Source organism: Ornithorhynchus anatinus, chromosome 2 (genome assembly GCF_004115215.2).
Source record: "Ornithorhynchus anatinus isolate Pmale09 chromosome 2, mOrnAna1.pri.v4, whole genome shotgun sequence".
Classification (NCBI taxonomy): Eukaryota; Metazoa; Chordata; class Mammalia; order Monotremata; family Ornithorhynchidae; genus Ornithorhynchus; species Ornithorhynchus anatinus.
Window position 1 is genome coordinate 166,842,034 of NC_041729.1, and position 141,169 is coordinate 166,983,202.

Here is a 141,169-nt window from a genome sequence, read left to right on the forward strand (position 1 = left end):
TCCGGGGGCGGGGTGCTCGGGGGGCGGGGAGCGGAGCGTGGGGCGCAGGGTGGGGACGGGACGGGACGGGAAGGGACGTGTGTGACCGTGCAGACATCACCGTCATCTGCCCGTGGGAGGCGTTCAGCCACCTGGAGCTGCACGAGCTGGCGCAGTTCGGCATCATCTGAGCCGCCCGGAGGCGCGGGCCCCGCCCCCCTCCGACACCGACCAATCAGACCGCGCCCCTCGACAACAACGACCAATCAGACCGCGTCGTCCGCCGCAGGCCGCGCCCTTCCGCGCGCCGCGCCCTCCCCGCAGCGACCAATCGGGCCGCGCCGCCCCCCGCGAGCCCCGCCCCCTGCGCGAGCCACGCCCCTCAAAACACCGACCAATCGGGCCGCGCCATCCGACGACAGGGGACACGCCCCCTTCGAGCCGCGCCCCTCCGCACCGACCAATCAGACCGCTCCACCCGGCTCGAGCCACGTCCCCTCCTCAAACCACGCCCCTCGAAACACCGACCCATCAGGGCGCGCCACGCCCCCTCGCGGTCCAATCAGACCGCTCCATCCGACTCGAGCCACGCCCCTCCCGCACCGACCAATCAGACCGCGCCCCCTCCCGCTGACCACGCCCCTCGGCAGGGCCACGCCCGTTTCGCACCTCTCCCCGCCCCCTCCGCAAGGCCCCCAGACAAAGCTTGTTTCATTCATTCATTCACTCACTCATTCATTCACTCATCCATTCATTCATTCATTCACTCACTTATTCATTCACTCACTCACTCATCCATTCATTCGCTCATTCATTCATTCACTCACTCACTCATCCATTCATTCATTCACTCACTCATCCATTCATTCACTCATACACTCACTCATCCATTCATTCATTCACTCATTCATTCATTCACTCACTCATCCATTCATTCATTCACTCACTCACTCATTCACTCACTCATTCATTCACTCACTCACTCACTCACTCATTCGATCATATTTATTGAGCCCTCGCTGTGCTAAGCGGTCGGTGGAGTGCACTACAGCACACAAAGAGAGATGATCCCTGCCTACAGCCAGCTCATAGTCTAGAGGGGGGTAGACGGACAACAATGTGTAACAGATGAATGAATAAGTAAATGAGATAAATAATAAGAAAAATCAATAAATTAGAGCTATGTTGAGCAATATGCATTTATCGTGATGATATTGCCTTGTTTTTGGTTCGTTCTGTTTTGCTCTGAGTTAGAGGTCGTGGGTTCTAATCCCGCATCTGCCACCTGTCCGCTGTGTGACTTGGGGCGAGTCACTTCACGTCTCATCGACCTCATCTGGAAGATGGGGATGAAGCCCGGGAGCCCCACGGGGCACAACCTGGTGACCTCGTATCTCCCCCAGCGCTTAGAACAGTGCTTGGCACAGAGTAAGTGCTTAACAGATCTCATTATTATTGCTCTTATAGGAAGGGCTTAACAAGTACCGTCGGGTTGGACGCAGTCCCCCGTCCCACGTGGGGCTCGCGGGCTCCATCCCCATTTTCCAGATGAGGGGACTGAGGCCCGGAGAAGTGAAGTGATTTCCCCAAGGTCAGCCAACAGACAAGTGGCGGAGCCGGGATCCGAACCCATGACCTTCTGACTCCCAGGCCCGGGCTCTACCCACTACACCGTGCTGATGCGGCTTCTTTGGTGTTGCACTGTACTCTCCCAAGCGCTTAGTACAGTAAGCGTTTAACAGATTCATTCGGTCGTATTTATTGAGCGCTTCCTGGGTGCAAAGCCCTGTCCCAAGCGCTCAGTACGAATGAAATAAGGAATGAACGAGCACTGTTCTAAGCGTTGGGGTAGATACGAGGTAATCGGGTCGGACCCGTTCTCTGTCCCGCGTGGGGATCGCACTCAAGGGGAGGGAGAATGGAGATTCAATCCGCGTTTTTCGGATGAGGAGACTGAGGCCGGGAGAAGGTAAAAGGCTCGCCCGAGGTCACCTGGCAGGCGTGTGGCAGAGATGGGATTAGAACCCAGGTCCCCTGACTCCATCAGGGTCACGCCGCTTCTCGCTAATGGGGAAAATGCCCCCCCCCCCAAATATAATTGATTAATGTTGGTATCTGTCAAGCGCTCACTCTGTGCCGAGCACCGTTCTAAGCGCTGGGGGAGATACGGGGTCATCGGGTTGTCCCCCGTGAGGCTCGCGGTCTTCATCCCCATTTGACAGATGAGGTCACTGAGGCACCGAGACTTGCCCACAGTCCCCCAGCTGCCAAGGGGCAGAGCCGGGATGTTGGTATTTGTTAAGCGCTTACTATGGGCAGAGCACCGTTCTAAGCGCCGGGGTAGACCCGGGGGGGAATCAGGTGGTCCCACGTGGGGCTCCCAGTCTCCATCCCCATTTTCCAGATGAGGTCACTGAGGCCCAGAGAAGTGAAGTGACTCGCCCACAGTCCCACAGCTAAGTGGCAGAGCTGGGATTCGAACTCATGACCTCTGACTCCAAAGCCCGGGCTCTTTCCACTGAGCCGCGCTGCTCCTCATGGGATTCGAACCCATGACCTCGGACTCCCCAGCCCGGGCTCTTTCCACTGAGCCGCGCTGCTTACGTGGGGCAGGGACTGTGTCCGAGCCCATTTGCTTGGATCCACCCCAGCGCTTAGTACAGTCTTCATCCCCATTCATCTCCCCCTCCTAAGACAGTGTCTCGTCTTAGGCCGAGGAGTCGCCTCCGGCCGGTGGCGGATCCACGGAGTTTCCTCGGGATAAACCGCGAAGTGGTTTTCCAACGCCGCCTTCCGCGCGGTCCACTCGAGCATCCACCCTGGACTCCGAGAAGCGGCGTGACTTAGTGGAAAGACTCATTCGTTCAATAGTATCTATCGAGCGCTCACTATGCGCAGAGCACCGGACCGAGCGCTCGGGACGGACGAGTCGGCGACGGACAGAGACGGTCCCCGCCGTCCGACGGGCTCGCGGTCCGATCGGGGGAGACGGACGGACGGGAACGACGGCGACGGATAGAGCGGAGGGGAAGGACGGCTCGTAAAAACCGACGGCGACTAGATAGAATCGAGGCGATGGACATCTCATTAACAAAATAAATAGGGTGACGAAAATACAGACGGTCGAGCGGACGAGTACGGCGCCGTGGGGATGGGAAGGGAGAGGTGGAGGAGCGGAGGGAGATGGGGGGAGAAGAGGGTTAAGCTGCGGAGAGGTGCTTGTCGGCTGTGTGACCTCGGGCGAGTCGCTTCACTTCTCTGGGCCTCAGTGACCTTAACACGGTGAGCTCCACGTGGGACAACCGGATCACCTTGTATTTACCCCAGCGCTTAGAACAGTGCTTGGCATAGAGTAAGCGCTTAATAAATACCATGATTATTATGATTACTCTGTCCCAGGCCGCCGCTGCCCGGCACGGGGGAGTTTGGGCTCGTAGCCGCCGGCCCGCCGCTCGCTAGCCGCCGGTCAAGCTCGGAATGGCACGGACGGGCCTCCGCTTCGCTCTCCGTCCCGTAGCCGAGACCGGTAGAGGCCTGGAAACTCTCCGGGTGCCGCCCTGAGAGGGGAGCACGGTGCCTGGCGCATAGTAAATTTTGTTTTATTTCCCTGGGCCTCCATCTCTCCCGTCCCGCCTCCGGCCCGGAAGGCCCTCCCGCCTCCAATCCCACAGACGATTCCTCTCCCCCGCTTCAAAGCCTTATTGAGCGCCCACCTCCTCCGAGAAGCCTTCCCCGACCGCGCCCCCCTCTCCTCTTCTCCCCCTCCCTTCCGGCGTCGCCCCGACTCGCTCCCTTTCTTCAGCCCCCCTCCCGGCCCCGCGCCGCTCATGTCCCGATCTCTCATTTATTTATTTCTGTTACTGTCTGACTTCCCGGGCTCTAGACTGTACGCTGTAATGAAGCAGCGCGGCTCAGTGGCAAGAGCCCGGGCTGGGGAGTCAGAGGTCGTGGGTTCTAATCCCTCCTCCGCCGCTTGTCAGCTGTGTGACTTCGGACAAGTCACTTCGCTTCTCTGGGCCTCAGCGACCTCGTCTGGAAAATGGGGATGAAGACTGTGAGCCCCACTGGGGCAACCTGATGACCCTGTATCTACCCCAGCGCTTAGAACGGTGCTTGGCACACGGTAAGTGTTTAACAAATACCATTATTATTATTACTATTAATAATGATGGTATTTGCTAAATACTTATTAAGTGCTAAGCACTGTACTAAGCGTTGGGGTGGATATAAGCCAGTCGGTTTGGACCCAGTCCCCGTCCCACATGGGGCTCACAGTCTCCATCCCCACTTTACAGATGAGGGAACTGAGGCCAAGAGAGGTGAAGCAGCATAATTGAAGCAGCGCGGCTCCGTGGAAAGAGCCCGGGCTTGGGAGTCAGAGGTCGTGGGTTCGAATCCGCGCTCCGACGCCTGTCAGCTGGGTGACTGTGGGCAAGTCACTTCACTTCTCTGGGCCTCGGTTCCCTCATCCGTCAAATGGGGATGAAGACCGCGAGCCCCACGTGGGTCAACCCGATGACCCTGGATCTCCCCCAGCGCTCAGAACGGTGCTCGGCACAGAGTAAGCGCTTAACGAATACCAACATTATGATTATTATTACTTACCCTAGTGCTTGGAAGAGTGTTTAACACAGAGTAAACACTTAAATGTCATTTAAAAAAGCCTTCATTCATTCAGTCGCGTTAACTGAGCACTTACAGTGTGCAGACAAAGCCCTCGGGCTTGGTTCGATATAATAATAAGCAGACACAGTTCCCGGTCACGAGTCTAGGAGAGGAGACAGACATGAATATAAATCAAGAAATTACGGATCTGGACATGAGCGGCGCGGGGCCGGGAGGGGGGATGAAGAAAGGGAGCGAGTCGGGGCGACGCGGAAGGGAGCGGGAGAAGAGGAGAGGGGGGCGCGGTCGGGGAGGGCCTCCCGGAGGAGGTGGGCGCTCAATAAGGCTTTGAATGGGGGGAGAGGAATCGTCTGGGGGATCGGAGGCGGGAGGGCCTTCCGGGCCGGAGGCTCTTTCCACCCAGCCTCGTTGCAGAAGATGATAATGTTGGGATTTGTTAATGATAATGTTGGTATTTGTTAAGCGCTTACTATGTGCTGAGCACTGTTCTAAGCGCTGAGGTAGATACGGGTTCATCGGGTCGTCCCACGCGAGGCTCCCAGTCTTCATCCCCATTTTCCAGAGGAGGGAACTGAGGCCCGGAGAAGCGAAGTGACTCGCCCACAGTCACCCAGCTGGCAAGTGGCAGAGCCGGGATTCGAACCCGTGACCTCTGACCCCCAAGCCCGGGCTCTTTCCACCGAGTCACGCTGCTTTCCATCCAAGCAAACGGGGTCCACATCTCTCATTTCTTTCTTTCTTTTCATGTCCGTCTCCCCCTCTAGACTGTCAGCTGGTTGTGGGCAGGAAATGTGTCCGTCTCCTGTCGTATCGTCCTCTCCCAAGCGCTTAGCACAGTGCTCTGCACCCAGCAAGTGCTCAATAAATACAACTGAACGAAGGAATGAGTGAATGATAGAGGCCGGGCCCGGGAGTCAGAAGGACGTGGGTTCTCAGTCCGGCTCCGCCTGGCCGCCCGACCAGAGACAGAGTCCCTTGAGAAGCGGCGTGGCTCAGTGGCAAGAGGCCGGGCTTGGGAGTCAGAGGTCATGGGTTCGAATGCCGACTCGGCCGCTTGTCAGCTGGGTGACTTTGGGCGAGTCGCTTCACCTCTCTGGGCCTCAGGGACCTCATCCGGAAAATGGGGATGAAGACTGTCAGCCCCAACTGGGACAACCTGCTCACCTTGGGAAGCGGCGCGGCGCAGTGGAAAGCGCACGGGCTTGGGAGTCAAAGGTCCTGGGTTCGAGTCCCAGCTCTGCCACTGTCAGCTGTGGGACTGTGGGCGAGTCACTTCACTTCTCTGGGCCTCGGTTCCCTCATCTGGAAAATGGGGAAGAGGACTGTGAGCCCCACGTGGGACAATCTGATTCCCCTGGGTCTACCCCAGCGCTTAGAGCAGTGCTCGGCACATAATAAGCGCTTAACAAATACCGACATTGTTATTATTATTATTATTATTATTACCCCGTATCCCCCCCAGCGCTTAGAACAGTGCTTGGCACAGAGTAAACCCTTAACAAATACCAACATTATTATCCATATTATTACACACCTGGCCGGCTGGATCTAAGATCTCCATGGAGACGGTTTCTCGTCAATGGGGCTTTGTGGTGAGACGTACGTTCTGGAAAAAAGAAAACACAGATGGTCCGGGGGTGAGGAAAAATGTCCAGGAGAAACCGCGTGGCCTCGTGGTCAGAGCCCTGGCCCGGGAGTCAGGGGGACCTGGGTTCTAATCCCGGCTCCCCCGCTTGTCTGCTCTGTGACCTTGGGCAAGTCGCTTCACTTCTCTGGACCTCATTTGATACTTGTTTTTCTGCCCTCTCGACTGTGAGCCCGTTGTGGGCAGGGATGGTCTCTCTTTATTGCTGAATTCTACTTCCCCAAGCGCTTAGGACAGCGCTCTGCACACGGTAAGCGCTTAATTAATACGATTGAATGAATGGCGCGTGATCTTGGGCAAGTCGCTTCACTTCCCTGGGCCTCAGTGACCTCATCTGTCAAATGGGGATGGAGACTGGGAGCCCCACGGGGGACGGGGACTGCGCCCGACCCCATATGCTTGTATCCGCCCCAGCGCTTAGGACAGTGCCTGGCTCATAATAAGCGCTTAAATACCATTATTATTATTATTGTTTTTGGTACTTGTTAAGCACTTACTTTCTTACACGTTAATCAGGTTGGACACCGTCCCTGTGGGGCTCACAGTCTTATCCCCGTTTTACGGGTGGGGGAACTGAGGCACGGAGAAGTGAAGTGACTTGCCCAAGGTCACACAGCAGACAGGAGACGGAGTTACCTCATCTTTAAAACGGGGGTTAAGACTGTGAGCCCCGTGTCGGACAGGGACTCGGTCCAATCTCATGAGCTTCTCTCTCCCCCGGCGCTTACTTCAGTGCCCGGCACGTAGTAAGCGTTTAACAAATACCATTTAAAAAGCAAAAGAGCCGTACGGCTCGGTGGAAAGAGCCCAGGCTTGAGAGTCAGAAGGTTGTGGGTTCTAATCCCGGCTCTATCGTGTGACTGTGGTCAAGTCACTTTGCTTCTCTGGGCCTCAGTTCCCTCATCTGTCAAATGGGGATGGAAACCGTGAGCCTCACGTGGGACGGGGACCGCGTCCCACCCGACTCCCTTGTAAAGTCACTTAACTTCTCTGTGCCTCAGTGACCTCATCTGTAAAATGGGGATTAACTATGAGCCTCAGGTGGGACGACCCGATGACCCTGTATCTCCCCCAGCGCTTAGAACGGTGCTCTGCACATCGTAAGCCCTTAACAAATACCAACATTATTATTATTATTATTATTATTATATCCACACCAGCACTTAGTACGGGGCCCGGCATATAGTAAGTGCTTAACAAATTCCATTATTATTATTATTAATAACTTGTATCTACCCCAGGACTTTGTACAGTGCTTGGCACATAGTAAACCCTTAACAAATAAATCCACTGGGGTGGAAGGCAGCAAATGAGGTTGGACACAACCCCCGTCCCTCGTGGGGCTCACAGTCTCCATCCCCATTTTCCAGATGAGGGAACTGAGGCCCGGAGAAGTGAAGTGACCTGCCCGAGGTCACAGACCAGGAGAGCGGCACAGTCGGGATTAGAACCCAGGACCTTCTGACTCCCAGGCCTGTGCTCTATCCATTACGCCAGGCTGCTTCTCAATCTACCCCAGCGCTTAGTACAGCGTCCGGCACGTAGAGCTTAACAAATACCACAGTTATGATTATTATCGTTATTGGTTTGCATCTACCTTAGCACTTAGCGCAGTGCTTGGCGCCTAGTAAGCGCTTAACCAATTCCAATTAAAAAAAAATAAATAAAGGCGCGTGGCCCGTTATAGAGAAGACGGGCCGAGCCGTCCGAAGGCCCGGCCCCTGGCCTGCCGTGTGACCCCGGGCAAGCCGCCGAAGCCGCTGAACCTCTCTGGGCCTCGGTTTCCTCATCCGTACAATGGGGATTCGACAGATGGCGAGCCTGGGTCTGATCTGCACAGATCAGCTTGAGAAGCAACGTGGCTCAGTGGAAAAAACCCACGCTGGGGACTCGGAGGTCATGGCTTCGAATCCCGGCTCAGCCGCTTGTCAGCTGTGTGACTAGGGGCAGGTCACTTCACTTCTCTGGGCCTCAGTTCCCTCATCTGGAAAATGGGGATGGAGACCGGGAGCCCCATGTGGGGCAACCCGATCACCTCGTATCCTCTCCAGCGCTTAGAACAGTGCTTCGCACATAGTAGGGACTTAACAAATGCCATCACCGTCATTATTGTTATTATTATCTCCCGATCTTGCGCCGACCCCAGAGATTAGCCCAGAGTAAGGAAAGAGGGAGCCAGACGAGGAGCCGTGCTTCGGACGTGCCCAACTGGAAGCGCCGGGAGAAGGCGTCCCCGAAGGAAACGGGACCGTGGGTTCAAATGAGGGGTCGGGGGCTGGAGAGGGAGATCCGGGCTTCTCCGGGGGAGAGATGGGAGCTGAGGTCACCTCAGCCGACTGACCGCTCGTCTGTAGACGATCATTTTTTCTACAGACGTGTCACCCCGCTCCTTAAAAAACTGTAGCGGTTGCCCATCCACCTCCGCAGCAAACAAAAACCGGTCACCGTCGGTTTTAAAGCCGTCCATCCTCCCTCCGGTCCCTTCCGTCCTCCTCCCCGGCGGCCCTCACGCCCCGCTCCTCTCACGCCGACCTCCTCCCCGGGCCTCCGGCTCGCCCGTCTCGACCCCAGGCCCGGAAGGCCCTCCCGCCTCCAATCCCGCAGACGACTCCTCTCCCCCCGCTTCGAATCCTTCCTGAAGGCCCAGCTCCTCCAAGAAGCCTTCCCAGACTGCGCCCTCCTTTCCTCATCTCCCCCTCCCTCCTGCATCGCCCTGACTCGCTCCCTTTCTTCATCCCCCCCCCTTATAATAATGATAATAACGTTGGCATTTATTAAGCGCTTACTATGTGCAGAGCACCGTTTTAAGCGCTGGGGGAGACGCAGGATCATCAGGTCATCCCACGTGGGGCTCACAGTCTTCATCCCCATTTGACAGATGAGGGAACTGAGGCCCAGAGAAGTGAAGCGACTCGCCCACAGTCCCCCAGCTGACAAGTGGCAGAGCCGGAATTCGAACCCATGACCTCGGACTCCCAAGCCCGGCCTCTTGCCACTGAGCCACGCTGCTACTCTATGTGTCTCACTTCTGTCCACATCCCTCATTTATTTCTTTCCATTCGTGTCCGTCTCCCCCTCTAGACCGTCAGCTCGTGGTGGGCAGGAAATGTGTCCGTTTACTGATGTACTGTCCTCTCCCAAGCGCTTAGTACAGTGCGCTGCACACAATAAGTGCTCAATAAATACCACTGAATGAATCAGTGACTGTTAGCTCATCACGGGCGGGGAACGTAGCTGCTAATTCTGCTATTTTGCACTTTCCCAAGCGCTTCGTACAGGGCTCTGCACATAATAAGCACTAGATCCATACTAGATTAGAGTCGTTCCTTCACTCGTATTAATTGAGCGCTTACTGTGTGCAGAGCACTGTACTAAGCGCTTGGAAAGTACAACTGGGCAAGAGATAGAGACGATCCCTGCCCAACAACGGGCTCACGGCCTAGAAGGAGGGAGGCAGACAGCAAAACAAGTAGAAGAAGAAGAAGTTGGAGAAGCAGGGTGGCTCTGCGGAAAGAGCCCGGGCCTGGGAGTCAGAGGTCACGGGTTCGAACCCCGGCTCTGCCACGGGTCAGCTGGGTGACTGTGGGCGAGTCACTTCACTTCTCTGGGCCTCAGTTCCCTCATCTGTCAAATGGGGATGAAGACTGGGAGCCTCACGTGGGACGACCTGGTGACCCGTATCCCCCCCAGCGCTTAGAACGGTGCTCGGCACATAGCAAGCGTTTAACAAATGCCAACATTATTATTAAGTAGACGGGCATAAAATAGAATTATAGATCTAAACACAATATAATCCCAATCCTTTCTCCCACCTGTGCTGTCTCGGAACTTTTAATATTTTTCATGGTATTCGCTGAGCTCTTACTACGTGCGAGGCGCCATCCTAAACGCTGGGGTGGATACGAACGGATCAGGGCTCCACCTCATGGGCTCAATCTCCGTTTCACGGATGAGGGCACTGAGGCAAAAAGAATAATAAAAATGATTGTGGCATTTGTGAAGCATTTGTGAAGCATTTACTGTGTGCTACGAACTGTTCTAAGTGCTGGGGTATAATAACCCAGAGAAGCAGCGTGGCTCATTGGAAAGAGCCCGGGCTTGGGAGTCAGAGGTCATGAGTTCGAATCCCGGCTCTGCCCCTTGTCAGCTGGGTGACTGTGGGCGAGTCACGTCACCTCTCTGTGTCTCAGTTCCCTCGTCTGTAAAATGGGGATGAAGACGGTGAGCCTCACGTGGGACGACCTGATGACCCTGTATCTTCCCCTAGTGCTTAGAACAGTGCTTATTAAGTACCACAGTTGTTGTTATAATAATAATAATAATGTCGGCATTTGTTAAGCGCTTACTCTGTGCAGAGCACCGTTCTAAGCGCTGGGGTAGACACAGGGGAATCAGGTCGTCCCACGTGGGGCTCCCGGTCTTCATCCCCATTTTACAGATGAGGGAACTGAGGCACCGAGACGTGAAGTGACTCGCCCACAGTCCCACAGCTGCCAAGTGGCCGAGCCGGGATTCGAACCCATGACCTCTGACTCCAAAGCCCGTGCTCTTTCCACTGAGCCACGCTGCTCCTCTATTAAGCGCTTATTATGTGCCAGACACTTTACTAAGTGCCGGAGGAGATACAAGGCAGAACAGGCTTGGAAGCAGTCCTGCCCAACAATGGGGCTCAGTCTCGATCCCCATTTTCCAGATGAGGGGACTGAGGCCCAGAGAAGGGAAGCGACTTGCCCAGGGTCACCCAGAAGAGAGGTGGAAGAGCCAGGATCAGAACCCAGGTCCTTCTGACTCCCTGGGCCGTGCCGCTTTTCATACAGAGTGTTCCTGTTGGACACAGTCCCTGTTCCACCATGGGGCTCCTCATCTAAATAAGAGGGTGGAATACGGATTAAATTCCCATTTTACAGATGAGGAAACTGAGGGATAGAGAAGTTAAATTGCCCAAGGTCACAGCACTCGAGTGCGGGTGTCAGGATTAGAACCCGGGCCCTCCGACTCCCAGGCCCAAGCTCTTTCCACTAGGCCACGCTGCTTCCTCGAGCGCAGCGTAGTGGGTAGAACCCGGGCCCGGGAGTCAGAAGGTCACGGGTCCTATTCCCGGCTCCGCCACTCGTCTGCTGCTTGACCTTGGGCAAGTCGCTTCACTTCTCCGGGCCTCAGTGACCTCATCTGGAAAATGGGGATGGAGACTGGGAGCCCCACGGGGGACGTGGATTGTGTCCTTTCTGATGATCTTGTATAATAATGATAGTATTTGTATTTGTTAAGCGTTTACTATGTCCCAAGCACTGTTCTGAGCGCTGGGGGAGATACAAGGTCATCAGGTTGTCCCACGTGGGGCTCACGGTCTTCATCCCCGTTTGACGGATGAGGGAACTGAGGCCCAGAGAAGTGATTTGCCCGAAGTCACACAGCTGGCAAGCGGCGGAGCCGGGATTAGAACCCACAGCCTCTGACTCCCAAGTCCGTGCCCTTTCCATTGAGCCTCGCTGACTGTATCTACCCCAGCGCTTAGTACAGTGCCCGGCACATGGTCGGCGCTTAACAAATGCCATGGGAAAAAAAAGGGTCAGCGGATAGAGAGGAGTGAAGAAAGAGAAAGATGGAGGAGAGGCACAGAAGCAGCGTGGCCCGGCGGCTCGAGCCCGGCCTGGGAGTCAGAAGGTCATGGGTTCTAATCCCAGCTCCGCCACTTGTCAGCCGTGTGACCGTGGGCAAGTCACTTCGCTTCTCTGGGCCTCAGTTCCCTCATCTGTCAAATGGGGATGAAGACTGGGAGCCTCACGTGGCACATCCTGATGACCCTGTATCTCCCCCAGCGCTTAGAATGGTGCTCTGCACGTAGGAAGCGTTTAACAGATACCAACATTTTTTTTTTGGTCCACTTTGTGACCTTGGGCAAGTCATTTCCCTTCTCTGGGCCTCAGTTCCCTCATCTGCAAAGTGGGGAGGAAGACCGCGAGCCCATGTGGGACAGGGACTGGGTCCAACCCAATTCGCTTGTAACCGCCCCAGAGGTTAGAACAGCACCTGGCACATAGTAAGCGCTTCACAAATACCATGATAATAATGATAATTTCTAATCCTGGTTCCGCATTTTTGTCTTCGGCGTGACCTCGGGCCCGTCACTTCACCCCTCTGAACCTCAGTCCCCTCATCTGCAAAATGGGGATGAAGACCGCGAGCCCCGCGGGGGCCAACCCGATGACCTTCTATCTCCCCCAGGGCTTATTACGGCGCCCGGCACATAGTAAACGCTCCATTAAAGACAACAAAACCAAAAGAGGAGCGGGTCGGTCAAGGGCTTAGCAGCGTGGCTCAGCGGAAAGAGCCCGGGCTTGGGAGTCAGAGGTCATGGATTCGAATCCCGGCTCTGCCGCTTGTCAGCTGTGGGACTGTGGGCGAGTCACTTCACTTCTCTGGGCCTCAGTGACCTCACCTGGAAAATGGGGATTAACTGGGAGGCTCCCGTGGGCCCACCTGATGACCCTGGATCTTCCCCCAGCGCTCAGAACGGTGCTCGGCACGTAGTAGGCGCTTAACAGATACCAACATTATTATTAGTACGGAGCTCTGCGCGCAGTGAGCGCTCAATAAATACCACTGAACGAATGAATGGACGGACGAGGCGGAGAAGGAGCGGTCGGAGAGGACGGACCCTGCCCGGGAAAGGGTTAAGGAGTCGCCATGGGGGATGAGGGGGCGACTGGGAGCCCAAGGAGTCCGTCGCCATGGTGACCGATGGAGATCTGGTCGCTAAGCAACGATCAAGCCCGTTTGGCGATTCAGGACAAGGCCACAGCACAAAATGTCCCTTAGGCTGCCGACGCCTCCCCGTCTTGTCTCTGCCTCTGCCCTCCTCCCAGAGCCTGTTGGCGGCCCGTATTTTATTCTCCAGACACCCCTGAGAAAGAATCGTCCCCCATCCGTGGCACAGTTAGGGAAACTGAGGCCCAGAGGGGCGACAAAATTCCCCCAGGTCACGCAGCGGGCCCAGGATTACAGTCAAGATCTGGTACCTAAGGCCCGCTCGGTGGAAAGAGCCCGGGGGACCGGGGTGGCCTCGGGAGACCTGGGTTCTAATCCGGGCTCCGCCGCTTGCCGCGTGACCTCGGACGGGTCGCTTCACTTCTCTGGGGCTCAGTTTCCTCATCTGGAAAACGGGGATAGAACCAGAATAATGATGACGGTATTTGTTAAGCGCTTGACTATGTGCCGAGCACTGTTCTAAGCGCTGGGGGAGATCCAGGGTCACCAGGTTGTCCCACGTGGGGCTCACGGGTGAGAAGCAGCGTGGCTCAGTGGCAAGAGCCCGGGCTTCTGAGTCGGAGGTCATGGGTTCTAATCCAGCTTCCGCCACCTGTCAGCTGGGTGACTTCGGGCAAGTCACTTCTCTGGGCCTCAGCGGCCTCCTCTGGAAAATGGGGATGAAGCCCGTGAGCCCCACGGGGGACAACCTGATGACCTTGTATCACCCCCAGCGCTTAGCACAGTGCTGGGCACATAGTGATGCCATCATCATCATCAATAATCCCCATTTTAAAGATGAGGTAACGGAGGCACAGAGAACTGAAGTGACTCGCTTAAAGTCACACAGCTGACAAGCGGCGGGGGCGGGATTAGAACTCACGACCTCTGACTCCCAAGACCGTGGGATTAAATGCCCGTTCTCCGTTCTAGCTGGGCTGTAGGTCACGGACACCTACTGTGTGCGGAGCGCTGTGGGGGGGCTCTCGGGAGACCGCGAAGGAAAGACACTCGTTACGGGCGGGGAACGTGCCTGTACTGGACTCTCCCAAGCGCTCAGTACAGTGCTCTGCCCACAGTACATGCTCAAAGCTGTGCTGGGCTGTTGGGAGAGTGCAAAGGAAAGCAAAGACGCTCAGTATGGGCGGGGAACGTGCCCATAGCGCTCAGTACAGTGCTCTGCCCACAGTAAGTGCTCAGTAAATATGACTGACCAACACAGCCCCCGTCCCTCCATCGATGTGGGATGACGGGACGGTGTCCAACCTGATCACCTGGGATAATAATCACAATAACAATAATGATGGTACTTGTTAAGCGCTGACTTTGTGCCAAGCCCTGTTCTAAGCACCGCGGTAGTCACGGAGTCGTCAGGCCGTCCCCCGTGGGGCTCCCAGTCTTCATCCCCGTTTTCCAGATGAGGTCCCTGAGGCCCAGAGAAGTGAAGCTACTTATCCAAAGTCACACAGGGGACAAGCGGTGGAGCCGGGATTAGAACCCAGGACCTCCTGATTCCCAGCCCAGGCTCTTTCCACGGAGCCACGCAGCTTCTCCAGCGCTGAGCGCATAGTCAGCGCTTACCAAACACCCCAGTCACCCTTAATGGTCCCCGTGAAGCAAACGCGGACTGAGCCGTGGCGGGGGGGGGGGACCGGCGGGACGCCCCCCCCCCGTGCCCGGCTCGGGGTGCGAAACCTGCAGCAGCTCTGAGCCGAGCTCCCAGATGAACCGACTGATCCAAAACCTCACGACGAGCGCTGCGGGCAGGAGGAGGAACAAGCAGCGCGAAAGAGCGGCGGGGCCTAGTGGCCTGAACCCGGGCCTGGGAGCCCGAGGACCCGGGTTCTGATCCCTGCTCCGCCCCTTATCGGCTGCGTGACCTTAGGCAGGTCACTTATCTCTGCCCCTTTGGCTCGTCTCTCCGTTTTAAAGGTGAGGAAACTGAGGCCCAACCGGGCTAGGTCACAGAGTGGGTCGAGGAGGGGCCGGGACTAATAATAATATAGGTGACGGTATCTGGGAGGCGCTTACTATGTGTCAAGCACTGTTCTAAGCGCTGGGGTGGATCCGAGCTGATCGGGTTGGACAGTTATAATAATAACTGTGGTATCTTTTAAGCGTCTGCTACGTGCCAGGCTCTGCACTAAACGCTGGAGTGGGTATAAGTAAATCGGGTTGGATGCCGTCCCCGTCCCACGTTCACTGTCTTCATCCCCATTTTACAGAGGAGGAGCAGCGTGGCTCAGTGGAAAGAGCCCAGGCTAGGGAGTCAGAGGTCATGGGTTCGAATCCCAGCTCTGTCACTCGGCAGCTGGGTGACGGAGGGCAAGTCACTTCACTTCTCTGGGCCTCAGTTCCCTCATCTGTCAAATGGGGATAAACGGCGAGCCTCACGTGGGACAACTTGATGAGCCTGTCTCTACCCCAGCGCTTAGAGCAGCGCTCTGCACATAGTAAGCCCTTAACAAGTACCAAGATTATTATTATTAGGAGGGAACTGAGGCTCAGAGGAAGTGAAATGGCTCGCCCGAGGTCACGCCGCAGACAAGTGGCAGAGCCGGGATAATAATAATGATGATGATGACGGTATTCGTTAAGCGCTTACTATGTGCCGAGCACCGTTCTAAGCCCTGGGGGAGATCCGGGGTCATCGGGTTGTCCCCCGTGGGGCTCCCGGTCTTCAGCCCCATTTTACAGAGGAGGGAACTGAGGCACAGAGAAGTGAAGTGACTTGCTCAAGGGCATCCAGCAGACAAGTGGCAGAGCTGGGATAATAACAGTAATAATAATGGCATTTGTTAAGCGCTGACTATGTGCCAAGCAATGTTCTGAGCGCTGGGAGAGATGCAGGGTCATCGGGTTGTCCCCCGTGGGGCCCACGGTCTTCATCCCCATTTTCCAGATGAGGGAACTGAGGCACAGAGAAGTGAAGTGACTGGGCCAAGGTCACCCAGCAGACAAGGGGCGGCGCCGGGATGAGAACCCAGGTCCTTCTGACTCCCAGGCCCGGACTCTACCCACTAGTCCATCCTGCTTCCCGACTATTCATTCAATTCGATCGTCCTTATTGAGCGTTTACCGGGAGCAAAACGCCGCACTGAGTGTTTGAACGAGAACTCAGGTTTCCGGACATCCAGCCCCACTTCTGCATCTCCCTCCCCAGCGCAGCCAAGCGCCTAGCCCACTGTTCTGCGCATAGTAAGCGCTCAATAAATACTATCGAATGAATAAGGAGACGGAGGGAAACCGAGCCCAAACGGGAGGGAGAAAACTGCCGAGCCGTGTGGCCTCCTGGTCAGAGCCCGGACCTGGGAGGCAGGAGGACCTGGGTTCTAATCCTGGTTCTGCCCCTCCTCTGCTGCGTGACCTTGGGCGAGTCACGGCACTTCTCTGGGCCTCAGTTCCTTCATCTGGAAAACGGGATTAAGACCGGGAGCCGCACGGGGGACGAGAACTGTGTCCGACCCCGTCGGCTTGTATCTCCCCCAGTGCTCAGCACAATGTCTGGCACGGGGAATGCTCGTAATAAACACTGTGAAGAAAAACAAATCAACCCACGCCCTTCTAATCCGAGATTCTCTGCGTCCTTTCAGGCCCCTCCTTGTTCGTGGAGCCCGAAGGAGGAGACGGGAGTGAGTAATCGACTCCTGAGATATTTTTAGGTGGTTTTAATTTGAAATCCCCAGAATTCGGGACTGGAAACAGCTTAGAGACTTGGCCGTTCTCTCTCTCTCTCTCTCCCAAATCCCCCTGAGCTTCCCAACCATTCCCACTCCTTCCCAAAACCGTCCACCCCGAACCATCCCCCAGGACGACGGGGAGTCGGTGTGGTCTAATGATACTAATAATGTGCACTCATTCATTCAGTGGTATTTATTGAGCGCTTACTGCGTGCGGAGCACTGGACTAAGCGCTTGGAGAGTCCAACTGGGCAACAGGTAGAGACGATCCCTGCCCGACGACGGGCTCGCGGCCTAGAAGAGGGGAGACGGACAACAAGGCAGAACAAAACAAGTAGTCTGGCGTCAATATCCGCAAGACGAATCATCATCGGTAATAACGTTGGTGTTCGTTAAGCGCTTACTACGTGCCGAGCACTGTTCTAAGCGCTGGGGGAGAGACAGGGTCACCGGGTTGTCCCACGAGGGGCTCGAGGCCTCCGTCCCCACTTTCCGGATGAGATCGCTGAGGCCCAGAGAAGTGAAGTGACTTATCCAAGGTCGCCCAGCAGACGAGCGGTGGAGCCGTGACCTTCTGACCCTCGGGCCCGGGCTCCAGCCACGGCACTGCGCTGCTTACTGTGTGCAGAGCACTGTGCTAAGCGCTTGGGGAAGTGCAATCCAACCCCGTCATATGCCCGAATCTCCATCTCCAGTTGGGTTGGGGCGGGGAGATGAGGAGGAGGAGCTCCGTTTCGGCCGTGTCCGAGCTGGAGGTGACGGGACAGCCGAGTAGAGACGTCTCGAAGGCGGGAGGAGATGCGGGAACCAGAGAGGGAGAGAGATCAGGGCCGGAGAGGGAGCTCCGGGTAGATGATTGCGTTAAATCGCAACCCAATCCGTTATAGGTCGGGCCATACAAGATGCGTTACGTCTGAAAAGGGTAGTAAAATGATAACAGATGATAATAATAATAATTGTGCTATTTGCTAAGCGCTCACTACAGGCCAGGCTCCGTTTTAAGCCCTGGGGTAGATTCGAGTTAATGGGGTTGGACGCCGTCCTCGGCCCCCCGTAGGCTCACGGTCTAAGTAAGAGGGAGAATGGGTGTCGAATCTCCCTTTTAGAGTCGGAGAAATGAATCTATCGATCACTGGTATTTATTGAGCGTTTCCTCCGTGCAGAACAGCGTATCGAGTGCTTGGGAGAGTACAATACGCAGGGCAACAGCCACACGCCCCGCCCACGGCGAGCTCACAGTCTGAAGGGAGAGACGGACCCGAATAGAAGTAGGCAGATTCCTCGTATGCTCGTGTAACGGTAATAATAATAACGATGCTGTTTGTTAAGCGCTTACTACGTGCCAGGCACTGTATTAAGCGTCGGGGTGGATACAAGCTGATTGGCTTGGATCCAGTCCCTGTCCCACACGGGGCGTGGGAGAAGAGGAAGGGAGGGCTGAGTCAGGGAAGGTCTCTGGGAGGAATATTAGCCTCCTCCTCCCCTCTTCCTCCTCCTCTTCCTCCTCCTCCTCCTCCTCCTCCTCTTCCTCCTTCTCTCCTCTCTCTCCTCCTCCTCTTCTCCTCTTCTTCCCCTTCCTCCTCTTCTTCTCCCCTCCTCTTCCTCCTCCTCCCCTTCCTCCTCCCCTCCTCTGCCCCTCTTCCTCCTCCCTCTCCTTCTCCTGCCCTCCTCCTCCTCCTCCTCCTCCCCTCCTCTCCTTCTCCTGCCCTATTTCTTCTCCTCCTCTCCTCCTTCTCCTTTCCTCCTCCTTCCCTCTTCCTCCTCCCTCCTCTTCTCCTCTTCCTCCCCCTCCCCCTCTTCTCCTCCCCTCCTTCCTCCTCCTCCTTTTCCTCTTCTTCCTCTTCCTCCCCCTCTCCTCCCTCCTCCTCTTCTCCTCTTCCTCCTCCTCTTCTCCTCTTCCTCCTCCTCTTCCCCCTTCCTCCTCCCTCTCCTTCTCCTGCCCTCCTCCTCCTCCCCTCTCCTTCTCTCCTTCCCCTGCCCTCTTCCTTCTCCTCTCCTCCTCCTCCTCCTCCCCTCTTCCTCCTCCTCTTCCTCCTCCCCTCTCCTTCTCCTCCTGCCCTCCTCCTCCTCCTCCTCCTCCTCCTCCTCTTTCCTCCTCCTCTCCCTCTCCTCCTCCCCCCCCCCCTCTTATCCTCCTCCTCCTCCTCCTGCTCCCGCTCCTCCTCCTCCCGCTCCTCCTCTCCCGCTCCCCGTCCTTGTCCCGGACGGCCTCGGCGCGGCCGCTGCTGCTTCAGGTAAGGATGAGACCAACCCCGGACCCCGAAATCCAGGCCCCTGAACCCCCCCGATCCCGGACCCCCAACCTCCGAAGGGCCCCCCCCCCCAAAATCCCCGGACCCCCGATCCCCGAATCCCTGGGACTCCGAACCCCCAAATCCCTCTGATCCTCGAATCCCCGAGTGTCCAGATTCCCAACCCCAAATTCTCCTGACTCCCCGAATTTTTGGATATCCGCCTTCCGAACCGCCGGACCCCAAATCCCCCGATCCCCGAATCCCTGAGACTCCGGGCTCCGAACCTCCGAACCCCCCAATCCCCCGGATCCCCCAATCCCCGGATATTCGGATTCCACACCCCCAGACTCCAAATCCCCCGATCCCCGAATCCCCGGGACTCCGAACCCCCGAACCCCCGATCCCCCTGATGCCCCAATCCCTGGCTATCCGGATTCCGAACCCCCCCGGACCCCAAAACCCCTTGATCCCCGAATCCCTGGACATCCGGCTTCCGAACCCCCGGACCCCCACATCCCCTGATCCCCGAATCCCTGCGACTCCGAACCCCCAATCGCCCGAATCCCTGGATACCCGGATTCCGAACCCCCGGACCCCAAATTCCCCCGCTCCCCGAATCCCTGGGACCCCGACCCCCCGATCCCGCGATCCCCCGGCTCCCCGAACCCCAAAGGCTCGGGGCGGGGCCGGGGCAGGAGGGCGGGGGCTTCCCCGTGGGCATCTTTGCCGCTGTTGTTTTCCGGGGCCGCTCCGAAGGGGCGGGGGCGGGGGGGAAGGGGGGGTTGCTGCAGCCCCCTCCTTCTCCCCACCCCCAATCTTGCTCCATTCCCCTCCCCCCGCCCCCAGGCCCCCCTCCTCCCATCCCCATCTCCATCCTCACTCCCCCTCGCCCCCACCCTCCTCACCCCCCCCCCCGACCCCTCCTCCCATCCCCATCCCCATCCTCACTCCCCCTCGCCCCCACCCTCCTCACCCCCCCCCCCCGACCCCTCCTCCCATCCCCATCCCCATCCTCACTCCCCCTCGCCCCCACCCTCCTCACCCCCCCCCCCGACCCCTCCTCCCATGCCCCTTCCCATCCTCACTCCCTTTTGCCCCCACCTCCCCAGACTCCCTCCTCCCATTCCCATCTCCATCCTCACTCCCCCTTGCCCCTCCCCACACCCCCCCAGACCCCCTCCTCCCATCCCCATCCCCATCCTCACTCCCCCTCGCCCCCACCCTCCTCACCCCCCCCCCGACCCCTCCTCCCATCCCCATCCCCATCCTCACTCCCCCTCGCCCCCACCCTCCTCACCCCCCCCCCGACCCCTCCTCCCATGCCCCTTCCCATCCTCACTCCCTCTTGCCCCCACCTCCCCAGACCCCCTCCTCCCATTCCCATCTCCATCCTCACTCTCCCTTGCCCCTCTCCACACCCCCCCAGACCCCCTCCTCACTCCCCCTCGCCCCCACCCCCCCAGACTCCCTCCTCCCATCTCCATCCTCACTCCCCCTCGGCCCCACCCCTCTCACTCCCCCAGATCCCTCCTCCCATCCCCCTTCCCATCCTCACTCTCCCTCGCCCCTTCCCCCCACTCCCCCAGACCCCTCCTCCCATCTCCATCCTCACTCCCCCTCGCCCCCACCCCCCCAGACCCCTCCTTCCCATCCCCATTCCCATCCTCACTCCCCCTTGCCCCCAACCCCCTAGACCCCCCTCCTCTCATCCTCATCTCCATCCTCACTCCCCCTTGCCCCTCCTCCCCACCCCCCCCCACCCCCTCCTCCTATCTCCATCTCCATCCTCACTCCTCCTTGGCCCCCCCACCCCCCAGACCCCTCCCTCCCATCCCTATTCCCATCCTCACTCCCCCTTGCCCCTCCCTGCTAGACCCCTCCCTCCCATCCCCACTCCCATTCCCATTCCCATCCTCACTCCCCCTTACCCCTCCCCCCAGACCCCTCCCTTCCATCCCCACTCCCATTCCCATCCTCACTCCCCCTTGCCCCTCCCCACCCCAACCCCCCCAGACCCCATTCTCACTCCCCCTTGCCCCACCCCTCCAAGACCCCCTTCTCCCATCCTCCTTCCCATCCTCACTCCCCCTTGCCCTCACCCCCCCCCCCAGACCCCTCCTTCCCATCCCCATTCCCATTCCCATCCCCATCCTCACTCCCCCTTGCCCCCACCTCCCAGAACCCTTCCTCTCATCCCCATTCCCATTCCCGTCCTCACTCCTCCTTGCCCCTCACCCCCCACAGACCCCTTCCTCCCATCCCCATCCCCATCCTCACTCTCCCTTGCCCCTCCCCCCTAAACCCCTCCCTCCCATCCCCATTCCCATTCCCCTCCTCACTCCCCCTTGCCCCTCCCCACCCCAACCCCCCCAGACTCCCTCCTCCCATCCCCATTCCCATCCTCACTCCCCCTCGCCCCCACCCCCCCAGGCCCCCTCCTCCCATCCCCATTCTCACTCCCCCTTGTCCTCCCCCCACCCCCCAGACCCCTTCCTCCCATCCCCATTCCCATCCTCACTCCCCCTGCCCCCCCCAGACCCCTCCTTCCCATCCCCATTCCCATTCCCATCCTCACTCCCCCTTGCGTCTTGCCCCCCCCCCCCCGACTCCCCAGAAATCCCCATTCCCATCCTCACTCCCCCTTGCCCCTCCCCTCCAGCCCCCAAGACCCCCTCCTCCTAGCTCCATCTCCATCCTCACTCCCCCTTGCCCCCTCCTCATTCATTCATTCATTCAATCAATCGTATTTATTGAGCGCTTACTATGTGCAGAGCACTGTACTGTCCCCCTCCCCAGATCAGGGTGGGGGGGGGCTGTGGTGTGGGGCTTGGTCTAGGATCGGTCTCCCCGGTAGGGCGGGCCGGGGTCGGGCTTGGGGTCCGGGGTCGGGACTGGGGTCGGGACCCCCACACCCCCACCCTCAGCCTCCCCAAGAAGATGAGAGTCAGAAGGACCTGGGTTCTCATCCCGACTCCACCATCTGAGGCTGATTGTATTTGCTAAGCGCTTACTATGTGCCGAGCACCATCCTAAGCAGTGGGGGAGACGCAAGGTCGTCGGGTTGACCCCCGTGGGGCTCACAATCTTCATCCCCATTTTCCAGATGAGGGAACCGAGGCCCAGAGAAGTGAAGCGACTCACCCAAGGTCCCACAGCTGATAAGCGGCGGAGCCGGGATTAGAACCCACGACCTCTGACTCCCAAGCCCGGGCTCTCTCCCCTAAGCCACGCCGCTTCTTGGAGACCCTTGTCTCCTGTGCGTGACCTTGGGCAAGTCGCTTCACTTCCCTGTGCCTCAGTTCCCTCATCTGTCAAATGGGGATGGAGACTGTGAGCCCCACGGGGGACAACCTGATCGCCTTGTATCTGATGCTGCTTAGAACAGTGCCTGGCACATAATGAGCGCTTAACAAATACTGTTAAAAAATATATATATTTTGAATCCAGTGCTCTCTGAACACACTCCATGAATGATGAGTCATTCATTCATTCATTCAGTGGTATTTATTGAGCGCCTACTGTGTGCAGAGCACTGTACTAAACGCTTAAAAAGAATAATTCAGCGTTAAAGAGAGACAATTCCTGCCCACAGCGGGCTCGCAGTCTAGAGGGGGGGAAACAGACAGCAAAACAAGGAAACGGGCATCGATAGAAATAAATAGAATTTATTTCAGAGGTTTCTTGGGCAGAGTTAGGCCGGCACATCCGTAGAGTCGCCACTGGCCAAGTGGGGAAATGGAGAAACCTCCGTGGGAGAAATGACAAGGCACATCGAGGTGGTTTCGTTCATTTATTAAATATTAAATATTTATCTATTTATTTATGTATCTATTTACTCATCTATATTAACGTCTGTCTCCCCTTCCAGACTGTTACCTCGTTGTGGGCAGGGGTCGTGTCTGCTTTGGTGTTTCGTTATACTCTCCTAAGCGCTTAGTACAGTGCTCTGCACACAGTAAGCGCGCAATGAATACGATTGGCTGGGTGAATGAATCGAGGTCACTAAGCCTAAGCACTAAGAGAAGCAGCGTGGCTCAGTGGAAAGAGCATGGGCTTTGGAGTCAGAGGTCATGAGTTCGAATCCCAGCTCTGCCACTTGTCAACTGTCTGACTGTGGGCGAGTCACTTCACTTCTCTGTGCCTCAGTGACCTCATCTGTAAAATGGGGACTAAGACTGTGAGCCCCATGTGGGACAACCTGATTCCCCTGTGTCTACCCCAGCGCTTAGAACAGTGCTCTGCACATAGTAAGCGCTTAACAAATACCAACATTATTATTATTATTATTATTATCTTGGGCGAATCGCTTCACTTCCTCTGAGCCTCAGTTCCCTCATCTGGAAAATGGGGATGAAGACCGCGAGCCCCCAGTGGGACATAGATCGTGTCCATCCTGAGTAGTTTGTATCTCGGGTTCTAATCCCGACTCCCCCATTTGTCTGCTGGGTGACCTTGAGCAGGTCACTTCCCTTCTCTGTGCCTCAGTTCCCTCCCCTGTAAAATGGGGAGTAAGACTGTGAGCGCCACGTGGGACAACCTGATTACCTTCTATCTACCCCAGTGTTTAGAACAGTGTTTGGCACATAGTAAACACTTAACAAATACCATAATAATAATAATAATAATAATAATAAATGGGGATGAAGACTGTGAGCCCTGCGTGGGACAACCTGATTACCTTTTGTCTACCCCAGTGCTTAGAATAGTGCTCTGCATATAGTAAGCTCTTAACAAATACCAGCATTATTATTATAATTATTAAATTATAATTATTACTTATTCCAGCTTAGAACAGTGCCTGGCACATAGTAAGGACTTAACAAATATTTTTTTTTTAATGTGCCTTATCCTAGCTGCCCCAGCAGATCTTCTTTAGATTCATTCAGTAGTATTTATTGAGCACTTACTATGTGCTGAGCACTGTACTAAGCGCTTGGAGTGTACAATTTGGCAGCAGATAGAGACAATCCCTGCTCATTTACGGGCTCACAGTCTAAACGGGGGAGACAGACGGCAGAGCAGAACAGAACAAAACAAAACAAGCCGTCTAGCGCAGACATCATCGAGATAAATAGAATTATAGCTACATACACATCATTAACAAAATAAAGAGGGTAATAAATAATACATAGAAATGAGCACAGTGCTGAGGGGAGGGGAAGGGGGAAGAGCAGAAGGGGGGAGAAGGGGGAGTGGGGAGGGGAGGAGGGGCGGAGGGAAAGGGGGGCTCAGTCTGGGAAGGCCTCCCGGAGGAGGTGAGCTCTCAGGAGGGCTTGGAAGAGGGGAAGATCGGGGGGCCGCGTAATTAGTTAGCATGCCAGAGTCTCGTTCGTTATCGGAATTAGAAACAGTTCTCTAACTGAAACAAGCCGGCCTAAATTGGCATTTCTCCTTTACAGTTTCTTTTTTTTAAAAAAAAAGATATTTGCTAAGCATTTACTATTCATTCAGTTGTATTTCTTGTGTGCTTCATTGTGCGCAGAGCACTGTACTGAGCATTTGGGAGAATACAGTACAGCGCTGTGTTCATTTGTATATTTTTTTATTACCCTATTTATTTTGTTAATGAGGTGTCCATCCACTTGATTCTATTTATCGCTTTTAAGTTGTCTTGTTTTTGTCTGTCTCCCCCGACTAGACTGTGAGCCCGTCGATGGGCAGGGATTGTCTCTCTCTGTTGCCGAATTGTCCATTCCAAGCGCTTAGTACAGTGCTCTGCACATAGTAAACGCTCAATCAATACTATTGAATGAATGAATGAACGATAGACGGACACATTCCCTGCCCACAACGAGCCCACGGCCTAGATGGGGGGGAGACGGACATCGATAATTTATTTACAGGTAGGTACATAATACTGTGTGCCAAGCACTGTTCTAAGCACTGGGATATTCATTCAATAGTATTTATTGAGCGCTTACTATGTGCAGAGCACTGGACTAAGCGCTTGGAATGGACAAATCGGCAACAGAGACAGTCCCTGCCCTTTGACGGGCTGACGGTCTAATCCGGGGAGACGGGCAGACGAGAACGATGGCGATCAATAGAGTCGAGGGGAAGAACATCTCATAAAAACAATGGCAAATAAAGAGAATCAGGGTGATGTACATCTCGTTAAACAAAATAAATAGGGTGATGAAGATATAGATAGTCGAGCGGACGAGTACGGTGCCGAGGAGGTGGGACGGGAGAGGGGGAGGAGAAGAGGGAAAGGGGGGAGAAGAGGGTTTAGCTGCGGAGAGGTGAAGGGGGGTTAGAGGGAGCAGAGGGAGAAGGGGAGCTCAGTGTGGGAAGGCCTCTCGGAGGAGGTGAGCTTTAAGTAGGGATTTGAAGAGGGGAAGAGAATTAGATTCTCGGAGGCGAGGAGGGAGGGCGTTCCGGGACCGCGGGAGGACGTGACCCGGGGGTCGACGGCGGGACGGGCGAGACCGGGGGACGGCGAGGAGGCGGGCGACGGAGGAGCGGAGCGTGCGGGGTGGCCGGTGGAAAGAGAGAAGGGAGGAGAGGTAGGAAGGGGCAAGGTGACGGAGAGCCTCGAAGCCAAGAGTGAGGAGTTTTTGTTTGGAGCGGAGGTCGATGGGCAACCACTGGAGGTTTTTAAGAAGGGGAGTGACAGGCCCAGAGCCTTTCTGCGGGAAGATGAGCCGGGCGGCGGAGTGAAGAATAGACCGGAGCGGGGAGAGACGGGAGGAAGGGAGATCGGAGAGAAGGCGGACACGGTAGTCTAGCCGGGATATGACGAGAGCCCGTAGCGGTAAGGTAGCCGTCTGGGTGGAGAGGAGAGGGCGGATCTTGGCGATATTATAAAGGTGAGACCGGCAGATCTTGGTAGATACAAGGTCATGAGGTTGTCCCACGTGGGGCTCACGGTCTTCATCCCCATTTTACGGATGAGGTGACTGAGGCCCAGAGAAGTGAAGTGACTCGCCCAAGGTCACACAGCAGACGAGTGGCAGAGGCAGGAGGAGAGCGCGGTCCTGGGAGTCAGAAACAGCTTGAGAAGCAGCGTGGCCTAGTGGCTAGAGCACGGTCCTGGGAGACAGGAGGACCTGGGTTCTAAACCCGGCTCCGCCACTCGTCTGCTGGGTGACCTTGGACAAGTCACTTCACTTCTCTCGGCCTCAGTGACCCCATCTGGAAAATAGGGATGAAGGCTGTGAGCTCGATGTGGGACGGGCGCTGTGTCCAACACTATTACCCGGTGTCTACCCCAGTGCTTAGTTCAGTGCTTGGCATATAGGAAGTGCTTAACGAATACCACGATTATTATTATTATTCTTGATAATGAATACCGTTGATTGACGGATTAATCCAGGGGCTGCTGGATTCAACACCTCTGTCTCCAAGATCTCCCTCAGGACCCTGGTCCGACGTTGATTCTTTTCAACAGTATTTGTTAAATCTGTACTACTGGACTCTACCAAGCCCTTAGTACAGTGTCTGCACATGGTAAAGACTCGAGAGATACCATTGTCTCTATCTGTTGCTGAATTCTATATTCCAAGCGCTTAGTACAGTGCTCTGCACATAGTAAGCGCTCAATAAATACTATTGAATGAATGACTGAATGAACGATTGACTGACAACTGCTTACTACGTGCCAAGCGCCGGGGTAGACGCAAGGTCATCAGGTTGGACCCAGTCCCCGTCCCAGAGTTTTCTCTTTTTGATGTCCGTCTCCCCCCTGCTACGCTGTGGGTAGGAATTGTCTCTCTGTTGTCGAATTGTCCTTTCCCAGCGCTTAGTACGGAGCTCTGCACCCAGTAAGCGCTCAGTGAATAAATTCATTCCGTGGAATGAATGAATGAGTGAGTCTCTGGACCTCAGTCTCCTCATCTGTGAAATGGAGTTAAGATCCCCCCTCTCCCGTCCTCTTAGACTGTGAGTCCCGTGGGGGACGAGGACTGTGTCCTATCCGTTTATCTCGTGTCTGTCCCAGTGCTTGGGCCATATTCAAGCCATCACCTATTCAATCCATCCCGTATCCAATCTGTCACCGAATCCCGTCGGTTCGACCTCCGCAACGTGGCTAAAATCCTTTCTTCCCCATCTAAACGGCTACCATGTTAGTGCGGTCACTCCTCCTCTCCGGCCTTGATGATCCATCGGCCTCCTGGCTGACCTCCCCGCCTCCCGTCTCTCCCCCACTCCGGTCCGTATTTCACTCTGCCGTCCGGGGTCATTTTGCTACCGCAACGTTCAGCCCGCATTTCCCCAGTCCTCAAGACCCTCCAGGGGTTGCCCGCCCACCTCCGCATCCACCAGAAAATGGTCGCCGTAGGCTTTAAAGCCGTCCATCCCCTCGGCCCCTCCTACCTCACCTCCCTTCTCTCCTCCCTCGCAGCCCGCACGCTCCGCTCCTCCGATGCCAACCTTCTCCCTGGGCCTCCATCTCGCCCGTCTCGCCGTTGACCTCCCACCCACGTCCCGCCTCCGGCCCGGAACGCCCTCCCACCTCAAATCCCACAGACGATTCCTCTCCCCCCACATTCAAAGCCTTACTGAGCGCCCACCTCCTCCAGGAAGCCTTCCCAGACTAAGCCCCCCTTCCCTCATCTCCCCCTCCCTTCCGCGTCGCCCTGACTTCCTCCCTTTCTTCATCCCCCCTCCCGGTCCCGCACCGCTTACGTCCCTATCTGTCATTTATTGATTTCTACTAATGTCTGCCTCCCCCTCTAGACCGTAAGCTCGCTGTGGGCAGGGAACGAGTCTGTTTATTGCTGTATCGTACTCCCCCCAGCACTCGGCACAGTGCTCTGCATGCACTGAGCACTCAGTAGATATGACTGACTGACCGTAAACTCGCTCTGGGCAAGGAATACGTGTTTATTGGTGTGTCGTACTCCCCCCAGCACTCGGCACAGTGCTCTGCACGCACTGAGCACTCAGTAGATAGGCCTGACTGACTAAGCTCGTCGTGGGCGGGGGATGTGTCTGTTTATTGTTGCGTCGGACTCTCCCCGGTGCTTTGGCACAGTGCTTGGCAACAGAGCGAACGCTCAGTGAATTCGCTTGACTGACCGACTGAGCCGTCCCCACGCTCCGGGCCGGGTCCCCTGTCCCCAAAAAGGAGCTGCGTATGCAGCAGTGGGGATGGTTTGCACTGAACCATCCACACTCTCCGGGCAGGGAGAACGGGTGCGGCCTGCGCTCTTTCATTCGTTGAATCGTATTTATTGAGCGCTTGCAATGTGCAGAGCACTGTCCTAAGCGCTTGGAACGTGCAATTCGGCAACAGATAGAGACCACCCCCGCCCAGTGACGGGCTCTACCGCTAAAGGACGGGAATTAGCACCTCCGAACCATCCGTCCTGTGATATTTCCACGTCGCCTCCCCGTAGAGGAGCCGGCTCAATCACCGTCTCTGATTTCCCGAGTCTCGGGAGGGGAGAAGTGTCATTTCTGCCTTGTGGAAGTCCCCAAACTGAGGGGAGCGTGTTTACGAACAGACTCCCTTTCCCAGACGGAAGCGAGCCAGACGGGAACGGTGTCGGTTTCGAAACGTTTATAAATAACACCTTCCGACTCTCCCACGTCGTCGGGGACCGGGGAAAAATGCCAAGTCACACTCGGCTTTGAGGCGGCCTCCGAGAGGCGTCCCTCCTGGGAATTTGGTGGAGAGGATCGTGGAGGTTAGGATGATGCTTTAATTCCGCCCTCTCCTCGCCCCGGCAACGGAGCTGCTCCATCCTTCCTCATTCCCAGGCCCATCGCTCTTCCTAGTTTAACTCCCTCCTCAAACCCCCCCGTCCCCCCGACTCCCCCGTCTCTCGCCCCGATCACCAGGCCGCCTACTTTGTCGATAAAACCGTCGGGGGTGACTCCCCCAGATCTCACCTTCTCCGTTCCTCTCCGCTCCCTTCCTCCTCCAAGCCCCTCTCTGACTCTCAATCAGTGAATGGTATTTGATGACGAGGACGACGACGGTATTTGTTAAGCGCTTTCTATAATAATAAATAATAATAACGATGGTATTATTATGTGCCAAGCACTCTTCTAAGGGGTGGGGGAGATACAAGCTCATCAGGTTGCCCCACGTGGGGCTCCCGGTCTTCATCCTCATTGTCCAGATGAGGGAACTGAGGCCCAGAGAAGTTTAGTGACTTGCCTAAAGTCACACAGCTGATAAGGGGCGGAGACGGGATTGGAACCCATGACCTCTGACTCCCAAGCCCCTGCTCTTTCCACTAAGCTACGCTGCCTCTCTACTGAGTGCTTACTGCATCGTCCTGTCTTGCTCCCTTCATTCATCCCCCCAGTCCCAGCCCCACACCCCTTACGTCCGGCTTTCTCGTTTCTTTATTTATATCCGTGTCTGTCTCTGCTCCCCTCCCCGCCAAACAGTAAGCTAGTTGTGGGCAGGGAAGGTGTCTGTTTAGTCTTTTGTCGTCCTCTCCCAAGCGCTTAGTACAGTGCTCTGCACACAGCAAGTGCTCAATAAATACGATTGAATGAGTGAATGAAGGAGTGCAGAGCGCTGTCCTAAGTGTTTGGGAGAGTACGGCTTTACAGAGTCGGTAGACGCGTTCCCTGCCCACTGCGAGCTTTTTCCTCAGGTATCTCGAGGTGATCTCCTGCCTCCTCTCAAATTCTACCCCAGCCAGGGCTTCTGACCTTTGCAATTTCTCCAAGCGCTCGCCCCCTCCTCTCTTCACCTCCCTGACCACCATTTTCAACTATTCCCTTTCCGAAGGCTTCTTCCCCGCTGCTTTCAGAAATGCTCCAGTCTCCCCGATCTTAATAAAAACCCCTCCCTTGACCCCAGGACTCCCTCCAGGGATCGCACCATCTCCCTCCTCCCTTTCTTTTCCAAACTGCCCGAGCAAGTTGTCTACACCCGCTGTCTCGAGTTTCTCTTCTCCAGTTCTCTCCTGGACCCACTCCAATCACTCAGTCATTCATTCAGTGGTATTTATTGAGCGCTTACTGTGTGCAGAGCACTGTATTAAGCGCTTGGAAAGGACAACTGGGCAACAGATAGAGACAATCCCCACCCAACAAAGGGCTCACGGTCTAGAAGAGGAGAATCTGGCTTCCGTCCCCTTCACTCCCCAGAAACGGCCCTCTCAGAGGTCACCGATGAGCTCCTTCTGGCCAAATCCACTGGCCTCTCCTCCGTCCTCCTCCTCCTCCACCTCTCGCCTGCCTTCCACACTGTGGCCCACCCTCTTCTCCTGGAAATGTTATCCAACCTCGTCTTCACTGACCTCTCCCGGTTCTCCTCCTCCGTCTCCGGCCGCTCCTTCTCCGTCTCCTCGGGGGGCTCCTCCTCCGCCTCCCACCTCCTCACTGTGGGGGGCCCTCGAGGCTCGGTTCTGGGTCCCCTTCCTTCTCCATCTCCCCCCAGGTTGGAGAACTCATTTGCTCCCAAGCCTTCAATCACCACCTCTATTCATATGATTCCCAAATCTCCATCACCTCCAGCCCTGACTTCTCTCCTTCTCTGCCGTCTCCCTTTTCCTCCTGCCTTCAGGACAATCTCTCCTCAGATGCCCCACGGACATCTCAAATTTAACACGTCCACAACAGAGCTCCTTATCTTCCCACCCAAACCCTGCCCTCCCCCATTTGCCCATCACCGTAGACACCACCACCAGCCTTCCTGTCTCACGAGCCCGTGACCTTGGCATTATCCTAGACCTATCACTCTCGTTCAGCCCACTTATTCCATCTGTGACCGAACCCTGTCAGCTCAACCTTCGCAGCGTCTCTAGAATCCGCCCTTTTCTCTCCGTCCGTACTCTGACCACATTGAATCGAGCATTTCTGGTTTCCCACCTTGATTAGTTCATCGGCCTCCTTGCTGACCTCCCCGCCTCTCGTCTCTCCCTTCTCCAGGCTGTATTTCATTCCGCTGCCCGGATCGTTTTTAAAAGAAAAACATTCGGTCCGTATTTCCCCCGTCCCTCAAAAACATCCAGTGATTGTCCATCCACCTGCACAACAAACAGAAGCTCTTTACCCTCCCTTGAGACTTTCACCTCACTGTGGGCGGGGAACGCGTTCCCCCGAGCACTTAGTACAGTGCTTTGCACATATCTCCCATTTCTATTGTCTTGTCCTCTCCCAGATGCTTAGTACAGTGCTCTGCACACGGCAAGTGCTCAGTAAATACCATGGGAGGCGGGTGGGTCTAGTGGCAAGAGCCCGGCCTCGGGAGTCAGAGGACGCGGGCTCTCACCCCGGCTCCGCCGCCTGTCAGCCGTGTGACCTTGGGCGAGCCGCTTCCACTTCTCTGTGCCTCAGTGACCTCCTCTGGCAAATGGGGATGAAGACTGGGAGCCCCACGTGGGTCAACCTATTGACCTTGTATCTAACCCAGCGCCTAGGACGGTAACTCTGTTCACACAGAGTTCTGCACGCAGTAAGCGCTCGATAAATACGACTGGATGAATGAATGAACAAACAGTGCTTGGCACATGTACAAATAATAATAATAATGATTAAGCACCGATATCATCATTATAATAATAATAATAAAGCCCCAGTACCATCCATAGAGAAGCAGCGTGGCTTAGTGGAAAGAACGTGGGCTTGGGAGTCAGAGGTGGTGGGCTCTAATCCCGGCTCCGCCACCTGTCTGCTGGGTGACCTTGGGCAAGTCATTTAACTTCTCTTTGCCTCAGTGACCTCATCTGTAAAATGGGAATTAAGACTGTGAGTCTCACGTGGGACAACCTGATGACTCTGTATCTCTCCCAGCACTTAGACCAGTGCTTGGCACATAGTAAGCATTTGTCAAGACAAATACCAACATTATTTATTATTTATTTATTAATCCTGGGTCCGCCACTTATAATAATGATAATAATGATGTTCGTATTTGTTAAGCGCTTACTGTGTGCAGAACACTGTTCTAAGCGCTGGGGGAGATAAAGGGGAATGAGGTTGTCCCACGTGAGGCTCACAGTTAATCCCCATTTTACAGATGAGGAAACTGAGGCACAGAGCAGTGAAGTGACTTACCCACAGTCACACGGCTGACAAGTGACGGATCCGGGATTCGAACCCATAATAGTGGTAACGGGAGCTATCGTGATAGCAGTAGTATTGATTGGGCGCAGAGCACTGTGCTAAACATTAGGACCCAGGACTTCTGGTTTCCAGAATTGGGCTCTCTCCTCTGGACCAGGTAAAGCCGTGCTTAAAATCGTGCACCAAAGGGGAGCAGGAGGTAGGTTTGGGAGGAACGGAAACCATCTTCTCCCTGCGGTATAAGATTTTCCTGCCCGCCCTTCTCTCCCTCTTTTCCCTACCGGTGAATCACGCTGGTGAAAAAACCTCACAGAGGCAAGTCCAGATGGGTTTTCAGGAAATACTTCCCGTAATTGGTTTTTGGAGTCGAGCGCAGTTGTTTTGTTCCAAAACTTTAGGAATTCAGTCTGCTTCACTGAAATGGAAGGGTGTTCCTTTAGCAAAATAGTAAATCGGGAGAGCACAGCGCAAGGTCACAGGATTCTCGGGCGGGAACTGGGCCCTGCTGGGTCGCTGGGGAGAGACAAGAGTGGACAGGGGAGAGATAGGCGTGTTGGATGGTCATTTATTCATTCAGTGGTATTTATTGAGCGCTTACTGTGTGCAGAGCACTGTACTAAGCACTTGGAACGTACAATTCGCCAACAGATAGAGACGATAGCTGCCCAATGACGGGCCGTGCTGGGTCACTGGGGAGAGTAAGGGATGGACGAGGGAGAGTCAGGGGTGATGGATGCGGTCAAATCCCGGATATTGAAGTCAATTTACTCTTCGCTAAATGGCGACGTCCTCTTCTCCGGGAGGAGAAAATGACATTTAGGAGGGGACCTATTACACCGCTCAGAGGCTTTTACGCTATAGCTGCTGGCAAGTACCGTTTTCCGTAACGCTCCCAGAAGGGCGAGGCTGAAGCCTGAAGGTGGGAGGCGGCTGTCTGGATGCGCCGGGATTTGATGAGGTCACACTTTCATTCCTTCAGTCAATAGTATGAAGCAGCGTGGCTCAGTGGAAAGAGCCTGGGCTTCGGAGTCAGAGGTCACGAGTTCGACTCCCCACTCTGCCACTTGTCGGCTGTGTGACTGTGGGCAAGTCACTTCGCTTCTCTGGGCCTCATTTATCTCATCTGTAAAAATGGGGATTAACTGTGAGCCTCACGTGGGACAACCTGATGACCCTGTATCTCCCCCAGCACTTAGAACAGTGCTCTGCACATAGTAAGCGCTTAACAAATACCAACATTATTATTAGAGTAGTATTTATTGAGCGCTTACTATGTGCAGGGCACCGGACTAAGCGCTTGGAATGGATAGAGATAGACCATCCCTGCCTAGTGATGGGCTCACAGGCTAGAGGAAGGAAACAGGCAGCAAAGCAAAACGGAACAAAACAGAACAAGACAACATCATCAAGATAAATAGAATCAAGGAGATATGCACCTCATTAACAAAATAAATAGGGTAATAAATAATATAGATGGATGAGCACAGTGCTGAGAGGAGGGGAAGGGGGAAGAGCAGAGGGGAGGGGGAGCAGAGGGAAAGGGGAGGCTCAGTGTGGGAGGGCCTCCCGGAGGAGGTGACCTCTCAAGAGGGCTTTGAAGGGGGGAAGAGAGCGAGTTTGGCGGAGGTGAGGAGGGAGGGCGTTCCGGGACGGCGGGAGGACGGGGGCCCGGGGTCGACGGCGGGATGGGCGCGATCGGGGGACCGTGAGGAGGTGAGCGGCGGCAGAGGAGTGGAGAGTCCGGGGTGGGCGATGGTGGCGATGGTACACGCTGGTGAAGAGCGGCGTGGCCTACCGAGTAGATATTATTATTATGGGGGCAAGTCACTTCAGTTCTCTGGGCCTCACTTACCTCAGGTATAAAATGGGGATGGAGACTGTGAGCCCCAGGTGGGACAGGGATTAAATAGTCATGGTAAGGACATGCAGGGAAAGAACAAAACGGGAGCACGGCCCTCCAGGGACGGGCAGAATAATAATAATAATAACGTTGGTATTTGTTAAGCGCTTACTATGCGCAGAGCACTGTTCTAAGCACTGGGGTAGATACAGGGTCATCAGGTCGTCCCACTTAATAATAATAATGTTGGTATTTGTTAAGCGCTTACTATGGGCCGAGCCCTGTTCTAAGCGCTGGGGTAGACAGAGGGGAATCTCGTTGTCCCACGTGGGGCTCACAGTCTTAATCCCCATCTTACAGATGAGGTCACTGAGGCACCGAGAAGGTAAGTGACTTGCCCACAGTCACCCAGCTGACAAGTGGCCGAGCCGGGATTCGAACCCATGACCTCTGACTCCAAAGCCCATGCTCTTTCCACTGAGCCACGCTGCTTCCCAGTCTTCTTCCCCATTTTCCAGATGAGGGAACTGAGGCACAGAGAAGTGAAGTGACTCGCCCACAGTCGCACAGCTGACAAGTGACGGAGCTGGGATTTGAACCCGTGGCGCAGTGGAAAGAGCACGGGCTTTGGAGTCAGGGCTCATGAGTTCGAATCCCAGCTCCGCCACTTGTCAGCTGTGGGACTGTGGGCAAGTCACTTCACTTCTCTGTGCCTCAGTTCCCTCATCTGTAAAATGGGGATTAAGACTGTGAGCCCCACGTGGGACAACCTGATTCCCCTGTGTTTACCCCAGCGCTTAGAACAGTGCTCTGCACGTAGTAAACGCTTAACAAATACCAACATTATTAACCCATGACCTCTGACTCCCGAGCCCGGCCTCTTTCCACTGGGCCACGCTGCTTCTCAGAAGAGAACTGGCCTTTCCCTGGTAGGAAGATTTCCTGCCCACAAAATAATAATAATAATAATAATAATGGTATTTGTTAAGTGCTCGCTATGTGCCAGGCACTGCACTGGGTTGGACACAGCCCCCGTCCCACCTGAAGCTCGCAGTCTCCACCCCCATTTTCCAGAGGAGTTAGCTGAGGCCCAGAGAAGTAAAGTGACTTGCCCCAGGTCACACAGCAGACAAGTGGCAGAGCAGGGATTAGAACCCAGGACCTTCTGACTCCCAGGCCCGGGCACTGCCCACTACTCTATGCTGCTTCACATCCACCCCCACCTCCACCACACACACGATAATTCATTTTGACCTTTCCCAGTCGCTGCTTTGTCCCTTTTTTATGGTATGCTACGCTCTTACTATGTGTCCAACGCTGTTCTAAGCGCGGGGGTGGGGACAGGTTAATTAGGCGGGACACAGTCCCTGTCCCACGTGGGACTCACAGGTAAGTAGGTTTTTCACCCCATTTTGCAGTTGAGGAAACTGTAGCATCAGAGAAGGTTAGGTGACTTGGCCAAGGTCACGCAGCAGAGACGGGGCAGATTAGAACCCAGGTCCTTTTGACTCCCGGGCCCGGGCTCTACCCACTAGGACACGCTGCTACATCTCTGCCATTGGGGTTCTCTGGATCCTGCCAGAAACTTCCAGGCTCCACCAAGGTGGTTGAAAGCTGCTCTCTCCCCCCGTGATGGGGACAAGTCCTAGGTCCCAGAATGGCCTCGTGGATTGAACCCGGGCCTGGGACTCAGCAGGAGCTGGGTTCTAATCCAGGCTCCGTCACACGTCTGCTGTGTGACCTTGGTCCTGTCATTTCACTTCTCTGGGCCTCACTTTCCTCATCTGTAAAACGGGGATTAAATCCCAGGTGGGACAAGACCTGTGTCCAACCTGATTAGCTTGTATTCATTCATTGTCATATTTATTGAGCGCTTACTGTGTGCAGAGCACTGTATTAAGAGCTTGGGAGAGCGCTTAGAACAGTGCCCAGCGCTTAGAACAGGGCTCCCTCTAGACTGTGAGCTTGCTGTGGGCAGGGATTTTCTCTATTTGCTGCTAAATTGAACTTTCCAATCGCTTAGTACAGTGCTCTGCACACAGTAAGCGCTCAATAAATGATTGAAGGAATAAATGAATGAATGCCTGGCACACAGTAAGCACTTAACAAATGCCGTAATCATTATTATTACAATATAACAATAAACAGACATCAAATCAAATCAGTAAGTGACAGATATAATAATAATAATGATGTTGGTATTTGTTAAGCGCTTACTATGTGCAGAGCACTGTTCTAAGCGCTGGGGTAGATACAGGGTCATCAGGCTGTTCCACGTGAGGCTCCCAGTCTTCATCCCCATTTTCCAGATGAGGTAACTGAGGCCCAGAGAAGTTAAGTGACTTGCCCACAGTCACAACGCTGTGGCGCGGCTGGGATTCGAACCCATGACCTCTGACTCCCAAGCCCGGGCTCTTTCCACGGAGCCACACTGCTTCTGTTTATTTTTACAATATAACAAAAAACAGACATCAAGTCAAATCAATAAGTGACAGATATGGACGTAAGCAGTGGGGGGGGGGGAAGGAGCGAGTCAGGGCCACGCAGGGGGGAGTGGGAGAAAAACCTTCCCTAGCGTTTAGTACAGCGCTTGGCACATAGTTTGAGAAGCAGCATGGCTCAGTGGAAACAGCCTAGGCTTGGGAGTCAGAGGTCATGGGTTCGAATCCCAGCTCTGCCACTTGTCAGCTGTGTGACTGTGGGCAAGTAACTTAACTTCTCTGGGCCTCAGTGACCTCATCTGGAAAATGGGGATTGAGACTGTGAGCCTCATGTGGGACAATCTGATGACCCTGTATCTACCCCAGCGCTTAGAACAGTGTTCTGCACATAGTAAGCGCTTAACAAATACCAACATAGCCAGTGCTTAACAAATAGCATTTTTTTTTAAAAAAACCACCATTTGGAGACATCTGGGGGATGGACTGAGCTGAGTTTGCCATCATCAACCCCGTTTGCTTGTATCCACCCCAGTGCTTTGTAGAGTGTGTGGCCCAGAGTAAGCGCTTAACAAATACCACAGTTCTGATTAGTATTATGACGTGATTGTCCCCCGTGGTCACGGATCACGAGCGGGTCCGGGGCCCGGCAACTAAAGCATTTATTCTTCCCTGAAATGATTCCCCAGGCCGCTGTCTGGAAAAAATCCCGCCGCTAGCCTCTGAGTTCAGTAATTCCTAGAAAATGAGTCAGATGGAAAATGGCGTTTTCTCGGTATTTACTGCAGTGCGGTGGTTCCTGGCAGCCGGCGGCTAGAGACGGCAGAAGGAGCCAGCAGAGTGGACAGCCAGAGCAAACAGAAGAGCCCGGAGCTGGACCGGGCGGCCAGAACCCGACGGTCCAGCCTGACGGTCAGAGCCGGGAGCCGGAACGGACGGTCGCCGGCCCAGCCCCACGCTCCCCCGGTCCCGGGTTCTGGCCCCGGCCGGACCACGGCCCGCTTGGACACGTGGCTGGTTTCCCGTCCGGACACCCAGTCTTAGTGACGGATCATCCAGCACCCCTACTCTCCCCAGTGAGCCAGCACTGACCATCCCACACCCCTGACCTGCCCCTCTCCAACCCTGAATCTCCCCAGTGACCCAACCCAGACCACCCCACACCCCTGCTAGTCCCCGTTCCATCCTGGCCATTCCCATCCAGTATCCCGGACTCTCCCCTCTCCATTCCCTGACTCCCCCAGTGACCCAGTGCAGACCATCCATCACCCCGTCTCTCCCCTCTCCATCCTTGGCTCCCTCCAGTGACCCAGGATCTCCCCTCTCCATCCCCTGACTCCCCCAGTGACCCAGCATGGACCTTCCTATACCCCTGTCCATCCCTGACTCTCCCCCGTGACCCGGCACGGACCATCCACCACCCCTGACTGTCCCCTGTCCATTCCTGACTCTCCCCCGTGACCCGGCACGGACCATCCACCACCCCGTCTCTCCCCTCTCCATCCTTGACTCTCTCCAGTGACCCAGCACGGACCACCCCCCGACCTCTGACTCTCCCCTGTCCATCCCTGACTCTCCCCAGTGACCCAGAAAGGACCATCCAACCCCCTTGTCTCTCCCTTGTCCATCCCCGACTCTTTCCCAGTGTCCCAGCACGGACCATCCAACACTCCTGATTCCCCCCTCTTCATCCCCGCCTCTCCCCACTGAGCCACACCGCCGGGGTCTTCCTCGCCCACGTTGACCACGGATTTTTCCGTCTTCCCTCCGGGCCCATCCTCCTGGCGGGACGTCCCGGCCCCTTTCTTCCTCCCTCCCTCCTTCCCCGCTCCCGCCACAGGCGGGATGAGAACCCAGGCCTCCCACTTCCCAGAGCCCGATTGTCCCCTGGCTGGGGGGACAGGATGAAGCCTCCACTCCCTGCTTTAACCCCACTCTCTTTCCTTCCCTTCCTGCCCAGAACACTGCAGAGAAGCAGTGTGGCTCAGTGGCCAGAGCCCGGGCTTGGGAGTCAGAGGTCGTGGATTCAATAAGTCGTGGTCATTCATTCGATAGTATTTACTGAGCACTTATATGTGCAGAGCACTGTACTAGGCGCTTAGAATATACAATTCGGCAACAGATAGAAGCAATCTCTCCCAGATGATGGGCACACAGTCTCCGCCATTTGTCAGCTGTGTGACTTTGGGCAAGTCACTTATCTGGGCCTCAGTGACCTCCTCTGTAAAATGGGGATGGAGATCGGGAGCCCCAAGTGGGACAACCTGATCACCTTGTATCTCCCCCAGCGCTTAGAACAGTGCTTGGCACCTGGTATGCGCTTAACCAATACCATCATCATCAACACAGCAGCCTTCCAGGTTCTCGTCCAAGACGGCAACTCCCACGGGGTCTCCCTGGGCCGAGAACGTCAGGATTTGCTTGTGTCTACCCCAGCGTTAAGTACAGTGTTTGACACGTGGTAAGCGCTTAATACCATCCTCATCGTCATCACCACGAACGTAACGGAGGAGTCCAAGAATTTCTGCCTCTAGTATGAAGAATTCAACAGCTCTTTCCCTGACCCTGCTGGTCTTCAGGGCCGGCTACGGGGGTGAAGACTGTGAGCCCTATGTGGGATAGGGATTGTGTCCCGATTATCACACCTAGAAGCGACTATTACACTGCCTCCCTCACTGTGGGGCGTGAAAATGGGGTGTCCGAGGTAGCTTGGTCCATCTCTGTGTCCGCGAGAAAGCCTCCTGTCTTCTTTTGGAAGCCGAGACTCTTCTTTCCCTATCAATCAATCGGCGATATTCTTTTTTTTAATGGTATTTGTTAAGCGCTTACTATGTGCCGGGCACTGTTCTAAGTACTGGGATGGACACAAGATAATCGGGCTGGACACAGTCCCTGTCCCCCGTGGGGCTCACAGTCTTCATCCCCGTTTTACAGATGAGGCAACTGAGGCCCAGAGAAATGATGAGGATGATGACGATGGCGGTATTTCTTAAGCGCTTACTACGTATCAAGCGCCGTTCTAAGCGCCGGGATAGAGACAAGATAATCAGTTTGGATACCTTTCCTGTGCCTAAAAGGGCTCATGGTCTTAATTCCCATTTTGCAGATGAGGTAACTGAGGCACAGAGAAGTGAAATGACCCGCCTAAGGTCACGCAGCAGACGAGTGGCGGAGTGGGGATTAGAACCCACGTCCTTCTAACTTCTAGGCCCGGGCTCTACCCACTAATCATAACGGTATTTGTTAAGCGCTCACTCTGTGCCAGGCACTGTAATAATAATAGTATTGATGGCATTTGTTAGGCGCTTACTATGTGCAAAGCACTGTTCTAAGCGCTAGGGAGGATACAAGGTCATCAGGTTGTCCCACGCGGGGCTCACCGTCTTCATCCCCATTTTCCAGATGAGGGAACCGAGGTCCAGAGAAATGAAGTGACTTGCCCAAAGTCCCGCAGCTGACAAGCGGCGGAGCCGGGATTTGAACCCATGACCTCTGAGTCCTCTTTCCACTGAGCCATGCTGCTTCTCTAAACTGAGCGCTGGAGTGGATCCGAGCAAATGGAGTTGGGCGCTGCTCACTAAGCTGCGCTTCTTCTCGTTTAGCACGTAGTAGATGCTTAATCCTCCCCGCCTCATGCCATTCTGCCCATCATTGGGCAGCGATGGTTTCTATCCGTGGCCGAATTATACATTCCAAGAGCTTAGTACAGTGCCCTGCACATAGTAAGCGCTCAGTAAATACGATTGAAGGAATGAATGAATTGTCTTTCTCCCCAGACGCCTGCAGTGTGGTGAGATTGTTTCCTCCGGGCAGAGAAGGGGAAGGATGCAACCAAAGGTCGACGCCAACTACGTGCCCGTAAGGGAAGGGATCTGTTTATTGCTCTTTTGTCCTCTCCCAAGCGCTTAGTACAGTGCTCTGCACTCAGTCACCACTCAGTAAATACCATGGAATGAATGAATGCAGGCAGGAGGCCAGCGAGGAGGCTGATGCGGTCATCCAGGCGGGTGAGTAGAAGCGGGAGCGGTTTGGACGGAGGGGAAGAAGCGGATTCTGGAAATAATGTGCCTGCTGTGTGACCTCGGGCAAGTCACCTCACTTCTCTGGACCTCGGTGACCTCATCTGTACAAATGGGGAGGGAAGACCGTGTCCCACCCGATTCGCTTGGATCCACCCCAGCGCTCGGCACGGGGCCTGGCACAAGGTAAGCGCTCAACAAATACCGGGGTTATTATTAGAGTCGACCGGACTTGATGGCAGACGGATATGAGGATTGAACGAGGGACCAGTTGAGGATGCTGCCACGGTCACGAGCTCGCGAGTGGGGGAAGACGGTGGTGTTGTCTACAGTGATGAGAAGAATCTGGGTGAGGACAGGGTTTGGGTGCGGCTGTGGCTGAGGCTGAGACTGAGGCTGTTGCAGCTTCAGCCACAGCCTCAGCCTCAGCCACGGCCTCCACCGCCGCCACCGCCTCAGCCCCAGCCTCCGCCTCAGTCACCACCGCCACAGCCTCCACCTCAGCCTCAGCCTCCAACTCCTCAGCCACAGCCTCCACCTCAGCCTCGGCCACAGCCTCCACCTCAGTCTCAGCCGCAGCCTCCACCACCTCCACCGCCTCAGCCACAGCCTCAGCCACAACCTCCAACTCCTCAGCCTCAGCCACAGCCTCCACCACCTCCACCTCTGCCTCAACTACAGCCTCCACCTCAGCTACAGCCTCCACCACCTCCTCAGCTACAGCCTCCACCTCAGCCTCAGCCTCCACCTCAGCCTCAGGCACAGCCTCCACCACCTCCACCTCCTCAGCCTCAACCTCCACCTCAGCCTCAGCCTCCACTTCAGCTTCAGCCACATCCTCAGCCACAACCTCAGCCACGGCCTCCACTCCACCTCAGCCTCAGCCACAGCCTCCGCCTCAGCCTCGGCCACAGCTTTCACCTCAGCCTCAGCCACAGCCTCCACCACCTCCACCTCCTCAGCCACAGCCTCCACCTCAGCCTCAGCCTCCACCTCAGCCTCAGCCACAGCCTCCACCACCACCCCTCCTCAACCACAGCCTCTGCCCCAGCCTCAGCCTCCACCTCAGCCTCAACCACGTAGCTTCTCTTAACTTAACTTCTCTAGGCCTCAGCTCCCCCATTCAATAGTATTTATTGAGCGCTTACTATGTGCAGAGCGCTGTACTAAGCGCTTGGAATGTACAATTTGGCAATAGATAGAGACAATCCCTGCCCATTGACAGGCTTACTGTCTTGGGGATTGAGACTGTGAGCCCCATGTGGGACAAGGACTGTGTCCCACTTCATTTGCTTGGATCCACCCCAGCGCTTAATACTGCGCCTGCCACATAGTAAGCGCTTAACAAATACCGTCATAATAGTAACATTAATAACCACCACCCTCGCCACAGCCTCAGCCACCACAGCCAAAGCCTCAGCCTCAACCACAACCTCAGCCTCAGTCTCCACCTCGGCCTCTGCCTCCGCCTCAGCCTCGACCCCAGCCGGGAAATGATGATTACGTCGTGGGTTCCACTTACCGCAGCTTCCCAACTCTCTGTTCTCATAATATCCCGGCTGGATTATTGTGTCAGCCTTTTCTCTCTGACCTCCCTTCCTCCCGTCTCCCCGCTCCAGTCTATTCTTCACTCCGCTGCCCGGCTCATCTTCCCGCAGAAACGATCTGGGCCTGTCACTCCCCTTCTTAAACAACTCCAGTGGTTGCCCATCGACCTCCGCTCCAAACAAAAACTCCTCACTCTAGGCTTCGAGGCTCTCCGTCCCCTTGCCCCTTCCTACCTCTCCTCCCTTCTCTCTTTCTCCCGCCCACCCCGCAAGCTCCGCTCCTCCGCCGCCCGCCTCCTCGCCGTCCCCCGTTCTCGCCCGTCCCGCCGTCGACCCCCGGCCCCCGTCCTCCCGCCGTCCCGGAACGCCCTCCCTCCTCACCTCCTCCAAACTCGCTCTCTTCCCCTCTTCCAAGCCCTACTGAGAGCCCACTTCCTCCAAGAGGCCTTCCCACACTGAGCTTCCCCTTTTCCCTCTGCTCCCTCTCTGGCCCCCCTTCACCTCCCCTCAGCCAAGCCCTCTTTCCCCCCTTTCCCTCTGCTCCTCCCCATCTCCCTTCCCTTCCCCTCAGCACTCTGCTCATTTGTCTATATTTTTATTACCCTATTTATTTGGTTAGTGAGGTGTCCATCCCCTCGATTCTATTTATCATGTTAATGTTGTTTTGTTTTTGTCCATCTGTTTCCCCCGATTAGACTGTGAACCCGTCAGTGGGCAGGGATTGTCTCTTATCTGTAGCTGAATTGTATATTCCAAGCGCTTAGTCCAGTGCTCTGCACAGAGTAAGCGCTCAATAAATACTATTGAATGAATAAATGAATGAAGACAGAGGAGGCCTCAAGCTGTCGGGGGGTGGTGGGGCGTCTCTTCTCACTTGCCGGCCTGGAGAGGAAGCTGTGGAAAAAGGGTTCGTACTTTTTGTGTGGCCTTGGGCCTATCCTATAACCCCCGTGCCTTGGTTTCCCCTTCTGTTATAAGGCATAATGACACCTGCAGCCTTTCTCCACCCAGAGATGGTATCATCTTCTATAAAACTTCAGGCCGATGGGATAATACCGGAGCCTTTTTCATAGGTTTTTGATAGTTCTGAATCATGATAGGCTTCCTCCAGCCATTTACTTCCATCTCCAAAGGATTTCTGCAGCCTGTTTCGCATCAGTCGGGATCTGAAATGTTTTTCTCTTCCTCGGTTTCCCATCTCTTGTAAATAAAAGAATTTTGAAAACCATCTTAAAGGGAAAGAGGGGATGGGAGGAGAATGGGTGTGGGGGAGAGGAGAGGAGGAGGTAAAGGAGATTGGAAAGAGCCAGGGCTTGGGAGTCAGAGGGGTTCGAATCCCGGCTCTGCCACTTGTCAGCTGTGTGACCTTGGGCAAGTCACTTCACTTCTCTGTGCCTCAGTGACCTCATCTGTAAAATGAGGATTAAGACTGTGAGCCTCACAAGGGACAACCTGATGACCCTGTATCTACCCCAGCTCTTAGAACAGTGCTCTGCACATAGTAAGTGCTTAACAAATACCAACATCATCATCATTATTATTATTATTAGAAGGGGAGATGAAAAGAGTAGGAGAGGGGACAGAAGACGGGGAGAATAGGAGACCAGGATGGGGAGTCTGAGATGGGGGAGTGGAAAGGGGAGAGAGGGAGAGAAGGCCGGGGGAGACCGAGATGGGGGAGATGGAGGGCAAGATGCTTAGTACAGTGCACTGCACATAATAAGCGCTCAAAAAATGCGATAGAATGAATGAATGAAAGACCAGGGGGGCGAGATTCATCCCAAGCGCTTAGTACAGTCCTCTGCACATAGTAATCGCTCAATAAATACTATTGAATTGAGATCAGTCTGGGGGAAGCAGGAGAGGGAGAACAGAAGGGGAAGAGTAGGAACGGGAGAGAGAGGAGGGGGAGCGGGAAGGGGAGAATGGGAGAAGAGGGGAAGAATGGGAGAAGAGGGGAAGAATGGGAAAAGGGGAAAATGGAGAGGAGAGGGGAAGATGGAGAGAGTGGGAAAGAGGATGGAAGGGGGAGAGTAGGAGACCAGGATGGGGAGACTGAGGGTGGGGAGAGCGGGAAAGGGAGAGCAGGCGGGGGTGACCGAAATGGGGGAGATGGAGGGCGAGACCAAGGGAGCGAGATCAGGCCTGGGGAGAGCAGGAGAGGGAGAACAGAAGGGGGAATTTGAGGGGGAGAATGGGAGAAGAGGGGGGAAAATGGAGAGGAGAGGGGAAGATGGAGAGAGTGGGAAAGGGGATGGAAAAGGGGAGAGTAGGAGACCAGGATGGGGAGACTGGGAGAGGGGGCAGAGCAGGTAGGGGAGACTGGAGTGGGAAAGATGGAGAGCAAGACCGAGGGGGCGAGATCAAGTGTAGGGGGAAAGAGGGAAGGGGGAGTCCAGGATGGAGGAGTTGGAGGGAAGGAATGGGAGAGGGAGAAGAGGAAAGACAAGGAGAAAGGGAGGAACCAAGCATCGTGTCTGCAGCAAGGAAGCATATTCTCCCTTCAAGGGTGCAGCTGTGTACAGCACTGTGGTCTCCCCTCTGACTTTGGGACCTAATCCCTGCTCTGCCACTTGGCTGCCGTGTGACCTTGGGTAAATCGCTTCATTTCTCTGGGCCCCAGGTCCCTCATCTGTCAAATGGGGATGGAGGCTGTGAGCCCCACGTGGGACAGGGACTGGGTCCAATCCGATTATCTTGCATCCAACCCAGTGCTTAGAACAGTGCCCGGCACATAGTAAGCATTTAACAAGTACCAAGGTTGTGATATTATTATTATGACTTTGCCGGGTGTCCACTGGCCCTTCCCATCGCGGATGAAGTGTGAGGTGCCTCAGTTACCTCATCTGTAAAATGGGGATGCAGACTGTGAGCCCCACGTGGGACAACCTGATTCCCCTGTGTCTACCCCAGCGCTTAGAACAGTGCTCGGCACATGGTAAGCGCTTAACAAATACCAACATTATTATTATTATTAGCTCAGCTGGACTTTCTCTGGCGAGTCTGTGGCCTTTGGCAACATCACTGCACTGAAGCTCCGTGAGAAGCAGATTGGCTCAAGTGGAAAGAGGCCGCGCTTGGGAGTCACAGGTCATGGGTTCTAATCCCAGCTCCGCTGCTAGTCAGCTCTGAGACTGGGCAATTTGCTTCACTTCTCTGGGCCTCAGTGACCTCATCTGTCAAATGGGGATGAAGACTGTGAGCCCCATGTGGGACAACCTGCTTACCTTGTATCTACCCTAGCCCTTAGAACAGTGCTTGGCACATAGTAAGTGCTTAACAAATACCATCATCATTATTATTATTATTAGGAGCAGACCAACCAGACGTTCAGAAGCTTTACAGTCAGCCACGTGAGAAGCGGGCATCAAATAGAATCAGGGAAGAGAATAATAATAATAATGATAATGGTATTTGTTAAGCACTTACTACTACTATTACTATAATTCTATTTATTTATATTGGTACTACTGATGCCCGTCTACTTATTTTGTTCTGTTGTCCGTCTTCCCACTTCTAGCCCGTTGTTGGGTAAGGGATGGTCTCTATCTGTTGCCGAATTGTACATTCATTCATTCATTCATTCATTCATTCAATAGTATTTATTGAGTGCTTACTTTGTGCAGAGCACTGTACTAAGCGCTTGGAATGTACAAATCGGTAACAGACACAGTCCCTGCCCTTTGACGGGCTTACAGTCTAATCGGGGGAGACAGACAAGAACAATAGCAATAAATAGAATCAAGGGGATGAACATCCATTAAAACAATAGCAAATAAATAGAATCAAGGTGATGTACATCTCATTAACAAAATAAATAGGGTAATGAAAATATCTTTCTTGTTATAATGTACTCTCCTAAGCGCTTAGTACAGTGTTTTGCACTCCGTAAGTGCTCAATAAATAAAATTGAAGGAATGAACGTAGTTTATCTGTGCCCTAGTTCGCTCATTGGACAATTGGGAGACTGTGAGCCCGTCATTGGGCAGGGATGGTCTCCATCTGTTGCCGATTTGTACCTTCCAAGCGCTTAGTCCAGTGGTCTGCACACAGTAAGCGCTCAATAAATGCGACTGACTGAATGAATGAATATACAGTTGAGGGGACGAGTACAGTGTTGAGGGGAGGGGAAGGGAGATGGGGAGGAGCAGAGGGAAAGGGGGGAAGAGAGGGCTTGGCTGAGGGGAGGTGAAGGGGGGCCAGAGAGGGAGCAGAGGGAAAAGGGGAAGCTCAGTGTGGGAAGGCCTCTTGGAGGAGGTGAGCTCTCAGGCGGGCTTTGAAGAGGGGAAGAGAGCAAGTTTGGCGGAGGTGAGGAGGGAGGGCGTTCCTGGACGGCGGGAGGACGTGGGCCCGGGGTCGACGGCCGGATAGGTGAGAACGGGGGACGGCGAGGAGGTGGGCGGTGGACGAGCGGAGAGTGCGGGGTGGGCGGTGGAAAGAGAGAAGGGAGGAGAGGTAGGAAGGGGCAAGGTGATGGACAGCCTCGAAGCCTAGAGTGAGAAGTTTTTGTTTTGTGCAGAGGTCGATAGACAACCACTGGAGGTTTTTGAGGAGGGGAGTGACAGGCCCACAGCGTTTCTGCAGGAAGATGAGCCGGGCAGTGGAGTGAAGAATAGACTGGAGCGGGGAGAGACAGGAGGAAGGGAGAGCGCTTAGTACAGTGCTCTGCACCCAGGAAGTGTTCAATAAATACGATTGAATGAATGAATACTGTACTAAACGCTGGGGTAGATACAATCAGGTGAGACACAGTCCAATGAGGGGCTCAAAGACTAAATGGGAAGAAGATTGGGGAAAGCACCCCCATTTCAGAGATGAGGAAACTGAGGCACAGTACTAATTACTTGAGAGAGTATCACAGAGTTAACAAGACACGATTCTCGTCCTCACAGAGTTTAGAGTCTTGTGTGATGAGCACTGTGCTAAACACCTGGGAAAGTACAGTATAGTAGATGCGATCTCTACCCTCAAGTCCAGTGGAAGAGACAGATGCTGAAATAAATTTGAGATAGGAGGAAACAGAGGAGCTTTGAATTTACACCGCCCCGGCTTCATTTGCGATTACTAGCTCTTATCGGTAATTTCCTTCAGGGTCTCTCCCCCGAGCTAAATTGTAAATTTCTTGAGGGCAGGGATCTTGCCTATCAAGATAATCGATCGATCAATCATATTTCTCTCCCCCCACCCCACAGCACTTAGGTATTTATCTGTCACTGTAGTTATTTATATCGATCTCCACTTACTTGTATTGATGTCTGTCTCCCTCCTTCTAGCCCATCAGTTCGTTGTGGGCAGGGATTGTCTCTCCTTATTGCTGTATTATACTTTCCCAAGTGCCTAGAACAGTGCACTGCCCGCCGTAAGCACTCAATAAATACGATCGAATAAATGAATGAATTTATTGAGTGCTTATTATGCGCAGAGCTCTGAACTAAGTGCTCGGGAGAGTACGATACAACCGAGTTGGGATACGCATTCCATGCCCACAGCAGACTTCCAGACTAGAAGGGAAGATATCAATATAAATAAATTATGGATCTGGGCATAAGTGGTGTGGGGCTGAAGGAAGGGTGAATAAAGGGAGCAAATCAGGGCGACCCAGAAGGGAGTGGGAAAAGAGGAAAGGAGGGCGCAGTCAGGGAAGGCTTCTTGGAGGAGATGGGCCTTCAGTAAGACCTTGAAGGCGGGGAGAGTTATTGTCCGTGGGATTTGAGGCGGGCTGGCCTTCCGGGCCAGAGGCGGGACGTGGGCCGGGGGTCGGAGGCGGGACGGGCGAGCTGGAGGCCCGGGGAGAAAGTTGGAATGAGAGGAGCAGAGTGTGCGGGCTGAGTTGGAGTAGGAAATCGGGGAGGTGAGGTAGGATGGGGCAGGCAGTTGGAGTCCGCTGTCCTCTTCCAGTTGCTTAGTTCAGCGCTCTGCACACAGTAGACTAAAAAATCCTTGGGGATAGGGAAAATAATAATAATGTTGGTATTTGTTAAGCGCTTACTGTGTACCGTGCAATTATTCTAAGTGCTGGATCAGATAGATGCGCATTACAACAGCAGCAATAATTATTATAACGATAATAGCAATAATTATAATGATAATAACAGCTGCAATAATAATATAGTGATGATATTTATTAGGCAATTGGTTTGGGACCAGCACTGTGGAAAAGTGGCTAGCCCCCCGAGGCCTGGCAGTCAGATGGTCACGGGTTCTAATTCTGGCTCTGTTCACTGGCTGCTGTGTGACCTTGGTCAAGTCGCTTCACTTTTCTGGGCCTCAGTGACCTCATCTGGAAAATGGGGGTTGAGACCATGAGCCCCACGTGGGACAGGGACTGTGTCCAACTGTCCAACCCCATTTGTTAGGATCCACCCCAGCCCTCAGTTCAGTGCTTGATAAATAGTAAGCGCTTAACAAATACCACAGTTTATTATTATCCTCCCTAGTGTTTTCTACAGTGCTGGTCCCAAAGCCATTGCCTAATCAATATTATCATTATATTATTATTGCTGTTGTTGTTATTATCCTTGTTATAATATAATAATTATAATTATTGTTCTAATGCACGCCCATCTGTGCCAAATTCCCGAGGCTGGCTCGAAATAGGTCCTACAGTGGTGCTAGGCCATGGTTGCCGGTTTACACAACTTGACGCAATCCAGGAAGGCTTGTTGGAGGAGGGGGCACTTCAGGGGGGGTCCCCCTTCCCTCCCCCAGCTCCCCCTTTTCCCTGTGTCCCCAACAGACCAGAGATCCCACCCTCGTCCCTTCCCCCATTTCCGGATCCTCTGGGCCGGTTCTGCCCTTCCACATTGGAATAGTAACAGTAATAATTATAATAATGGCATTTGTTAAGCGCTTACTATGTGCCGGACACGCTAAGCGCTGGGATGGATGCAAGCAAATGGGGTCGGGCACAGTCCCTGTCCCATGTAGGGCTCACCGTCTCAATCCCCATTTTACAGATAAGGGAACTGAGGCCCAGAGAAGTTTAGTGACTCGCCCAAGGTCACACAGCAGACAAGTGGCAGGGGTGGGATTAGAACCCATGGCCTTGTGACAGCGATGTCCCCATGGCTGGCAGATGAAGCAAGGCCCTAGGGGCAGGTGGAGGGGGGATGGCTGAGGGCAACTCCGTCCCCAGGGACACCTGAGGGTGGCTTTCATTAGATTTTATTTATTGAGTGCTTACTGTGTGCAGATCACTGTACTAAGTGCTTAAGACTTAAGGCTTGGGATCCTAGGGGGTAGCTGAACAATAATAATAATAATAATAACTGTGATATTTGTTAAACACTCACTAGGTGCCAGGCACTGTACTAAGCACCGGGGTGAATACAAGCACATCAGGTTGGACACCTTCCCAGTCCCGCGTGAGACTCAGCGTCTCCATCCCCGTTTTACGGATGAGGGAACCGAGGCCCAGAGAAGTAAAGTGACTTGCCCAAGGCCACACAGCAGACAAGTGGCAGAGGTGGGATTAAGAACCCATGACCTTATGACTCTCAGGCCCGGGCTCTAGCCGCTATGCGATGCTGCTCCAGTGTAGTCAATCAATTAATTCGTGCTCACTATGTGCAGAGCACCCTCCTAAGCATTCAGGCTCACTGGCCTCTACTCCATCCTAAGCCTCCTCGACCTCTCAAACTGACTTCAACACCGTGAGCCACCCCCAGCTCCCGGAAATGTTAGCCAACCTCGCCTTCGCTGACCCCGTCCCCTCCCGGTTCTCCTCCTCCGTCTCCGGCCGCTCCTTCTCCGTCTCCTCGGGGGGCTCCTCCTCCGCCTCCCTCACTGTGGGGGGCCCTCAAGGCTCGTTTCTGGGTGGTCCCCTTGGAATCCCCCTGGGTTCCGTCTGGATCAGACGGAAGGACCTGGGTTCTAATTCCGGCTCCGCCCTGTGTCTGCTGTGTGACTTTAGGCAAGTCACTTCACGTCTCTGGGCCTGTGACCTCATCTGGAAAATGGGGATGAAGAGTGTGAGCTCCTTGGGGGACGGGGGCTGTGTCCAACCTGATTAACTCTTATCTACCTCAGTGCTTAGAGCAGTGCTTGGCACATAGTGAGCACTTAACAAGTAATAATAATAATGATAATGTTGGTATTCGTTAAGCGCTTACTATGTGCAGAGCACCGTTCTAAGCACTTGGGTAGATACAGGGTAATCAGGTTGCCCCACGTGAGGCTCACAGTTGAACTCCATTTTACAGATGAGGTAACTGAAGCACAGAGAAGTGAAGTGACTTGCCCACAGTCACGCAGCTGACACGTGGCAGAGCCAGGATTCGAACCCATGACAGCTGACTCCCAAGCCCGCGCTCTTTCCACTGAGCCTCGCTGCTTAGCTAACGAGTACTATTATTTCCTTCTAGACTGTAAGCTCTTTCGGGGCAGGGAATGTATCTGTTTATTGAGAAGCTGCATAAAAGCTTGAGCCTCTCGTGGGACAACCTGATGCCCTTGTATCTACCCCAGTGCTTAGAACAGTGCTCGGCACATAGTACGCGTTGAACAAATACCATCATTATTGCTGTTATTTTTGTTGCACTGTACTCTCTCCAAGTGCTCTGTACAGTGCTCAGCACACAGTAAGTCCTCAATGAATACGATTAAAGGAATGAATGAATGAATCCTTGACTTCTGTCTCTCATTCAACCCACTAAATCCCGTCAGTCCCACCTTCACAACGTGGCCAAAAATCCGTCCTTTCCTCGCCATCCAAACAGCTACCACGGTAATCCAATCACTCACCCTCACCGGCCTGGTTGACGGCATCAGCCTCCTCGCTGACCTCTCCACCTCCTGTCTCTCCCCACTCCAGTCCAGACTTCACTCTGCTGCCCGCATCATTTTTCTGCAGAAGCGTCCGGGACGCGTCACCTCGCTCCTCAAAAACCTCCAGGGGTTGCCCGTCCACCTCCGCATCAAACAGAAACTTTTCACCGTCGGCTTTAAAGCCGTCCATCCCCTTGCCCCCTTTTACCTCACCTTGCTGCTCTCCTACTCCAGCCCAGCCTGCTCCATTTCCTTCTCTAATGCCAACCCCCTCACTGTCCCTCCATCTCTTCTGTCTCTCCGATGACCCCTGGCCCACGTCCCGCCTCTGGCCCGACTCACCCTCCCTCCTCAAATCCAACTGACAACGACTCTCTCCACCTTCCAAGATCCATCTCCTCCGAGAGGCCTTCCCTGACTGCGCCCTCCTTTCCTCTTCTCCCCCTCCCTTCTGCTTGCCCCGACTCGCTCCCTTTGCTCTTCCCCCCTCCCACACCGCTTACATTCGCATCTGTCATTTATTTATTCCATTAATGTCTGTCTCACCCTCTCTAGACTCTAAGCTCGCTATGGACAGGAACGTGTCTGTCTGTTGTTCTACTGTCCTCTCCCAAGCGCTTAGTACGGTGCCGTGCACACAGTAAGTGCTCAATAAAGACGAGTGAATGAATGAATGAATTCCTGGGCCCATCTGGGGCACGCTCTGGGTCCGATCTGAATCTATGCCAGAGTTGAGCTCAGTGCCCGGCCCGTATAAAGTGCTGAATACACAGCACATAGAAGAGGAAGTGAAGTCTGTCGGTCAACTCCACCCTTCCGTTTCTGCTCCACACGCAGCTGCCCATCTGGAAATGCCACTGGGGTCACCTCCCTCTTCTCACCAGTCTCGAAAGGCCGCCCACCTCCTCCTCTCCTCAGCGGCCTCGAAGGGCCACCCACCTCCCTCCTCTTCTCTCCAGCCTCGAATGGCCGACCACTTTCTTCCTCTCTTGCTTCCCACCCCCTCCTTCCTCTCCTCACTGGCCCACCAGCCCCTAATGGCCACCCACCTCCCTTCTCTCCTGCCTTAAACAGCTGCCTACCTCCCTCTTCTCCTCACTGGCCTTGAAGGGCCGCCCACCTCCCTCCTCTCCTCACCTGCCCCTAATGGCCACGCACCTCCCTCTCCTCTTCACCGGGCTCTAACTTCCGCCCACCCCCCTCTTTTCCAACCTTGAACAGCCACCAACCTCCCTCCTCTCCTCACTGGCCTCAAAGGGCACCCCCTCACCTGCCCCTAACGACCTCCCATCTCCCTCTTCTCTTCACTGGACTCTAATGGCCACCCACCTCCCTCCTCGCCGGCCCCTAATGGCCACCTCCCTCCCTCTTCTCTTCACCGAGCTCTAATGACCGCCCGCCGGCCTCTAATGGCCACCCACCACCCTCCTGTCCTCACCTGCCCCTAATGGCCACCCACCTCCCTCGTCTCTTCACCGGGCTCTAACGGCTGCCCGCCTCCCTCCTCTCCAGCTTCGAACAGCCGCCCACCTCCCTCCTGTCCTCACCAGTCCCTCCTCTCCTCCCTCCCTCCTCGCCGGCCTCTAACGGCCTCCCACCTCCCTCCTCTCCTCACCAGCCTCTAATGTCCTCCCACCTCCCTTCCACCCCAAGGGCTCCTGACCTTCATGACCTCCATGCCTGAGCTCCGGGCAGCTCTCTCCCCGACTGACCCGATGGCTTCCTTCCTCCTCTCCAACTCCTCCTCTTCTTAGCGCTCATCTCAGTGCCCTGCACGCCCTGAGTGCTTGCTCGATGAGTAGCGCCGGCGGATTCTCTCCCCTCGTCCGCAGCTGACTGAAGAGCGCCTTGCTCTCGACTCTCCCATCTCGAACCCTCGCCCACCCAACTCCCCTGGCCTCGAACTCCCTCCCTCTTCAATTCTGACAGACTCCGATCGTCCCCTTTTCTTGCCCTCCCGGAATCCCACCTCCTCCGGGAAGCCTCCCTCCATTAATTCCCAGCATACCAAGTTATATCAACCCAACGGCACTTTCTAATGAATAAAAATTGTAATAATGATAACGACCGAAGTGTCTGGTAAGCGCTTACTATGTCCCAGGCACCGTACTAAAGGCTGGGGCAGATCCAAGACAATCAGGCTGGGACCCAGTCCCGTTCCCACGTGGGGCTCACAGTCTTCATCCCCATTTTACAGACGAGGAAACTGAGGCCCAGAGAAGTGGACCGACTTGCCCAAGAGCTCACAGCAGACAAGTGGCAGAGAGGAGATTAGAACCCAGGCCCGGGCTCTAGCCACTAGACGGCACTGCTCTGGCCTGTAGCAGCGTGGCTCAGTGGAAAGAGCCTGGGTTTGGGAGTCAGAGGTCATGGGTTCGAATCCCAGCTCTGCCACTTGTCAGCCGTGTGATTGTGAGCAAGTCACGTAAATTCTCGGTGCCTCAGTGACCTCATCTGTAAAATGGGGATTGACTGTGAGCCCCACGTGGGACAACCTGATTCCCCTGTATCTCCCCCAGCGCTTAGAACAGTGCTCTGCACGTAGTAAGCGCTTAATAAATACCAACATCATTATTATTATTATTATTATATCTTGGCCTGGTCTCCCCCGTCAGAAAGCAAACCGTGCAGTCTTGCTTCTATATTCAGATTGTGCTGAGGAACAAGGGCCGTCTCTATTTCCTGTGCCTGTTTTTCCAGTGCTTAGTACAGTGCTCTACGCAGAGTACTTATTACACTACACAATTATTATCATTATCATTATCACTACCGTTATTTGAGCGCTTACTGTGTGCAGAACACTGTACTAGAGGGGGAAGCAGCACGGCACAGTGGAAAGAGCCCGGACCTGCGAGTGAGAAGATCATGGGTTCTAATCCCAGCTCCGCACGTGTCTGCTGTGTGGCCTTGGGCCGGTCACTTCTCTGGGCCTCAGTTCCCTCATCTGGAAAATGGGGATTAAGACCGTGAGCCCTCTGTGGGGACAGGGACTTGGCTCGTATCCACCCCAGCGCTTAGTACAGTGCCTGACACATAGGAAGCGCTTAACAGGTACAATTCTTCAGTGGCCGCAGAGGGGTTTGACGGAGCCCGGGCCCCGTTTCGAGGTGCAGTGACAACAGAATCTCCTCGCCATCGGCTTTAAAGCCGTCGGTCCCCCGGCCCCTTCCTCCCTCCCGTCCCTTCTCTCCTTCTCCCCCGCAGCCCGCACGCTCCGCTCCTCTCCCGCCAACCTCCTCCCCGGGCCCCCGGCTCGCCCGGCTCGCCGCCGACCCCCGGCCCACGTCCCGCCTCCGGCCCAGAACGCCCCCCCGCCTCAAATCTCACAGACCACCACTCTTCCCCCTCTTCAAAGCCCTACTGAAGGCTCACCTCCACCAAGAGGTCTTCCCAGACTAAGCCCCCCTTTTCCTCGGCTCCCCCTCCTCTCTGCGTCGCCTCGACTCGCTCCCTTTGCTCTCCTCCCACCCCACAGCGCCTCCGTATATATGGACGCGGTGAGCGAGAGCGACTCCATTTTGTAGAAGCAGCGTGGCGCAGTGGAAAGAGCACGGGCTTTGGAGTCAGGGCTCATGAGTTCGAATCCCAGCTCTGCCGCTTGTCAGCTGTGTGACTGTGGGCAAGTCACTTCACTTCTCTGTGCCTCAGTTCCCTCATCTGTAAAATGGGGATTAAGACCGTGAGCCCCACGTGGGACAACCTGATTCCCCTGTGTCTACCCCAGCGCTTAGAACAGTGCTCTGCACATAGTAAGCGCTTAACAAATACCAACATTATTATTATTATTATTATTTGACTCCGGGAGCAACAAGGCCAAAGGACGACTTAGAGGATAAACTATATCATCTCTCTGGGGAGTTTGGAGGAGCGGAACTGAATTGTCTTGCTGAGGGCTGAAGGAGGGGCTACACCGCTCTGCTGGGCAGAAAAAGAAGGGCCGGATAGGCCGGGGGGAGGGTCGCCCTCCTCTCTGGCTAACGAGCCAGCGGAAGACGGCGGGCGATCCTGAGCAGGCCTTCCCACTGCAAATCCCCGGAGAACAGTTGGAAAAGGGGGGACGAACTGGCCTTCCTCGCCAGGTTCGCCCAGCGTGGAAACCACGCGCTGAGACCCCTGAGGCTGCCGAAGCCCGGCACCCGAGATTCGAAATCAGGTCCACGGCGAGCCGCCCGCGGTTCGACTCCTTGAAGCTATCGTCTTCACCGAGACTCGGGGCCAGCCCCGTGGATCGGTAACTACGGGTGTTGGGCTTTGTCTGTGTGTGTACTTGGGCCTAACCCCTCTTTTAGTTTAAAATCAAGTTTTCCACTGTGATGGTGGTGGTTGGTTTTACTTTTTGACACATCATTTGAGCACCTGAATTAATAAGGAAGTCAAATCCTTGATTGAGGGCTGTCGAGCAGCTGGTTTCGCGAGGGAGACGTTCCCGGGCGGGCCTCATGACAATGTCTAGATCTTTAATTTTATTTCTATCGATGCCTGTTTCCTTGTATCTTTGTCTGTCTCCTCCCCTCTAGACTGTGAGCCTGGTGTCGGCGGGGATTGTCTCTATTGTTGAATTGTGCTTTCCAAGCGGTTAGTACAGTGCTTTGCACGCAGTAAATGCTCAATAAATGATTGAGTGACCACCACCCAAGGCCGACGTTATTTATTCATTTATGTTGATGCTACTGATAACTGTTTCATGGTTCTGCTGGCTTTCTCCTCCCTCTAGATTGTGAGGCCACTGTGGGCAGGGATTGTCTCTATTGCTGGAATTCTACTTTCCAAGCGCTTAGGACAGTGCTCTGCACACAAGTAAGCGCTCGATAAATACGATTGAATGAATGACCGCGGCCCCAGGCCGACATTATTTATTTATTCTATTCATTTATATTGATGCTATTGATGCTATTGATGCCTGTTTGCTTGTTTCGATGTCTGTCTCCACCCCTCTAGACTGTAAATCCGGCCTGGGCAGGGATTATCTCTCTTTATTGCTGAATTATACTTTCCAAGTGCTTAGGACAGTGCTAAGCACATAGTAAGCGCTCAGTAAATACAACTGAATGACCACGGCCCAGAGCCGATGTTATTTATTCTATTTATTTATATTGATGCTACTGATGCCTGTTCACTTGTTTTGTTGTCTGTCTCCCTCCTTCTAGACCAGAAGCGCGCTGTGGGCAGGGATGGGCTCTGTTGCCGAATTGTACTTTCCAAGCGCTTAGTACGGCGTTCTGCACACGGTGAGTGCTCAATAAATACGATCGAATGAATTAACGACTGAGGGCTGGAGCCCTTTGGCCCGGAGGCCGGCAGTCTCTCTCGCCACCGTGGTCTTCCCCGCTCAGGTGCGCGCAGATTTTTCCCAATTCCCTCTGGACCCGTCCACCCGGCGGGACACCCCGGCCCTTTCCTCCCTAAGACCCCCTTCCCCGCCCCCGGCCCGGCCCCGGACCCCCTTCTTCACAGTGACACACACGCACGACCTCCCGCCGTATCGCAACTACTATTTATTGCAGACCTCCCGCTGACTCGTGTGGAAAAAGGCGCTATGAAAATCAATGAATCTAGATAATATCCCTAATGGCATCGTGTTAAAATATACAACGTTCTTACATATCATCTCTTCGTATACGTGAAACAATATAAGGTGGAGTGGCAAAAATCAACTGTGTCCCCCAAATACCAATCTGTTGGGAAACCCGGGTCCTCTTTCTTCTCTCGCGGGATTAAGATGTGTCGATTTAATTGCTCGCCTTCCCGAGGGGGAAACCCGACCCCTCCGACAAACTCGGCTACGCGACGGCCCCTTCGCTGAACTCAAATAGAAGACGCCCGTGCGGCTTGGAACCCAACGCCCATCCCCGGGTGCCACCTTCGTCGGGCCCGGCGAGGCCGAGATGGAGAGCGTTGGCTTTCGGAGTCAGTCCCGGGCCGCCGGACCCTGACGTTCCTCTCCGGCCTCCGGCCACGCCGGACCGGAGGTGGCCAGACCCGTCCGTCTCCTCCCGGGGGTCCGGGCGGCGAAGGGGAACGAGCCCCGAGGCCGGGCCTCCCCTTGAGCTCGGCGTTTCCTACGAGCAGTGAGAACGACGACGACCATCTAAATTCGGGCCAGCCCTTCAAACGCTAACTGCCTCAGCTTGGGCGGGCTTCCTTCGGGGCGACAGATTGGGTACCGGAAAACAAAGAGGAGTGTGATTTTTCTTTTCTTCTTCTTCACGAGGCCCAGGGGCGCGGAGAGGGAAAACCGAGAGGCGGTCAGTGGCCGCTTCCTTCGTCGAAGGACTCCACCCCGGAATCGCTGCCGGCCGCCGCGATCTTCTCCTTGCGTCGGCGCATGATCTCCTGCAGTTCGGAGCTGCCTTCGTTGTCCTGGAGGAAGGAGAAGAGGTGAAGGTGACCGCTGGACTCCGTTCAGGGAGTTTGAAGCGATGGGCGGTATTTATTGAGCGCTCACCGGGCTCTCGGGAGAGTTAGGGGGCCACGGGCCCCCTGCCCGTAACGACAGCGTGGCCTAGGGGGGCAGTCCCGCCGCCGACCCCCGGCCCGCGTCCCGCCTCCGGCCGCCTCAGATCCCACAGACGATTCCTCTCCCCTCCTTCAATGCCTAATTGAGCGCCCACCTCCTCCAAGAGGTCTTCCCTGACTGCGCCCCCCTTTCCTCTTCTCCCGCTCCCGTCCGCGTCGTCCCGACTCGCTCCCTCTCTTCACCGCCCCCCCCGTCCAGCCCCGCGCCGCTTACGTCCAGCTCGGTCATTTTCTTTATTTCCACTAATGCCCGTCTCCCCCTCTTGACTGTGAGCTCACTGTGGCCGGGGAAAGTGCCTCTTTATTGTTGCACTTTACTCTCCCAAGCGCTTCATAATCATAACGTTGGTGTTTCTTAAACGCTTACTATGTGGAGAGCACTGTTCTAAGCGCTGGGGGAGATACAAGGTCATCGGGTTGTCCCACGGGAGGCTCACGGTCTTCACCCCCATTTTCCAGATGAGGTCACTGAGGCCCAGAGACTTGCCCACAGTCACCCAGCTGACAAGTGGCCCAGCGGGGATTCGAACCCATGACCTCTGACTCCCAAGCCCGGGCTCTTGCCACTGAGCCACGCTGCTTCTCACTGGTTAGTAGAGTGCTCTGCACTCAGTAAGCGCTCAATAAATACGACGAAACGAACGAATGAGCCGAAGCCCGGGAGTCAGAAGGATCTGGGTTCTAAGCCGGGCTCTGCCACTTGTCAGCTGTGTGACTTTGGGCGAGTCACTTCACTTCTCTGGGCCCCAGTCACCTCATCTGGAAAATGGGAATTAAGGCCGTGCTGACCTTGTATCTACCCCAGCGCCTAGAACAGTGCTCGGCACAGAGTCAGCGCTTAACCAACGCCATCATCGTTGACTTCACTTCTCTGTGCCTCAGCTACCGCATCTGTAAAATGGGGATCCATTCAAACGTTTCTATTTAGCATTTACTGAATGCAGAGCACTGGAGGAGCAGGGTGGCTCAGTGGCAAGAGCCCGGGCTTGGGAGTCAGAGATCATGGGTTCGAATCCCGGCTCTGCCGCTTGGCAGCTGGGGGACTGTGGGCGAGTCACTTCACTTCCCTGGGCCTCACTTCCCTCATCTGCAAAATGAGGATTAAAGCTGTGAAACCCACGTGGGACAACCTGATGAACTTGTATCTCCCCCCAGTGCTTCGAACGGTGCTTGGCACATAGTCAGCGCTTAACAAATACCATTATTATAATTACTATTGTTACTAAGTGCTTGGGAGGGTACAATACGGCAATAAACAGACACGTTTACGACTGTGAGCCCCACGTGGGACAGGGACAGGGTCTAACCCGATTTCTTGGCAAACACCCCAGCGCTTAGTACAGTGCCCGGCACATAGTAAGCGCTTAAATACCATAATAGTCATAATAATTAGCTTGTATCTACCCCAGCGCTTAGCACAGAGCCTGGCACATGGTACTTGCTCAGTGAATACCGCAAAAATAGAAAAAAATCCCCCAAAACCCGAGCTAACAGGCCGGAGTTTCGGTTTTCACTGGGCATTAACTCCGCATCCGGCCCCGGGGCGGGCACCGGATCATCAGATTCATTCAATAGCATTTATCGAGCGCTCACTCTGTGCAGAGCACTGTACCGAGCGCTTGGAATGGACAAGTCGGCCACAGACAGAGACGATCCCCGCCCAACGACGGGTTCGCGGTCTAATCGGATCAGATCTCTCCCCGGGCTTAAGCGCTTAACAAATGCCATCGCTATTATTATTAACGCCGATCTAATCGGATCGATCAGACTCTAATCCGATCGGACACAGCCCCCGCCCCGCCCAGGGGAGAGGTCCGCCGGGGGAGGAGACCGGGGATCGTCTTCTCCTTTTACAGATGAGGGAACGGAGGCTCGGAGAAGGGAGGTGAGCTGCCCGAGCTCACGCAGCAGGCCCGGGGGCAGAGCGGCGATTCCCACCTGGGTCTTAATAGTAATAACGTTGGTATCTGTCAAGCGCTCACTATGTGCCGAGCACCGTTCTAAGCGCTGGGGGAGATACAGGGTCATCGGGTCGTCCCCCGTGGGGCTCACGGTCTTCATCCCCATTCTCCAGATGAGGGAACTGAGGCCCAGAGAAGTGAAATGACTTGTCCGAAGTCACACAGCTGACAGGTGGCGGGGCCGGGATTAGAACCCATGGCCTTGGACGCCTAAACCCGTGTTCTTTCCGCTGAGCCACGCTGCTTCTCAAGAGGCGGCGTCTTCGCAGCAGTGTCTTCTGACTTCCGGAGCTAAGCTCTCCCAACTGCATCCACTACTGTGACTGTGATTACCGCATTTAAGTCCTTGGATAGGATTATGGCAGTGCTTAAGCGCTTACTATGTGCCAGGCACTGTACTAAGCGCTGGGGTGGTGGCTTAGTGGCAAGAGCACAGGCTTGGGAGTCAGAGGTGGTGGGTTCTAATCCCGACCCCGCCACTTGTCACTTCACTTCTCTGGGCCTCAGTTCCCCCGTCTGTAAAATGGGGATGAAGACTGTGAGCCCCACGTGGGACAACGTGATGACCCTGTATCTCCCCCAGTGCTTAGAACAGTGCTTGGCACAGAGTAAGCGCTTAACAAATACCATCACCAGTATTATTATGAGAAGCAGTGTGGCTCAGTGGAAAGAGGCCGGGCTTGGGAGTCAGAGGTCATGGGTTCGAATCCCGGCTCTGCCACTTGTCAGCTGGGCGAGCGTGGGCGAGTCACTTCACTTCTCCGGGCCTCAGCTCCCTCATCTGGAAAATGGGGATGAAGACCGGGAGCCCCACGTGGGGCATCCTGACTAGCCGTCTACGTCAGGGCTTAGAACAGTGCTCTGCACACAGTAAGCGGCTTAACAAATACCAACATATTGTTATTACTGTTGTTGTTATTATTATATTATCATTATCATTACAAACGAATCGGGTTGGACGCGGTCCCCGTCCCACGTGTTCAGTAAAGCGCTTAACAAATACCAACATTATTATTATTATTAGCCTTTGGAAACCGATCAGCCATTTCCTTTCTGGTATTTCAGCGCTTACTACGTGCCAGGCCCCGTACTAAACGCTGGCTTCGATACGAGTCGATCAGGTCAGACCCACGTGGGGTGCCCGGTCTTCATCTCCATTTTCCAGAGGAGGTCACCGAGGCTCAGAGAAGGGAAGCGACTCCCCCCGGGTCACGCGGCGGACGAGCGACGGAGCCGGGATTGGAACCCGGGTCCTTCCGGTCCCCGGGCCCGGGCTCTAGCCACTAGGCCGCGCGGCCTCTTCGCTGTGGCCCGCCCCGCCCCGGCCAGCCTCGCATCCGGTCCCGCCGCCGCCCAGGTAGCCTCCCCCGCCCCCGTCTCGGCCCCCGGCCTCCCCCGGTGCCGACCTCGAGCGCGGCTTTCTGCACGGTGATCTGACTGTAGACTCGTGCGCCCTCGGGACACACGGACCGCAGCTCGTCCTTGTTCAGGGAGAAGAGCTGGGCGCCCGTCAGCACCCCCAGGCTGGTCACCGTCCTGCAGAGGGGGGCGCGGAGGTCAGAGGTCAACCCGCAAACCGGGGGGGCCCCGCCCGTCAGCACCCCCCGGCCCGGTCGCCGTCCCGCGGCGGACGGCGGAGAGGTCGGGGGTCAAGCTGCAGACCGGGGGGCAGGAGGGGCCGCCGGCCGGCACCCTCAGGTCGGTCACCCTTCCAGAGAGGACGGCCGACAGGTCGGAGGGTCAGACCACGGATCGGGGGGCGGCGGGGGCTACCGGCCGGCTCCCGCAGGCCGCTGGCCATACCACGGTGGACAGCGGAGAGGTCGGAGGTCGAAACCGCAACCTGGGTGGCGTCTGGGTGTGCGTACGTGTGAGTGTTGGTGACGGCGACCGGTCTGTTATTCTCCCCAGCAAATGGGCAGGGTGGATTTAGGGTGGGCGACGGTGACCCCCCCCCGCCCCGCCGACATCGCCTTTCATTTCCCGCCCGCCCTCCCCGCATTTCACGGGGTTGGAAACCAAGGCCCGGAGAGGGGAAGCGACTCAGCCCAGGTGGCCCGGCACGGGGCCGGGCCGGGAGCCCGCTCTCCGGTCGCCTGCCCCTCGCGACCCTCCTGCCAGCCCTCCCGGGGCTCCGCGGGCCGGGCGCCGCCGCCGGCCAATTACGGGCACGGCGGACCGGCGGACGCCGCCGGGAGAGACGGACGTTGTCCGGAGGACGCCGGTAGCCACCGGCAGACGACGGGCCAAGCCGACCCGCGGTCACCATAAGCCGACTCCGCGTCGGGCGTGACGGGCCGGCGGACGTCGCCGACGGACGGACGGACGACGCCGGCCACCGGCGCTCTCTGGACACGCCCCCGGCGACCCGGCGTCACCCGATCCCGGCGGACAGGTGGCCCGGCGGGGCCGGACACTCACACGGGGCCGAAGCCCTTGGACTGGAGCCAGAGCTTGACCTGGTCCGGGGAGGAGTCGTAGGTGACGTGGACGGCGGGCGGGGTGGGCCGCGGAGCCTGGAACTTCTTCTGCGCGGCCCCGCGCCCGATGGTCAGCCTCTGGGCCAGCTCGTCCTGGACCTCCTCCATCTGCGACTTCCGCCCTGCGCGCGCCGACGCCGGACGGGGCGGGGAACGCGTTCATTATATCGTCCTGCCGGACTTTTCCGGGCGCTCGCTACAGCGCGCCGCGCACGGTAAGGGCTCGATAAATACCGCCGACAGACTGACGACGGAGAGCCCGCCGTGGGCGGGGACCGTCTCTCTTTGTTGCCGAACTGTACCTTCCCAGCGCTTACTACAGTGCTCTGCACGTGGTAAGCGCTCAATAAATACAATCAAATGAACGAATTCATTGGCACTGGCAGCCCCCCCTTCTTTTTTAATGGCATCTGTTGAGAATCTACTATCTGAGCGCTGGGGTAGATGTCGGCAGCGTGGCTGAGCGGAAAGAGCCCGGGCTTAGGCGTCAGGGGTCACGGGTTCTAATCCCGGCTCCGCCGCCTGTCAGCTGTGTGACCCCGGGCCAGTCGCTTCACTTCTCCGGGCCTCGGTTCCCTCATCTGTCAAATGGGGACGAAGACCCGTGAGCCTCACGTGGGCCGACCCGATGACCCCGGCTCTCCCCCAGCGCTTCGAACAGGGCTCGGCACATAGTAAGCGCTTAACAAATACTTGGGCAGAGTCGCCGTCCCACCGGGGACCCACAGTCTTAATCTCCATTTTGCAGATGAGGGAACTGAGGCCCGGAGAAGTCAAGTGACTCGTCACATGGGGCTGACGCTCCAAGAAAGGAGCACTGGCTTTGAATCCCCATTTGACAGATGAGGTAACTGAGGCCCAGAGAAGCTAGTAATAATAATAGTAACTGGGGCGTTTGTTAAGCGCTCCGTATTCTACCGGGCACCGTACCGAGCACGGGGGTAGCTACGAGGTTGGACAACGTCCCCCTTGGGGCTCCCGGTCTTCACCCCCATTTTCCAGATGAGGGAACTGAGGCCCGGAGAAGCGAAGCGACTCGCCCAGGGCCACGCAGCAGACAACAATAATAACGTTGGTATCTGTTAGGCGCTTACTCTGTGCCGAGCACCGTTCTAAGCGCCGGGGAGGATGCAAGGTGATCGGGTTGTCCCACGTGGGGCTCACGGCCTCCATCCCCATTTTCCAGATGAGGGACTGAGGCCCGGAGAGGTGAAGTGACTCGCCCAGGGTCACGCAGCCGACCAGTGGCGGAGCCGGGATTAGGACCCACGACCTTCCGATTGCCGGGCCCGGGCTCTCCCCACCGCACCAAGCTGCTTCTCAAATCCAATTGTTTGAGTGGACAACCCACTCTGCTTTCTCCTTAACAAGCTTGTTTTACGATATTTGTTACGCGCTTACTACGGGACAGACCCTGCATTGAGCGCGGGGGTGGACACAATCAGATCGGGTTGGACACGGTCCCTGTCCTACAAAAAAGCCCCCCAAAAGCCACCCCAAAATGCACGGCCTAGTGGTTAAAGCTCAGGCCTGGGAGTCGGAAGGTCCTGGGTTCAAATCCCGGCTCCGCCACTTGTCTGCTGCGTGACCCTGGGCGAGTCGCCTCACTTCTCCGGGCCTCGGTTCCCTCATCTGGAAAATGGAGGTGAAGACCGTGAGCCCCACGGGGGACAACCCGATTGAGAATCCACCCCAGCGCTTAGAACGGTCCTTGGCCCCTAGAGCACGGGTTTTGGAGTCAGAGATCGTGGGTTCGAATCCCGGCTCGGCCACTTGTCAGCTGTGTGACTGTGGGCGAGTCACTCAACTTCTCTGTGCCTCAGTGACCTCATCTGTAAAATGGGGATGAAGAGCGTGAGCCCCACGTGGGACGACCTGATTCCCCTGTGTCTCCCCCAGCGCTTAGAACAGTGCTCTGCACATAGTAAGCGCTTAACAGATACCGACATTATTATTATTATTATTAACAAATACCATCTTAATTAGTATTCACTGAGCGTCATTTACCTCATCTGTCAAATGGGGATGGAGACCGTGAGCCCCCCTTGGGACGGGGACCGGGTCCGACCCCATTTGTTTGGATCCACCCGGGCGCTTAGTACAGGGCCTGCCGCAGAGTGAGCGCTTAACAAACCCCATTAGAAAAGGAGAAAAGATCGGCGGCTGGGGGCCGGGAGAGGAGAGGCGGACCCCTCGACCCTGTGACCCCGCTGACCCTGTGACCCCGTTGACCCTGCGGGGGGGGGGGGAGGCCGGAGCAGGCTCGGGGTGCAGGTCTGGGGGAGGAGAGGATGACCCCGTGACCCCGCTGACCCCGGGGAATGAGGGTGGACGTTATTCCTTGGAAAGGGGGCGCCGGCCGGAACCCAGCGCCGGGAAGGAGGAGGAGGAGAAGGAAGAGGAAGAAGGGGAAGAGGAGGAAGAGGAGGCCTTTCGGTTCCCCCTCCTCCGACCCTTCCCAGCCTCCTTCCCCTCGGACTCTTCGGAATTCCGGAAAACAGCCCCTCCCCGAGCCTGCTTCCCCTCCTCCGCAGGGAGCCCCCAACTCCTCCTCTGACTCGCTCCCTTCATTCACCCACTTCGATTCCTTCTAATCGTCATGATAATATTCACGATAATAACAACAGCCTTTAAGTGCTCTGTGCCAGGCACTGTAATAATAACAACAACAATCATAATCATAATTATGGTATCTGTTAAGCGCTGCGTGCCGGGCACTGCACCGAGCGCTGGGCTGGATCCAAGCAGATCGGGTTGGACCCAGTCCCCGCCCCACGGGGGGCTCACCGTCTCCATCCCCGTTTGACAGATGAAAACGCTGAGGCCTAACGAAGGGAAGCGACTTGCCCAAGGTAACACAGCCGACAAGTGGCGCGGCCGGGATTGGAACCCACGACCCCCTGACTCCGGGGATCTAGCCGCTCTGCCAACTCCGGGGCGGGGTGAGCGCTCAGTAAATAGCGCTGACTGATTCCTTAGATCGGTGAGCCCGACGCCAACTGGAGCCGGCGTCTGATCGGCCCGAATGGAGCCCGGCTCGGAGGAGGCGCTTAATAAATAGCACCGAAAGAACCCACATCCCCATTTCGCCCCCCGGTTCTCGGCCAAATGAGGATTTCGTGTCTCGGGTTTCTTTTCCTGGGGGCTTCAGGACACAGGCCCCGGGGAGACTAGGGGACAAGAAACGGCACGGCGGAGTGGCTAAAGCCCGGGCCCGGGAGTCAGAAGGTCACGGGTTCTAATCCTGACTCTGCCACTTGTCTGCTGGGTGACCTTGGGTGAGTCACTTCACTTCTCTGGGCCTCAGTTCCCTCATCTGGAAAATGGGGATGAAGAGCGCGAGCCCCACGTGGGACGGGGACTGTGTCCGACCCGATCGGCTTGTATCCTCCCCACCGCTTAGTACAGTGCCTGCCCCACAGTAACTGCTTTACAGTTACCGCAATCAATAATTATTATTATTATTGTTATTATTCGGTCAGTCAGTCAATTGGATTTATTGAGAGCTTGCTGTGTGCAGAGCACTGTACTAAGCACTTGGGAGAGCCCGATATAACGACAGACAGACACATTTCCTGTCCGCAGTGAGCTTATGATCAGTCAGTGCTATTTATTAAGCACTTCTTGTATGCAGAGCACTGTACTAAGCACTGGGGAGACATGGTCTAGTGGACAGAGCACTGGCCAGTGAGTCAAAAGGTCACGGGTTCTAATCCCAATCCTTCCTCTCGTCTGCTGCGTGACCTTGGACGAGTCACTTCCCTCCTTTGCTTGGGAGTCCGAGGTCGTGGGTTCTGATCCCGGCTCCGCCACCTATCTTCTGGGTGACCCCGGGTGAGTCACTTCACTTCTCGGGGACTCGGTGACCTCAACTGGAAAATGGGGGTGAAGTCTGTGAGCCCTACGTGGGACAGCCTGATGAACCTGTACCTCCCCCAGCGCTTGGCACATAGTAAGTGCTTAACAAATACCATCTTAATTAGAATTTACTGAGCGCCAGTTCCCTCATCCGTAAAATGGGGATGGAGACCGTGAGCCCCACGTGGGACGGGGACCGCGTCCGACCCCATTCGCTTGGATCCACCCCAGTGCTTAGCACAGGGCCCGGCACCTAGTAAGCGCTTACCAAATACCATTATTATTATACGGGGCAGGGACCGCGTCCGACCCCATTTGCTTGGGTCCACCCCAGCGCTTAGTACAGTCCCTGGCACAGCAGTAAGAACTTAACGATAGACCGTGAGCCCGTTGTTGGACAGGGACTGTCTCTATCTGTGGCCAAATTGTACTTTCCAAGCGCTTAGTACAGTGCTCCGTACACAGTAAGCGCTCGTTAAACACCATTGAATGAATGAATGAAATACTATTACTATTATCATACGGGGCAGGGAGCGCGTCCGACCCCATTTGCTTGGATCCACCCCAGCGCTTAGTACAGGGCCCGGCACCTAGTAAGCGCTTACCCAATACGATTATTAATAAGTGGGGCAGGGAGCGCGTCCAACCCCATTTGCTTGGATCCAACCCAGCGCTCACTAGGGGGCCTGGCACCTAGTAAGCGCTTAACAAATACTCTTATTATTATTATTACTTGGGATAGGAACCGCGACCAACCCCACTTGCTTGGATCCACCCCAGCGCTCACTACGGGGCCTGGCACCTAGTAAGCGCTTAACAATTACTATTATTGTTATTATGCGGGATAGGGACCGTGACCAGCCCCATTTTCTTGGATCCACCCCAGCGCTTAGTACAGGGTCTGGCATCTAGTAAGCGCTTACCAAATACGACTATTATTATATGGGGCAGGGACCGCGTCCAACCCCCCTTGCTCGGATCCACCCCAGCGCTTAGTATAGGGCCTGGCACCTAGTAAGTGCTTGACAAATGCGATTATTACGTGAGATAGGGACCGCGACCAACCCCATTTGCTCGGATCCACCCCAGCGCTTAGTACAGGACCCGGCACCTAGTAAGCGCTTACCCAATACGATTATTATTATTATATGGGACAGGGAGCACGACCAACCCCATTTGCTTGGATCCACCCCAGCGCTCACTACGGGGCCTGGCACCTAGTGAGCGCTTACCAAATACCATTATTATTATGCTTAGAGAAGCAGCGTGGCTCCGTGGAAAGAGCCTGGGCTTGGGAGTCAGAAGTGATGGGTTCGAATCCCGGCTCTGCCACTTAGCCACTGCGTGACCGTGGGCAAGTCACTTAACTTCTCTGTGCCTCAGCGACCTCATCTATAAAACGGGGATTAACCGCGAGCCTCACGTGGGACGACCCGATGACCCCGTGTCTCCCCCAGCGCTTAGAACGGTGCTCTGCACCTAGTAAGCGCTTAATGGAGACCAACCTTATTATTGTTTGGGGAGCGCGTCCAACCCCACTTGCCTGAATCCACCCCGGCGCTCACTACGGGGCCTGGCACCTAGTAAGCGCTTAACCAACAGCGCAGGTATGACTGCTTTAGCCCCGAAGAGAGCCATTCCCCGGCGGGGGCGAGGGGCGAGGGGCGAGGGTCTCCCCGGGTGACTGACCGTCTCCGGAGGGCCGCTTGTGCTTCAGGCTGTCTCGCAGGATGCCGCCCCCGCCGCCTTCGCCGCCGCCGGCGGCCGGGGCGCCCTTCGGGGCGGGCGCGGGCCCCGCCGGAGGCAGGGGGCCGGCGGCCGGGGCCGGGGTCGAAGGAGGGGCCGGGATGCTGGCGGGGTCCGGCTGCCGCGGGCTCCGCTCCGGCCTCTGCTTCTGCGGACAGTCCACACAGCTCTTAGCGGAGGAAAAGACCTCCGCCACCTCGTCCCGCCTCGCCAAACCCCCCTCGGAACAACAACAACAACAACGCTAACGATCGTAACGACGACAATAATCATCACCGTGGTATCTATTAAGTGCGGCTCAGCGGCAAGAGCCGGGACTTGGGAGGCCGAGGACGGGGTTCACCCGTTCTTTCACTCGATCGCATTCATCGAGCGCTTACGAGGTGCAGAGCACCGTGCTAAGCGCCTGGGACGGACAGTTCGGCGACGAGTCGGGTTCCGATCCCGGCTCCGCCACTCAGAGAGGCAGCGGGGCTCCGTGGAAAGAGCCCGGGTTTAGGAGTCAGGGGTCGTGGGTTCTAATCCCGGCTCCTCCGCTTGTCAGCTGGGTGACCTCGGGCAAGTCGCTTCAGTTCTCGGTGCCTCGGCGACCTCATCCGTCCAATGGGGATGAAGACCGTGAGCCCCACGTGGGACGACCCCATGACCCTGTATCTCCCCCAGCGCTTAGAACAGTGCTCGGCCCAGAGTCAGCGCTCAACAAATACCAAAATTAAATTATTATATTATTCACTTCTCTGGGCCTCAGTTGCCCCATCTGGAAAATGGGGATGAAGACCGGGAGCCCCACGTGGGACAACCTGCTTACCCTGTCTCCACCCCGGCGCTTAGAACGGTGCTTGGCACATAGTCAGCGCTTAACAGATACCACCATCATCATCATTATATTCTGTGGTGTTTCCAGTGATGACAGAGGGATCCAAAAGGTGGACGGTGAAAAAATCAGGGTAGAAAGAGCATCGGTTCTCCTGAAATGTAGCGCCGGGAGAGGTTTTTGCGGATATCAAGCGCCGCCCGAGAAACACACAGATGGATTTTGGAGCGAATGGAGGAGAAGCGCGACTTAGTGGCAAGAGCCCGGGCTTGGGAGTCCGAGGACTTGGGTTCTAATCCCGGGTCCACCACCTGTCTGCTGGGTGACTTCGGGCGAGCCCATTCACTGCTCTAGGCCTCGGTTTTCTCATCCGTCCAATGGGGATGAAGACCGTGAGCCCCACGTGGGACAACCTGATGACCTTGTATCCACCCCGGCGCTTAGAACAGTGCTAGGCACGTGGCGATTAGACCGTAAGCCCGTCCACGGGCAGGGATGGTCTCTATCTGTTGCCGAACTGTCCATTCCAAGCGCTTAGTCCAGTGCTCTGCACATAGTAAGCGCTCGATAAATACTACCGAATGAACGAATGGTGAGCGCCTCACAATTATTATAAAGTGGTCTTTGAAAGGCCACTCGATTCAACCTCTCCTAAAGAGTTTCTATCCGCTGCCGAACTGTACATTCCAAGCGGCTACTGCAGTGCTCTGCACATAGTAAGCGCTCAATAAGTATGATCGAAGGGATGGATGAATGAATGAGGGCGGATTCTCTGGAGAAGACACCGACGCGAGGAAAAGCCCAGGGAAAACGTGGAGGAGGCAGCCCGGCGGGTAGATGGAGAGAAGTCATAATCCCGACAAGGGAAGGGCCGTTAGCAAGGTTACGGATCATGGCGGGAGACGGGCCGCTCCGGAGAGAGTAGATCCACAGGGTCGCCGTGAATCGGATAATAATGATGACGATAATGTGCCAAGCGCTCTTCTAAGCGCTGGGGTAGATACAAGGTAAGGGGGTTGGACCCGGTCCCTGTCCCACGTGGGGCTCACGGCCTCCATCCCCATTTTACGGACGAGGGAACCGAGGCGCAGGGAAGTGAAGCGACCGGCCCGAGGTCACGCGGCAGACGAGCGGCGGAGCCGGGATTAGAACCCACGGCCTCCGACTCCCGGGCCGCCTCTCTGCTAAGCGCTCGGAAGAGTCCCGGACGCAGAGTGAGCCCTTAACAAATGCCATTAAAAAATCCAAAGACCTGAAAGATAAACAGGGGACAAGGGAAGACAACCGACGGGAAAAAGCGGTCAATCCGAAGCCGGGGGGGGGGGGGGGGGGGGGGGGGGGCACCGAAATCTCTGAAACTCGGGTCCTTCAGGGAAGCGGCACTGACTCTCGCTACCGACTCGGCCTTGGAATAATAACTGTGGTATCTGTTGAGCGCTTACTATGTGCCAGGCACCGTGCTAAGCGCTGGGGTGGATCCAGGCAAACCGGGTTGGACCCGGTCCTTTTCCCATGTGGGGCTCCCAGTCTTCATCCCCATTTTCCAGATGAGGTCACTGAGGCCCAGAGCAGTGAAGCGACTTGCCCGAGGTCGCACAGTGGATAGGCCTGGGCGTCAGAAGGTCATGGGTTCTAATCCCGGCTCCTCCATTTGGCTGCTGCGGGATCTCGGGCCTGTCGCTTCACTTCTCCGGGCCTCAGTGACCTCACCTGTGAAATGGGGATGAAGACCGGGAGCCCCACGTGGGACACCCAGATTCCCCTGTGCCTACCCCAGCGCTTAGAACGGTGCTCGGGACATAGTAAGCGCTTAACAAATACCATCATCGTTATTATTTTTATTGTCTGGGCCTCCGTCCCCTCTTCCGTCAAACGGGGATGGAGACCGTGAGCCCCACGTGGGACGGGGACGGCGTCCGACCCGATCAGGTGGCCTCCACCCCAGCGCTTAGAAAGCGCCCGGCGCACAGTACGCGCTTACAAACACCCTAAAAAGAGAAAAAAGGGGTCCGCTGGCCCACCCCAGGGAGGATCTCCCCCAAGCAGCAGGCGGGTGGGGCTATGTACTGGGCGCCGGGAGGAAGAGCCGAAGACCCGCCGGGCCGAACCGGGTGGGGGGCGGGGGGCGGCACGTTACCTCAGAGAGCTCTCCGAGCAATTGCTGGGCGGGAAAATCAAATAAGAGCAGGTGAGAGGAAAGCGACGGGGCAAGGGGCCGGGCGACGTCTGGACTCGGTGAGGGAGCCTTTCGTTCCATCGCATTGAGGGAGCGCTTACTGCGTGCAGAGCACCGTACTGAGCGCTTGGGAGGGTCCAACGGAGCAATAAACAGACACGTTCCCTGCCCCCAATGAGCTCACAGTCTTGCGCGCAAACGGCCGACTCAGGTCCGTCCGTCCCGCCGTCGAACCCTGGCCCGCGTCCGGCCTCGAATCTCACCGACAACGAACCTCCTCTCCGTTCGCGACCTTACCGAGCGCCCGTCTCCTCCAAGAGGCCTTCCCTGACTGTGCCCTCCTCTCCTCATCTCCCTCTGGCGTCGTCCCCACTCGCTCCCTTTCTTCATCCCCCCCCTTCCAGCCCCGCACCGCTTAGGTCCGTTTATTTATTTCTGTTCCTGTCTCGAACCCACGACTCCTGACTCCCAAGCCCGGCCTCTTTCCACGGACCCCCGCTGCTTCCCGCCTCTAGACTGTCGGCTCGTTGTGGGCAGGGAATGTGTCTGTTTATGGTTCATTCAGTCGGATTGATTGAGTGCTTACTCTGTGCAGAGCGCTGTGCTAAGCGCTTATTGTTCTACTGGACTCCCCCAAGCGCTCACCGCAGCGCTCTGCACGCAGCGAGCGTTCAAGAGCCCGTTGCTGGGTAGGGATGGTCTCTGTGGCCGAACCGGACTTGCCAAGCGTTAGTCCGGTGCTCTGCACGGAGTGAGCGCTCAATAAATACCACTGAATGAATGAATAAATCGCACTCGACGAATGAATCCCTCCCAGATCCCCCCCATCCCCAGTCACCAAACACAACAGAGCGGGAAACTCCCATTATCCCCCACCGGCCGACACACGCCACCACCGCAAACTCCAATCCCCCCGGCTCCTCCTCACGCCCAGAGGCCACGCACAGCAGACAAAAGCAACCTCAGCCCTCTCCCCTTCCCCTAAATAATAATAACGTCGGTATCTGTTAAGCGCTTACTATGTGCCGAGCACTGTTCTAAGCGCCGGGGGAGATACAGGGTATCAGGCTGCCCCCACGTGGGACTCCCGGTCTTCGTCCCCATTTGACAGATGAGGGAACTGAGGCCCAGAGAAGCGAAGCGACTTGCCCAAAGTCCCCCGGCTGACAAGCGGCGGAGCCGGGATTAGAACCCGTGACCTTCTGACTCCCAGGGCCGGGCTCTACCCACTACACCGGGCTGCTTCCAATCCCAGGTTCCTATATAGTACAGTGTTCCACACACGGTAAGCGCTCAGTAAATACCAATGATCGAGGGCCAGGATTCCATCCGCTAACTCTACCGCCCTCTCTCAAGCGCTTAGTACGGTGTTCCGCACACAGGAAGCGCTCAGCATATGCCACTGATTGACTGAGGGCCAGGATCCCACCCGCCCACTGTCCCGTCCTCTCCCGAGTGCTTCCGACAGGGATCACACAACCACCAACTCTGTTGTGCTGCCCTTGCCCGAGTGCTTCGCGCAGGGCTCTGCGCACAGTGAGCGCTTCATAAATACCGCTGACTGCCTGAGATCGAGGACATTCATAATAATAGTAATAATAATGGCATTGGTCAAGCGCTTACTATGTGCCCAGCACTTTTCTAAGCACTGGGGTAGATTATAATAATCATAATGAGAACAGTAATAATGTTGGTATTTGTTAAGCGCTTACTAGGTGCAGAGCACTGTTCTAAGCGCTGGGGGGGAGATACAAGGTGATCAGGTTGTCCCACATGGGGCTCACGGTCTTCATCCCCATTTTACAGATGAGGGCACTGAGGCACAGAGAAGTGAAGTGTCTTGCCCAAAGTCACACAGCAGACAAGTGGTCGGGCCGGGATTAGAACCCATGACCTCCCGACTCCCAGGCCCGGGCTCTATTCACTGCGCCGGTGAGGCCATTATTGAGCAGGGATGGTCTCTCTCCGTTGCCGAACTGTCCATTCCAAGCGTTTAGTACAGTGCCCTGCACATAGTTAGCGCTCCGTAAACCCTATTGAATCAAGGAATGATCTGTTGAGCATTACGGGTCGAGCGCTGTTCTAAGCGCTGGCGTAGAGACAAGCCAATCAGATTGGACACAGTCCCCGGCCCCCGCGGGGCTCCCAGTCTTCATCCCCATTTTCCGGATGAGGCCACCGAGGCCCAGAGAAGCCAAGCGACTTGCTCGAGGTCACCCAGCACACGAGTGGCGGAGGGGGGATTAGAACCCGGGCCCTCCTGACACCCAGGCCCGGGCTCTCTAGGCCGCACGGGAGTCTCATAAGCAGCGTGGCTTAGTGGAAAAGGCCGGGCTTGGGAGTCGGGGGTCATGGGTTCGAATCCCGGGCTCTGCCACCTGTCCGCTGGGTGACCTTGGGCAAGTCCCTTCACTTCTCTGGGTCTCGGTTCCCTCCTCTGTAAAATGGGGATGGAGACCGTGAGCCCCAAGGGGGACAACCTGATCACCTTGTATCTCCCCCAGAACAGTGCTTGGCACATAATAACAATGATGGTACTTGTTAAGCGCTTAATATGGGCAAAGCGCTTAGGGGATACAAGGTGATCAGGTCGTCCCACATGGGGCTCACCGGCTTCACCCCCGTTTTCCAGACGAGGTCACTGAGGCACAGAGAAGTGACCTGCCTAAAGTCACACAGCTGGCAAGCGGCGGAGCTGGGATTAGAACCCACGACCTCTGACTCCCAAGCCCGGCCACTTTCCACTGAGCCAGGCTGCTTAAGCACTTAACAAATACCATTATTGTTATTATCATTATTACTATTATTATTATTATCATAAGCTAGTCGGGTCCCATCACTCGCGGTCATCGGAGGAGACGTCCGCCTTCCCGTCTGCGCGCCGGCCTCCCGCGGAAAGAGAGAACGAACCAGAATGGCCGCGGAGGGGAAAAGCGTCCAATCCACACCACTCGGGGAGGGGCTGTACCTTAAATAACTCAAATTCCTTCTTCGGCATCAACAACTGTCCACCCGGTCAGCAGCAAAACAGACATTCATTCACAGGAGTAACAACAGTGATAATAATAATAATGAAAATGGCACCCGTTAAACGCTTAGTACGTGCCCAGCACTTTTCTAAGCGCTGGGATAGATAATAATGATAATAATAACTGTGTTTAGACCGTGAGCCCATCGTCGGACAGGGATTGTCTCTGTTGCCGAATTGTGTATATATATATATATATATACATATATGTGTGTGTTGGTATTTTTTAAGCCCTTTCTATGTGCAGAGCACTGTTCTAAGCGCTGGGGGAGATACAGGATCACCAGGTCGTCCCACGTGAGGCTCACGGTCTTCATCCCCATTTTCCAGATGAGGGAACTGAGGCCCAGAGAAGTGAAGTGACGTGCCCACGGTCACACAGCTGACGGGTGGCAGAGCCGGGATTCGAACCCATGAACTCTGACTCCCCAAGCCCGGCCTCTTTCCACTGAGCCACGCTGCATTCCAAGCGCTCAGAACAGTGCTCTGCACCTAATAAGGGCTCAATAAATACTATTGAAGAGTAAGCGCTCAATAAATACTGGTGGATGAAGGAATGAATAATAATGACGGCACTGGTTAAGCGCTTAGTACGGTTAAGCGTCGGGGTAGATAATAATAATAATCATAGTAATAACGATGGCATTTCTTAGGCGCTCACTATGTGCCGAGCACTGTTCTAAGCGCTGGGGGAGAGACAGGGTCATCAGTTTGCCCCAGGTGGGGCTCACAGTCTTTAATCCCCGTTTTCCAGATGAGGGAACCGAGGCACAGAGGATAATAACGATGTGCCAAGCGCCGTTCTGAGCGCTGGGGGAGATACGAGGTGATCAGGGCGTCCCACCTGGGGCTCCCAGGCTTCGTCCCCATTTGACAGATGAGGGAACTGAGGCCCAGAGAAGCGACGCGACCTGCCCGAGGTCACCAGCAGCAGGGTGGCAGGGCCGGAATTAGAACCCACGACCTCTGACTCCCAACCCCGGCCTCTTTCCACTAAGCGGCTCATCCAAGGTCACCCAGGAGACAGGCGGCGGAGCCGGGACTGGAACCCACGTCCCCGGACTCCCAAGCCCGGGCTCTTGCCACTGAGCCGCGCCGCTTCTCTTCTCTGAATGAATACGATTCATTCGATGGTGTTTATTGAGCGCTGGCTGCGTGCGGAGCACTGTACTAACCGCACTCGAACGGGTGGGGCAAGACATGTTGAGCAGATCCGCCCGGCCCGCACCCCGCACCCGACGAGGGCAAACCCACGGAATCGCTCGTCCCGCGTGGGAGGAAGTATCTTCCCTGCCAGCCAAGAATATCTCTGGGAGTCCACGTTTTCTTCCCCCGAGCGCTCGGTACAGCGCTCGACACGCAGCGGGCCGGAAGCTCCTCGAAGGCGGGGATGGCGTCTACTACCGTCCTCTCCCAAGCGCTCGGTACGGGGCTCGGCACCCCGTAGGCTGTAAGTTCCTCGAGGGAAGGAATCACGCGCTCTAACTCTCCTGTCCTCCGCCAAGCGTTCAGTACAGTGCTCTGCACGCAGCGGGCCAGACCGTGAGCCCGTTGCGGGCAGGGATCGTCTCTGTTGCCCAATTGGACTTTCCAAGCGCTTAGTCCAGTGCTCGGCACACAGGAAGCGCTCAATAAATACCACCGAAGGAATGAATAAGCCTGCGGGCGGGAATGACGGCTTACTGTCCAAGCATTCGGTCCAGTGCTTCGCCCAGTGTAAACTCCTTGAGGCCCAGGAGGATGTCTATTAAGTCTCCTCTCCCAAGGGTTCAGTACAGTGCCCTGCACACAGTAGGCTGGAAGCTTCCCGACAGAAGCTTCTTCCGTTCTCTCCCTAGAACTCAGTCCAGGGCTTCGCCCAGTATGAACTCCTCGGCCCCAGGCCCACGTCCCGCCCCCCCCCCCCCCCCCCCCGGAATCCATCGTTACGGTATCTGTTAAGCGCTTACTACGCGCCGGGCGCCGTACTGAGCCCCATCCGCCGCCCCAGGGTCGCTTGGACCCAGTAGAGTCCAAACACCGTGCGGGGAGGGGGGTGGCGAGATGGGGGTGGGGGTGGGAGGGCCCTGCCAGGGGAGGGGGGATCATTCGTTCCCTCAGTCGTATTTATTGAGCGCTCACTGTGCGCAGGGCACTGCACTAACCGCTTGGAAGGGACAATTGGGCAACGGATAGAGCCCGTCCCTGCCCGACGACGGGCTCGCGGTCTAATCGGGGGAGGCGGACGACAAAATGGAACAAAACGGTCCGGCGAAGAGATCAGCCGGATAAAGAGGATCAGAGATCTACACACATCATTAATAAAATAGGGTAATACATAATACGTACATATAAATTCAAGCGATGACCACTCTCGATCTCGTCGCCGACCCTCGGCCCCCGTCCCGCCTCCGATCCCACGGACGATCCCCCTCCCCCCTTCGAAGCCTTACCGAGCGCCCACCTCCTCCGAGAGGCCCTCCCCCCTCCCGGCCCCGCGCCGGTCCTTATGCGTCATTTATTTCTTTTATATCCGTCTCCCGGTCCGGACGGCCAGCTCGCTGTGGGCAGGGGATGGGTCTGTTTATTGTTCTGCTGTCCCAAGCGCTCGGTACAGTGCTCTGCACATAGCGAGCGCTCAATAAACCCGACCGAATGCCTCAAGGGGGCCTCCGGGGGGGGGGGGGGGGGCTCTCAGGATGGAGGTCAGCTCCCCGGGCGAGCGTGGGGGCGGGACGACCCTCGCCCGGCGGACCGGAATTAGAACCCGTGACCCCCCCCCCCCCGCCCCCCGCGGTGCCCGGCGGGGCAGACCTGGATGGTGTGCGTGAAGGGCGGGTCGGAGCGGGGCAGGCCGGGCTCCTGGGGCCGCACGGGGTCCAGGATGTTGTTGGGCACAAAGCCACAGTCGCCGCCGGTGCCTCGGACCTTCCACCACTGCTTCCGGTCATCCAGGATCTGCGATAACGATAACGACGATGGTATTTGACAATAATCACGGCGGTGGCATTCGTTAAGCGCCTACCACGTGCCGAGCACCGTTCCGAGCGCCGGGGGGGGATACAGGGTCGCCAGGCGGTCCCACGGGAGGCTTCCAGTCTTCATCCCCATTTTTCAGACGAGGGAACTGAGGGCCGGTGCCCACAGTCACACAGCCGACGAGTGGCAGAGCCGGGATTCGAACCCGTGACCTCTGACTCCGGGTTTCCCGTCTCTAGGCCACCCTGCTTCCCACGTACCGGGCACCGTACGACTGCGATCCCGTCAACGGGCGGGGACGGTCTCTACCCGTTGCCCGACTGTCCGCTCCAAGCGCTCGGTACAGTGCTCTGCGCAGAGCAGGCGCTCGACGAATACTCCCGAACCAACGGATGAACGTATGCGGGCGGATCAGGTCGGACACCGCCCCCGTCCCCCTTGGGGCTCCCGGTCCTCATCCCCATTTTCCAGATGAGGGAACTGAGGCCCGGGGAAGCGACCTGCCCGAGGTCACAGGCCCAGGAGGCGGCATTAGCACCCACGACCTTCTGGCTCCCAGGCCCGGGCTCCCCCCACCAGGCCCCGCCGCCTCCCCGGGCAGACACGGGGCCAACGCGGAGCCCCGGCTGGCGTCCCAGGCCCCCGTCCCACGGTGCGGCCGGACCCCTCGCCCCGGGGCGGGGACCCCGCTGGGCCCGGCGCCGCGGGGGCTCACCTCCAGGACGTCGTCCTTCATGACGGAAAGCTCGCTGCTGTTGCGCGCCGTGAAGTCGTACTTGGACCTGGCCAGCCTCCTCTGCGGGGCCCCGCGGCTCCCGTAGCCCCTGAGACGGGAGAGGGGCCGTGCTGGCCCGAGGCCTCCGATCCACTCCGCCCACCCACGGCCACCCCCGTCTCGCCCCCGGCCCCCGGCCCGCCCCCGGCCCGGAACTCCCACCCGCCTCCAATCCCGCAGGCGATTCCTCTCCTCCCCCTCTTCAAAATCCTTCCTGCGGGCCCACCCCCTCCGGGAAGCCTTCCCCGACCGCGCCCTCCTCTCCTCTGCTCCCGCTCCCTTCCTTCATCCTCCCTCCCCGCACCATTTCTGTCCCTCTCCGTCGTCTATTCATTTCTACCCGCGTCCGTCTCCCCCTCTAGACCGTCGGCCCGTTGCGGGCGGGGAAGGCGTCTCTCGCTCCACTGTCATCCCGGACTCTCGATCATTCGTCCGGCCGTACTTATCGAGCGCTTACTGCTCGCGGAGCACCGCGCCGAGCGCTTGGGAGAGTACGACAGACTGTCCGTTCCAAGCGCTCAGTTAATACCATGGGATGAACGGACGGGAATAATAAGTATAATGATGATGGCTTTGGTTCGTTCGTTCATTCAACGGTATTTACCGAGCGCTTACGAATACCACTGAGTGAATGAACGGTAATTACGCTGATGATGATGGCTTTGGTTCATTCATTCATTCAATTGTGTTTATCGAGCGCTTACAGATACCGGTGAACGAACAGGAATTAGAACGACGATGGCTTCGGTTCATTCATTCAACAGTATTTATGGAGCGCCTACAGATGCCACCGAATGAACGGTAATAATGATCATAACGACGATGGCTTCGGTTCATTCGTTCAACAGTATTTACTGAGCGCCTACAGATGCCATCGAATGAACGAACGGTAATAATGATCATAACGACGATGGCTTTGGTTCATTCGTTCATTCAACAGCATTTATTGAGCGCCTACAGATGCCACCGAATGAACGGTGATAATGATCATAACGACGATGGCTTTGGTTCATTCGTTCATTCAACAGTATTTACGGAGCGCCTGCAGATGCCATCGAATGAACGGTAATAATGATTATAATGATGATGGCTTTGGTTCATTCATTCAACAGTATTTATTGAGCGCTTACAGATATCACCGAATGAACGAACGGTAATGATAATCATAATGATGATGGCTTTGGTTCATTCTTTCAACGTTCAATAGTATTTATTAAGCGCCTACAAAATGCCATTGAATGAATGAACGGTAATAATAATCATAACGATGACGGCTTTGGTTCATTCGTTCACTCAACAGTATTTACTGAGGGCTTACTACGTGCAGAGCACTGTACTAAGCGCTTGGATCGTACAATTCGGCAACTGAGAGAGACAATCCCTGCCAATGACAGGCTCTGGGTAAGCGCTTACTATGTGCCAAGCGCTGTTCTAAGCGCTGGGGTGGGTACAAGGTCATCGGCTTGTCCCCGGGGGGGCTCACGGTCTTCGTCCCCGTTTTACGGAGGAGGGAACCGAGGCCCAGAGCAGTGCAGCGGCTTGCCCAAAGTCACACAGCTGACAGTAAACAGACCCTCTCCCCGCCCCCGCCGAGCTCTAGGGCGCTTAGTTACAGTGCTCTGCACGCAGTAAGCGCTCAATAAACACGACTCCCTGACCGACTGACCGGGCGGTCGGCGGCCCGGACCCCCGAGGGGGACGAGCCCGCGTTTTTATGCGCTGGTGAGGCACGTACCTGTCGGGCGGCAGGAAGTCCGGCACGGTGGCCTGCTGCGAGACAGAGGGGGAGAAAAAGACCATCGAGGCTCGGCCGGCACATAGTAGACGCTTCCCAAAATGATCTGGGATCTCTCCCAGGGCTAACGTGATTGGGGGGGGGGGGATCAAAGGGTCCGGGATCCCTCCCGCGGTTAAGGGGAGGGGGAGATCTAAGGGCTCAAGAACCCTCCCCTCGGTTAACGTGCCGGGGGGGGGGAAGGTCAAACGGGTCCACCCACAGTTCAATCGCTCATTCAGTGGTATTTATCGAGCGCTTCCTGTGTGCAGAGCACTGGACGAAGCGCTTGGAATGGACAATTGGACAACGGATAGAGGCCATCCCCGCCCAACGACGGGCTCCCGGTCTAGAAGGGGGAGACGGACGGCAAAACAAGTAGGCGTCGGCTGTCGGTGAGGTGTCCATCCCCTTGATTCTATTTATCGTGATTAAGTTGTCTTCTTTCAGTCCGTCCGTCTCCCCCGATTAGACCGTGAGCCCGTCACCGGGCGGGGATGGTCTCTATCCGTTCGGGAATTGTCCACTCCAAGCGCTTAGTCTAGTGCTCTGCACAGAGTAGGTGCTTGATAAATACGATCGAATGAATCAAAATAGAATCATAGATAAGTATCCAGTTAACGCGGGGCGGACGGCTAAAGAACCCAAACCATCCAGGGGCCGCCACTGAACCAACGTGAGGAGGAAGATGGCGGCCCGCCCGGGAGCAGCCGAACGCGGGACCCGCTGGGTGCCCCGGAGGAGTCGAGACCGGGAGGGGTAGGCCCAGGCCCGGCACCCACCCCCGTCCCTTTTTCGGTTTTCTACGGTATTCGTTAGGTGCCTACGATGCGTCCGGCACCTTACTGAGCGCCGGGGTGGACGCGGGCTACTCGGGTTGGACACGGTCCCTGTCCCGCGTGGGGCTCGCGGAAGCAGCGTGGCTCGGTGGCAAGAGCCCGGGTTTGGGAGTCGGAGGTCACGGGTTCTAAACCAGCCTGTGAGCTGTGTGACCTTGGGCAAATCACACTCGCTGCCTAGAATTCCTTAACTCCCGTTCTCTCCCGGACCCCCTCCGATCCGGCTTCCGTCCCCTCCGCTCTACCGAGACCGCCCTCTCTAAGGTCACCCGCGACCTCCTTCTCGCCGGATCCGACGGCTCCTACTCTATCCTGATCCTCCTCGACCTCTCGGCCGCCTCTGACACCGACGACCGTCCCCTCCTCCTCCACACCTCATCTCGCCTCGGCTTCACGGACCCCGTCCCCTCCCGGTTCTCCTCTCATCACTCCGGCCGGTCGTTCTCGGTCTCCTTCGCGGGCTCCTCCTCCCCCTCCCGTCCTCTAACCGTCGGGGTTCCTCGAGGGTCGGTCCTCGGCCCTCTCCTGTTCTCCATCTACACTCGCTCCCTCGGCGAACTCATCCGCTCTCACGGCTTCGGCTCCCATCTCCCCGCGGATGACACGCGGATCTCCGTCTCCGCCCCCGTCCTCTCCCCCTCCCTCCGGGCTCGCGTCTCCTCCCGCCTCCGGGACGTCTCCACCTGGATGTCGGCCCGCCACCCAAAACTCAACACGGCCAAAACCGAGCTCCTCATCTTCCCTCCCGAGCCCGGTCCCGACTTCCCCGTCACCGTGGACGGCCCGACCGTCCTTCCCGTCTCTCAGGCCGGCGACCTCGGCGCCGTCTTCGACTCGTCTCTCTCGTTCACCCCACGCATCCGATCCGTCACCGAGACCTGCCGGTCTCACCTTTATAATATCGCCAGGATCCTCCCTCTCCTCTCCACCCGAACGGCTATCTTACCGGTACGGGCTCTCTCGATATCCCGGCTGGATTATTGCATCAGCCTGCTCTCCGATCTCCCTTCCTCCCGTCTCTCCCCGCTCCGGTCTATTCTTCATTCCGCCGCCCGGCTTACCTTCCCGCAGAAAGGCTCCGGGCCTGTCGCTCCCCTTTTTAAAAACCTCCAGTGGGTGCCCGTCGACCTCCGCACGAAACGGAAACTTCTCACTCTGGGCTTCGAGGCCGTCCGTCCCCTGGCCCCCTCCTACCTCTCCTCCCTCCTCTCTTTCCCCCGCCCACCCCGCCCGCTCCGCTCCTCCGCCGCCCGCCTCCTCGCCGTCCCCCGTCCTCGCCCGTCCCGCCGTCGACCCCCGGGCCGCGTCCTCCCGCGGTCCCGGGACGCCCTCCCTCCTCACCTCCGCCAAACTCGCTCTCTTCCCCTCTTCAAAGCCCGACTGTGAGCTCACCTCCTCCAAGAGGCCTTCCCACACTGACCTTCCCCTTTTCCCTCTGCTCCCCCTCTACCCGACCCCTTCAGCTCCCCTCAGCTAAGCCCTCTTCTCCCCCCTTTCCCTCCGCTCCTCCCCGTCTCCCTTCCCCTCCCCTCGGCACTGCGCTCCCCCACTCAACTGTATATGTTTTCACTACCCTATTTATTTTGCTAATGAGATGTACATCACCTCGATTCTATTTACTGCTACTGTTTTAATGAGATGTTCATCCCCTCGATTCTATTTACTGCTAATGTTTTCGTCTGTCTCCCGCGATTAGACCGTGAGCCCGTCAACGGGCAGGGACCGTCTCTATCTGTTGCCCATTTGTCCATTCCAAGCGCTTAGTCCGGTGCTCTGCACATAGTAAGCGCTCAATAAATACTATTGAATGAATGAATGGGCCTCGGTTACCTCCTCTGGAAAATGGGGATGGAGACCGGGAGCCCCACGGGGGACAACCTGACGACCCTGTATCTTCCCCAGCGCTTAGAACAGTGCTTGGCACATAGCAGGCGCTGAACAAATGCCATCGCTATTCCCTTCTAGACTGTAAGCGCGGTGTGGGCGGGGATTGTCTCTCTCTATTGCCCAACTGTACTTTCCAAGGGCTTAGTATAGTGGTCTGCACACAGTAAGCTGAATTGTCCGTTCCAAGCGCTTAGTACAGTGCTCTGCACATAGTAAGCGCTCAATAAATACTACCGCATGAAAGTAAGCGCTCAATAAATACGACAATGAATGAATCAGAGCCAACCATTTAGTAATAATTAATGATTATGTTATCCGTTACGCGCTTACCATGTGCCAGGCGCTGTTCTAAGCGCCAGCACAGTGCTCTGTGCACGGTAAGCGCTCGATAAATACGACCGAAGGAATATCTCCACCCAAACTGTTACTATAGTCATCCAAGCATACATCCTATCCCACCTTGACTATCCTCCTCTAGACTGCGGGCTCGTTACGGGCAGGGAACGGATCTGCTAATTCTGCTATAGTATACTTTCCCAAGTGCTTAGTACAGCGCTCTGCACGTACTGAGGACTCAATAACTACCTCTGATTGCTTGATGACTGCGCCTCAGCCTCCTCGCCGACCTCCCCGCCTCCCGTCTCTCCCCGCTCGGGTCCACAGTTCACACCGTCGCCCGCATCACTTTTCGACAGAAACGTCGGGTCCACGTCTCCCCGCTCCTCAAGACCCTCCAGGGGTTGCCCGTCCGCCTCCGTATCAGAGAAAAACCGGTCACCGTCGGCTTTAAAGCCCCCCCGTCCCCCGGCCCCCTCCTCCCTCCGGTCCCTCCTCTCCTCCTCCGTCGCAGGCCGCACGCCCCGCTCCTCTCCCGCCGACCTCCTCCCCGGGCCTCCGTCTCGCCCGTCTCGACCTCCGGCCCCCGTCCCGCCTCCGGCCCGGAGTTCCCTCCCGCCTCCAATCCCACAGACGATTCCTCTCCCCCGACTTTCCGAGCCTTATTGAGCGCCCACCTCCTCCGAGAAGCCTTCCCCGACCGCGCCCTCCTCTCCTCTTCTCCCCCTCCCTTCCGCGTCCCCCCGACTCGCTCCCTTTCCCATCCCCGCACCCGCTTATGTCCACATCCCTCATGTATTGATCTGTAGTGACGTCTGCCTCCCCCGTCTAGACCGTAAGCTCATCGTGGGCAGGGAACGGGTCTATCTATTGCTTTACTGGCCTCTCCCAAGCGCTTAGCAGAGAACTGATAAATACGACTGAATAGTAACGTTGTCAATTGCATCCGTTAAGCGCTTACAAGGGGCCAAGCGCTGGGGAGATACAAGGTGATCGGATGGTCCCCCGGGGGGCTCCCAGGCTTCATCCCCGTCTTCCAGACGGGGTCGCTGAGGCCCAGAGAGGTGAAGCGACTTGCCCGAGGTCACCCAGCTGACGCGCGGCGGAGGCGGGATTAGAACCCGCGACCTCTGACTCCCAAGCCCGGGCTCTCGCCACTGAGCCGCGCTGCTGCTTGAATGACCCCCGCTGAGACGCTACCTCGGCAGACAGCCTGCTGCGCTCCTGCTCCCGCCGGTGGTCCGCCATGCCCGCCACGGACTCGGCCAGCTGGTGGCGGTCTTGCTCGTCCGGTGCCGCGCCCGGGGTCGCGGCCTGGGAGCCGAGGAGGGGCGGCTCCCAGCCATTCCGGAACCGCGGGACGTACGGAGGGACGAACTGATCTCTGGGCCACTCGGCTCTGCGAGAGGAAGCCGGACACAACCACCCGATCACTCGGTCGCACGTCCCGAGCGCTTAACGCTTAATGCAGAGCATTCGTTCAATAGTATCCACTGAGCGCTTACTATGCGCAGGGCACCGTACTAGGCGTTAGGACGGGGACGATGCAGCGACACACGGACACATTCCCCGCCCACGACCAGGCGCTACGTTACCTCTGTTGACGTCGGTCTCCCCCTCCCGACTGTAAACCCGTGGTGGGAAGGGGATGCCGTGGACTCTCCCCGGCGCTCGGTACGGTGCTCCGCGCCCAGTAAGCGCTCAGTAAATAGGGCCGAATGACCGAACTGTGCAGGCGGGGGGCGGCGAGCCGGCCCGGTACCTGGTCCTGATCCACGCGTCTCCCAGCGACAGCCAGAGCTGTTGTTCTTCCGCTCGGACCGTGCCCTGTAACAGGTCCACCGTGTCCCGTGTCGGGAGGGGGCTCAGGACGCTTCTCGCCAGGTCGGGACCCCCGGTCGCTTGCACCACCTAAGAGACGGGAGGCAGTCGAAAGGATCGAGCGTTTACTGGGCGCAGAGCACTGTGCTGAGCGTTTGGGAGATTATCATTATTACGGCACAGGAGACGGAGCACGGGAGTCAGAAGGTGCTAATCCCGGCTCCGTCACCCGTCTGCTGTGGGACCCTGGGCAAGTCACTTCACTTCTCTGGACCTCAGTTCCCTCATCTGGAAAATGGGGATCAGGACTGAGAGCCCCGTGTGGGACGGGGACTGTGTCCGACCTGATTAGCTTGGATCAGCGCTTAGAGCGGCGTCTGGCACGTGGTAAGCGCTTGAACGCCATCGTCGTTACATTAATGCCAACAAAATACGGACACGGGCATAAGTGGTGTGGGGCTGGGGGGGGGAGGGGGGAATAAAGAGAGCAAATAATAATAATAATAACGTTGGCATTTGTTAAGCGCTTACTACGTGCAGAGCACCGTTCTGAGCGCCGGGGTAGACACGGGGGAATCGGGTCGTCCCACGTGGGGCTCACGGTCTTTATCCCCCTTTTACAGATGAGGTAACCGAGGCCGCCCAGAGAAGCGAAGTGACTCGTCACCCAGCTGACGAGTGGCAGAGCCGGGATTCGAAATCATGACCTCTGACTCCCAAGCCCGGGATCTTTCCACTGAGCCACGCTGCTTCTCTAGCCACGCTGCAAATCAAGGCGGCCCGGAGGGAGTGGAAGAGGAGGAAATGAGGGTGTAGTCTGGGAAGGCCTCTTGGAGGAGATGGGCCTTTAGAAAGGCTCTGAAGGTGGGGAGGGGGATACAACAACAAACAGGCCCATTCCCTGCCCACAAGGAGCTTACGGTCTAGAAGCGGGGGAGACAGACATCGATACGGATCAATATATGACAGATACGGACAGGAGGGGAGGGGGGATGAACAGAGGGAGGGAGTCAGGGTGATGCAGAAAGGAGGGGGCGATGAGGAAACGGGGGGCTCGGTCTGGGAAGGCTTCTCGGAGGAGGTGGGCCTCCGGCGGGGATTTGAAGGAGGGGAGGGGAATCGTCCGTGGGATCGGAGGCGGGTGGGAATTCCGGGCCGGAGGCGGGCCGGGGGCCGAGCCGGGCGAGCCGGAGGCCCGGGGAGGAGGTCGGCGGGAGAGGAGCGGGGCGTGAGGGCCGCCGGGGAGGAGGACGGAAGGGACCGGAGGGAGGAGGGGATGAGGGGACGGGGGGCTTTGAAGCCAAAGGTGAGGAGTTTTTGTTTGATGCAGAGCTGGAGGGGCAACCGCTGCAGTTTTTTGAGGAGTGGGATGACTCGTCCTGAATGTTTCCGCAGGAAAATAAACCGGGCAGCGGAGTGAAATAGGGACTGGAGTGGGGAGAGCCAGGAGGCGGGACTCTGCTACCTGCCGGCTGGGCGCCCTCGGACGAGTGGCTCTACTTCTCTCTGCCTCAGTCTCCTCAACTGCAAAGTGGGGATTCAATACCGGTTCTCCCTCCTACTTAGACCGCGAGCCTCACGTGGGACAGGGACTGTGTTCGACCTGCTTAATTCGCATCTACCCCAGTGTTCAGAACAGTGCTCGATTAGACCGTGAGCCCGTCACTGGGCGGGGATTGTCTCTATCGGTTGCCGAATCGTCCATTCCAAGCGCTTAGTACAGTGCTCTGCACATAGTAAGCGCTCAATAAATACTACTGGATGAAATACTATTGAATGAATGCTCGACACACGGTAGGCGCTCGACAAATACCATAAAAAAGGGGGAGGAGATGGGAAGAGGGGGCGGAGGAAGGGGAGGAGGAAGAAGGAAGAGGAAGGGGAGGGAGAGAGGGAAAGGTGGGAGGGAGAGAGGGAGACGAAGGAGGGCGGGGGGAGAGGAAGGAGGGAGAGGGGAAGAGGAAGGAGGGAGAGGGGAAGAGGACGGAGGGAGAGGGGAAGTGGAGTGAGAGGGGAAGAGGAAGGAGGGAGGAGGAAGGGGAGGGAGGGAGAGGGAAAGAGGAGGGAGAGGGGAAGAGGAAGGAGGGAGGGGGACGAGGAAGGGGGGAGAGGGAAGAGGGAAGAGAGGTGGAAGAAGGGAGAGGAAGGGTTGATCGTTTTTTCTCTGTTACCCACCGAGCGCCACTGCCCTCAGGGAAGTGGCCCAGCTGAAGCGCATCAGATCAGGTACTGTCTGGGCAGTGCTCTGCGCACAGTAAGCGCTCAAGAAATACAACTGAATGACTGACTGACTAGCTGTCTTCCGGACAGAAGGAAAGACAGCGAGACACTTCCTTCTTCCTAGCCTCCTTCCGGAAACCTGTGAAGGGATCAGATAATAATACGACCAATAATAATACTAATGATAATTGTATTTGTTAAGTGCTGACTATTCATTCATTCGATCGTATTTAGGGAGCGTTTACTTTACGCAGAGCGCTGTACTAAGCGCTCGGAAAGTACGATAGAGCCATGAAGGGAGATAATTCCTGCCCCCGACGGGGTCCCTGCTTGCCAAGCTCTGTTCCGCGTGCTGGGGCAGATACCAGCCGAAAGGGCTGGACACGGTCCCTGTCCCGCAAAGGGCTCGCAGGCTCCATCCCCATTTTACAGACGAGGTAACTGAGGCCCAGAGAATTCAAGTGACTTGGCCAAGGTCACCCAGCAGACAAGAGGCGGAGTTGGGATTAGAACCCATGACCTTCTGATCCCCAGGCCCGGGCTCCATTCTTTTGTTCTCTGGCCTTGGCGGAAATGACAGAGACGCCGTTCTTAGGCCGTCTGGCTGAGGGGAATCGACCGCTTCTTTCAGAGATAAAGGAGAGGAAGGATTGAGAGAGCGGCTGGGGACGGGGTGGGGACGGAGAAAGGGGTGTCAAAGCTCACCATGTTCAATGGGGTGAATAAGAAGTGCACCAGATCCTCTGCGCTGGGGTTCTGGATGTGGGCCTTCAGCTTGGCCTGCAGAAACAAGGCGCTGGGCTCACACCGACTTACTGAAGCTGGAGACGGAGACACAGACACAGAGATAGAGAGGCACTGAGAGACAGAGAGAGACACGGAGAGAAAAAACAGAGACACGCAGAGAAGGACAGACTCAGAGACCCAGAGAGACAGAGGGAGAGACCCACAGAGAGCCGGGAAGATTCACAGAGACCGAGAGAATGACAGAGAGACAGAGAGACACAGTCTCGGAGACACAGAAAGAGACAGAGGGCGGAGGGGCGGAGACAGAGGCAGATACAGACAAGGAGAGACAGAGACACAGAGACGCACACAGAGAGAGACAGAGAAACGCACAGAGAGAGAGATTCAGAGACGCAGAAAGAGACAGAGCGAGAGATGCACAGAGAGACAGATTCACAGAGACAAAGAGAGACGGGGAGACGGCCCGGAAGAGACCTCCTGGTTTCCTAGCCTCGAGCAAGGGGAAGCGGTCAGGCCCCCAAATCCTCTGGTCTCTGAGGAAAGTCTCTCCTTTCTTCTCCTCCTAAATTTCCACGTGGCTTAAGGCAGGGAGTCCGCTGAACGTTCAAATCGGGAGGAATCGTCTTCAACCCAAGTGAGCGCTTCGCCCGTGGGCCGGCCGTTTCCATCCCATCCCGGCGGTCGGGCCGCATGGCCAAATCCCCAGCGGGCCGGAAGCCGCTTCTCTTGGAAGCGGCGCCCGAATGCCCTCAGGTCTCGGCCCCCGGCTCCGTCCACCGCCCCGGCCGGCCCCGGCCCGATCTCCCTCGGGGGCCTGGGGGTCCGGTCGTCCACTCCCGGCTCGGGCCGCACGGGTTTCCATCGGGGCCCGGGGATGCCCAAAATGGCATGCCCGGGCCCTCCAAAATGGCGGCCCAGGCCCAGGGATGCCCAAATAGCGGCTCCCTGGCCCACTCCCCGGCCCCCCGTCCACCCCGCACTCGGGTTTTAGAGCCGGCACCCAGGGAGAACCTCTGGTGCCCCCCATCCCTATCTCAACGGGCTCCCCCCGAGCCCCCGAGCCCCCTCTCCCTTTACCAGGAGGTTAAAGCCGTGCTTGAACTTCTGAAAACAGTCGAGGAACTCGTCCGGGGGAGGAGGCCGGGCCCGCAGCGTCAGGACGCCCTCTGGAAAAAGGCGCCGGAGGGGAAGGGGAGGGAGGGGAAGGGGAAAAAAGAAAACAAACCAAAAATGTTACCGTCGGACCCGGGACGAGGAAGGAAAGCCCCGACCAACGTGACCGTTGACTGCTTTCTTCTGTCGCTCCGTCTGTCTCTGTGTGCATCTCCGTCTCTCCTTGTCTCTGTCCCGTGAATCTTTCTAGCGTCGTGTGTGTCTTTCCCTCCGTCTCTGAGTCTCTGTCTCTCTGTCGTTCTCTCTGTCTCTGTCAATCTCTCTGGCTCTCTGTGCGTCTCTCCTCCTGTCCCTCTGCCTCCCTCTGCGTCTCCCTTCTCTGTGTGTCTCTGTCTTTAGATTGCACGCTCGTTGCGGGCAGGGAAGGTGATGCAAATCCAACAGACGATTCCTCTCCCCCGGGGTCAAAGCCTTACTGACGGCCCGCCTCCTCCAAGAAGGCTTCCCGGACCGCGCCCTCCTTTCCTCTTCTCCCACTCCCTTCTGCCTCCCTGACTCTCTCCTTTTATTCATCCCCCCTCCCGGCCCCGCACCATTTCACTCATTCATTCGATAGTATTTACTGAGTGCTTACTATGCGCAGAGCACTGTACTAAGCGCTTGGAATGGACAAATCGGCAACAGAGAGAGACGGTCCCTGCCCTTCGACGGGCTCCCGGTCTGATCGGGGGAGACGGGCAGACGAGAACAACGGCAAGATCTCTCATTTTGTGATTTCTACTAATGTCTGCCTCCCCCCCTAGACTGTTAGCTCACTGTGGGCAGGGAACGTGTCTGTTCACTGTTCCACTGTCCTCGCCCGGGGGCTTAGTCCGGTGCTCTGCACACAGTAAGCGCTCGATAAATACGACTGACTGACCGAAGGAGCCCGGGCCCGGGAGTCGGAGGACCTGGGTCCTAAACCCGATCGGGCCACGTATCTGCCGTGTGACCGTGGGCGAGTCGCTGAACTTCTTTAAGCCTCAGTTGCCTCGCCGGCAAAATGGGGATTCGATCCCGCTCCCTCTACTTAGACAAAGGAACCCCATGGGGGACCGGAACTATTTTTTTGCCTTTGTTTATTATCTATTATCATCTATTATGATTGCTATTGTTTTTCTCTGCCCGTCTCCCCCGATTAGACCGTAAGCCCGTCAATGGGCAGGGATCGTCTCCATCTGCTGCCGATTTGTACATTCCAAGCGCTTAGTATAGTGCTCTGCGCATAGTAAGCGCTCAATAAATACTATTGAATGAATGAATGAAAGAATGGCAAATCGGCTGGATCTGCGTCTCCCCCGGCGCTTCGAACAGTGCCCCGCACATAGTAAGCACGCAATAAACACCACTGATCGACAGTAAGCGCTTAACAAGTAAGATCAGTATCATCGCCGACTCTAATGCCCTCTCCCAGGCGCTCAGCACGTACTGTAAATTGACTGGCGGATCGGGACTGGTCGAATTAACCGCCACGACGTTAATCCAAGCCCCGATTCTCTCCCTCCTGGCCGACCTCCCCGCCTCCCGTCTCTCCCGACTCCGGTCCCCGCTTCGCTCTGCTGCCCGCGTCATCTTGCGATACCCCGCTCCTCAAAAACCTCCAGCGGTCGCCCGTCCGCCTCCGCGTCAAATGGAAACTCGTCACCGTCGGCTTCGGAGCCCCCCCCCCCCGTCCCCCCGGCCCCGTCCTCCCTCCGGTCCCTTCCGTCCTCCCTCCCCCGGCGGCCCGCACGCTCCGCTCCTCTCCCGCCGACCTCCTCCCCGGGCCTCCGGCTCACCGCCGACCTCCGGCCCACGTCCCGCCTCCGCCCCGCGACGCCCTCCCGCCTCAAATCCCACTCACACGTCCCCGCTTCAAACCCTTCCCGAAGACCCACCTCCTCCAAGAGGCCCTCCCTGACCGCGCCCTCCTTTCCTCTCCTCCCCCTCCCTTCCGCGTCACCTCAACTCCGCTCCCTTTGTCCTCCCCCGACCTCCCCGCCCCACGGCACTTGGGTGTGTCTGTATAGATCTATGATCCTACGTATTGATGTCGATGCCTATTTCCTTGTTTTGCTGTCTGTCCCCCCAGACTGTAAGCGCTTTATTGCTGCACTGTATTTTCCAAGCGCTCAGTACAGCGCTCTGCACGCGGTAAGCGCTCGAGAAATACGACTGAATGAACGCATGATCTCCGCCAGTCCCGCCGGCGACCCCGGCCCGGCCCCCCCGCCGGCCAATCACCCCCGGGTGCCTTCTTCTTGCTCCGCTTGGCCTTCTTCCTCTTGGACAGCTCGGAGAAGGCCTCGGCCGCTTTCTGGAGCTTGGTGACGAAGAACTCGATGTCGTCCAGCGTGTGGTTCAGGATTTGCTGCGAGGGCGGGGAGGGGGGAAGGTCGGCCCGGGCATCGACCACGGCCGGGGGGCGGGGGGAGCGGACCCCGGGCGTCGACGGGGGCTGGGAGTCGAGATGGGCAGGGTCGGGGGTTGGGTCAACGTGGGCTGGGGGGGGTCAAGCCGGGCAGGGGGGCGTCAAGGTGAGCTTGGGAGGGGTCAACGTGAGCCGGGGGTCCAGGAGGGCCGAGGGGGCGGTCGACGGTGGCCGGGGGTCAAGGAGGGCTTGGTTCTTTCCTGGGGAGACACCCCCAGCCCCGTCCCCCCCCGGCCCGAGCCGATGACCCGGGCTTCCCCGAGAGATGCCCCCGCCCCCCTCCCCAGCGGAGGGTTCTCATCCCGGCTCCGCCACTTGTCTGCCGTGCGACCCCGGGCGGGTCGCCTTCCTTCTCTGGGCCTCGGTTCCCTCCTCTGTAAAATGGCGACGGAGACCGTGAGCCCCCAGAGGGCCGGGGACCGTGCTCGACCCGACTGCCTTCTGTCCACCCCGGCGCTGAGAACAGTGCGTGGCACACGGCGAGCGCTTCCCAGATGACGATAATAATGATGTTGGCACCTGTTAAGCGCTTACTATGTGCGGAGCACGTGAGGCTCACAGTCTTCATCCCCATTCTACAGATGAGGTAACTCGGGCCCAGAGAAGCTAAGTGACTTGCCCAGAGTCACGCAGCTGACGAGTGGCAGAGCCGGGATTCGAACCCGTGATCTCTGACTCCCCACCCCGGGCGCTTCCCACTGAGCCGCGCTGCTTCTCAAATACCGTCGTCCCGATGAGTACTCACGACATCCCGATCGATCCGGGCCGCGGTCATCTCGGCGGACTCTTCCGGATCCTGGTACTGCCTGGACCGCTCGACTGCGGGGGAGGAGGCGGCCGAAGCCTCCCGTGAATCCCAAAGCCCCCGGTCCAGACCCGCGCCCGCCCTGGCACACCCGGCTTCTAATCCCGCCTCTGTCTCCGGCCCGCCGAGACGCCTTGGACGGGCCCCCTAATCTCTCGGGGCCTCGACGTCCCCGTCTGTAAAACGGGGAGAGGGGCCCCGCTCGCTCTCCCGCTCCCCCTAAATGATAATGATGATGTCGGCATTTGTGAAGCGCTTACTACGTGCAGAGCACTGTTCTAAGCCCTGGTGATCGGACTGTCCCACGTGGGGCTCGCAGCTTTCATCCCCATTTTACAGAGGAGGTATCCGAGGCCCAGAGAAGCGAAGCGACTCGCCCGAAGTCACGCAGTTAGCAAGCGGCAGAGCCGGGATTCGAACCCATGACCCCCGAGCCCGGGCTCTTGCCACTGAGCCACGCCGCTCCTCTAGACCGGGAGGCCCGTGTAGGAGAGGGTCTGTGCCGGACGTGACCACCTCGGGTGGCGTTTAGTACGCCGCTCTGCGCAGAGTAAGCGCTCGATAAACACGATCGAACGGATGAATCTTGGATGGACGCCAGCGCTAAGCACGGTCTGCGTCCCCCGCTAGACCGTAAGCTCGCTGGGGGCTGTAATGTTCTACTGGACCCTGCCAAGTGCTCAGTACAGTTCTCTGCACACGGTAGGCGCTCAACGGATACCACCGAGTGAATGATCCGCTCCTTTCCTCTTCTCCCACTCCCTTCTGCGTCGCCCCGACTCGCTCCCCTCGTTCATCCCCCCGGCACTCACGTCCACATCCGAAATCATCTATTTGTATTCGTTCATTCAGTAGTACGTATCGAGCGCTTACTATGTGCAGGGCACTGGACTAAGCGCTCGGACCGGACGAATCGGCAACGCGCCCGTCTCCCCTCCTGGACTGCCGGCTCGTTGCAGCCGGAGAGCGTGTCTCTTTACCGAAACACTGTCCTCTCCCCCAGGCGCTCGCGACAGCGCACGGTAAGCGCTCAATAAATACGACCGATGGAATGGCATGCAGGGAGGGTTTCCGAAATCCCCCGTGGCGTGGGCGGGGAGGCGGGGAAGGAAGAGGAGGAGGAAAAAGAGGAAGGGGGCACGTAGCGAGCGTCCCGGCTTCTCCCGACGCAGCAGGCCGAGTCGGGAGACGGGGCTCGTTGCGGGCAGGGAGCGGGTCCGGACTCCCCCGAGGGCTCGGTCCGGCGCACGGGAAGCGCTCAGTAAATAGGAGGGGGCGACCGACGGGACCAAGGGGGCCGGGTCTCCCCGGGGGGTGGGATACGCACGGTCTCCGTGGTCGGCGGCCCACGCGGACCAGGCCGCCACGCGGCTTCGCACGTCCACCTGGGTGACGGTGCCCGGCGGGGCGGGGGCCGGGGCTCTCGGGGGCGGGGGGATCCCGCCGTCCGCCTGGGACACCATCCTGGGGAGGAACGGCAGCGTGAGCCCCCCCCCGCCCGGGGCGTCTCCGGGCGCGGCGGTCCCGGCTACCCGCGGCGCACCCCGACACGGCCGTCGCCCCGACGCGGCGGCCCCGGTCGGTCACCCCGACGTGGCGGCCCAGCGGGTACGGCCCGGGCCTGGGAGCCGGGAGGTGGCGGGTTCCGGTCCCGGCTCCGCCGCCCGTCTGCCGCGCGACCTCGGGCCGGCCGCTTCACTTCTCCGGGCCTCAGTCCCCTCCTCCGTGGGACGGGATGGAGACGGCGAACCCCACGTGGGACGACGACAGCGGTGGCATCCGTTAAACGCTTGCTCCGGCGCCAGGCACTGTCCCGATCACTCAAGTGATTAACGACGGTATCCGCTGAGCGCTCACTGTGTGCCGAGCACCGTTCTGAGCGCTGGGATGGGCACGAGATCGTCGGGTGGCCCCGAGCGGGGCTCCCGGTCTTCATCCCCATCTTCCGGGTGAGGTCACCGGGGCCCAGAGAGGTGAAGTGACTTACCCCGAGTCACACAGCTGACAATCGGTGGAGGCGGCATTAGAACCCGTGACCTCTGACTCCCGAGCCCGCGGACTCTTTCCGCTAAGCCGCGCCGCTTCTCTGCTATCCGCTAAGCGGTGAGGTAGATACACGGCGATCGGGTCGGACACGGTCCCCGTCCCACGTGGGGCCCGTGGTCTCCATCCCCATTTTCCAGACGAGGAAACCGAGGCCCAGGGAGGCGAAACGACGGGCCCGAGGTCACACGGCAGACGGGCGGGGGAGCCGGGATTAGAACCCACGGCCTTCCGACTCCCGGGCCCGGGCTCTGTCGCGGCCAACCCGACTATCGGCTAAGCGCCGGGCCCGGCGGCCAGCGGGGGCCCGGCCGACCCCGCCGTCGCCCCGCCGCGCCGGCCCCTCCGGCGAGGGCCGGGCCGGGGGGCGGGGGGCTCCCCCGGGGCTTCGGCGATTTACCTCAGCACCTCCGGCCGCCTCTTCGGCTTCCCCCCTCTGCTGTCGCCGATGGCGCTTTCGATGTCTTCGCAGATGAGGTCGGCCTGGGGCGGAGAGGAGGACGGGCAGCGGGGCGGGCGGGCGGGCGCGACGGCCCGGACCCGTCGCCGCCCCCCGGGGCCGAAGCCGCCTCACCCGCAGTCCGTCCCCCCCCCCCCCCCCCCGCCCCCGCCCCATTCCACCCACAGAGTCGACCCATCGCCAGCTCCCGTCGGTTCGACCTTCACGGCGCTAAAATCCGCCCTCTCCCCTCCATCCGGAGGGCTACCACGTTGATCCGAGCCGTCCTCCCCTCCGGGCTGGAGGCCGGCCTCGGCCTCCTCGCTGACCTCCCCGCCTCCCGTCTCTCCCCACTCCGGTCGTCGTGATGGCTTCCGTTGAGCGCTTACTGCGTGCACTGTTCTAAGCGCTGGGGGTGATACAGGGTCATCAGGTTGTCCCAACCCGGTCTTCATCCCCATTTTCCAGATGAGGGAACTGAGGCCCAGAGAAGTGAAGCGACTCGCCCAAGGTCACACAGCTGACAGGTGGCAGAGTCGGGATCTGAATCCACGATCTCTGACTCCCAAGGCGTGCTCTTTCCACTGAGCCACGCTGCTTCTCACGAAGCTTCACTTCACTCTGCCGCCCGCGTCGTTTTTCCGCAGAGACGTTCGGGCCCCGTCTCCCCGCTCCTCGAGACCCTCCGGGGGTTGCCCGTCCACCCCCGGCCCCCGGCCCCGTCCTCCCTCCGGTCCCTTCCGTCCTCCTCCCTCGCCCGCCCCGCTCCTCTCCCGCCGACCTCCTCCCCGGGCCTCCGGCTCGCCCGGCTCGGCCCCCGGCCCCCGGCCCGCCTCCGGCCCGGAATTCCCACCCGCCTCCGATCCCACGGACGATTCCTCTCCCCCCCTTCAGATCCCTACCGAAAACCCACCTCCTCCGAGAGGCCTTCCCCGACCGCGCCCTCCTCTCCTCTTCTCCCCCTCCCTTCCGCCTCGCCCAGACTCACTTCCTTTTCCATCCCCCCTCCCGGCCCCACATCACTTATAATAATAATAATAATAATTATGGTATTTCTTAAGCACTCGCTATGTGCGAGGCACCGCATTAAACACTGGGGTGTATACAATAATAATAATAATAATACTGGCATTTGTTAAGCGCTTACTATGTGCGGAGCACCGTTCTAAGCGCTGGGGGAGATACGGGGTCATCGGGCCGTCCCACGCGAGGCTCCCAGTCTCCATCCCCATTTTACAGATGAGGGAACCGAGGCCCAGAGAAGCGAAGTGGCTCGCCCGCAGTCCCACAGCCGACGGGTGGCGGAGCCGGGATTCGAACCCATGACCTCTGGCTCCCAAGCCCGTGCTCTTTCCACTGAGCCACGCTGCTTCTATGCAGTAATAATGTCGGTATCCGTTAAGCGCTCACTATGTGCCGAGCACCGTTCCAAGCGCCGGGGGAGATGCAGGGTAACCAGGATGTCCCACGTGAGGCTCCCGGTCTCCATCCCCATTTGACAGATGAGGTCACCGAGGCCCAGAGAAGTGACGTGACTTGCCCACGGTCACACGGCTGCCAAGTGGCAGAGCCGGGATACCAACGAATCGGGTTAGACACGGTCCATCCCACGTAGGACTCGCTGTCTCCGTCCCCATTTGACAGACGAGGGAACTGAGGCCCAGTGAAGTGACCCGCCCAAGGTCCCCCAGCAGACAAGAGGCAGAGCCTGGATTAGAACCCAGGCCCCTCCGGTTCACGTACTAAGCGCTTGGGAGCCTAAGGGGAGAGAGGTGACCCCCGGCCACTAACCCCAAGTGGCTCCCTCTCATTCCTTCATTCGTTCACTCAACTGTACTTATTGAGCGCTCACTGCGTGCAGAGCACTGTACTGAGTACTCGGGAGAGGACAACGCAGCGATAAACAGACATAATCCCTGCCCGCAACGACCTTTACGGTCTAGAGGCGGGGTGAGCGACACGAACAGAAAGGGATAAACGAGGGACGTGGACATAAGGGGCGCGGGGCCGGGACGGGGGGGGGGGGCGCGGTCGGGGAAGGCCTCTCGGAGGAGGTGGGCGCTCAATAAGGCTTGGAAAGTGGGGGAGAGGAATCGTCCGCGGCATCTGAGGCGGGAGGGAATTCCGGGCCGGAGGCGGGCCGGGGGCCGGGGGTCGAGACGGAGGGCCGGCAGTTTACATTCCAACATTTCCCCCCCAATTCTCAAAGCCCGGATAATCGCCCCCCTCGGGCCGCCACCTCCCCCGGCTGGCCCCGAGATCCGGGCTCCCCTTCGCCCTCGTGGATCTGAGCCGGAGCGGGGCGGCTCGGGGAGCCAGACTCCCCCCCCCCCCCCCCCCCCCCCGGTTGCTCGCCGCTGTTTTCCCTCCTCGCCGTCCCGAGGGAAAACATCACGCTGCTGGTTTTTCCGAAGAGATCCCCGGAAACCGAAAATTCCGCCCACGCTCCTCGTCCCACGCGACCCTCGGGTTCCCGGAGGGCGAATCCCCTCGGATCACAGGGACCCGGCGACCCCCGAGCGGCGGTGCGGCCGAGAGGACGGGGCCCGGGCCCGGGCGCCGGAAGGACCTGGGTTCGAATCCGTTTCCCGTGGCGTCTGTTAGGCGCTCGGGCACCGTTCTAAGCGCCGGCGTAGATCCGCGCTGATCGGGTTGGACGCGGTCCCTGTCCCACGTGGGGCTCCCGGTCTGAACCTCCATTTCCCAGATGAGGAAACTGAGGCCCAGAGAAGTGAAGGGACTCGCTCAAGGCAGACAAGTGGCGGAGCCGGGATTGGAACCCGGGACCTCCTGGCTGCCAGCCCCCCGCTCCATCCACTAGGCCGCGCCGCTTCGCTCGTCTGCCGCGCGACCTCGGTCGCGTTACGTCTCGGCGCCTCGGTTCCCTCATCTGTAAAATGGGGATGGAGACCGTGAGCCTCACGTGGGACGGGGTCTGGCTCCAACCCGATTAGCTTGTATCTACCCCAGCGTTTAGTACAGTGCCTGGCACACAGTAAGCGCTCAGTACCATACCAAAAAAACCAACTTTCTCCAACCAACCCGGGGCACTTAATGAGCACCTCCTGTGTGGGACAGGGTCGGTGTCCAATCTGCTTAGCTGGTATCTACCCCAGCATTTAGTACAGTGCCTGGCACACGGTAGGCACTTAATAAATACCATATTAAACCGCTTAAATACAATCATTACTACTACTACTAATAAAAAAAACTTTCTTCAATCAACCCCAGGTACTTAATAATCACTATTATTTTTATTCTTATATTTGTGAAGCGCTTACTGTGTGGCAGGCACCGTATTAAGCGCAGGACAACGGTACCCGTCGAGCGCTTACCATGTGCAAAGCGCTGTACCAAACCCCGGGGCAGATACGAGCTCGTCAGGTTGGACGGAGTCCCTGTCCCCCGTGGGGCTCCCACTCTTCATCCCCGATTTCCAGATGAGGGAACTGAGGCCCAGAGAAGTGAAGTGACGTGACGTGCCCAAGGTCATCCAGCAGACACCGATGCCCGTTTCCTTCTTTTGCCGTCCGTCTCCCCCCTTTTAATAATAATGCCGGCATTTGTTAAGCGCTGACTCCGTGCAGAGCGCCGTTCTAAGCGCTGGGGGAGATACGGGGTCATCGGGTCGTCCCCCGTGGGGCTCACGGTTCATCCCCATTTTCCAGATGAGGTCACTGAGGCCCAGAGAAGTGAAGTGACTCGCCCACGGTCACCCAGCTGACGAGGGGCAGAGCCCGCTGTGGGCAGGGACGGTCTCTCTCTGTTGCTGAATTGTACTTCCCAAGCGCTTAGCACTTCATTCACTCATTCAGTAGCATTTACTGGGCGCTTCCCGGGTGCAGAGCGCCGTACTAAGCGCTTGGAAAGTCCAACTGGGCAACAGAGAGAGACCATCGCCGCCCAACAGCGGGCTCCCGGTCTAGAAGGGGGGAGACGCACAACGAAACAAGTGGGCATCGACGGCAACAAAACAGAGAAACAGAATTAGAGCTCTAGACACAGTGCACCCGGGAAGCGCTCGATGAATACGACCGAAGGAGCTGGATTAGAACCCATGACCTTCCGACTCCCAAATCCGGGCTCTACCCACTGGGCCACGCCGCCTGAGCCTCTCTTATGCGGCCCACGGGCGATTTAGAGGACCCGCTCCCTGCTCCCCGTTCCCCGCCCGCGGCGAGCTTCCCGTCTAGACAAGTCTCGAGAAGCGGCGGGGCTCAGTGGCAAGGGCCCGGGCTTGGGAGTCAGAGGGCACGGGTTCGAATCCCGGCTCCGCCGCTTGTCAGCTGACTGTGGGCAAGTCACTTCACTTCTCTGGGCCTCAGTGCCCTCATCTGGAAAATGGGGATGAAGACTGGGAGCCTCACGTGGGACCCCCCCCCCCAGCGCTTTCCTTCATTCATTCAATAGTATTTATTGAGCGCTCACCGTGTGCGGAGCGCTGGACCAAGCGCTCGGAATGGACAAATCGGTAACGGATAGAGACGGTCCCTGCCCTCTGACGGGCTCACGGTCTCTGCACACAGTGAGCGCTTAACAAACACCAACCTTGTCATTACGACTATTAGAAGGGCGGGGGGGATTTCTACTGCTGCCAATCCACACAAATAAAAGCCGGAATCCCCCAAATAATCACGTCGGTATCCGTTAAGCGCTCACTATGCGCCGAGCACCGTTCCGAGCTCCGGGGGAGATACAGGGTCATCGGGCCGTCCCACGGGAGGCTCGCAGTTAATCCCCATTTGACAGACGAGGTCACTGGGGCCCAGAGAAGTGAAGCGAGTCGCCCACGGTCCCACAGCTGCCGAGTGGCAGAGCCGGGACTCGAACCCCCGACCCCCCCGACTCCCAAGCCCGGGCTCTTTCCACTGAGCCAGCAGGCCGCCAAAATGCAGCCGCGTGAGGGGGCGCGGGGCCCCCAGGGCCCGGCCGGCTGCCTTACCTTGACCGGGTCACACTGAAAGAGGTGCAGGTCGGGCTTGCTCTGCGCCGGGTCCTTGCAGGCCAGGGCGAGCACGGAGTCGTAGCTGCAGGCGTCCAGCACGGCTTGGCACAGCTGCACGGTGCTCAGGGGGAAGTGCTCCAGCTCGTTCTGAGGGCGGAAGACGTGCCAGGGGCCGCGGGGCCTCCGCTCTGCCCCCCTCCCCGCCCCACACCCCCGGGGGGACGGCTATTTATATATATATATATATATACACGTATTTATCATCAGATACAGCAGCGTGGCTTCATAATGATAATGTTGGCATCCGTTAAGCGCTCACTATGCGCCGAGCACCGTTCTAAGCGCTGGGGTAGACACGGGGGAATCGGGTCGTCCCACGCGGGGCTCCCGGTCTTCATCCCCATTTTCCAGATGAGGGAACCGAGGCCCCGAGAAGCGAAGCGACCCGCCCGCGGTCCCACAGCCGCCAAGTGGCAGAGCCGGGATTCGAACTCGTGAGTCCTGACTCCAAAGCCCGTGCACTTTCCACTGAGCCACGGTAGACCCGGGGGGATCAGGTGGTCCCACGCGGGGGTCCCGGTCTTCGTCCCCATTTTCCAGACGAGGGAACTGAGGCCCAGAGAAGCGAAGCGACGCGCCCCCGGTCCCACAGTCGGCAAGTGGCAGGGCCGGGATTCGAACTCATGACCTCCGACGCCCAAGCCCGGGCTCCTTCCACTGAGCCAGTAGCGGCCAGAGCCCGGGCCTGGGCGTCGGAGGTCGCGGGTTCTGATGACGGCGATCGTATCCGTTAAGCGCTTCCTAGGTGCCAAGCACTGGGGTGGATACAGGGTGGTCGGACCGTCCCACGCGGGGCTCACGGTCTTCATGCCCGTTTTCCAGACGAGGGAACTGAGGCCCCGAGAAGCGAACCCAAAGTCACGCAGCCGGCGAGTGGAGGAGCCGGGATTGGAACCCAGGTCCTTCCGACCGCCGGGGCCCGGGCTCAGTGGAAAGAGCACGGACTTTGGAGTCAGGGCTCACGAGTTCGAATCCCGGCTCTGCCGCTTGTCGGCTGGGTGACCGTGGGCGGGTCGCTTCGCTTCTCTGGGCCTCGGTCCCCTCATCTGGCAAATGGGGACGAAGACCGTGAGCCCCACGGGGGACGACCCGATTCCCCCGTGTCTCCCCCAGCGCTTAGGACGGTGCTCGGCACATAGGAAGCGCTTAACAGATACCAACATTATTATTATTATTATTATTATTATTGTTCTCATTTCCCGTCTTCTCCCTCCCGCGTGTCGACTCGGCTCACGGCCGGGAACCCCTTAAAAAGCGCTCCGATCCCCACCCCGGGAATCGACCTCTCAGAGGCTGCGACGGTCACCCCGGACCCACGGCGCTTAATAACGATTAGGTCATTTACTGATCGCTTGGCCTGTGCCGTATGAAGCGCCGGGATGGAGACGAGCCCGTCGGGTCGGACCCAGTCCCTGTCCCCCAGGGGCTCCCGGTCTCAATTCCCATCTTCCAGATGAGGGAACTGAGGCACCGAGACGTGAAACGACTCACCCGAGGTCACCCGGCAGACAAGGGCCGGGGCCGGGATTAGAACCCGTGACCTCCTGACTCCCAGGCCCGGGCTCTACCCACCAGGCCACCCCGCTTCCAGCCGCATCCTTATGCCCTACAACTCCCCTTCTGGTACAACGTCGGTCCGCCCTTCTAGAAGCAGCGCGGCTCAGCGGAAAGAATCCCGGGCTTGGGAGTCGGGGGTCACGGGTTCGAATCCCGCATCCGCCCCGCGTCAGCTGGGTGACCGTGGGCGAGTCGCCTCGCTCCTCTGTGCCTCAGTGACCTCCTCTGGAAAATGGAGACGAGGACCGGGAGCCTCCCGTGGGACGACCCGACGACCCCGTGTCTCCCCCAGCGCTTAGAACGGTGCTCGGCACACAGTGAGCGCTCAACGGACACGAACGTTATCATAAGCCCCCTCTGGAGAAGGAGAAGCGGCGTCGCTCGGTGGCAAGAGCCCGGGCTTGGGAGTCAGAGGTCGCGGGTTCGAAGCCCGGCTCGGCCGCCCGTCAGCCGGGCGCCTCCGGGCAAGTCACGTCGCTTCTCCGGGCCTCGGTTCCCTCGTCCGGAAAACGGGGGTGAAGGCCGCGAGCCCCACGTGGGACGACCCGATGACCTCGTATCCCCCCGGTGCCTAGAACGGCGCTCGGCCCGTAGTCGGCGTTTCACAAACGCCCTCACTGTTACTGTTGCGGCCGAGGGGACACGGAGATCGTTCGAAAAACGGCATCGGCTGACCGCCCGACGTTAATGGGAATAAACTGCGGATGTGGACTCGAGTGGCGAGGGGGAAGAGGGAGGGGGCGACTAAAGGGCGGGGATCCGAGCGGAAGGGCGACGGAGAAGGGAGAGGGAGAAGAGGGAAGGAGAGCTCAGTCGCCTCCTCCGAGAGGCCTTCCCCGACTGCGCCCTCCCTTCCCCTCCCTCTCCCTTCCGCGGCGCCCCGACCCGCTCCCTTTAATACCGTCGGTCTTCGTTAAGCGCTTACTACGTGCCGAGCACTGTTCCGAGCGCTGCGGCGGACACGGGGTCATCGGGCCGTCCCGCGCGAGGCTCACGGTTAATCCCCATTCTCCGGATGAGGGAACCGAGGCCCAGAGAGGCCAAGTGACTCGCCCGCAGTCACGCAGCTGACGAGTGGCGGAGCCGGGAGTCGAACCCCCGACCCCCGACTGCCAGGCCCGGGCTCTTTCCACTGAGCCGCGCTGCTTCGATTTCTATTAACGCCCGTCTCCCCCTCTAGGCCGTCAAAGCTCATCGGGGCAGGGACGTGCCACAGCGCTCTCTCCCGAGCGCTCACTACAGCGCTCCGGACACAGGCAAGCGCTCAGTCCGCCGGGCTCGGTGACCGCCCGGAGGGCTCCTCCGGCGCCCGGGTGGATCCAGGCGAATCGGGGGGGACACGGTCCCCGTCCCACGTGGGGGGGGGGGGGGGGCCCACGGTCTCCGTCCCCAGAGGCGGCGTGGCTCGGTGGAAAGAGCACAGGCTGGGGAGTCAGGGGCCGCGGGTTCTAACCCCTCCACTTCTTTAAAGGCGGCGACGGCACCGGGGAAGCGCTCGCTACGTGCCGCGCACCGTTCTAAGCGCCGGGAGGGATGGAGGTTGGCCCACGGGGGGCTCCCGGTCTTCATCCCCATTACACGGATGAGGTCGCCGAGGCCCGCGGGATAAAAATAACGTCGGTATTTGTTAAGCGCTTACTAGGCGCGGAGCGCCGTTCTAAGCGCCGGGGGGGACCCGGGGCCGACGGGTCGGCCCCCGTGGGGCTCGCGGTCTCCGTCCCCGTTTTCCAGACGAGGTGACCGAGGCCCAGAGAAGCGAAGCGACTCGCCCGCGGTCACCCGGCTGACGGGCGGCCGGGCCGGGATTCGAACCCGAGACCTCCGACTCCCAGGCCCGGGCCCTCTCCACTGAGCCGCGCCGCTTCGGGGGGGCGTCTCGCCCAAGGCGACGCGGCGGAGCCGCGATTCGAACCCGCGGCCTCCCCCCGGGCCCCGGCGACCTCGCCCGGGAAACGGGGACGAAGACCGTCGGCCCCGCGGGGGGCCGCCCCGCTGACCCCGGACCCGCCCCGGGGCTTAGGACGCGGGGCTCGGCGCGCGGCGGGCGCTTAACCGACACCTCCGTCGTCACGACCGCTTCCCGGGTGAGGGGACCGAGGGCCGGAGGCGCGGGGCGCGCGGCCGGACCCCCCCCCCCCCCGCGGGGTTCCGCGGAGGCGGCGGGACGGGGCCGGGGGCCGGCGACGCTCACCCCCGACTCCAGGTCGACGAGGCCGACGGCTCTGTCGTCCACCCGCAGGATCATGTCTTGCGTCCACACCCGGCCCTTGGCCAACAGCAGCCTGAGCTTGCGGATGCCGTCGTCCACGGTGACCACGGCGTCCCGCCGGTCCAGCACGAACGTGGTGAGGTGCTGGCGAGAGGGACGGGAGGCCGTGGCCGCTCCCGGGCCGGGCGGCGGCCCCGCGCCCCGCCCCCCCCCCCCCCCGGCCCGCTCCCCGACCGCCCCCGCCGGCCCCCGGGAGGTCGGAGGGCGCCTCACCTCCACGCGGTACCGGGAGACCTCGGACGCGCGGCCGACGCCGTCGCGGGCGTAGTCCTTCCGTCGCTCTGAAAGGGAGAACCGGCGCGGGCTCGGCGGCCGGGCGCCGCGCGGGTGGCGGCCCGCCGCCTTTCGCGACCGAGCCCGAGTAAAAGCCCGCCTCCTCCGGGGGGCCTCCCCCCTCTTCTCCCGCTCCCTCCCGCGTCGCCCCCTCCCCCCGTCCCCCTCTCCCGGCCCCGCGCCGCCTACGCCCGCCTCCCTCGCTTATTCATTTTCCATTCATCCGATAGCATCTATCGAGCGCTCACGACGGGCAGAGCGCCGGACCGAGCGCTCGGAACCGACGAGTCGGCGACGGACAGAGACGGTCCCCGCCCTCCGACGGGCTCGCGGTCCGATCGGGGGAGACGGGCGGACGGGGACGACGGCGACGGACAGAGTCGAGGGGAAGGACGGCTCGTAAGAACGGTGGCGACGAAACAGGATCGAGGCGACGTACGTCTCATTAACGGAATAAAGAGGGCGACGAGAACACAGACGGTCGAGGGGACGAGCACGGGGCCGAGGGGAGGGGAGAGGGGGAGGAGCGGAGGGAAGTGGGGGGAGAAGAGGGTTCGGCCGCGGAGAGGCGAGGCGGGGGCGGCCGAGGGAGTTAGAGGGAGAAGGGGAGCTCGGTCCGGGAAGGCCTCTCGGCGGAGGCGAGGAGGGAGGGCGGCCCGGGGGTCGACGGCGGGACGGGCGAGACCGGGGGACGGCGAGGAGGCGGGCGGCGGGGGGGCCGGTGGAGAGAGAGAAGGGAGGAGAGGTAGGAGGGGGCCGGGGGCCGGACGGCCTCGAAGCCCGGAGCGAGGAGTTTCTGTTGGGAGCGGAGGTCGACGGGCGACCGCCGGAGGTGTCTAAGAAGGGGAGTGACGGGCCCGGAGCGTTTCTGCGGGAAGACGAGCCGGGCGGCGGGGCCGAGGACAGACCGGAGCGGGGCGAGACCGGGAGCCCGTCGCGGGCAGGGCGCGCGTCCGCTGCATCGAGCAGAGCGCTCCGCACACGGCGGGCGCTCGATAGACGCGCCCGCCACGCCGCCCCCGGGGTGATCGCGGCCGGTTTGTTTCCGGGAACGTCCGTCTCGCCCTCCAGACGTCTGCCGCCGACTCGTCCGTTCCGAGCGCTCGGTCCGGGGCTCCGCACGTAGCGGGCGCTCGATAAATACCCTCGGACGAACGAATGGACGGTGAGCTCGTGGCGGACGGGGAGCGTCGTGTCCGTGTTACTCCCGCGATCGTTCGACGGCATTTACCGAGCGCTCGCTACGTGCGGAGCACCGCACCAGGCGCTGGGAACGCACAGATCGGCGACGGGCGGAGACGGTCCCCGCCCTCTGACGGGCTCGCGGTCCGATCGGGGGAGACGGACGAGAACGACAGCAATCAACAGAATCGAGGGGATGGACGTCTCGTCAGCAAAATGAATAGGGTCACAGCAATACGTACAAATCAGCATCACGCTACCGTTCTTCGGTCCTCTCCCGCACGCTCAGTACAGCGGCCCGCACCCAGCGGGCGCTCGACGCGTGCCGCCGAACGGATACGGCGGCGACCGTCCGCCCCTTCCCCGGCTCTCCGGCCCCTCCCCGGCGTGGCCGGGACCCGAGGGCGGACGGCGGCTCGGGGCGGTCCGACGCGGCGGGGGGCCGCGCGACCCAGCGGACCGGGTCCGCCCCCGGGGGGGCGGAGGGACCCGGGTCCCAATCCCGACTCCGCCGCACGTCTACCGGGTGACCTTGAGCCAGGCGCTCCGCTTCTCTGGGCCTCGGTTTCCTTATCCGTAAAACGGAGATGAAATCCCGCCCCTTCCAACTTCGACCGGGAATCCCACGCCGGTACAGGATCCGACCGGATGACCCTGCCTCCGGCCCGGCGCTTAGTACGGTGCTCTGCACACGGTAAGCGCTCAATGAATACGATAATAATAACGATGACGACGGCGGCATTCGTTAAGCGCCTATTATGCGCGAAGCACCGTTCTAAGCGCTGGGGGCCGGGGGGGGGGGGGGGGGGGGGCGAATGCGAGGTAATCAGGTTGTCCCACAGCCTTAATCCCCATCTTCCAGATGGGGCCGCCGAGGCCCAGTGAAGTGACTCGCCCAGGGTCACCCGGCCGCCAAGCGGCGGTGCCGCATTCGAACCCACGGCCCCTGACCCCCCGAGCCCGGGCTGTTTCCGCCGAGCCGCCCTGCTTCTGCCGATAACGACCGCGTTACCCGCCGAGCGCTTACGAAGGGCCGAGCGCCGTTCTAAGCGCCGAGTTGAGGTAATCAGGTTGGAGACGGCCCCCGTCCCACGCGGGGCCCCCGGTCTTCGCCCCCATTTTCCAGAGGAGGTCCCTGAGGCCCGGAGAAGTGACGCGACTTGCCCGAGGTCACCCGGCAGACAGGTGGCGGAGCCGGGATTAGAACCCGCGACCTCTGCCTCTCCGGCCCGGGCTCCTTCCACCGGGCCACGCTGCTCCGAAAGGACCGAGTTCACACGAAACCCGGCTAACCTCTCGCCCTCCCCCCCCCCCCCCCCGGCGTGCCCCGAAAATGAGAAGCTGCACGTTTCTCACAGCACCCGCGCACGCGCTCGAAACCCCGCGTCGACTGACAGGGAGAGCGGAGCCCGGCGTCCGAACACGCGCCGTCCGGGAAACCCAAGAGGGGGAGAGAGGAAAGGAAGCACGGCCCAGAGCGGCCCAAAACCCGCGCTGGGACTCTCAGTCCAAATGCTGCAAAGCCAAAATTATCCGGGAGGGAACGGGAGGATTTCCAAGTGGCCTTGAAAATCCTCCTCTTCTAATGATAATGATTTTGGCATTCGCTAAGCGCTTACGACGTGCCGAGCACCGTCCTAGGCGCCGGGGGAGACACGGGGTCGGCGGGTCGGCCCGCGTGGGGCCCGCGGCCTTCATCCCCATTTTACGGATGGGGCAACCGAGGCCCGGAGAAGTGAGGCCGCTTGTCCCACCGGAACCCGAGACCTCCGGCTCCCAAGCCCGGGCTCCGTCCGCCGCGCCGCGCCGCTTCTCTTGTAGCGTCGCATTTATAAATGGATTTTCCCACCTCGATGGGAGCGGCCGTCGTCGTCGTCGCGATGATAATGATCGGGGGCTCCGTTAAGCGCTTACTACGTGCCGGGCCCCGTACTAAGCGCTGGGGCGGATCCGAGGAGCGGCGTGGCTCAGTGGAAAGGGCCCGGGCTTTGGAGTCAGAGGTCACGGGTTCGAATCCCGGCTCCGCCCCTTGTCGGCTGGGTGACCGTGGGCGAGTCGCTTCGCTTCCCTGTGCCTCGGTTCCCTCAGCGGTAAAATGGGGATGGAGACCGTGAGCCCCACGTGGGACATCCCGAGTCCCCCGTGTCTACCCCGGCGCTTAGAACGGTGCTCGGCACATAGTAAGCGCTTAACAGATGCCAACATTATTATTACCCGAGCAGATGGGGTCGGACCCGGTCCCCGTCCCCCGTGGGGCTCCCGGTCTCCATCCCCATTTGACGGATGAGGCAGGCGAGGCCCAGGGAAGTGATGCGACTCGCTCGAGGTCACCCAGCGGACGAGTGGCGGAGCCGGGATTAGAACCCGGGTCCCGGCTGTATCCGCTGGGCCACACTCCTTCTCTTCTTTACACCAGCGAAAACCAGAAGATCGGGGGAGGCCCGGGAGGAGGAGTCTGGGGGGGGCGGGGGGGGGCATCTGGCCGAGTCTGGTAGGCCGGGAGGCCCCCCGAAACAGAGGCCGCTCTCGGCCGGAGCTGAGATTGACGACGACGACGACGACGACGACGACAGTGGCATTCGTTAAGCGCTTACTATGTGCCGGGCACCGCTCCGAGCGCCGGGGGAGATACGGGGTCCTCAGGTCGTCCCCCGTGGGGCTCACGGTCTCCGTCCCCATTTTCCAGGTGAGGTTACCGAGGCCCAGGGAGGCGAAGTGGCCAAAGTCACCCGGCTGACGAGCGGCGGGGCCGGAATTCGAACCCATGACCCCTGACTCCCAAGCCCGGGCTCCCTCCGCCGAGCCACGCTGCCTCTGGAGGCCGGGCAGCCCCCCGAAACAGAGGCCGCTCCCGGCCGGGGCCGAGGCCGAGGCCGAGGGATCGGGTTTCCAGAATCCACGGGGAACTGGCTCACCGTGGGGAAGGTGCTCCCGTCACGTAACGGAGCCCGGTAGGTGCTCGAGGAATAATTATGATTTATTTTATCTAATGATTTATTTGGGAAGCGGCGCGGCTCAGTGGAAAGAGCCCGGGCCTGCGAGTCAGAGGTCACGGATTCGAATCCCAGCTCTGCCGCTCGTCAGCTGTGGGACCGTGGGAGAGTCGCTTCACTTCTCTGGGCCTCGGTTCCCTCGTCTGTCAGACGGGGATTAACCGTGAGCCTCAGGTGGGACGACCCCATTCCCCTGCGTCTCCCCCAGCGCTTCGAACAGTGCTCCGCACGCGGTAAGCGCTTAACAAATACCAACGTCATTATTATCATGGGGGTATCTGTTAAGCGCTTACCACGTGCCGAGCGCCGTTCTAAATACGATCGAATGGGACGAATCTCTCCCCGCGACCTCAACGTTCAACGCCCCGGACCCCGGGGCCTTCGAGGGGCCTTGTAGGCGGGGGGGGGTGTCCGCTTACTGATAGTAATAATGATAACGATGGCATTTATTAAGCGCTGACTACGTGCAAAGCACCGTTCTAAGCGCCGGGGACGATACGAGGTGATGAGGTTGTCCCACGCGGGGCTCCCCGTCTTCATCCCCGCTTGCCAGAGGCGGGGACCGAGGCCCAGGGCAGTGAAGCGACTGGTCCGAGGTCCCCCGGCTGACCGGCTGCGGGGGCGGGATCGGAACCCGCGCCCTCCGACTCCCCAGCCCGGGCTTCTCCCGCTGAGCCGCGCCGCCGCTTCCGTCGTTCTCTCGGACTCTCAGGAGGGCGCTCCGCACAGAGTGAGCGCTCGAGGAAGCCCGCCGACCGGCCCCCTCCCTCCCTCCCTCCCCCGATTTGGGTTTTGCAGCCGAGAGGGTGCGAGCAGGCGGTCCGGCACGCAGCTCGCGCTCGGCGCGCCGCGCTTCGCTACCTTTCTTCCTCTGCTTGGACGACGATCTGAAGAAGAACAATCCTTCGGTCCCTGATGAGGCAAGGGGCAGTTGAAAGCGCGGGCGTCCTCGGCTCCCCCCCCGGCCCGGAGAACGGGGATCTTCTCCCCGCTCCCAAACGTCACCAACGGGACAAACGTCCGCGTCTCGGGGGGAATCGCGGCGGACGCCGACGCCGGGACGGGAAAACGCCAAGCGACGAGAGGGGCCGGAGGCTTCTTGGGCTCAAGGATCGCGACCGTCGGCTCTGCCGCGCTGGACGCGCCCAAGCGCCTGGCACAGTGCTCCGCGCGCGGCAGGCGCTCAGTAAACACCCAGGCATCAGAGTGCTCCGAATGCAGTACGCGCTCAATAAATATCCAAGCATCAGAGTGCTCCGCATGCAGCGAGCGCTCAGTAAATACCCAAGCGCCAGAGTGCTCCGAACGCGGCGAGCGCTCGGTAAATACCCGAGCACCAGAGTGCTCCGAACGCGGCGAGCGCTCGGTAAATACCCGAGCACCAGAGTGCTCCGAACGCGGCGAGCGCTCGGTAAATACCCGAGCACCAGAGCGTTCCCAATGCGGTGAGCGCTCACCGAATACCCAAGCAAAAGGTACAGCGCTCCGCACGCAGTAAGCGCTCGACAGATCGCCTCTCTCCACGTTCAGGACGTGTCACCCCCCCCGCCCCTTCCTCGAAAACCTCCGGCGGTTGCCCATCCACCTCCGCGTCAAGCGAGAACTCCTCGCTCTCGGCTTTAAAGCCGTCCGTCCCCCGGCCCCCTCCTGGATCCCCTCCCTGCTCTCCTTTCGGTCGTTCGGTCGTATCTACCGGGCGCTTGCCGTGTGCGGAGCACCGGACCCAGCGCTCGGAAAGTACAGTCCGGCAAAAGACGGAGACACTCCGCTCCTCTGCCGCCGCTCACCTTCTCGCCGGGCCTCCGGCTCGCCCGTCCCGCCTCCGGCCCGGAATTCCCACCCGCCTCAAATCCCCCCTGACGATTCCTCTCCCCCCTTTTCCGAGCCTTACTGAGCGCCCCCCTCCTCCTCTCCCCCCCCCCCGCGTCGCCCCGACTCGCTCCCTTTCTTCCTCCCCCGGCCCGGCCCCGCGCCACCGATGTCCACATCCCTCGTTTTATTTTTTATTAACGTCCGTCTCCCCCCCCCCGCCTCCGAGACCGTGACCCCCCCGTGGGTAGGGACGGTCGCTGTTTATTGCCGTACTGTCCTCTCCCAAGTGCTCGGTACAGTGCTCCGCACACGGTAAGCGCCTCTGCCGCTCGGCGGCCGTGTGACCGGGGGCAGGTCACTTCACTCCTCTGGGCCTCGGTGACCTCATCTGTCAAATGGGAACCGACCGTGAGCCCCGCGCGGGGCGACCCGATGACCCCGGATCTCCCCCGGCGCTCAGAACGGTGCTCCGCACAGGGCGAGCGCTTCACAAATACCGACGTTATCATTACAGCCCCCCGATCGGACCGGGGGCCCGGCGATGGGCCGGGATGGTCTCCACCTGTTGCCCGACTGTCCGTCCCAAGCGCTCAGTCCAGTGCTCCGCACACAGTAAGCGCTCAATGAATACCGTTGAATGAACGATCATCAATAAATACGACCGGATGCACGAATGAATCGGCGTCACTCCATCACCCTCCTCCCCTTCCTCTTCTCTACCGACTCTGCCCGTACGGAGGACGCGGCCAAGACCCCCCGCTCCCGTGCCCCCCGCCCCCCGAGCCCTCGGCCCGGCCCCCGCTCCCTGCCCGACCCCCAGAGCCGCCTTCGCCACGCGGCCGATAGGGAGCCCGGCCCCCCCCGCCCCGCCTCTCGCGCACACACTGCGCACCACCCCCTGCCCCCGGGAGGGACGGGGGGCAGGGGGGATGACCGGGCGGCTTCTGGCTCCGGAACCAGCTCTCCCACGGGGGGTCTCCGCCCTGATCCCTCGGACCCCCGCCCGCCCCGCCTTCCCTCCCGGAGACACCCCCCCCCCCCGCCATTCCCAAAGAACCCCACGCACCCCCTTCCCTTGCGAAGACCCTCCGCCCGCCTCCCTCTTCCCTCCTAAAGGCCCCCACCCACTCGCCCCCTTCCCCCCCCAAGGGCCCCCGCCCACTCCCCTCCCCGAAGACCCCCGACCGCCCCCTCCCTCCGTAAGACCCCCACCGCCTCTCTCCCCCCCACAGAGGCCCCCATCCGTCCTCCCCGTTAGAAGACTCTATCCGGCCCCCGACCCCGGAAGACCTCTCTCCCTTCCCACCAGCCTCCTCTCCCAAAGACCCCCGCCCACTCGCCCCCTCCCAAAGGATCCCGCCCACTCCCCTCCCCGAAGGCCCCGGCCGCCCCCTTCCCTCCCTAAGACCCCCACTCACCTCTCTTCCCTCCCAGTGGCCCCCATCCGCCCTCCACCTTAGGAGACGCTATCCGACCCCGGAGGGAGGGCCTCTCTCCCTTCCCACCCGCCCTTCACCTCTCAGAGACCCCCACCCGGTCGCCCCCTCCCAAAGGACCCCGCCCACTCCCCTCCCCGAAGGCCCTTGGCCACCCCCTCCCCTCCCTAAGACCCCCACCCACTCCCCCCTTCCCAAAAGCCTCCGGCCACCCCCTTCCCTCCCTAGGACTCCCACCCACCTCCCTTCCCTCCCTAAGACCCCCATCCACCCCCCGACCTCCCCAAGGCCTCCCCCCCACAAAGACCCCTCCCATCCTCCCTCCTTCCCTCCGTAAGACCCCACCCGCTCCCCACTCCCCCTTCCCTCCCAAAGACCCCCGCCCCCCCCCCGCCCACCTCCTCTTCCCCCCGAGAGACCCCCACCCACGTGGGAGAGGAATCGTATCCGTCCACCCCGGCCCGGCGACCGCACTCACCAGCCGGGGGGGGGGGGACGGACGGACGGACGGACGTGGGCGACGGCAAGGGGGGGGGGCAGTCGTTCCGGGGACACCCCCCGCCCCCCCCAAGGATGACCCCGTCCGCTCCCCCAGACGGGGTCGTTCGGGGGGCCCCGCGGCCAGACCCTCCCCTCCAGCACACACTCGCCCACGCAGGGGACCCTTGTACCACAGGGCACGCGTACCGTACAGGGCCTTGGCGCTGGACCGCGCGTCGGACCCCGCGTCCGACGGGGGATACGACGGCGAGCCGTAGCCGCTGAAAGAAAGGAAGAAGGAGAACCGGAGCCCCGCGTTACTTACTTAGTGAGGGGTGTCAGCGAGGAGGACGGTATCCGTTAAGCGCCTACTGTGTGCCGAGCACCGTTCTCGGCCCCGGGGGGATGCGAGGTGACGGGGTTGTCCCACGTGGGGCTCCCGGACTTAATCCCCGTTTAACAGTTGAGGAAACTGAGGCACAGAGAAGTGACTCGCCCAAGGCCGCACGGGTGACGAGTGGCTATTTATTTCGTTAACGAGCTGCACATCTCCCCGATCCATCTATCTTGTGGATGTTGTTTCGTTTCTGTTTCGCTTTGCCGTCCGCCTCCCCCGTTTAGACCGGGAGCCCGTCGTCGGGCAGGGACGGTCTCTATCCGTGCCGGACTGTCCGTTCCAAGCGCTCAGGTCCGGTGCTCTGCACATAGTAAGCGCTCGGCAAATACTGTCGAAAGAATGGATGAATCCGGCGCTTAGAACGGCGCACGGCACGTAGTGAGAGCTTAACAGATGCCGGTATCATCGTCTTCCCTCCTAGACCGCGACCTGCTCCGGGCAGGGATCGTCTCCGTGGGAATCGTACTTTCCGAGCGCTTAGTACAGAGCGCTCAGCACGCAGTAAGCGCTCGACAAATACGACCGAAGCGAGTGAATGAAATACGTCTGATGGACCGAGGTGAGCCCGACCGAGCGGAGGAACCGGGGACCGGGCAAACGGGGGGGGACGAGGTTTGAGTCTCGGCTCTGCCACGGGCCTGTCGGGTGACCTCGGGTGATGATAACGTTAATGATGTTGGTGTTCGTTAAGCGCTCACTACGCGCAGGGCACCCTTCTAAGGGCCGGGATAGGTACAGGGTCATCAGGCTGGCCCACGTGAGGCTCACGGTTAATCCCCGTTTTCCAGATGGGGTCACCGAGGCCCAGAGAAGCGAGGTGACTCGCCCACGGTCCCACAGCTGGCGGGGGGCAGGGCCGGCATTCGAACCCATGACCTCGGACTCCCAGGCCCCGGCTCCTCCCACTGAGCCACGCCGCCTCTCTGGCGGTCTCACAGATGGCAGCCGCACGGTAATAACGAGAATAACGTCGGTATCCGTGAAGCGCTCACTGCGGGCCGAGCACCGTTCTGAGCGCCGGGGGGAGATACGGGGTCATCGGGGGGTCTCCCGTGGGGCTCCCAGTCTTCATCCCCATTTGACGGAAGGGGGAACCGGGGCACGGAGGAGCGAAGCCACCTGCCCCGAGTCACACAGCCGACAGGCGGCGGAGGCGGGATCAGAACCCACGACCTCCGACTGCCAAGCCCGGGCTCTTGCCGCTGGCTGACCTGCGCCCCCCCCCCCCCCAGCGCTCAGAACGGCGCCTGACACGTAGTAAGCGCTTCACGGACACCATAAAAGGGGGCGGCGCCTCGGAACCCAGGCCTCTCCCCACCCAGGGAAGGCCAAAGGTCCGTCCCGGGAGAACGGGAACGGCCCGCGACGGCCGGAGGGGGCAGCCGGGAGTCCCGGGTTCGGGTCCCGCGCCGCCGGCTGGGTCCGGACGGCCCCCCTCCGTCCCCGAGCGACGTCCCGGCCCGACTCACTTCATCTGCGCCCGGCGGCCGGCGAAGCCTCCGGGAGGGGAGCCGGTCGCGTAGCCCTTCATCCTCCCGCTCACGGCCTCGGGCCCCGCTCCTGGTGGAAGAGGAAAGAGACGTCGGTTGGGATTTCCCGGCTCCTCGAGACCCTCCGGCCGTCGTCCGCCCACCTGCGTGTCCAACGGAAGCCGGTCACCGTCGGCTTGGAAGCCGGGGCCCCCGTCCCCCGTCCTCCCTCCGGTCCCTTCCGTCCTCCCCCCCGGCGGCCCGCGCGCTCCGCTCCTCTCGCGCCGACCTCCTCCCCGGGCCTCCGGCTCGCCCCAGATCCCCCGGACGATCCCTCTCCCTCCCCTTCAGAGCCTTACTGAGCGCCCGCCCCCTCCAGGAGGCCTTCCCTGACTCGGCCCCCCTTCTCCTCGGCTCCCGCTCCCTTCTGCGTCGCCCCCGATCCTGGATTCGCCCCCTTTATTCCCTCCCCCGCCCCCCCCCCACCTCCATCTCCACGGCATTTCTGGCTAGAGCCCGGGCCCGGGAGCCCGAGGTCACGGGTTCTAATCCCGGCTCCGCCAGCTGCCTGCTGTGTGACCTGGGGTGGGTCACTTCACTTCTCCGGGCCTCGGCCGCCTCATCTATAAAACGGGGACGGAGACGGCGAAGCCCACGTGGGACGGGGACCGCGTCCAACTCGATTTGCTTGGATCCACCCTGCGCTTCGTAATAATCATCATGTTGGCATTCAAGCGCTGACTACGCGCCGAGCACCGTTCTAAGCGCTGGGGGAGATACGGGGTCATCGGGTCGTCCCACGCGAGCTCACGGTCTCGACCCCCATTTTCCAGATGAGGTCACTGAGGCACAGAGAAGTGGAGCGACTTGCCCACAGTCACCCGGCTGCCAGGCGGCGGGGCCGGGAATCGAACCCGCGACCTCTGGCTCCCGAGCCCGGGCTCCTTCCCCTGAGCCACGCTGCTTCTGGGGCCTGGCGCGTAATAAACGCCTAACGAATACCTTTATTATTCTATCTGCAACTTACTGATATCGATATCTGTCTCCCCCACTAGACCGCGAGTCTGTTACGAGTAGAGAACTTGTAATAACAACGTTGGTATTCGCTAAGCGCCCGCTATGTGCCGAGCACCGTTCTGAGCACTGGGGGAGGCACAGGGGAAGCGGGTCGTCCCACGTGGGGCTCCCGGTCTCCATCCCCATTTTACGGATGAGGTAGCTGAGGCACAGAGAAGTGAAGTGACTCGTCTACCTCTTCCGTCGTAGCGTCCTCTCCCAAGTGCTCAGTACAGTGCCCTGCACACCGTAAGCGCTCAGAACATCCAAATGACTGATGCGCTGACTGAGGGACACACAGCGGAGCACTTGTTAAGCACTTACCCTGTGCCATCCATTCATTCGATGGTATCTATCGCGCGCCTCCGACGTGCGGAGCGCCGTACCGAGCGCTCGGAACGGACGGTTCGGCTACAGATAGAGACGGTCCCTGCCCCACGACGGGCTCACGGCCTGATCGGGGGAGCCGGACGGACGAGAACGACACCATCACGATAAGCGGGCACCGTACCGAGCGCCGGGGTGGATACGGGCCAGTCAGGTCGGACCCGGTCCCCGTCCCCCGTGGGGCTCCCGGTCTCCACCCCCATTTGACGGATGAGGAGACGGAGGCAACAGAGCAGCGAAGCGACTCGTCCAAGGTCACGCAGCAGACCGGTGGCGCAGGCCGGATTAGAACCCAGGTCCTTCTGACTCCCGGGCCGGGCTCTGCCCGCTCGGCCACACTCCCTCCCCCGTCCTCGAGATCCCTGCCTTCACGGGACTTCTAGTTTACTGCGTGCAAGGCGCTGTACCGAGCGCTTGGGAGAGCAGAGGAGAATCAGTAGAGGAGCGGCGCGGCTCGGTGGAAAGAGCCCGGGCTCGGGAGTCAGGGGTCATGGGTTCGAATCCCGGGCCCCGCCCCTTGGCAGCCGTGTGACCGGGGGCGAGTCGCTTCGCTTCTCTGGGCCTCGGGTCCCTCATCTGGAAAACGGGGATGAAGACCGGGAGCCCCGCGTGGGACCACCGCATTCGCCCGCGTCCGCCCCGGCGCTTGGAACGGCGCTCCGCGCACAGTGAGCGCTTAACGAACACCAGCATTATAATCCCCGCTCTCGAAGCTCCGCCGCTTCTCTGCTGTGCGACCTCGGGCAAGTCGCTTCGCTTCTCTGGGCCTCAGTGACCTCGTCTGGAAAACGGGGATGAAGACGGCGAGCCCCACGGGGGACGACCTCGCTACCTCGTATCTCCCCCGGCGCTTGGCACGCGGTGAGCGCTTAACTGATACCGTCGTCGTCCGGTCGATACGATCCCGGCTCTCAAAAAGCTTACGGTCTACTGTGTGCAAGACGCTGTACCGAGCGCCTGGAAGAGGACGAGCGAGTTAATAGGACACGATCTCTGCCCTCGCGGGGCTCGCCATCTACCCAAGGAGAGAGACATTCAATTAAAACGGACACGGCCGCCCGCTGCTTCACCGGTACTTCCCGGGCGCTTTCTGGGCGCAGAGCGCTGTACTGAACCCCGGGGAGAGTCCGCCACAGCGATGAACGGACCCGTTCCCCGCCCCCAACGGGCTCACACGATAAGCTGCGGAAATAAGGTCGACCGGGGCGATCCCGCCACGGTCTCGGGCTGGAGGTTAGGCCCCGGGCGCGGCTCTCTCATTCATTCGTTCGGCGGTATTTCCTGAGCGCCTACTACGTGCAGAGCACTGGACTAAGCGCTTGGCAAGTACCGTGGGGCAACAGAGAGAGACCACCCCCGCCCGACGACGGGCTCGCGGTCTAGAAGGGGGGAGACGGACAACGCACGGCAGGCGGCCCGGCGTCGATACCGTCGAAATAGAGAAGTAGAATCACGGGTCTATACGGATCATTAATAAGATAAATAGAGAAGTACATAATGCCCACAGATAGGCACGGTGCTGAGGGGAGGGGAAGGGGGAAGAGCGGAGGGAAAGGGAGGCTCGGTCTGGGAAGGCCTCCCGGAGGAGGTGAGCTCTCATTCATTCATTCGCTAGCATTTATGGAGCGCTCACTGGGTGCAGAGCGCCCAACGGAGCGCTCGGAACCGACGGTTCGGCCACAGACAGAGACCGTCCCCGCCCGCCGACGGGCTCACGGTCTAGGAGAAGCAGCGCGGCTCAGCGGCAAGGGGCCCGGCTTGGGAGTCAGAGGTCGTGGGTTCCGATCCCGCCTCCGCCGCCGATCCGCAGCTGGGGGCCCGTGGGCGAGTCGCCTCGCCTCTCTGCGCCTCGGTTCCCTCATCCGGAAAGTGGGGAGGAAGACGGGGAGCCTCACGGGGGACGACCCGATGACCCCGCATCCCCCCCCCCGGCGCTCAGAACGGTGCTCGGCGCCTAGTGGGCGCTTAACGGGTACCGACATTATTATTCCGGGACGGGGGGAGGACGCGGGCCGGGGGGGTCGGCGGCGGGCCGGGCGGCCGGTGGGCCCCCCGGTGCCCCTTCCCCACCCCATCCGACCCCCCCTCCGGCCCGGGGCGCCAACGCCGCCGCTCGCGCCGCCCGTCCGGGCTCCGCCGGGCTGTCATCCGAGGACGCTCCCCGGGCGGAACCGTTTCACCCCGCCGCCCTTGGGAGGCGTCCACCCCGGGGGCCCGGGAAACCGGCGGGAGCCGGCAGCTCCGGAAGATCTCCCCCCGCTCATCCGAACCTCGGCCGGAAGGGGCCGCGGGAAAGAAACCGAGATCGAGCGGCGGAGAAAGGACGAAGGCCAAGAGCCCCGGCGAGGAGGTCGTCCCTAAGGAGGATCGTCGTCGGGGACACGTGGGGCGTGCGCCTCCGTGGATACGTGGGGAGGGGGTCGCCCTCGGCCAGCACGGCGAGGGAGGGAGGGGGTGGAGAGGAGGAGGAATCGACTCATTCATTCAGTCGCATTCATTTATTTTAGAGAAGCGGCGTGGCCCGGCGGAAAGAGGCCGGGCTTGGGAGTCCGAGGCCGTGGGTTCCGATCCCGCCTCCGCCGCCGATCCGCCGGGTGACGGCGGGCGAGGCGCTTCGCTTCCCTGGGCCTCGGTTCCCTCGCCCGGAAAGCGGGGACGAAGACGGCGAGCCCCACGGGGACAGCCCGGTCGCCTCTGTATCTAGAGAAGCGGCGCGGCTCGGCGGAGAGAGCCCGGGCTGGGGAGTCAGAGGTCCTGGGTTCTAACCCCGCTTCCGCCGCTCATCGGCCGGGTGACTTGAGGCGAGTCACTTCGCTTCCCTGGGCCTCGGTGACCCCATCTGGAAAACGGGGATGAAGACCGGGAGCCTCACGGGGGGACGGCCCGATGACCCCGCATCTCCCCCGGCGCTTAGCACGGTGCTCCGCACGTGGTAAGCGCTTAACAGATACCCACGTTATCATCATCTCAGTGCCCAGAACGGTGCCGGGCACACAGCGGGCACTCAATAAAGACCGCTGATCGTCAAAGTCGGTCTCCCCCTTTAGACCGGAAGCTCGACAGGGGGAGAGGAGGTGTCCGACAGACCCGCTGCATCACACTCTCCCGAGCGCTCAGGACAGGGCCCTGCACTTAGTAAGCGCTCGACCCCACCGACCGACCGGCCGACTGAAGAGAGGGAAGGCGGGGAGGGGGAAGGAGGGAAAGGGGGAAGGGAGCGAACCGCGGTTTCAGCGGAAAGAGGCCGGGCTTGGGAGTCACAAGGTCACGGGTCCTGATCCCGGCCCCGCCGCCCGTCAGCTGGGCGACTCCGGGCCGGTCACTTCGCTCCCTGGGCCTCGGTCTCCTCATCTGCCAACTGGGGACGAAGACCGGGAGCCCCACGCGGGACAACCCGATGACCCCGCGTCCGCCCCGGCGCTCAGAACAGCGCTCGGCACGTAGCGGGCGCTTAACGAATACCGTCATTATCGTTAATAAGGGAAGAGATCCGAGAGAGGAAAGAAGGGGAGGAGAGGAGAGCCGGAAGGAAGGAAAAGGAGAAGGTCGGAGCTGCCCGCCGCCGTTTCGGGGGCTTGTGTCTTCCCGTGGGCCGCGTGTTGCGCGGCGAAGCAGCGTGGCTCAGTGGAAAGGGCACGGGCTTGGAAGTCAGAGGTCAGGGGTTCGAATCCCGGTTCTGCCACGCGTCGGCTGCGTGACCGTGGGCACTTCGCTTCTCGGTGCCTCGGTTCCCTCATCTGGAAAATGGGGATGAAGACCGTGAGCCCCACGTGGGACCACCTGATTCCCCCGCGTCTCCCCCAGCGCTTAGAACAGTGCTCTGCACAGAGTGAGCGCTTAACAGATACCGACATCATTATTATTATTATTATTATTATTATTATTGTCACGACACGATGTCTTCGCACCCCGAGAGAGAACCGCCAAAGGCCTTTATCGCCTTCTCCGAGGTGAAACTTTCCTCCAACTGGGAAAGGGCTGCATTTTGGGGGGAGGGATGGAGACGGGAAGGGGGACAGGGAGGCGACATTTCGAGAACGACGCGGGCACGTCTTGAGGCGCGGTTTTGCTCCTCTTTTTGTTTTTCCCTGGTGTTTCCATGACCTTAAAAGGAGCGGAAATATTCGTTCTTTGGAATTAATTTAGGAGAGAATCCAAAATGGCTTCACAAAGGGGTGTGTCTATGTGTGTGTTCTGGGGAGCCTGGGGCGGGGGGGGCCCTTAAGTCAACTCCTCAAGGAGCTGACCGTCAGAGAAGCAGCGGAAAGAGCCCGGGCCTGGGAGTCAGAGGTCATGGGTTCGAATCCCGGCTCCGCCACCCGGCAGCTGGGTGACCGTGGGCGGGTCGCTTCGCTCCTCTGGGCCTCGGTGACCTCATCTGGAAAATGGGGATTTACCGCGAGCCTCCCGTGGGCCCACCCGATGAGCCCGTATCTCCCCCGGCGCTCAGGACGGCGCTCGGCACAGAGTAAGCGCTTAACGGATACCGACACGATCGTCATTCTTCCCAGAGGCCTTCCCCGACCGCGCCCCCGTCTCCCCACCTCCCGCTCCCTTTCTTCGTCCCCCCCTCCCGGCCCCGCCCCCCTCACGATCAATAATCCCCACTTTTCCAGATGAGGGAACCGAGGCCCAGAGAACAACAACAACGTTGGCATTCGTTAAGCGCTTCCTAGGTGCGGAGCCCCGTTCTGAGCGCTGGGGGAGATCCAGGGTCATCGGGTCGTCCCGCGTGAGGCTCACGGTCTTCGTCCCCGTTTCACAGACGAGGGAACCGAGGCCCGGAGAGGTGAAGTGACTGCCTAAGGTGACGCTGCAGACAAACGGCGGAGCCGGGATCAGAACCCACATCCCCTGACTCCCAGGCCCGGGCTCTTGCCGCTATTTATTTAGCTTCGCGTCCGTCTCCCCCTCTAAGCTTGTTGCGGGCAGCGAACGGATCTGTTCTACTGTTACACTGCGGTCTCCCAGGCGCTCAGTACAGTGCCCCGCGCACAGTAAGCGCGCCACGAACACAAACGCACGGGGGCGTGCCGCCGAGAAGCTTCCGGCTTCCTTACCAATTTTTTTTTTTTTTTGGTACGGTATCTGTTAAGCGCTCACCGTGGGCCGGGCGCTGTACTACGCGCCCGGGAGGATACCGGATAAGCAGGTTGGACAAGGTCCCCGTCCCACGTGGGGCTCCCGGTCCTCATCTCCATTTTACGGGTGAGGGAACCGAGGCCCGGAGAAGTGAAGCGGCTCGCCCGAGGTCACGCGGCAGACGGGTGGCGGAGCTGGGATTAGAACCCGGGTCCTCTGACTGCCGGGCCTGGGCTCTCTCCGCTCTGAAGCCCCTCCGTCACCTGGCCCGTCCTAAAGCCTCCTCGACCTCTCGGCCGCCTCGGACGCCGCGGCCCACCCTCCGCTCCCGGAGACGTCCTCCCGCCTGGTCCGGGCCGCCCCCGGCCCCTCCCGGCCGTCCCCCTCCGTCCGCGGCCGCTCCTCTTGCGTCTCCTCCTCCGCGGGGGTCCCTCGGGGCCCGGCCCCGGGTCCCCTTCCCTTGTCCATCTCCGGCCGCTCCCTCGGGGGACCCGTCCGCTCCCGCGGCTTCCGCCCCCGCCTCCACGCGGGACGATTCCCAAACCTCTCCCCCTCCGGCCCCCGGCTCTCTCCCTCTCCGCCGTCCCGCGTCTCCTCCCGCCTTGGGGACTTCTCCGCTCGGCTGTCCCCCCGTCGCCTCAAGCTGAACGTGCCCAGATGGGAACTCCGCATCCAAACCCCGTCCTCTCCCCGACTCTCCCATCACCGCGGACGGCACCGCCGTCCTTCCCGTCTCACGGGGCGTTACCCTGGACTGGTCTCCTTCCGCTATTCAATCCGTCACTAAATCCCATCACTTCGACCCCGCCGACGTCGCTAGAGTCCAACCTTTCTCCTCCATCCAGACCGTCGTCGCGTTGATCCGATCACTCGTCCTCTCCCGCCTCGCTGACGGCGTCGGCCTCCTCGCCGACCTCCCCGCCTCCCGTCTCTCCCCGCTCCCGTCCGGATCTCGCTCCGCCGCCCGCGTCGCTTTTCTCCAAAAACGTTCAGTCCGTGTCTCCCCCCTCCTCGAGATCCTCCGGCGGCTGCCCATCCACCTCCGCGTCCAACAGAAACTCCTCGCCGTCGGCCCGAAAGCCCTCAATCCCCTTCCCCCCTCGCTCAACGATAATGATAGCGCTATTTGTTAGGCGCTTACCATGTGCCGCGCACCGTTCTAAGCGCTGGGGTAGACACGCGCTCATCGGGGGGGGGGGGTCCCCCGTGGGGCTCCCGGTCTTCATCCCCATTTTCCAGATGAGGTCAGTGAGGCCCGGAGAAGTGAAGCGACCTGCCCCGAGTCACCCGGCTGACGAGTGGCGGAGCCGGGATCGGGACTCGCGACCTCTGACTCCCGAGCCCGGCCTCCTTCCGCTGAGCCACGCTCCTTCTCACTTCTCTGGGCCTCAGTTCCCTCATCTGGAAAACGGGGACGAAGCCCGCGAGCCCCAAGTGGGACGATCCGATCGGCTCGTCTCTCCGCCGGCGCTTGAGACAGTGCCCGGCAGGGGGTGGGCGCCCGACGCACGCCACCGTCAGGATCAGCGTCCCCTCACCCGGCCGATCGGCTGCTACGGTCCAGCCCGCACGCTTCGCCCCTCTAACGCCAGCCGACTCGCTGTCCCTCGACCTCGCCCGTCTCGTCGCCGCCCGAACCGCGGCGTGACCCCCGGCGTTCCCCCGGACCGAGCCGGCTCTTCCCGATCCCGAGCGTCCTCCGGACGCACGCTCGCTCTCGATCCCGCGGGGAAGAGCTCCGGGTCCCTCCGGACGGCCAGCTGGCCGCAGGCGGGGGACGCGTCCGCCTATCCTTCTCCCGTCCTCTCCCGGGCGCTCAGGCAGCCGGCGCTCGACAAATACCGCTGCCGAATGAATCCGCTCCTCTTCCGTCGTCGTTCTTCCAGCCCCGCCTGAAAACGATAACTATTTCCTCTTGCCTCTGACTAATCCGTTCCACCGATCCCTCCGGTTCTCCGCTTCCCGCCCGGCGCACGCATCCACACCCCCGGCAGGCACGCACAAACCTCACGGCCGAAGGGCACACCCTGGATCCGGGGCACCGGAGGAGGAGGAGGGCAGGTGGCGGAGGGGTTTGAGGCGGGCAGACGGGGGGGGCAGAAGATGGGCGGGCTAGGGGCAGGAGACGAGCAGGCAGACGGGCAACGCACGGGCAGAAAGCGGGGGGAGAAGGAGGCAGGCAGACGGAGGAGCAGGAGACGGGCAGGAGACGGGCTGCCTGGGGCAAGAGACGGGCAGGCAGAGGGGCAAGAGGTGGGCAGACTAGGAGCGGGAGACGGGCGGGCAGAGGGCCAAGGCACGGGCGGAGGGGGGGACGGAGGCGGGCAGACAGAGGGACGGGAGATGGGCGGGCGACAGCCAGGGGGTGGGGCAGGAGGCGGCCGGAAAGAGGGGCAGGGGATGAGATGGGAACCCGGGTCCTTCCGACTCCGGGGCCCGGGTTCTGACCGCTGCGCGCAACGCTGCTTCTCTTGCCGACAGAGGGTCCCAGCCCCGTCTCCCCGGCCTCGGCCTCGTCTCTCCGGCCCCGGTTCCGTCTCCCCGGCGGCGCGGCCCAGCCTCCCCGGTCCCGGTCCCGTCTCTGCGATCGCGGTCCCGTCTCCCCGGGCCCGGCCCCGTCTCCCCGACGGCCCGGCCCGGTCTCCCCGGCCCCGACACCGTCTCTCCAGAATCCCATCCCAATCTCCCCAGTCTGGGCCCCGTCTCCCCGGCCCCGAGACGGTCTCTCCGGCCTCGAGACCGTCTCTCCCGCCCCGGTCCCGTCTCTCCGGGCCCGGCCCCGTCTCCCCGGCGGCCCGGCCCGGCGGCCCCCGCCCCGGTCCCGTCTCTCCGACCCCCCGTCCCGTCCCTCCCGCCCCAGCCCGGCCCTCACCGCGGCTCGGCGTGGGACCCTCCCGTCGCCGGGCCGGACGGGGCGTCCGGGGAGCGAGACGGCAGGGCCGGGCGGCGGACACCCCGACGGCCGTACGCTCCGCGCCCCCGTCCCCGCCGAGGCCTCGCTTTCCTCGGGCCGGCGGAGGCCCGGAGGGGAGAGAGACGGAGTGGGAGACCGATTCCCGGAGGGGGCGGAAAGCCCCGACCCCGGGGATCACGTGACCCTCGGCGGAGAGCCAAAGTCCGCCGGGCCCCGCGGCCTCCGAGGAACAGGGCGGGAGAGGGAGGCCGGGACAGGGAATCGCACTTCGACCCCGGAGTCTGACCGGCCGGGCCGGGCGGTTACCGGCCCTTCCCGGCCGGGAGCCCGTCGGTAAACTCGCCGACCCCGGCCGCGGTCTCTCGCCTCGCCCGGACGCGCTTCGGCCCCGGCTCGCCCGTCCACGCTTCCCTAGGCCGCTCGCGTCATTTCGTTTCGTTTTCCGGCGGTACCGTTTAAGGGCTTACAGTGCGCTAGGCGCTGGACCGAGCGCCGTCGCGATATCTAATCACCGCGACGACGACTGCGGCGTCTGTCGAGCGCTTACTACGTACCAAGCGCCGGGGTGGCCAGAAGCAAACGGGGTTGGACACGGCAGGGCTCGCAATCACGGTACTTGTCCAGCGGTAGGTGCCAAGCGCCGTTCTGAGCGCTGGGGTGGATACGGGTCGATCGGGTCGGACACCGGCCCCGTCCCACGTGGGGGCTCACGTTCTCCATCCCCGTTTTCCAGGTGAGGCGCACAGGGAAGTGAAGCGGCTCGCCCGAGGCCACGCGGCGGAGCCGGGATTAGAACCCATGATGATAACGGTGGTGTCCGGTAAGCGCTCACTAGGTGCCGGGCACCGTTCTAAGCGCTGGGGGAGACACGGGGGGATCAGGTCGTCCCACGTGGGGCTCACGGTCTTCATCCCCATTTCCCGGATGAGGGAACTGAGGCCCAGAGAAGCTAAATGACTCGCCCACAGTCACGCAGCTGACAAGCGGCGCAGCCGGGATTCGAACCCACGACCTCTGACTCCTAAGCCCGTGCCCTTTCCACGGAGCCACGCAGCGCTTCTCACTATGTGCCGAGCGCCGTTCTAAGCGCTGGGGGAGACACGGGCTCGTCAGGTCCCACGCGGGGCTCCCGGTCTCCGTCCCCATTTTCCAGATGAGGGAACCGAGGCCCAGAGAAGTGAATAATAATGTAATAACGTGGGCGTCTGTTAAGCGCTCACTAGGTGCCGAGCGCCGTTCTAAGCGCTGGGGTAGACCCAGGGGAATCGGGCGGTCCCCCGTGGGGCTCCCGGTCTTCATCCCCATTTTCCGGACGAGGGAACCGAGGCCCGGAGAAGCGAAGCGACTCGCCCACGGTCACACAGTTGACAAGCCGGGATCGGACCCCACGACCTCTGACTCCCAAGCCCGTGCTCTTCCCACTGAGCCACGCGGCGCTCCTCGCTGTGGGCCGAGCACCGTACCGAGCGCTTGGAACGGGCAGACGGGCAAGAGACGGAGACGGTCCCTGCCCTCCGAGGGGCTCCCAGAAAAACGCCAGCGCGGCGGGGCGGCGCGGGGCGAGGGAGGGGATCTTCACGGCGGGCCCTCGCCCCCGAGGCCACGGGCTCCCGGGGAGGCGGAGGCCGCGGTCGCGCCACGCGGGAGGACACGGGGTTCTCGGGGCCGGGGGCCCGTGATCCGGGACAGAGCACTCCCTGTGCCCGAGTCCACCTCACGCCGCGCTCCCCTCCGCCTCCCTCGCACGCCCCGCGCCTCTCCCGCCAACCTCCTCCCCGGGCCTCCGGCTCGCCCTTCTCGCCCCCCCGGCCCGCGGCCCGCCTCCGATCCCCCCGAAAATTCCCCTCCCTCCTCTTCAAATAACAACGATAATGATGTCGGTATTTGTTAAGCGCCTACTATGTGCCGAGCGCTGCTCTTGGCGCTGGAGTAGATACGAGGCCACCGTTCGCACGAGACGTTCGGCCCCTCGACTCTATTGATCGCCATCGTTCTCGTCCGTCCGACTCCCCCGATCGATAATGTTGGTATTTGTTAAGCGCTTCCTCTGTGCCGACCACCGTTCTAGGCGCTGGGGGAGACACGGGGGAATCGGGTCGTCCCCCGTGGGGCTCCCGGTCTTCATCCCCATTTGGCAGGTGAGGGAACCGAGGCCCAGAGAAGCGAAGCGGCTCGCCCACGGTCCCACAGCCGACAGGCGGCAGGGCCGGAAATCGAACCCATGACCTCTGACTCCCAAGCCCGGGCTCTTCCCACTGAGTGGGGTAGACACGGGGGAATCGGGTGGTCCCGCGCGGGGCTCCCGGTCTTCATCCCCATTTGGCAGATGAGGGAACCGAGGCCCAGAGAAGCGAAGCGGCTCGCCCACGGTCCCACAGCCGACAGGCGGCAGGGCCGGAAATCGAACCCATGACCTCTGACTCCCAAGCCCGGGCTCTTCCCACTGAGCCACGCCGTGAGCCCGTCAGACGGCAGGGACCGTCTCTGTCTGTTACCTATTTGTTCATTCCAAGCGCTTAGTACAGTGCGCCGCACACAGTAAGCGCTCGATGAATACTATCGAACGGAAGCTCGTCCCACGTGAGGCTCCCAGTCTTCATCCCCGTTTTCCAGATGAGGGAACAGAGGCCCACAGAAGTGAAGTGACTTGCCCACAGTCACACAGCCGACAAGTGTGTCGGATTAAGCAGCGTGGCTCAGTGGCAAGAGCCCGGGCTTTGGAGTCAGAGGTCACGAGTTCGAATCCCGCCTCGGCCACTTGTCGGCTGGGTGACTTTGGGCAAGTCGCCTGACTTCTCGGTGCCTCAGTGACCTCATCTGGAAAATGGGGCTGAAGACCGGGAGCCCCACGGGGGACGACCCGATCACCCTGTATCTCCCCCAGCGCTCAGAACGGCGCTCGGCACAGAGTAAGCGCTTAACAGATACCAACATCGTTATTATTATTATTAAGTGGCAGAGCCGGGATTCGATTGAGCGCTTACTGTGTGCAAAGCACTGTACCAAGCACTTGGGGGAGTACGATATAACAACAAAGAGACGCCTACCCCGCCCACCGCAAGCTCACAGTCTAGACGGAGAAGCAGCGTGGCTCAGTGGAAAGAAGCCGGGCTTGGGAGGCGGAGGTCATGGGTTCGAATCCCGGCTCTGCCACCTGTCAGCTGGGCGACCGTGGGCGAGTCACTTCACTTCTCTGGGCCTCAGTTCCCTCATCTGGAAAATGGGGATGAAGACCGTGAGCCTCACGCGGGACCACCCGATGACCCCGTATCTACCCCAGCGCTCAGAAGAGCGCTCGGCACTCAGTAAGCGCTTACCAAATATCGACATTATTATTATTACCTGGGGCGAGTCCCGTCACTTCTCTGGGCCTCAGTTCCCTCATCTGGAAAATGGGGATGAAGACGGGGAGCCTCACGCGGGACCACCCGATGACCCCGTATCTACCCCAGCGCTCAGAAGAGCGCTCGGCACTCAGTAAGCGCTTACCAAATATCGACATTATTATTATTACCTGGGGCGAGTCCCTTCACTTCTCTGGGCCTCAGTTCCCTCATCTGGAAAACGGGGGTGAAGACTGCGTCCAACCCCCATCAACCTCCACCTACCCCAGAGCGTAGAACGGTGTCCGGCCCGTCTTGTTTTGTCCGTCCGTCTCCCCCGATGGGACCGTGAGCCCGGCAGTGGGCAGGGACCGTCTCTATCTGTGGCCGAATTGTCCGTTCCAAGCGCTCAGTACGGTGCCCTGCACACAGTAAGCGCTCAATAGATACTATTGAATGATTAAGCGCTTAACCAGCACCGTAGCGATCATTTTTTTTAAAAGAGTCGGCGGCCACGTTCCCCGGTGGCCCCGTACGGCGTCCGGACGAGCGGCGGAGCCGGGATTGGAGCCCAGGTCCTGCGACTCCCGGGCCCCAGCTCCCTCCCCTCGGGGCCGCGCGGCCTCTGAAATGGAGAGGTATGAATCTTTCATTCGCACCCGCAACCGAGGAGGAGTCCGCGGGCCAGGAGAAAAGGGGATCTCGCTTCGGCCGCCCGGTAACCTGAGAGATGTGTTTCGCGGGGTTCGCTTTCACCGAGGACCCGGGAGTCCTCGGCCGGGGAGCCGGCGGGAGGGACGGTCGGCGGACAGGGGTGGCCGGACTGTGCGGAACCCCGAGGACGGTAGGCTTTCAAGACAGATCCCCCGTTTAATAACGACGGTATCTGTTAAGCGCTTACTATGTGCCGAGCACCGTTCTAAGCGCTGGGGGAGACGCAGGGGAATCAGGTCGTCCCACGTGGGGCTCCCGGACTTCAACCCCATTTGACGGATGAGGGAACCGAGGCCCAGAGAAGTGAAGCGACTCGCCCACGGTCACACAGCCGGCAAGGGGCGGAGCCGGGGATTCGAACCCGTGACCCCCGACTCCCAAGCCCGGGCTCTTTCCACTGAGCCACGCTGCTCCTCTAGCCCGGGAGCCCGTCATTGGGCGGGGATTGTCTCTATCTGTTGCCCGACTGTACATTCCAACAATGACGCTGGCATCTGTTAAGCGCTTACCATGTGCAAAGCAGCGTGAAAGAGCCCGGGCTTGGGAATCCGAGGTCAGGGGTTCGAATCCCGCCTCTGCCACCTGTCAGCCGGGCGACCGTGGGCGCGTCGCTTCGCTTCTCTGGGCCTCGGTTCCCTCATCTGCAAAATGGGGATCAACTGTGATCCTCACGCGGGCCGACCCGATGACCCCGTATCTCCCCCAGCGCTTAGAACGGTGCTCGGCACGTAGTACGCGCTTAACGAATACCAACATTATTAAAGCACCCTACTAGGTCATCAGGTTGTCCCCCATGGGGCTCCCGGTCTTCATCCCCATTTTACAGATGAGGTCACTGAGGCCCAGAGAATAATAATAATGTTGGTATCTGTTAAGCGCTTACTATGTGCCGAGCACTGTTCTCAGCGCTGGGGGAGAGACGGGGTCATCGGGTCGTCCCCCGGGGGTCTCCCCGTCTTCATCTCCATTTTCCAGATGAGGGAACTGAGGCACAGAGAAGTGAAGTGACTTGCCCGAGGTCACACGGCCGGCAGGCGGCGGAGCCGGGATTAGAACCCGTGACCTCTGACTCCCAACCCGGGCTCTTTTCACTGAGCCGCGCCGCTTCTCTAATAATGTGGTATTTGTGAAGCGCTTACTATGTGCCAAGCACTGTTCTAAGCACTGGGATGGCTACAAGGTGATGAGGTTGTCCCGCGTGGGGCTCCCAGTTTTAATCCCCATTTTCCAGATGAGAGAACTGAGGCCCAGATAATAATAATAATGCTGGTATTTGTTAAGCGCTGACTGTGTGCAGAGCACCGTTCTAAGCACTGGGGGAGATACAGGGTCATCAGGTGGTCCCACCTGAGGCTCACAGTCTTTACCCCCATTTTCCAGATGAGGGAACTGAGGTCCAGGGAAGAGAAAAAGTGACTCGCCCACAGTCACCCAGCTGGCAAGTGGCAGAGCCGGGATTCGAACCCATGACCTCTGACTCCCATGCCCGGGCTCTTTCCACTGAGCCACGCTGCTTCCAAGCGCTCAGTCCAGTCTAATCCTCAATCCACCCCTTGTCTGCCGGGGGGCCCGGGGCAAGTCGCTTCGCTTCTCCGGGCCTCGGTTCCCTCATCTGGAAAATGGGGATGGAGACCGGGAGCCCCACGGGGGGACGACCTGATCACCCTGTATCCATCCCAGCGCTTAGAGCAGTGCTTAGTATTAAGAGAGACGGGAAGCAGCGTGGCTCAGTGGAAAGAGCCCGAGCTTCGGAGTCAGAGGTCGTGGGTTCGACTCCCGGCTCCGCCGCTTGTCGGCTGTGTGACTGTGGGCGAGTCACTTCACTTCTCTGGGCCTCAGCGACCTCATCTGTCAAATGGGGATGAAGACCGGGAGCCTCACGCGGGACGACCCGATGACCCCGTATCCCCCCCGGCGCTTAGAACGGTGCTCGGCACCTAGTAGGCGCTTAACAGATGCAAACGTTATTATTATGATATTCTTATAATGACACTAATAACGGTATTTAAGCCATCGCTCCGTGCTCAACCAATACCTTCATTATTATTACGATGATTTAAAGCCGACCGTGAGGATTTTCTGTCGGACGCGGAGGCGGACCGGTGACCGCTGGAGGGGTCTGAGGAGCGGGGAGACGTGGACTGAACGTTTTTTGGAGAAAAATGAAGCGGGCGACAGGATGACGTGTGGACTGGAGCGGGGGGAGGCGGGGAGGTCGGCCGGGGCCGTAGCGGAGGCTCGGAGAGCCGTTATCCCGGAGGACCCTCCCCCCGTGCCCTTCCAGACAGGCCTGCCTCGACTTCCCCCGTCGCCAGGGCTCCCCGGGGGCCGACGCAACCCCGAAACGCCCACACGCCGCGCGACACAAAAGCACAACCCCGAAGCGTCCGGCCGCCGTGGGAAGACGAAGCGCGACCCCCCCAAGAGTCCATCCGTGGTGGAGATAGAGCACAATCCCGGAGTCCGTGCGCCATGAGAGACGGAGCGCGACTCCGAGGTGTCCGTCGTCCACAGGACGCTAAACGCGACCCCAAAGCGTCCGTCGGCCGTGGACAGAAGCACGACCCCGAAGGGTCCATCCTGCGCGAGACGAAGCCCAACTCTGAGGCGTCCATCCTCCGCAGGACGCAAAGCACAACCCCGAAGTGGCCATCCGCCACAGGACACAGAGCACAACCCCGAAGTGTCCAGCCACCGTGGACAAAAGCACAACCCCAAAGTGTCCATCCTCCGCGAGACAGAGCCCAACCCTGAAGCGTCCATCCTACGCACGACGCAAAGCACAGCCCCGACGTGTCCATCCGCCACAGGACACAAAACACAACCCCAAGGTGTCCATCCACTGTGGACAAAAGCACAACCCCGAAGTGTCCACCCGCCACAGTCACAAAACACAACCTCAAAGTGTCCGTCCGCCGTGGGAGACGGAGCGTTCAATAAATACCATCGATTGATTGATTAGGGGCCCTCCACATCCCCGAGGGTGACTCCGGCATGTCCGTAACTGCAATTTATTCATCGATTTATTTCTATCAATGCCTGCCTTCCCTCTCTAGACTGTGAGCTCGCTGAGGGCAAGAAGGGTGTCTATTAATAAGTTATGGCATTTGTTAAGCGCTTACTGCGTGCCGGGCACTGTACTGAGCGCTGGGGTGGATGGACGCCAATCGGGTTGGACACAGTCCCTGTCTCCCGGTCTCCATCCCCATTTTCCAGATGAGGAAACTGAGGCTCAGAGAAGTGAAGTGACTTGCCCCAGGCCACAGGGCAGACTTCTCTGTGCCTCTCTGACACCTACTAAGGGCTTAACGAACACTATCATCATTATTAGGAAGCAGCATGGCCAAGTGGACAGAGCACGGTCCCGGGAGTCAGAGGTCATGGGTTCTGATCCCGGCTCCGCCACTAGATGATGACGGTATTTGTTAAGCGCTTACTAAGTGCCAAGCACCGTTCAGAGCGCTGATAATAACGATGGTGCTTGTTAAGCGTTTACTACGTGCCAAGCACCGTTCGAAGCGCTGATAATAACAACGGCGGTATTTGTTAAGCCTTTACTATGTGCCGAGCACCGTTCTAAGCGCTGGGGGAGATACAGGGTCATCAGGTTGGCCCACGGGAGGCTCACAGTCCTCATCCCCGTTTTCCAGATGAGGGAACTGAGGCTCAGAGAAGTGAAGTGACTTGTCCACCGTCACACAGCGGACAAGTGGCAGAGCCGGGAATCGAACCCATGACCGCTGACTCCCGAGCCCGGGCTCTTTCCACTGAGCCACACTGTTTCTCTAAATACCGTGAAAGGAATGAATTCCAATCCCCAACGACTGCCCACAAAGCGCACAGAAGGGCCAAGGGCGGAGGCCGGGTGGCTCATTGGGCAGAGCCCAGGGTCAGGACTCCGGGGACCTGGGTTCTAATCCCAGCCTGCTCTGTGACCTTAGACGAGCCACTTGACTCCTCTGTGCCTCAGTTTCCTCATCTTTACAATGGAGATTAAATGCCCTTTCTCTCTCCCTTTCAGGGGGTGAGCCCTAGGTGGGACGGGGACAGCGACGGTGTCTGCTTGGCCTGTATCGTATCTGTAATCATAACAATGATGCTATTTGTTAAGCGCTTACTATGTGCCAAGCACCGTTCTAAGCACTGGGGTAGACACAAGGTGATCAGGTTGTCCCACGTGAGGCTCACAGTCCTCACCCCCATTTTCCAGATGAGGGAACTGAGGCCCCGAGAAGGGAAGTGACTTGCCCAAGTCACCCAGCTGACAGGCGGCGGAGCCGGAATTAGAACCCACCGCCTCTGACTCCCAAGCTCGGCCTCTTTCCACCGAGCCACGCTGCTTCTTGGCACAGAGTACTTAATAAATGCCATTAATAGCAAAGAACCATTCATTCATTCAATAGTATTTACTGAGCGCTTACTATGTGCAGAGCACTGGACTAAGCGCTCGGAATGGTCAGTTCGGCAACACATCGAGACAACTGCTGCCCGATGACGGGCTCAGGGTCTGACCGAGCGACCACCTCGATAGACAATCCTAATGGATAGAGCCCGGGCCTGTGAGCCGTGTGACCTTGGGCAGGTCGTTTCACTTCCTCTGTGCCTCGGTTCCCTCCTCTGCAAAATGGGGATTCAATCCCTGTGCTCCTCCTCCTCAGACGTGGGGCCCGATTAGCCTGCGTCTAGCCCAGCGCTCAGCACAGTACCCGGCACACGGTGAGCGCTGAACAAACACAACTGTGAGGCCGCCGCTCCCGGGGTCCGTTCCGTAATGGCAGAACGGGCTTGGGCGACCACACGCTGTTGGTTTTTTGAATCGAAGGCCTGGGAAGTGGTAGCCAAGAAATACGCCGAAGATTAACGTCAGGAGGATTTTCTATGAAGAGTCTGGGAAAAGTCACGAGATGGGCTTTCTGCCACAAAAATACAGGCCGGACGGGACCGAGCCCCTCGGCGTGGGCTGCCGGCGCCCCCTCGGAGAACGGGCCGCACGGGACGGAGATCTTCATCACTGGCCACTGCCCCCTAAGAGAACGGGACGGACAAGACGGAGCCCCTAAATCACGGGCCACCGCCCCCTCAGAGAACGGGCCGGACAAGACCGAGACCTTCACCGCTGGCCGCTGCCCCCTCAGAAATAGGCCGGACAAGGCCGAGACCTTCACCGCCGGCCGGACAAGACCGAGCCCCTCAGCGTGGGCCACCTCGCCCTCAGAGAACGGGCCGGACGGGACCGAGACCTTCACCACCGGCCACTGCCCCCTCAGAGAACGGGACGGACGAGACGGAGCCCCTAACCGTGGGCCACCGCCCCCTCAGAGAACGGGACGGACAAGACCGAGACCTTCACCACTGGCCACCGCCCTCTCAGAGAACGGGACGGACAAGACCGAGACCTTCACCACGGGCCACTGCCCCCCCAGAGAACAGGACGGACGAGACCGAGCCCCTAACCGTGGGCCACCGCCCCCTCAGAGAACGGGACGGACGGGACCGAGACCTTCACCACGGGCCACTGCCCCCTCAGAGAACGGGACGGACGAGACGGAGCCCCTAACCGTGGGCCACCGCCCCCTCAGAGAACGGGACGGACGGGACCGAGACCTTCACCACTGGCCACTGCCCCCTCAGAGAACGGGACGGACGAGACGGAGCCCCTGATCACGGGCCACCGCCCCCTCAGAGAACGGGCCGGACGGGACCGAGCCCCTCACTACGGGCCACCGCCCCCTCAGAGAACAGACCGGACAGGACCTTCTCCCCCCCAACCACACTCTGCTCTTTCCCCTTCCCCTCAGCACTGTGTTCAGTTGTATAAATTATTTGTTACCCCATTTATTTTGTTAATGAGGTGCCCATCCCCTTCATTCTATTTATCTTGATGATGTTGTCTTGTTTTCGTTTTGTTCTCTTTCGCTCCGCCGTCTGTCTCCCCCGTTTAGACCCCGAGCCCGTCATCGGTCTCTATCTGTGGCCGAATGGTCCATTCCAAGCGCTCAGTCCAGTGCTCTGCACATAGCGCTCAATAAATGCTACTGAATGAATGACCCAGACCCCGATCACGGGCCACCGCCCCCTCGGAGAACAGGTCGGACGGGACGGAGCCTTTCGGCATGGGCCGCCGCCCCCTCAGAGAACGGGCCGGACCGGACCCTTGACGAGAAGCAGCGTGGCGCAGTGGAAAGAGCCCGGGCTTTGGAGTCAGGGCTCATGAGTTCGAATCCCAGCTCCGCCGCTTGTCGGCCGTGTGACCGCGGGCGAGTCACTTCACTTCTCTGGGCCTCAGTTCCCTCATCTGTAAAATGGGGACGAAGACTGTGAGCCCCACGTGGGACCACCTGATTCCCCTGTGTCTACCCCAGCGCTTAGAACAGTGCTCTGCACATAGTAAGCGCTTAACAAATACCAACATTTATGGAGAAGCAGCGTGGCTCAGTGGAAAGAGCACGGGCTTTGGAGTCAGAGGTCATGGGTTCGAATCCCGGCTCGGCCACTTGTCAGCTGTGTGACTTTGGGCAAGTCACTTCACTTCTCTGTGCCTCAGTTACCTCAACTGTAAAATGGGGATGAAGACCGTGAGCCCCACGTGGGACGACCTGATTCCCCTGTGTCCACCCCATCGCTTAGAACGGTGCTCTGCACATAGTAAGCGCTTAACAAATACCAACGTTATTATTATTCTTACCGCGGGCCACTGCCCTCTCCGAAAACAAGCCGGACGGGACCGAGCCCCCCCCAGCGTGGGCCACCTCGCCCTCAGAGAACGGGCCGGACCGGCCCCCGGCCCCTCAGCGTGGGCCGGGGGATCCATTCCAGGTCCCGGGCCGCGGCCCCCTCCCTCCGAGTGTGAATCGGGCCGGAAGAACGTGACGGCCATACGCCCAGCTGTGTTGACCGAGCTCTGCCAATGCAGCAGATGGAAGGGGGAGAAATGGAGGGGGGAGCGGGGGTGGGCGGGGAGGGGAGGTGGAGGCGGGCCAGGGAGCGGGAGGGGACGGTGAGGACGGTCCGACCTCTCCAGCGAGGTGGGGAACGGTCTGAGGAACGGGAACGCACCTCTCTTTTCCCTACCCTTTCCCGAGGGAAGCAGTACGGCCCAGCGGGAAAGATCCCGGGCCTGGGAGCCAGAGGACCTGGGTTCTAATCCCGGCTCCGCCACCTGGCAGCCGGGTGACCTTGGGCAAGTCGCCTCCCTTCTCTGGGCCTCAGTTTCCTCGACTGCAAAAGGGGGATTCAATCCCTGTTCTTCCTCCTACTCGGACTGTGAGCCCCACTGGGGACCTGTGTATATATGTACATGTTTATAATTATAACTCCATCTTTATTAATGATCTGTACAGAGAAGCAGCGCGGCTCAGTGGAAAGAGGCCGGGCTTGGGAGTCAGAGGTCATGGGTTCGAATCCCGCCTCCGCCACTTGGCAGCTGGGTGACTGTGGGCGAGTCACTTCCCTTCTCTGTGCCTCAGTGACCTCATCTGTAAAATGGGGATTAAGACTGTGAGCCTCACGGGGGGGGCGACCTGATTACCCTGTATACCCCAGCGCTTAGAAAAGTGCTCTGCACATAGTAAGCGCTTAACAAATACCATCATTATTATTATTACTTAACAAATACTATTAAAAGAGAAAAAGAGGGGCAACCTTTCATTCAGTCGTATTGATGGGGCACTTTCTGGGTGCAGAGCGCTGTACTAAACGCTTGGAAGAGGGCAATACGATAAGAGCCGGGCACAATCTCTGCCCTCCACAAGCTCAGGGTCTACAGGGAGTCTGTTCCGATCTGATCCTCTCGACTCCCCGCCGGCGCTCAGAAGGACCCTCGAAGACGGGCGCGCTAATGGAGACGACGCGAAGCCAGGTGCTAATGGCAAAGGGATGGTTTTGTCTACCAAAGGTCAGTGGCGATAACGTTCAACTGGGAAGGGCAGCGGGGCATTAGAAGAGAAACAAGAGCGGGGAAGGGCGGAGGAGGAGGGCGGCCCGGGGCCCACAGTCCCAGCCAGGCAGAAGGCAAGGACGGGTAGAGAGCGTGAGGGGAGACAACGTCGCCGGCTCATTTTACACTTCCCAAACGCTCAGTACGGCGCACCGTCCTCTGTGTGCACTCCATAAGTGCTAGAGCATGAGTGGGATGGGGGCAGAGGAGACCGAGCCGGGGAAAAGGAGAGAAGATGAGAGGAAGGCAGAGGTAGGGGCTAAGAAGAGTTGAGGGGCCTCGAGAAGATGTTGCGGGGAGACTAGAGGAGGACAGGAAAGACCGGATATTCATTCATTCATTCACTCAATAGTATTTATTGAGCGCTTACTATGTGCAGAGCACCGGACTAAGCGCTTGGAATGGACAAATCGGTAACAGATAGACACAGTCCCTGCCCTCTGACGGGCTTACAGCCTAACAGACAGGATAGAGAGGAGCGCTTCGGCTGCAGGGAGGGAGACCGATTGGGAGAGAATCGGAGGGAGAGGGGTAAAGAGAGGGGCGAAGGAGACATGGGCAGAGGCTGAAAGTGAGAGAACCAGAGAGACATGGGCAGAGGCTGAGAGATAGTGAGAGACCTGAGCGGAGGCTGAGAGAGAAAGAGACACAGTAAAGGCCGAGAGACAGGAGAGAAAGGAGAAAAAGCACAGGGAGAGGCGGGAGAGGGGGGTGGAGGCCGAAAGGAAGAGAGTCGGGGCGGAGGCCAAAAAAGAGAGGGGAAGAGAGAGAAAAAGGCAGGGCAGAGGGCAAGAGGAAGAGACAGAGAGAGGGCAGAGGCTGGGGTGGGGGAGAAGGGAGAGAGAAAGAGAAAGAGACATGAGTAGAGGCTGAAAGATACAAAGGGCAGAGAGAGACAGAGAAACATGGGCAGAGGCTCCACCCCAGTGCTTAGTATAATGCCTGGCACATAGTAAGTGCTTAAATACCATTAAAAAAAAAAAACCCTCCAAAGAAATAAGTGTCGTCTTGAGGGAGAAGGTGACAGCTCTGTGTCAACACAAAGCAGAAGGCACGACTAGCTTTTCGAGAAGTTTCATGAGTCTCTACACGCTTCAATCTACGTCCTTGATATCCTCCTCACGGCACTGATGTACGTAGCTTTGAATTAGATATTGTAGTTTACTTTTTTGTTGATGTGAACGTCCGTCTCCCCCTCTACATTGCAGGCTCATTATGGGCAGAGTGTGTGTCTGCTAATTCTGTGTATTGTACTCTCTCAAGTGCTTAGAACAGTGCTCTGCACCCAGGGAGCGCTCAAAAAACGTGACTGATCGGAAGCTGAGAGAGGGAGAAGAGAGAGAGAGACGCCCGGGCAGAGGCCGAAAGAGAGACGTGAGCAGAAGCTGAGAGAAAGACACAGAGCAAAGGTCAACATAGCAAAGGCGTACACCGTGAGCTCATCGTGGGCAGGAAACGTGTCTGACTATTATTATTCTGTCCTCTCCCAAGCGCTCAGTAGAGTGCTCTGCACACGGTAAGTGTTCAATAAATGCGACAATAAATGGAGAAACCCACACACAGAGATGGGCAGAGGGTTTTGCACGTTTTTCCAGCACCGACTTGAGCTTCTCCATCCCAACCCCCTCCCCCCTCCGTCTCCTTCCAGGGCCAGGGCCTGCGGAGGTGCTGAGAGAGCCGGGCCCGGAGTCTGAGGAGCTGAGAGAGCAAGGACAGGGGCCTGAGGAGCTGAGAGAGAAGGGACCGGAGTCCGAGGAGCTAAAAGTGCAAGGACCGGGGCCTGAGGAGCTGAGAGAGAAGGGACCGGAGTCCGAGGAGCTGAGAGAGAAGGGACCGGAGTCCGAGGAGCTAAGAGAGCAAGGACTGGGGCCTGAGGAGCTGAGAGAGAAGGGACTGGAGTCTGAGGAGCTGAGAGAGCAAGGACCGGGACCTGAGGCACTGAGAGAGCAGGGACCGGAGCCTGAGGAGCTGAGAGAGAAGGGACCAGGGCCTGAGGAGCTGAGGGAGAAGGGACCGGAGTCTGAGGAGCTGAGAGAGCAAGGGCCGGGGCCTGAGGAGCTGAGAGAGAAGGGACCGGAGCCTGAGGAGCTGAGAGAGAAGGGACCGGGGCCTGAGGAGCTGAGGGAGAAGGGACCGGAGTCTGAGGAGCTGAGAGAGCAAGGGCCGGGGCCTGAGGAGCTGAGAGAGAAGGGACCGGAGTCTGAGGAGCTGAGAGAGCAAGGGCCGGGGCCTGAGGAGCTGAGAGAGAAGGGACTGGAGTCTGAGGAGCTGAGAGAGAAGGGACCGGAGCCTGAGGAGCTGAGAGAGAAAGGACCGGAGCCTGAGGAGCTGAGGGAGAAGGGACCGGAGTCTGAGGAGCTGAGAGAGCAAGGGCCGGGGCTTGAGGAGCTGAGAGAGAAGGGACTGGAGCCTGAGGAGCTGAGAGAGAAGCGACTGGAGTCTGAGGAGCTGAGAGAGAAGGGACTGGAGCCTGAGGAGCTGAGAGAGAAGGGACCGGGGCCTGAGGAGCTGACGGAGAAGGGACCGGAGTCTGAGGAGCTGAGAGAGCAAGGGCCGGGGCCTGAGGAGCTGAGAGAGAAGGGACTGGAGTCTGAGGAGCTGAGAGAGAAGGGACCGGGGCCTGAGGAGCTGAGAGAGAAGGGACCGGGGCCTGAGGAGCTGAGAGAGAAGGGACCGGAGTCTGAGGAGCTGAGAGAGCAAGGGCCGGGGCCTGAGGAGCTGAGAGAGAAGGGACCGGAGCCTGAGGAGCTGAGAGAGAAGGGACCGGGGCCTGAGGAGCTGAGAGAGAAGGGACCGGGGCCTGAGGAGCTGAGAGAGCAAGGGCCGGGGCCTGAGGAGCTGAGAGAGAAGGGACTGGAGCCTGAGGAGCTGAGAGAGAAGGGACTGGAGTCTGAGGAGCTGAGAGAGCAAGGACCGGGGCCTGAGGAGCTGAGAGAGAAGGGACCGGAGTCTGAGGAGCTGAGAGAGCAAGGGCCGGGGCCTGAGGAGCTGAGAGAGAAGGGACCGGAGCCTGAGGAGCTGAGAGAGCAAGGACCGGGGCCTGAGGAGCTGAGAGAGAAGGGACCGGAGTCTGAGGAGCTGAGAGAGAAGGGACCGGAGCCTGAGGAGCTGACAGAGCAGGACCTGGTGCCTGAGGAGCTGAGAGAGCGGGGCCTGGTGCTGGAGGCATTGAGAGAGCAGGACCCGGAGTCTGAGAAGCTGAGAGAGCAAGGACTGGGGCCGGAGGTGCTGAGAGAGCAGAGCCCGGAGCCTGAGGAGCTGAAAGAGCAGAGCCCGGAGCCTGAGACTCCCAGAGAGCAGGGTCTGGAGACTGAGGTGCTGAGAGCAGGACCTGGGGCCTGAGGTGCTGAGAGAGCAGGGCCCAGAGCCTGAGGCTCTCTTCCCCTCTTCAGAGCCCGACTGAGAGCTCACCTCCTCCAAGGGGCCTTCCCACACTAAGCTTCCCCTTTTCCCTCTGCTCCCCCCTTGCCCTCAGCTAAGCCCCCTCTCCCTCTGCTCCTCCCCTTCTCCCTTCCCCTCCCCTCAGCACTCTGCTCATTTGTCTATATTTTTATTACCCTATTTATTTTGTTAATGAGGTGTACAACCCCTCGATTCTATTTATCGTGATTAAGTTGTCTTTTTTTGGTCCGTCTGTCTCCCCCAGTTAGACTGTGAGCCCGTCACTGGGCAGGAATTGTCTCTATCTGTTCCTGAACTGTATATTCCAAGCGTTCAGTCCAGTGCTCTGCACATAGTAAGCGCTCAATAAATTCTACTGAATGAATGAGAGCAGGGACCAGAGCCTGTGGAGCTGAGAGAGCAGAGCCCGGGGCCTGAGGGGCTGAGAGAGCAGACTGGGAGCTCACTGTGGGCAGGGATTGTCTCTCTTTATTCAGTCATTCATTCAATAGTATTTATTGAACGCTTACTCTGTGCAGAGCACTGTGCTAAGCGCTTGCAATGTACAAATCGGTGACAGATAGAGACGGTCCCTGTCCACTGACGGGCTTTCGGTCTAATCGGGGGAGACGGACAGACGAGAACAGTGGCGATAAATAGAATCGAGGGGATGTACATCTCGTTAAAACAATAGCAATAAATAGAATCAGGGGGATGTACATCTCATTAACAAAATAATTAGGGTAATGAAAATACATACAATTGAGCAGACGATGGCAGTGCCGAGGGGAGGGGAAGGGAGGGGGGAAGAGCAGAGGGAGAGGGGGGAAGAGAGGGCTTAGCTGAGGGGAGGTGAAGAGGGGGGTAGAGGGAGAGCAGAGGGAGCAGAGGGAAAAGGGGAAAGTCAGTGTGGGCAGGCCTCCCGGAGGAGGTGAGCGCTCAGTAGGGCTTTGAAGAGGGGAAGAGAGGGAGTTTGGCGGAGGGGAGGAGGGAGGGCGTCCCGGGACCGCCGGAGGACCTGGGCCGGGGGTCGACGGCGGGCCGGGGGAGAACGGGGGACGGCGAGGCGGTGGGCGGCGGAGGAGCGGAGGGTGCGGGGAGGGCGGTGGAAAGAGAGGAGGGAGGAGAGGTAGGAGGGGGCGAGGGGACGGAGAGCCCTGAAGCAGCGTGGCTCAGTGGAAAGAGCACGGGCTTTGGAGTCAGAGGTCACGAGTTCGAATGCCGGCTCTGCCACTTGTCAGCCGTGTGACTGTGGGCGAGTCACTTCACTTCTCTGGGCCTCAGTTCCCTCATCTGGAAAATGGGGATGAAGACTGTGAGCCCCACGGGGGACAACCCGATTCCCCTATGTCTGCCCCAGCGCTTAGAACAGTGCTCTGCACGTAGTAAGCGCTTAACAAATACCAACATTATTATTATTAGAGTGAGAAATTTTCGTTTTGTGCGGAGGTTGATCCAAGCGCTTAGTACGGTGCTCTGCACACCGCAAGTGCTCAATAAATACGACCGGACGAACGAGAGAGCAGGGCCCGGCGGCCGAGGCCTGGGGCAACACTTCCAGGCCCTGACGACCACCCCCCGGGGGGACACGGGCTCCCGGCCGGGCCGGGCGGACGGACGCGCGGGCGGAAGGGCCGACAGATGGTGGGTGGGCAGGGGAGCGCTGCCCGGCGCAGTGAGAAAGTCCAGCGGGCGGGCGGGAGAGAGCCGCCCGGCCCGGCGAGGAAGCCCGCGAGGTGACAGGTTGCTCTCACTGGACGTTTCCCTTGGCTGGCTTCCCTCCGCGCGGCTACGGAAAGGAGCGAGCCAAGATGGATAAGCTGGAGGCGGCGGAGCGGATGGCTTCCACGGGATTTTCAAAAGAGAAAAAATTAAAAAGACACCGAAGGGAAAGATGGAAAATACACGTTCAGAGACTCCGAGGGCACGGCTAGGAACTCCGTCCGGCTTCTAGTAGTGGCGTGGCTCAGTGGAAAGAGCCCGGGCTTGGGAGTCAGAGGTCATGGGTTCGACTCCCGGCGCTGCCACTTGTCAGCTGTGGGACCGTGGGCGAGTCACTTCGCTTCTCTGGGCCTCAGTGACCTCATCTGGAAAATGGGGATTAACTGGGAGCCTCACGTGGGACAACGCGGGAACGGCGCTCTGCACATAGTAAGCGCTTAACAAATACCAACATTATTAAGCCTGCCTCCGCCACATGTCTGCTGTGTGACCTCGGGCAAGCCGCTTAACTTCTCCCCGCCTGTCACCTCATCAGTAAAATGGGGAGTAAGAGTGTGAGCCCCCCCGTGGGACACCCCGATTACCTTGGATCTACCCCAGTGCTTGGCTCGTAGTAAGCGCTTAACTTATCATTATTGTTATTATAGTGACATTTATTGAGCGCTTACCGTGTGCAGAGGGCTGTACTGAGCACTTGGGTGAGGATAAGAGAGTGAGAAGGCAGAAGCCCTATTAATAATGATATCTGTTCAACACTTGCCGTGTAAGCCCGTCGATTAGACCGTGAGCCCGTCACTGGGCAGGGATGGTCTCTATCTGTTGCCGGATTGTCCATTCTAAGCGCTTGGTTCAGTGCTCTGCACGTAGTAAGCGCTCAATAAATACCATCGAACGAACGTCAAGCACCGTTCTGAACACTGGGGTAGAAACCAGCTCATCAGGTCGGACGCGGTCCCCGTCCCACGTGGAGTTTGATCCCCGTTTTCCAGGCGAGGCCCAGAGAAAGGAAGTGACTTGCCCGAGGTCGCGGAGCAGACAAGTGGCGGAGCCAGGATTAGAATCCACGACCTTCTGGTGTGCTCCGCACACAGTAAGCGCTCAGTAAATACGACCGAGTGAAGGAATGACGTTGAGCCGACTCTCTTAACTCTGAATCGCATTACAATGAAACAAACCGGAGAGGGATTTTTTGATGGGCAGTTAAGTGGAAAACTTTAAAAAATGATCGCTGGAATTTATCGAGCGTGTCAATAGCAACAGGAATGATTAAGCGCCGACCATTTACTGATCTAAGCGCCGGGAAGAATTCAGAGATTGGAATTAGACGTGGTCCCCGGCTCCCGGCTAGTTTGTTGCCACACAGCTTATCTGGGGGGGGGGGGGGGCGGGGTGGAGACTTTTATTCCCATTTTTCCAAGGCCCAGAGGGGTCAAGCGACTTGCCCAAGGTCACACAGCAGGTCAGAGGCGGGACCGGAAGCCAGGTTTCCCGACTCACGGCATCTGGGTGAAATGGCCAAGGAAGTGGCCACCTCCCTTCTCCGGCCGTTTCCCCGGGGGGAAGCGGAGCGGTCCAGCGGCTACAGCCCGGGGCCTGGGAGTCAGAAGGACCGGGTTCGAATCCCGGCTCCGCCACCTGTCTGCTGCTGTGTGACCTGGGGCCAGTCACTTCACTTCCCTGGGCCTCGGTTTCCTCCTCTGGAAAATGGGGGTGAAGACTGTGAGCCCCATGTGGGACGGGGACCGGGTCCAAACAGATTAGCTCGTATCTACCCCGGCGCTTCGAAGAGTGGCCGGCACAGAATAAGAGCTCAACAAACACCACGTTTAAAAAAAAAAAAAAGATATATGCCTGGGAAGCAGCGAGGCTCAGTGGAAAGAGCCCGGGCCCGGGAGCCAGAGGACATGGGTTCTAATCCTGCCTCCGCCACCTGTCTGCTGTGTGACCCTGGGCAACCCACTTAACTTCTCCGTGCCTCAGTTACCTCATCTGTAAAATGGGGATTAAAACCCTGAGCCCCCCGTGGCCAACCCGATTACCTAGTATCTACCCTAGCGCTTAGAACAATGCTCGGCACATAGCAAGCGCTTAACAAATGCCATCATCATTATTATTAATCCCAACCCTGCCCCTTTACCTAGGTGACCTTGGACCCATCTTTTAAAAATCCCTGGGCCTCAGTTCCCTCATCCGCAAAATGGGGATTCAATCGCTGTGCTTCCTCCTACTTAGTGAGCTCCAGGTGGGAATTAATGATCTTGCACCGACTGCAAAATTTAACCTTGTCACCGGGCCTCCATCTCACCTCGCTCGACGCCCGGCCCCCGTCCCGGAAGGCCCTCCCTCCTCAAATCCTCTCTCCCCCTTCAAAGCCTTACTGAAGGCCCACCTCCTCCAGGAAGCCTTCCCCGACTGCACCCCTCCATTCCTCTTCTCCCCCTCCCTTCCGCGTCGCCCCGACTCGCTCCCTTTCTTCATCCCCCCTCCCGGCCCCGCGCCG

At 59.0% G+C, this 141,169-nt stretch overlaps 2 protein-coding genes across 2 annotated transcripts in view; one reads left to right on the forward strand and one right to left on the reverse strand.

Annotated features, from left to right (window-relative positions):
- Window positions 1–245, forward strand: part of LOC103166085 (retinal cone rhodopsin-sensitive cGMP 3',5'-cyclic phosphodiesterase subunit gamma) — a 3,589-nt gene extending 3,344 nt beyond the window's left edge. Inside the window, exon 3 of the mRNA XM_029047377.1 lies at window positions 94–245. Within this exon, the coding sequence (XP_028903210.1) occupies window positions 94–170 (77 nt within the window). The 3' untranslated portion in view covers window positions 171–245. The remainder of the gene's footprint in view (window positions 1–93) is intronic.
- A 55,728-nt stretch (window positions 246–55,973) lies between these two features.
- On the reverse strand, window positions 55,974–120,918 carry EPS8 (epidermal growth factor receptor pathway substrate 8). Its single transcript, XM_039911255.1, has 22 exons — window positions 120,686–120,918; window positions 112,155–112,245; window positions 110,496–110,569; window positions 107,422–107,472; window positions 102,326–102,393; window positions 102,035–102,196; window positions 98,224–98,373; window positions 93,243–93,325; window positions 92,127–92,263; window positions 90,740–90,813; window positions 89,808–89,934; window positions 87,510–87,598; window positions 86,391–86,465; window positions 83,407–83,555; window positions 82,845–83,043; window positions 78,544–78,578; window positions 76,749–76,857; window positions 75,869–76,012; window positions 67,001–67,205; window positions 61,395–61,575; window positions 60,380–60,509; window positions 55,974–56,856 (listed from the first exon to the last, which is right to left on the reverse strand). Exons 2-22 carry the CDS (start codon window positions 112,214–112,216, stop codon window positions 56,743–56,745), a joined length of 2,418 nt encoding a protein of 805 aa, XP_039767189.1. The 5' UTR covers window positions 112,217–112,245; window positions 120,686–120,918; the 3' UTR covers window positions 55,974–56,742.
- Window positions 120,919–141,169: the final 20,251 nt, after the last annotated feature.

What these genes read in the sequence shown, in the direction of transcription:
- EPS8 (XM_039911255.1), bottom strand. Translation starts at nt 112,216, where the DNA reads ATGAAGGGCTACGCGACCGGCTCCCCTCCCGGAGGCTTCGCCGGCCGC. An exon ending in GTCCAAGCAGAGGAAGAAAG is followed by an intron (nt 102,394 to 107,421) that starts GTAGCGAAGCGC and finishes TCTCCCTTTCAG; the next exon opens with AGCGACGGAAGGACTACGCC. An exon ending in TATTCACCCCATTGAACATG is followed by an intron (nt 83,556 to 86,390) that starts GTGAGCTTTGAC and finishes CCCGTCTCTTAG; the next exon opens with GTGGTGCAAGCGACCGGGGG.